Below are 144,179 nucleotides of genomic sequence, written 5' to 3'. Positions count from 1 at the left end.
CCTGGTAGCTCACCATGCAGCCTTGGTACCGCTGCAAATGTAAGAGTCCTTTGCTCTATCCTATCTGTGACAGGACTGCACACTGCCGCCATGCTACTTTGTAACAGGAAGTGCCGTGAGAGCAGTGGGGCAGCCTGCTGCAAACCTATCCACATCGCCAGCGGTAAGTAAATTAATTTCTTAATTATATTCTGTACGTCCCAATCTGCCCAAAGTGCTTTCTTCAAGTCCCTAGTCCACTTACACATTTCTAAATCTTTATTATTAATAAATATTATCATTATTTATTATTAAATATATTATCATTATTATTATTATTATTATTGGTATGTCATTTATAGAAAAAATGAGATATTCCAGGAGCTAGTCAGATTTAAATAGAGTAAAACTTCAATAAATATCAGCTGTCAATTCAAATATATATAAAACTCAGGTTGTTTCACATTGTTGTGGAAGGGACATAAAGAGGGAGGGAGGGGCTACACAAGCTTTACCCTTGCAGGCTCTGTTTGCAGTGCACACTGAAGACGGACGTTAATTATGGACCAGATCAGCCTAATGCACTTTTTTTTTTTTTTTTTTTTTTTTTTTTTAATTTTTTTTTTTTTTTTAAATTTAAAGTTTTTATTTTTCAAAAAGTCAAAAGAAGGGGGGGGGTACAGAAAAGAAAGAAGGGGGGGAGGGGGATGTACATTCAAGGCGACATATTATTACAGTTTTCTCTTTGCATCACATGATGCGCAATCCTTGGGTACCGAAGACAAGATTGATTTAGTGGTTAAGTATACAACACATATGAATAAGTTATACAGTTGGTTGCATGTAACCTGAAGAATATTACAATTTCTCTAACCCTCGCCGCAGGTGTGCACAGGGATCAAGCCACGTAAATTCGACCTTTTGTGTGGTGCGTTTCTAACCTTCTGATGTAATAGTTTGGGTGGTGTTTCTGTTTAACATGTTGAAACAGGGTACCCACGTTTGTTCTGTCTGATTCCTCTGTATGTGGGAATCAGAGGAAAGTAACTCATATTTGTAATATTGATTTACCTTGTCTAACAATTCCTTTCGGGAGGGGCATCTTGTGCTTTTCCAGTTTTGGGCCAGTAAGTGTCGTGCTGCTAAAATTACCAGGGAGGCTACCTTTTTATCTGTTTTCCTCCAGTGCGGTGGGAAGAGTAGTAAGAGCGTTATGGTTGATGTTAAAGGCGTTGTATGGTTTAATGTTTGATGTAGGACTTGTTGGACTTGAGTCCACAGTGGCTTAATACCTGTACACTCCCACCAGATATGCGTCATGTTACCTATTTCTGTCATACACCTCCTACATTTGGGGTTCGTATTCGGGTATATTTGGTGCAGCCTCTGTGGGGTGAGGTACCATCTGTAAAGCACCTTTTTATGGGCTTCTACGTGGGAGAAGCAGGAAGTGAGGCCTCTAAGGGCGTTTAGTGCTGAGAGCCACTGTTCGTCTGAAAGTATAAGCATCCCCTCTTTTTCCCATTGTCGAACATAACCAAAAGAATGGGAAGTATTGTAGTCTAATATGGTCTTATAACACAACGATAGAGATTTGGGTTTTAGTGGTGTTGATTGGCATCTGGAGATGACCGCTAATGTGTCGTTAACACGTTGTGATAGGGTCTGTTGTTGAAGTGTCACTTGGGTGTTTATAATACTCTTTAATTGTAGGTATTGGAATATACAGGAGTTGGGCATGTTAAATTGCGTTTGTAGAACAGGAAATGTTTTGATTTCCTTTTGCATGCATAAATCTTTGATGTATATAACACCATATGTGGCCCATGTTTTTAATGATAACCATGGTGTGAGCTCCATCAATGCCTCTATAGGTGCATCTAAGCAATATTTCCCTTTTTCGGATACGGTGGCCATCAGTCTGTCCCAATATTTCAGCATCAATATAGAGGTGGGGTATTGTGATATTTTTGGTGGGCGATGTATTTTTGGTGTCCACATTAAGTGTAACAAAGAATGTGGTTGAGTTTTGTCTGATTCCATGTCTGCCCATTGGAATGAGTGTCTGGGGGCATGGAGTCGTATGGCGGATTCAAGAACAGCAGCCTCATAATATACAGCTATTTTGGGTACCCCTAGGCCTCCTTCTGGTTGGGTCTGTTGGAGTAAGGAAACAGGTAGCCGTGGTTTTGCTTTATTCCAGATGAATCTGGACAATGTGAATTGTACGGTCTTAAGGGTGTGTGGCGGTACCTGGAGATGTAACATTCTAAATACATAGAGAATTTTGGGTACCAACACCATTTTTACAGTGCTGATTCGGCCCAGCCATGATAAGTGGACATGTTTCCAAGCATGGAAAAGGGAGGTGCATGTTCGTGGCAGTGGTCCATAGTTCAGTGAAATGGTGTTGTGTGTATGCAGAGCAAGCTTCACTCCTAGATATGTGATGTATTTCGGTCTCCAGTCAAACGGGTAGGTCTGGCGCAATATGTCAACTTGCGATGTGGGTATGTGAAGTGGTAACGCTTGTGTTTTATTGTTATTGAGTTTGTAATAGGATATTCTCCCATATTCTTGTAGGAGACACATAAGACGGGGTATGGACGTTGCTGGGTTGCTGATAGTTGATAATTTGAAATTTGAGTTTCTTATAGGTATCCCTTAGATAAGTGTGTCGTTTCTAATTTTGAGCGCTAAAGGTTCCAGTGCAAGGATGAAAAGAAGAGGAGATAATGGGCAACCTTGTCTGGTACCGTTAGAGAGGCTAAATGGTAATGAGGTGAACCCTGAGTTGTATACTTGAGCAGTTGGGGTGTCGTATAGCGCCATTATACCTCTAGTCATCTCTTGTGGGAATCCGTATTTAATTAAGACTGATGTCATATATGCCCAATTGAGCCTATCAAAGGCTTTTTCAGTGTCTAGTGCTAACAAAAGGCTTTCAGTTTTTTCCGTTGTAATGTGTGACAGTATGTTAAGTATTTTCCTGGTATTGTCAGAGCCTTGTCTACCTTTGATGAAGACTGACTGGTCGTTGTGTACTATACGGGTCAATATAGGGCTTATTCTATTCGCTAACAGTTTGGCATACATTTTGGTATCACAATTCAGTAGGGATATTGGTCGAAAATTGAAACACTTGGTTAGGGGCTTCCCGGGTTTTGGTAAGGTTGTAATATGGGCTTGAAGCATTGCTGTGGGCATAGACCCCTCCTGAAAACATTGGTTAAACATTTTCGTCATGTGAGGCGCTAGGATTTCTCTAAAAGTATGATAGTATAGGTTCGTAAACCCATCAGGTCCCGGTGATTTATGTTTCGGTAGTTGTTTGAGGGTATTTATGATTTTGTGAGTCGTAAAAGGCTGTATTAGATTGTGGCTTTCTTCAGGAGTAAGAGTGTGTAGGTGAATATCGCTTAGGAATGTATCTATGTCGACCTGTCTAGGTGTATGGCAGTCAGGCCTCTTTACCAAGTTATATAAGTCGCTGTAGTACCTGCCAAATTCCTCCACTATTGCTTGTGGGTTGGTAATTTTATCTCCTTGTCCCTTGTCGAGAAATGCTATTTTAGACGTTTAGGGTTCTAGCTTTAAGTTGGGCTGCCAAAATCTTTCCTGCTCTGTTCCCTTCCTTAAAAAATGTTTGCTTCATTTTTGTTAGTAGGTAAGCCATTTTTGCCGTTTCTATGTCTTTCAATTTGGACTGAAGTTTAAGAATCTGTTATGTGATGGCATGTGATGGTGTTTGTTTGTTTGTACGGGTAAGTGTAGCTAACTCTTTGCGTATATCTATGTATGCTTTCATTCGTTGCTTTTTGTTGTAACTGGCGTGTTTAATAAATTGTCCTCGAAGGACCGCTTTATGAGCTAGCCACAGGGTATCTATTCCTATCTCCCCGTATCATTTAAGGAGAAGTATGTGTTCAGGTCATCAGTAATTTGTGCTACAAGTTTGTGGTCTGTTAGGAGAGAGTCGTTTAGCCGCCAAGTGCGGTTCCCACTCGTGGGGTGTTGTGTTGTGATTGATAATGTAATTGGGGCATGATCGGTCCATGTGATAGTGCCGATATCAGATTTAGATATCATTGATGCAAGTGATGATGGTATGATGAAACGGTCAATTCTAGAATAAGTATTGTGAACCAGGGAGTGGTGGGTATAATCCTTGTCCAAAGGATGTAGGATTCTCCAGATGTCAGTGTATCTATGTGTGTGCAGAGTGTTTTTCTTGGAGGAAGAAGTTATGTCTAAGGTTGGGTCCAGAATAAAATTAGTGTCACCCCCAATTACAATGTCCCCAAATTTGTGAGCAGTTGTTAACCCCTTAAGGACACATGACATGTGGGGCATGTCATGATTCCCTTTTATTCCAGAAGTTTGGTCCTTAAGGGGTTAAAGTTAGGATTTGGTCTAAAAAACTATGGTGGTCACTCTGAGGACCGTACACATTGACCAATGTATAATTAGCATTGTTAATTATGCATTTTATTAAAAGGTACCGTCCTTTTTTGTCGCTTAGTTTTTGTATTAACTGAAAAGAAACTTCGTTGCTAATCAGGGTAGTGACGCCTCTTTTTTTTTTTCTGTATGTGCTGTGGTAGCCTATAGGGAAGTATCTAAAGGAGAATTTTGGCTGGTTGGAAGTTTGGAAGTGTGTTTCTTGGTAGAATGCTACGGGGACTTTCTGTTTTTTTGCTTCCATTAAGGCCATGCAGCGTTTGTGAGGTGAGTTAAGTACTTTAGAGTTTATTGAAAGAATGTTAAGGGTCATGTGGAATCGGAGGGAGGACTCTGAGAGTAAGCTGAGGATATGTTACGTTATTGTCTAAGTGGCGAAGTTTGGCATTTGTCTCGGTGTAAGATCTAGGAGTAGCTTTGTTATAAAGCCAGGGTTCACCCTGCTGGATCTCTAGGAAGTATGTATACATCGACATTACCCATTCACGTGGGGCAAAGACCCTCCCGTCCTGGTAATATTGAGTCACCTTGGGGGGGAGAGGGGTTGATGGGGGGGAATAATAAAAAATATATAACCAACTATATACAAAGAAGAGGTCTCCAACGTGAGACCTGATTGCCCTAGCGTTCTTGGGCACTGAAGCCCTTGTGGAGGCAGAGAGTCCCCATAAGTGGGGGGAGAGAGACCATGTTAAACTGTTAATTCGTGTGCCAATCTATTCAGATCTTTAAGACGTGAGTCTTGGGATTGTAGGGGCCCCAGTAGTATTAGAGCTTCCTGGTTAGGTTTGAATAGCGGTAGATATTCTTACTAGGATGGTCATGTGGTTACGAAACTACTGTAGATTTATACATGGTTTTCATCGTTAATAACGTAGATCTTAACTTGGCACAACATGTTGTAGACAGCATATTAACAAAAAACATGTCATAATACCCAGTAAAATTAGATGTCCTTATTACTAACAACGTCTATTTGGGAGAGGAGGTGTGGTGGTGCCCTCAAGGGAGCCTCTGTCGGCAAGGTTTTTTTTTCGCAAACCATAGCTTAAGCTTATTTAGCGTTGTGGATTTTGGATATATTTTAAGCATACTGAGTCGATCATATAAAGCTCCGGTGAGCTGCTGAGAGCTATCGGTGCACAATTATGTGGTAGTATGCGTGTGGGTTGGGACAAATATGGGGTATAGTACCTTGTCTCCCTGCCGTATAGGCCTATATGTGGGCACCTTGGGATAGCAAGTGGATTCTAGGCCATTGTGCATATCTCAGTTAATAAAGTTGATTGCGTGTTTTAACATTTGTCGTGTGGTGAGGTAGGGCCTGTACCGTGCTTGTTAAAGGTTTGTCCAAGTCACCACGTACCCCCAGTACCATGGTTGGAAAGGTGGTACACCTTCCAATTCTCCCATCAGGCGTTAACTGTGTCTGGAGTGTATCTAGTATTCTCGTGTGAGATTAGTCCCAGCCGCCCATATCGCAAATGGTATACAGTATCGGGAATCCTAAATTACAGACATTATCATTCACATCTTTGAACCTGCGGTATTTTCTATAGGGTATAACAATAACAACTGGAGGTTAACATATAAGGAGAACATTTCGAAATACCGGTTACCGGCCTTTATCCTCGTCCACTTCGGGACCCTATGGATATGTCCAATAGGCAAGGGCCCATGTGGGCAAGGGTAGGCACAGTCACTTAACTGCGGATTGTGATTCCCATTCGTGGGTTAGTTTCATCGGCGATTTGACTGCAGCAGATGCAGTTGATTTGTCCACTGTTTCTGCTGTCAGCGGTAGGTTCCATTCAGTCAAGGCTCTTTTTCCTTCTTCTAGGTCGGTAATGTGCCTTTCCGTGCCATTTCTTCTAACGATAAGATGTGCAGGAAAGCCCCATTTGTAGGGTATGTCTTCTGCTCTCAGTGCACTGGTTATTGGCATGAAGTTTCTCCGTGCAGCTAAAGTAGTTGCCGAAAGATCAGTAAACAATTGAATCTTGCCATATTCTGCAGGGAGGGTAGGACGCTTCCTGGAGGCTGACATTATAATTTCTTTAGTAGTATAATAGTGAATTCTTGTTATAGTGTCCCTTGGTGCTGTTGTGGGAAGGTGCCTAGGCCTAGGCAATCTGTGAGTTCTGTCCAGCAATAATGCGGATTCTGGGAGGTCTGGTGCCGATAGTCTACATAAATTTTGGACATAGTCGCCCAGGTCACCTGGGCGTATGCCACCTGGTATGCCGCGTATGCATACATTATTTCGTTGGTCCTTATCTTCATGGTCCGCTAACTTGGTGAAGATAGAGGCTATTTTAGCATCCATTTTATCATAGGCCGCTACCACATTGTTGTGTGCGGTTATAATTTCCTCTGTTTTATTTTCGAGGTAGTCGGTTCGATCCCCTAATGCCTTGACATCTGCTCTTATTTCTTTAGCCAGTTGAGCAAAGTCCGCTTGTAGGGATGTTTGTAAACCATTCAGCATTTTTTGTATCGCCGATTCTGTGGCCGGGAGTTCTCTATGTGAGATAGAAGTAACATCGCTCCGTCCGGAGCTTGAGGCTGGGGAGATAGGCCTATCAGAACCATCTTGCGCGCAGCGTGGCGGTGAAGTCATGACTGCGATTTGAAGGGTAGGCGCCTCTTTTGCTTTGTTCTTTTTGGTGGGGTGTTGTGCCATAGTATCGTTGCTGTAAGCTGTTGTTGTTGCTTGGCTTTAGGAGGGTGATCTCTCTGTTAACGCTGGGTTAGTCGCTGTATTGTCGGGATCTCTCACGGAGCCGATCGCTCACACGTCCATTCCCTTGAACGGTCAGGCCACGCCCCCGCACTTATCATATTTTAAAGGTCTTTTACCCCATCAATTTAGTTTAAGTTTAAACTAGCAGCTTTGGGTGGCACTGTGTGTATAATATCTATGTATCTTTTTATAAGTAAATAATAAAAAAAGCAAATTTTTAAGTTAGTCACTTTCCTTTTTTTTTCTTTTATAATCTATAGATGAGGCATAGTCCTCTTTCAGTGACTTTACAGTGTCAGCGGTTTTCAAATATTTCAAAGTTTCTGATAATACATCAAATTTGCAGTGTGCAGTCTTTGTTCAGCTGAAATTTCAAGAGGGGGTACAGTGCAGAGGCAATTTTCCACAACCGGGTTGATATACCACCAGAAAAGCAACAATGCTTAAAAGTACCCAGACTACTAGCACACCAACACCATCTGTAGCCACAGTCTTTGAAAAGATTAAGACATTTGCAAATGATAGTGCTAAAGCACAAGGCCTTACAGAGAAAATAATGGAATGTATTGCCTTAGATGACCAGCCATTCTCTGTTGTGGAAGACATTGGATTACGTAACCTCATACAACACATTGAGTCTCGTTACACACTGCCAAGCAGATGTTATTTTGCAGAAACCAGTCTACCTGAAATGTTTGACCGTGTTTCAAAACACATTCATGAGCTCATGACCACAGACATCCCAGTTCTAAGTTTTACCACTGACATTTGGAGCTCAGACGTAAGTCCAACTAGTACGCTCAGCTTAACAGCGCAGTGGATAGACGCCGATTTGAAATGGCAAACAATTTTGCTTCAGGCACAAGAGTTTGTTGGGTCACATACTGCAGCAGCGATATCTGAAGGCTTTAGTGACCATGCTTGAAACTTGGCACATTGACAGGTCTAAAGTGCATCTGATTGTCTGAGATAATGCACGGAACATGGTACAGGCTATGGAGGAAAGTGGCCTCAATAGCATACCGTGCATGGCACACATGCTGCAGTTTGCTGTGAATGAAGGAGTGCTGAGTCAGCGCAGCATATCAGATATAACTGCATCAGGGAGACAAATTGTGGGTCACTTTAAGCATTCTCCGCTTGCTAATTCCTGATTAAAAGCTTTGCAAGTACAGTTTGGAATGCCACCCAAACGACTGCAGCAAGATGTAGCCACTCGCTGGAACAGCACGTACTATATGTTGGAAAGACTACTTGAACAAAAGCGAGTCTTAGCTGCGTACATGGCAGATTACGAACTGCCAGCAATGTTCAGTGCACATCAGTGGATGTTAATTGAAAATATTGTGTTTCTTCTTGCTCCATTTGAACAGTTAGCCAAGGAAATAAGCTCAACTAATGCATCTGTTGCTGAAGTTGTTCCCTTGATTGCAGCACTGAAGCGTCTGCTAGGAAAAGAGGTGCAAACAGACCATGGCATCAAAACAGCTAAAAGCACTCTATTGGAGGCTAACAAACGCTTTCAAGACACTGAGTCCCAACCCCCTGTACTGCATTGCAACAGTAATAGATCCTTGATTTAAAGAACATTACTTCGACATGGAGAAAAAGCAGCGTGCACGGGAAATGATACAGGCACAGTTTGAAGTGATGGAAGCATCTGGTGAAGGAGACTTGATGCACAGCACAGAACAAAGTGTGCCAGAGAAACGGTCACAATGTACAAGTGTTGAGGAGCACACTCCCTCGCCCTCTGACATGTTTGATGAGATTCTACAGGAAAGCAGCACCCCGATCCACAGCAGTGCCACAACAAGTGCAGCTACAAAACAGCTGAAGATTTACCTTGCTAAACTACCCATCGCCAGAAGCGACAATCCCCTTGACTACTGGTGCATGAACAAAGATCGCCTTCCATTGCTTGCACGCAGATATTTATCTGTCCCAAGCACCACCACAGAGAGTGAGAGACTATTCAGTGCAGCATCTCATATTCTTGATGAGAAGAGGAACCGTCTCTCCTGCGAGAAAGCTGAGCAACTTTTGTTCTTGAAAAGAAACCTGCCACTTTTACTTAACTAGAAAGCAGTCCAAGTTGTCATGTGTGTAGTTATTTTATTTACATTAAAATTGTGTAGCCCTGCAAAAATTTGTTCTTGACTTGAGGCTACGTCTGTTTACAGTTTGAGGTTGGTTTTACAACTGTTTCTTGCACTGTTGTTTTGTACAAAAATGTTCAAATAAATTGGAAATATGTTTATTGGTATGGTATTAATTATTAGTATCAAAAATATATATATATATATATATTATTCTTCAGTCATATATAACAAACAGATTTAACAGATTTTCATTTATATTGGTTTTTTTTAAGCTTTTTTCTGTCCGATTTTGTTACTCTCAATAAGTGTGGTTATTTATTTTATTGGCTTGTAGTTTTTTATATTCGATTTATTAAATTCATTAAAAATAATTATATTAATACAATCATTTAAAATAGTTTTTTTTCTAAGTATTTGGGCAAAAAGTCCTTTTCGGTTTCGGCTTCGGGCCAAGGGCATCCTGAATTTTCGGTTTCGGTTTTGGCCCTGAAATTTCATTTCGGTGCATCCCTAGTAATAGTGTATTTGTTTTTACTTTGGTTTACTCTCAGGTCCGGGGGGGGGGGGGTGCCCCTGCCAGTTGTGGCTGCCAGCTTCCAGCTTGTACTCCCAGAACTATGTGTTGTCTGGTTACTGGGAGGGGAAAGGACTATTCTTTAATCACTGTTCCAGTGTGGAGGATTCAACGGGGAAAGTCATTGTAAAGACTAGAGCTTCCAGGACTGAGTGTCGTCCAGCGCTTGGGGGTGTCGAGAGGGAATTCCCTATTCTGCTCCAGGAGAGATCGGTTCCAGGGCCCTAGTCAAGCCACCGCGACTGTGGGCAGAAGTGATGCGGTTTGTCCCCTGTTCCACCTAGGAAGCTGTCCTTGGCGGAGGTACAGGGAGCTCTGCTACAATAACCTCTCCTTATTTGTCCATTATATTTCCTCTTTGGCTTCACTTTAGTTCATTCTCCTTCATTAGTGTCAGGATCGGGACAGGGATCCAACACGCAGAGTACAAACAGGTGGTAGGTACGTATACCGGACCTTAGAATGGCCGGACTTAACGTAAGGAGTAATTAGAGAATGGTCTAGGAACAAGCCGAGGTCGAGGGAACGAGAGGACAGGTAAGCGAGAGACAAGCCGAGTCAAAGGGTAACAGAGATAAACAGAGTAATACAAACAAGCCGGGTCAGAACCAAAGAGACAACTAGAATACAAGAGCACTGAGTGACTAGACAGGCTAGAACCACGACAGGGCAATGAGCAGATGCCGAAAGCCTTACTTTATACCTTGATTCTAGAGGGTAATCACGCCCCCGACGAGTCCTGATTAGTGCTCGGGACTTGACTGACAGGTCGAGCCGGGTTGGCGTCATGACGTTGACTACTGAGCGTCGCGTCATATGAAAGTGGATCCCTCGCGGTCGGCTTGTAAATGGTCGAGAGAACCGCGAGGAACGGAAGAAACAACCCCTCTGAGAGGATAAACGTCTAAGTCTCTCACCTCCTCTGAGGTAGAGACTACAGGTACCCTGACAGTACCCCCCCTCTCAGAAACGCCCACCGGGCGGAAGGAACCGGGACGAGATGGAAAACGGGAGTGAAAAGCCCTGCGGAGGCGAGGAGCATGTACATCCTCCTGAGGTACCCAAGTCCTCTCCTCAGGACCATAACCCTTCCAGTCAATAAGATATTGTAACTTCCCCCGGGAGATTCGAGAATCGATGATGGAGTTGATTTCATACTCCTCCTGACCCTCAACCTGAACAGAGCGAGGAGAGGATATAGTGGAGGAAAATCTGTTACAGACTAGCGGTTTCAGTAAAGAAACATGAAAGGAGTTAGGAATGCGTAAGGCAGCTGGAAGAGCTAGGCGATACGCAACTGGGTTAATTCGAGTCAGAACCCTGTAAGGGCCAATGTAACGCGGAGCGAATTTCATAGAAGGAACCTTCAAACGAATGTTTCTAGTACTCAACCATACCCTATCACCTGGAACAAAAACCGGAGCCGCCCTTCTGTGCTTATCAGCGTGTTTCTTGAACAACATGGAATTATGTAGGAGAATTTGTCGAGTCTGATCCCACAACTTCCTCAAATTGGCAACATGAACATCAACCGACGGTACCCCTTGGGAAGGAGAAACGAGGGAAGAATGGAAGGATGAAAGCCATAATTCATGAAGAAGGGGCTGGAACGAGTAGAATCACAAACGAGATTATTGTGTGCAAACTCCGCCCAAGGAATCAAACCGACCCAATCGTCCTGGTGTTCAGAAACAAAACAACGCAAATATTGTTCAATCTTTTGATTGGTACGCTCAGCAGCTCCGTTAGACTGAGGGTGATAGGCAGAAGAAAAATTCAATTTGATGCCTAGTTGAGAACAGAAGGATCTCCAAAAACGTGAAACAAATTGGGAACCTCTATCGGAAACAATTTCGGAAGGTATCCCATGTAAGCGAAAAATCTCTCTCGCGAATATCTCCGCCAATTCAGGAGAAGTCGGGAGTTTAGTTAAGGGCACAAAATGAGCCATCTTAGTAAACCTATCAACCACCGTGAGGATCACAGTCTGTTTTTTAGAAACAGGCAAATCTACAATGAAGTCCATAGCTAAACAGGACCATGGTCTCTCTGGAATGTTCAAGGGATGTAACAACCCACATGGAAGCGTATGAGGTTGCTTAGTCTTCATACAGACCTCACATGCTCCGTTGAAATCCCTAATATCCTTCCGTAAAGAAGGCCACCAGAAATCTTTAGAGATCAAGGAACATGTCTTGCGAATACCCGGATGCCCAGCCGCCTTACTGTTGTGAAAACACTGTAAGAGTTCCAGTTGGAGTTCAGGAGGAACGAAATGCCTTGACCCAGGAGTCTGTCTAGGCGCCAGATGCTGCAACTTCATGATCTGACCAAGCAACGGAGAGTGAATCTTAAGACTCATGTTGGCGATAATATTGCACCTGGGTACTATAGAAGACAAAACCGGCTCAGATATCGCAGAAGGTTCATATTGTCGAGACAAAGCATCGGCTTTAGAATTCTTAGAACCAGGTCTATAAGTGAGCACGTAATTGAAATGCGTGAGGAATAAAGACCAACGAGCTTGCCTGGAGGACAAGCGCTTGGCCTCCCCAATATAGGACAGGTTCTTGTGGTCTGTCAAAATAGTAACAGGATGTAAGGTGCCCTCCAGTAAATGTCTCCACTCCTTTAAAGCCATGATAACTGCTAGTAGTTCCCTGTCACCAATGTCATATCTGCTCTCAGGACCTGATAGTTTCTTGGAAAAAAAAACACATGGATGTAAGGGCTTATCCACACCTAACCTTTGGGACAGGATGGCACCTATACCTGTCTCTGAGGCGTCTACCTCGAGTAGGAAAGGCAGAGTCGTATCAGGGTGAACTAAAATTGGTGCAGAAGCAAACAGTTCCTTGAGTGTTTTGAAGGCAAGAAGGGCTTCAGTAGACCAGTTCTTAGTGTCAGCCCCCTGTCTGGTCATATTGGTAATAGGAGCTATAATTGAAGAGTAACCCTTAATGAAGCGCCTATAATAGTTGGAGAATCCAATAAACCTCTGAATGGCCTTGAGGCCCCTGGGTAAAGGCCAATCCAAAATGGACTGGAGCTTATCTGGGTCCATCTTAAACCCTTCCCCAGAAATCACATAACCAAGAAAGTTTATCTGGGATTGGTCAAAGCTGCATTTCTCCAATTTGCAGTACAGGCCATGTTGAAGAAGCTTGCGCAATACCCTTCTGACTTGTCTGTGGTGAGTCTCAATCTCTCTAGAGTGTATAAGTATATCATCCAGATATACAATAACGCAGTCATGTTGAAATTCCCTAAGAACCTCATTGATCAGGTCCTGAAATACTGCCAGTGCATTACAGAGGCCAAAAGGCATTACTGTGTATTCATAGTGCCCATAACGGGTATTGAACGCCGTCATCCACTCGTGTCCCTGCTGAATTCTCACCAAGTTATACGCCCCTCTGAGATCTAACTTGGTGAAAATCTTGGAGCCTTTTAGACGATCAAAGAGCTCGGTAATCAAAGGAATTGGGTAGGCATTTCTAATGGTTATTTTGTTCAAACCTCGATAATCAATGCAAGGTCTTAGTGTACCATCCTTCTTTTTAACAAAAAAAAACCCAGCCCCGGCAGGAGAGGAGGATCTCCTAATGAATCCTTTTTCAAGGTTCTCACGAATATACTCCTCTAAGACTAAGTTCTCTTTAGTGGACAAAGGATATACATTACCCCAGGGGGGCATAGTACCAGGTAGTAGATTAATCTTACAATCAAAAGACCTGTGTGGAGGTAAAGTATCAGCATTCTTTTTGTCAAATACTGCCTTTAAATCCAGGTACAGGGGCGGTATTTGTACCTCTGTAGAGTGGGTAGAATTAATCGGTGTGTTAACTGCGCAAAGCGGTGACACTGTCCGTAAGCACCTGTCCTGACAACCCTGACCCCATGAGATTATCTCCCCTAATTCCCAATCAATAATAGGGTTATGTTTTTTTAACCAAGGGTACCCCAGGACTATGGGAACAGAAGGAGAAGAAATAAGCAATAAAGATAAAGATATGTCTTCCTCGTGTAAGATACCAACAGTTAATTTAACGGGTATGGTTTCACGGAAAATAACAGGCTCAACTAAAGGTCTACCATCTATGGCCTCAACGGCCAAGGGTGTCTCCCTTAACTGGGATGGGATAGCGTGTTTGGTAACAAAAACTTGGTCGATAAAGCTCAGCTCCGGAATCTATCAATGCCATAGTTTCTAGTACTACCTTCTCCCAAGTTAAAGAAACGGGTAGCAGAAGCCTGTGATCTTTATAATTAAGATTAGAGGACAAAATAGAAACACCCAAGGCCTGTCCTCTAGAGAAACTTAGGTGCGAGCGTTTCCCGAGCGATTAGGACAATTTAGGCGTAAATGACCTCTGACTCCACAGTACATACACAACCCCTCCCTTCTCCTGTACTGTCTCTCCTCTTCTGAGAAGCGAGTATTGCCTATCTGCATAGGTTCTGGAAAAAGTGAGGTTGTGGATTCAGAACTTTGAAATGAAGGAGCTAGTTTAAAGGAAGGTCTACGGTTTCTCTCTCGAGTGTTCTGCCTCTCTCTTAAACGTTCGTCAATGCGAGAAATAAAAGAAATTAAATCCTCCAAATTTTCAGGAAGCTCTCTAGTAGCAACCTCGTCAAGGATTATGTCTGATAACCCGTTTAAAAATACATCTATATAAGCCTGTTCATTCCACTTAACCTCTGCCGCCAAGGACCTGAACTCTAGTGCATAATCCACAAGTGTTCGGTTTTCTTGTCTAAGGCGCAACAGTAATCTAGCTGCATTGACCTTTCTACCTGGAGGGTCAAAAGTTCTTCTGAAAGCAGCTACAAAGGCATTATAATTATATACTAACGGATTATCATTTTCCCAAAATGGATTGGCCCATCTCAAAGCTTTCTCAACAAGTAATGTGATAATAAATCCAACCTTCGCCCTATCTGTAGGATAGGAGCGGGGTTGTAATTCGAAATGGATACCTATTTGGTTTAAGAAACCACGACATTTCTCTGGAGAACCACCATAACGTACAGGTAGAGTGATACGGGAAGAAGCACCTACAGTGGCTACCTCTAGACCTGAACTCACAGGAGAGATAGAAGTATTACGCATCTCCTCTGGTTGATTACTAGAACGAGATAGTAACGCCTGTAGTGCTAGAGCCATCTGGTCCATTCTGTGATCCATGGCGTCGAACCTAGAGTCAGAAGGACCAACCTGAGTGTTTGTACCTGCAGGATCCATTGGCCCTGTCGTAATGTCAGGATCGGGACAGGGATCCAACACGCAGAGTACAAACAGGTGGTAGGTACGTATACCGGACCTTAGAATGGCCGGACTTAACGTAAGGAGAAGTAGAGAATGGTCTAGGAACAAGCGGAGGTCGAGGGAACGAGAGGACAGGAAAGCGAGAGACAAGCGGAGTCAAAGGGTAACAGAGATAAACAGAGTAATACAAACAAGCCGGGTCAGAACCAAAGAGACAACTAGAATACAAGAGCACTGAGTGACTAGACAGGCTAGAACCACGACAGGGCAATGAGCAGATGCCGAAAGCCTTACTTTATACCTTGATTCTAGAGGGTAATCACGCCCCCGACGAGTCCTGATTAGTGCTCGGGACTTGACTGACAGGTCGAGCCGGGTTGGCGTCATGACGTCGACTACTGAGCGTCGCGTCATATAAGGAAGTGGATCCCTCGCGGTCGGCTTGTAAATGGCCGAGAGAACCGCGAGAAACGGAAGAAACAACCCCTCTGGGAGGATAAACGTCTAAGTCTCTCACCTCCTCTGAGGTAGAGACTACAGGTACCCTGACAATTAGGCCTATTCGATGTTTCCATTTTACTTTGTTCGTACTATTTGAACTATTTATGCCATTTCTAGTACGATATCTCGCTATTTCAAATTGGTTATGTTTTGTTTTCTCTCTCTGCTCACTTCCATGTTTTGAGAAATTCTGCTATTTTTATAGTCATTCAAATCTCTCTTATATTTTTTGAGTTTTGTACTCCTAACTTGCTCTTCTAATTTAGCTAAAGTCTTTTTAGTTTTATCCGTTAATTCATCATGATCTCGAGTACCCACGTTTGGTTCCAATTTGTTTTTCATTTCTCTTATACGTGTACCTAATTGTACCAATGCTTCACTTCTACATTCTATGACAATATTCATCATTTAAACCGAGAATCTCACCAGGGCATTTTTCCAAATGCCCACATATTTTTGATTCTCCTCTTCCTCAAATGTGTGAATTTTAATAAATCTCAACCCTCTTGTTTTAATCTTTTCTTTTAAATATTTTCATTTAATAAAGCTTTTCTATAGGGGAAATCCTAATGCGAGCACGGCTATTGACCCTCATGCGCATTAGGTCTCCCCCACCAACGGTAGGAGCGTGGGCGGGGCCTGACCCAGCGCCGAGGGACATCAGCTTTGGATTCAGGTAAGTGACTGAAGGGGCCTATAGTGCCAGGAAAACAGTTTTTTTCCTGGCACGATACAGAATCCTTTTAATCACTGCACTGTACCAGTGATGAGAGTGCTAACTAATCAACCTCATTTGAGAAAAAAAAGCTATCTTTTAGTGCTGATCTCAGATGTTTATTTTGCGATCAGTCATTTTAATTTGGGGTTTGCTATAGGGTTTTGCATGTGGCATCCCACGGATGTCTCAGAAATGTGAAAATTTTGGGCACGAACCCTAGTAATGGGTATTGTTAAAAAGCCAAGCATAATGGTCCTACTGGCATAAGAATTCAGTCCTGGTTACCCATCTTTTTTCGAGTGGTAATGAAGAGGGATCGCTATGAGCAAATACTGCAATCCCTTAATTTTAATGATAAACAAACTAGAAATTACCTATTGTTTGACAGGCTACATAAAATGTGGCCCCTTGTCCATATCCTGCCTAACAATTTTTTTTTGAGCAATATATCCCTGTTAGATTTGTGAGCCAACGTTAAATAACACACAGTATTATAAAATGTCCTGTGAAAATGGAATTCATGTGTAAAAAGAAAAAAAAGAAAAAAGAAGTAAAACCACTAAATATGATTCATTAGGCTAAAGTTGTTTTGGGGCCACTAAATGTGACCATCATTTGTGATAATATAGCAACTTAATATACTCCATTTTGAAAACCCTGGGTTGTCTACTTTTGAAAATGGCATGTCATCAAATGGAAATGTAACTACCCAAGCTGTCATACTGTCTCAAGGGAGACATAGACCTAGGAAAATCCCTTCATCAAATATCCATCTGAGAAGAATGAAATGGCTATGTTTTGCCCTGTAACTTTTTAAAAACTCCATAAAACCTGTATATTGGTGGTACTGTTGTACTTGTGAGACATCACTGAACACAAATATCAATGTTCAGATTTGTTTTATTTTTGCCCAAACCTGCAATTTAGACAAAATAGACAAAAACTGCAATTTCACCAAGTGGCTAATAAAAGACTATATACCCCATTTTAATACATTTGGCTGTTTACTTTTGCACTTGGTATGCCATGATGTGGTAATTTGCTCTCTTGGTCTACCGTACCGACCAAAAAGGCAAAAAAGGTCAAAAAAATAAATGTGTAAGATTTCCATGAATGAAGACTGCATGTCATATTTGGTTCTGTAACTTCCATAAACTCCAGCAAACCTGTTTAAAGGGGACATTGTTATATGTGTGGTACATCATATCATACAGACGTGTATTTTATTGCAGTAAAAACTAACAGTATCATGCAGAACTTTGAAAACAAAAATGTCTTAATTTCTCACAAATTTTGATTTTATTCAAAATAAATTGTTTCGTATTTATATAGTTGTTGTCAAATGAAAGCCCTTTTGTCCTGAACAAAAGTATACATAATATGTGTGGGTGCACTTAATATGAGAAAGGTAAATGTTTTAACAAACAGCTCAAATTCTAGGCTTTGTTTTGGTTCAGAACTTAGACAATTGCCCCTGTCTTTAAGGGGTTAACAAAAGTACGCATTAACTCTCAGATAAAACATTTTATATTGTGATATAGCAATCCATTTACATTCAGGCTGTAGGTTTTGTAAATGTTCATATGTCATGTAACAGAAAACATGGCAGAGCTATTTATTTAAAAAAAAATAAAAAGAATTAAAAGAAATAAAAAATGTTGCTAGATATATTTAAATTTGTAAAATGGATTGGTTCAGTTTAAATACTGTGGATAAATCTATTTATAAAGCCTCATCTTGCCTCCTCCACCCCTTTAATTATTTTTCCTATATCTTGGAAACATCCATTCTTTTTGAATGCTTCTTTACTACTGTACATTGAACTTTCTAACAGCACCTTGTCCAGAACAATTGTAAGTATGTGTAGCATGCCGTTATAGAGCTATGAATGACTTATTGATTACTGAACGCAATACTCATAACATGAAGCCCATGGAGAAAGCACGGCTTAGGGAATAAGGCCCTGACAGGGCTAGGTGGCTGATATAAATGGTCGGCCATTTTATGATCCCTCACTCTAATTTTCTTACCTAGTAGAGTTGGTCCCTCCCTTTGTAGCCTTTTTTTCCCTGCTTGGTCACAGCGGCAGGGTGGGGTAAGGAACATTAAGGATAATGGGCATTAGTTAAGAGAGGAGTAAGGGGAGTTAGTTAATTGGTTAGTTGATTGGTTAAAAGGGTACAGTGTTTGTATATGTTTTGGTAGGTTTTGAGTCCGTTGATGGCTCAGAACCTCGGTGGTGTAGGGGTATCTGGGTATAACCCTACCAGGTGAAATGGATCAATGTTGATATGTTACATGTTATATTATATGATGGTTGTACATTGGAAATGTATTATGTGGTGGGTCATTACCTTGATGTAAATATAAGAAAGATGATACGAGATTGGGGGTGTGGCAGGTAATGACTATATATATATATATATATTGTTATCTTTATTATCATTAAGGCTATGGACAATTTGACCCATAACCCTAAGTGTCAGTGTCTTATTGGGTGGGTTGGGTTCAAGTCATATATCCCTCCCCCTGCCTATATGGCGACTATGCACCTGTCATGTATATATAACACACACAGAGTTAAATGAAAGCATTTAACACAACATATAGTTATGCAGCAAAAGACAATACATCTACATGTATTTATATATCTATATCCAGCAAGGTATTCAGCAATGTCCAGTTTACCATGGATAAAAACACTTGACATATGGAAAATATTACATAAAAGTAGCAGGCATTAATACATGTTTTTTTTCTCTAAAAAAGATAGAGGGCTCTGCTCTTGGGAGCTTACAGTCTACTAATTGCTGCTCTGGGTTCTAAAAATAGCTTTTGTTTCCTGTGTGTGTTTTTTTTTTAAGCTTCTCTTGAAAGTGCTTGTTTCTTACATTTGGAAGTGTTTGTTTCTGTGTCTTTTCAGAATATGGAAGCAGGTCAGTATCTGAAAGGCAGAACTAATATAAAAGGATAAACAAGTCCTGGATATGAAGGATTTATCTGCTTTTTACATTAACCAGGAAATTTCTTCAAAGCATAACTTTCATATGCTTGGAATTTTTTTCCCTCCAAACAACCTCCACAAAATATACTTAAATAACAAGCTGAATGTTACTGGACAAAAGGACATCCATCTCTTCGCCCGCAAATTAGCTATTCACAAATATCACACTTAAAGAGCAAAAAGCACAGAACATTAGAATGTCCTTAAAATATTACCTCTGCAAACACTTGCGGTTTTTTAGACATCAGTGATGTATGTGAGGATGTCCCTTAAATAATAATAAATAAGGATGTCCCTTAAATAATAACCTGTGAGGATGTCCCTTAAATAATTTAAAATTGAAGAGCAAATTTATCCCTCAATTTAAAGACAATGAATACAGATTTTTTTCTTAAGATGGTATGTAGAAAGATTATACTTCTGAACACGGACACACTTTGTTTGAGACCCAAGACCATTTTGACTAAACAGGAGCATCTAGTTCTACAGAAGCTGCTCCATCCACATTTGTGCATTTTATAGCCTAACTCCTCAAGTTTATCCTTACAAAATATGTATTTGTTTAACAGTAAACTGTATCATCAGATCATGGGTACTGCCATGAGTACTTCCTGTGGGTCATCCAACACAAACCTATTACTGGGTTTATGGGAAAAGTACACCATTGCGAACCCTGATCTGAAACAATATACTGACATGATTTTATGCTGGCGAACATACATTGATGACATTGTGGTGATTTGTTTAGATTTGGCTTCACTATTCTCAGAATTTGTGGGGTGTCTCAAAAATAATTATTTGAACTTACACTTAACCTTTGAGAAAGGCAGCCTGAATCTTAATTTTTGGGGGATTTAACCTTGCCTATCCAGCCCGATTGCAACTCTGTATAATAAACATACAGTGTCCAATAATCTTTTAAATTGGACTATTCATCTAGTGCCATTACAGGCAAAGGGAGGGGGGGGGGAGGAAGGAACCCACGGGCTAATATTTCAGAGTATGCCAGAACTACTCCTCTGTTGACAGTGGCGTACACACACTCCATGGGGCCCCGGTGCGAAACTGATCAGTGGGCCCCCCCCCCTACCCTGACCCTCTCCCCCCTGACTGTGGGTCCCTTCCCACTCCCCCCCGACACATACATACAGACACAAACACATACACACACCCCCGACAGACACATACATACACACATGCAGACACATACATACAGAGACACAGACACACACATACATACACAGACATACATACAGATACACACATACAGAGACAGACACACACACATACATAGACACAGACATACAATCATACACACATACAGATACACACACACACACACATACATAGACACAGACATACAATCATACACACATACAGATACACACACACACACACAACCACATACAGATACACACACACACACAAAGACACAGACATACATACACACAGAGACACACACATACATACACACACAGAGTCACAGACATACATACGGATATACACACACACATACACAGAGACAGACACACACATACACACACATAGAGACACAGACATACATACGGATACACACACACACACAGACATACATACGGATACACACACACACACACACAGACATACATACGGATACACACACACAGAGACAGACACATACATACACACATACAGAGACACAGACATACACATACATACACACACAGAGACACAGACACACATACATACACACATACAGAGACACAATATGTTTCCTACCATGTGTGACTTCCCTGGGGTCCAGTGGTGGCTCAGCCTGATGGGAGTCAGAGTTCCCACTCTGACTCCTTCCTCCTTTCTGTTTCCTCCCGCGCGGGCTCTCAGTATGCTGGGAGGAGTGACGTGTGGTCACTTCCTCCCAGCAGTGATGATGTCATCACATCATGTCATTAACATGGATTTTAAGGGGGCCCGGTCTGCGCTGGGCGCTTTAAGTGCGCGACCGGGCCCCCTTAAAATCCATGTCCATCGGGTGGCCCTGACAGCATGGGCCACCCGATGGACCCCTTAACATGCGGCCCCGGCGGTTTGCCGTGCGGGTTGGGGCCGCAAAGCATGACAGCTGCTACGAGGTCGCGGGGGGCCGCAGGGCGGCCGGGCCCGGTCGCAGCTGCGACCCCTGCGACCGCGGTACGTATGCCACTGTCTGTTGAGATGTTTAAAAGTTAAAGTTAGGGATACACGCAAAGCATTCAGAGAAAAAAGATATACCAACTGGGTCCTTTAAAGGCCCTATGTCTGAGCCACACCAATCTTAGTACACTCATGAGTGAAAATACCAAAATACCAAGAGCACAGACATGCCTGATACGATGCATTGCCACAAAATACCGTTTGGCATGAGATGATCGATATTCTAGGGAAGTTTTGGCCTCTATTAACTTCAGATCAGCATTACTCTGTTTCCATTAGTTACAGCCAGATGTGGAAGAAATATTAAAGCTCTGGTAGTGCATAATCACCTAGGTTCTTCCCCAATCCACCCTAATCTCCCTCTAATATCAACCATTCAGCACTTTCCAATGTTGCCACTGCAGTGCATGCCTGTTCATCGCCAGCTAATCTAAAACTTTTAGGACTAAAACCTTTATGTCTATGGTCTTTCTTTAATTGTTGCACCGCTGGATTGTCATCCTAGTGTTTTGGTAGGCACTAGTGAAATTATCTGCGGTGCCGAGGTAACAAGGGTTTTGGATTTCTTAGCTCTGTCCTTTAGCAGCAATTGCTCCTCCTTTCCTCTAGTTGCAGCTATTGTTATTTATACAGTATTTAATGACTTTATATCCCACTGATATTCAAATGATGTGGGCTGCTTCATCAGCCATTGCAGGTTTTTAGGTTTTTTAATTGCCTTAGTGTATCAATTTGCTGCTGTATGGGCAAGCTGCCTAAACATTCATTTTCAATATTGCTGGGTTTAATTTCCATTTACCGGTAGGTTACTAACCACTATTTAAGTCTATATATTTAGATATCAAGAAATCTATTTCCTTTTTACCAAGCAATACCCTATATGCACTATGTTTTACTATCCGCCTATTTAACCCCTTAGTGACCAGACCGCTTTTCAGTTTTCTTACCGTTTGGGACTAGGACTGTTTTTATTTACATTTCTCTGGTGTTTGTGTTTAGCTGTAACTTTCCTCTTACTCATTTACTGTACCCACACATACTATATACCGTTTTTAAATGGTCTTTCTAAAGATACTATTCATTTCATAATTTCATATAATTTACTATAAAATAAATTATAAAATACGATGAAAAAAATAAAAAAAACTTTTTCGAAATTTGACCCCCAAAATCTGTTGCGCATCTGCATCCGCCAAAAAACACGCATGCTAAATAGTTTCTAAATTTTGTCCTGAGTTTAGAAATAACATGTTCTTCGCTTTTTTTTGTAAAGTTATAGGGCTATAAGTACAAGTAACACTTGTACAAGTAACGCTATTTCCAAACCATTTTTTTTCCAATATGAACGCAAGTTACATTGTAACACTGATATCTGTCAGGAATCCCTGATAACCCTTCACAAGTATATATATTTTTTTAAAAGAAGACATCGTAAGGTATTAAACTTGGGGATTTTTGACTATTTTCATGCAACCATTTTCCCACCAGATTATGTCAAATTAAACATGTACTGAGAACTTTAAGGGTTACTGCCAAAGAACACCCCAATATTTGTTTAGCAACATCTCCTGAGTACAGTGTTACCACCCATGTATAGTTGTGTCGTGTTCTCTGGGGGCTAAAATACCTTATTTTGAGGGTGCGCATTCCAGATTTACAAATTGGAATTTTCACAGCTGGTCATCATGCACCCATGTCCCATTTGGGACATTTTTGAAGCCAGCCAATGTAATTTACCCCCATCAAACCATATATTTTTGAAATGTAGACAACCCAGGGTATTCAATATGGGGTATGTCCAGTCTTTTTTTAGTAGCCACTTAGTCACAAATACTGGCCAAAGATAGCATTTATATTTGTGTGTTAAAAATGCAAAAAAACTATTATGAACGCTAACTTTGGACAGTGTTTGTGACTAAGTGGCTACTAAAAAAGACTGAACATACCCCTATTGCAATACCTTAGGTTGTCTTCTTTTGCAAATGGTATGCCATCATGGGGTCAATTCTCCTTCCTGGGCTACCATACGCTCTCAAAGGCAACATAACCAATCTGGCAAATTTCAAATGTGAAAAAACTGCCTTATATTTGACCCTGTAACTTTCAAAAACACTATAAAACCTGCACATGGGGGGTACTGTTACACTCGGGAGACTTCGCTGAACACAAATATTAGTGTTTCAAAACAGTAAAACGTATCACAACAATATCATCAGTGAAATTGCCGTTTGTGTGTAAAAAATGCAAAAAACGGCACTTTCACTCAAAATTTCATAGCTGTGATATGTTTTGAAACATATATAATATTTGTGCTCAGCGAAGTCTACGGAGTAAAACAGTACCCCCCCCCCCCTATCCCCCATGTACCTGTTTTAGGGTGTTTTGGAAAGTTACAGGGTTAAATATAGTTCTAGCAAATGAAATTCTCTGGACTTTCAGCCTGGGTTGTCAGGCAGGTCCCCCAAATTGCAATCAATAAAATTACTTCATTATATAAAAATATTACATAAATATGCACATAGAATTTAAATATATATATACATATTTATATATTTAAAGTGGCCCGGCAGTGAGGCATCACTGCAATACCGTTAGAGCGGCTGGAAGTGATCATGTGGGGATATTTATGGGATAATAATGTAAACAGATGAGAATTGCCCACGATTTCAATTCTCAGATCCCTAAGAACGTTTATCGTTATAAGTGAAATGTATAACCATATACCGGTAATTAAAATTACAAATTTGTTTTAAAAAAATAGATATTTATTTTTATATTCAAATGATAATAATATAAGTAACATGCATGATAATAATCAATGGAATTTTCAGTATAACATGAATATGTAATACAATATGGTAATTTAAAACAACATTTCCTAATGACTAAGACGTAGTTTAAGTCTAAAGCATTAGGTGTCAAGATTGATTTACGATGGGCTTCACAGAAGGAATGTGATGTTTCACACACAGAGCTACAGTGTAGGGCAATAGAACTTAGCTAGCAGTTAGAAATAACCCTTTCAATGCTGGCTAGACCTCTTCTAGGGATTTAAGATCTACTCCTATGTAATATTAATAAATAACATTTAACCAGTCATCAACCATTTCAACATTTCCTTGCATCCAATGAGAAAATCTACTATGTTCTATAAGCTGATATTTTAATTAATTTGTCTAAACAGATATTTTATCTTATTTTAGAGCCAATCAATACAGCTGGATAAATGGTCATGATATGCTAACGTGATATTAATCACACAAATACATTAATGGCTATATTAATCCCAGCTGCAGATGGGATGCTATAACCATATATATATTCGTTAATAATTACGATTTCTAAATATGAAATCAAACATGATTTATTCAGTCATATATCATGCTATTAATTTTAATTAATTAATTAAATGTCTGTATATTTACCAGTTAAGTAGATATTTTCTCATCAGATATCCTCAGGTAGCTAAATGTCATAGATCTCTTTCTCTGCATGGATTGTAAGAGTTTCTTGCTTACTCTGATCGCCCGATTCTGCCTGGATCTCTCTGAATCTCCCGAGAGTGTTGTAATGTCTCTCTCTTCAATCTTTGAATCTTTCTCCCTCTTCCCTTGTCTTAACTTTTTAAAGGGGAAATTCCTCTAAGTGATAGCCAATCACAAATGTGGGGTGTGGTTATCTTCTAAGTAACCATTCTCGTATTTGGACTCTAGATGGCAGTATTGTTCCACTAGACATACCTATCCAGGAAAGAGTTAACTTTTCCTGGTGGCTATTTTTGACGTCATTTACGTTATCTTTATGGTGGCTATAACTTATTTTATCTGTCAGATCACAGGGTCTTTCTCAGTTTTGTCCAGACCATGCGTCTGCAAGTTCTGCTATAATTCCTAAAATTGATAGTTTGTGAACTAAGTTTCACCTTAAACTATAATGGGACGTTGTACAATATCGAAAGTAAAATTTAATTGTTTAATCTCCTCTGTCACCTAAGTCTGGGAATAGAATTTATTATATTCCATTAGTAATTAGACAGTCTGTCCACCCCCATTCTCAATGTCTTATCTATTTGGTTTGGTTATATACACATTCCATTCAGCTTGGGCAAAGCAGTCAGTCAAAGAGAAAGGATAGAAATGTTGTGTCTCTTTGTTAACTTGAAGATACAAAATGGAGTCAGGTCTGTTTAGATTGACTTCAGAATATACACTTTGTATTTCTATCATAGCACAAATGTCTGCCGATATAAATACCCTGACAATCATGATCGCTTCCAGCACTCTAATTAGCCTGATACATACCTGATATGTCCGCGCTCCATAAGGACCATTTTTGGCTGACATACATGATACATCCGAGGTCGGGAAGGAGTTAAACCCACTCATTTTGGAATTGCCATCATTTATTGCCCTGCCGGTCATCCTAGGCTATTTATTAAACACTTTTCTTCCTGGCTAACCCCCCTTCCTCTTTTCTAGTATACTTGGGGACTTCAATATCCCAATCAACAACCCCAACTGCATTGATGCCTCTTGTCTGCTTTCTGTAACCTTCTACTTTGGCCTCACACAATGGTCTGATTCAGCAACTCATTCAGCGGGAAACAATCTGGAATTCATCTTCACCAATTTATGTCCCGCCTCTAATCTCTCCAATGTTCCATATCCTTTATCTGACCACCATCTGCTGACCTTTGACATTGGCATAAGCCATACCCAAATTACACCACCCACAGCACATCAATTTTGCAGTAACCTCCACTGTCTTAAGATACAGAGATTCTCCATCAACCTCCAAACTCTGCTTTTACCTATCTCAAACTTCAACTGTCCTAGCTCTGAAACCTCTTATAAGAACACCCTCTCTTCACAACCAGACATCATGGCACCTCCTACTTCTATGCTCATTTGCACCCACTACAGCCGAAGAGGTTTCTGCTCTGCTCCAGACCTCCCACCACACCCACTGTTCCCTCGATCCTATTCCTTCGCATCTCATCTGCACTCTGTCTCCTTCTCTTTCTCAGCCTCTCACTACAATTGTCAGTCTCTCCCTCTCCTCTGGCATATTTCCTTCATCTTTCAAATATGCAACCGTAACCCCGATTCTCAAAAAACCCAACCTTGACCCTAACTTTCCATCAGACTACTGCCCTATCTTGCTACAGTCCTTTGCCTCCAAGATCCTTGAGAGAGTTGTGTATGCAAGATTGACAGACTTCCTCAAATTAAATGCTCTGCTTGACTCGCTTCAGTCTGGATTCTGCGCTCATCACTCTGTTGAAACGGCTCTGATCAAAGTATCCAATGAAATAATCGCTGCAAAATCTTCTTGTTAATGCTCTATTCCAATTCTCTTTGACCTTTCTGCTGCTTTGACATTGTTGATCATCAACAGCTTCTACTCGCTCTTTAAATGTTCCATTGTCTGGCTCTGCCACTTCTCCCCAACCCCTTGCTGTTGGTTTTCCCCAAGGTTCTGTCCGTTGTCCCCTACTGCTTCCCTTGGTAAACTTATTAGCTCCTTTGGCTTCCAATATCATTTCTATACAGATGACGCCAATCTATCTGTCCTCTCCTGATCACTCACCAACCTTCTTGACTTGTGTCTCTGACTGCCTCTCTGCTATATCTAACTGGATGGTGTCTCACTTCCTTAAACTTAACCTGTTCAAAACAGAACTTCTGGTGTTTCCTCCCTCAAGTGTTGCTACTCCCGTGTCTGTCTCCCTCCAAGTTAACAGTGCTACCATCAGTTTTACCTCACAGACTTGCTGGCTAGGTGTTTTCTTTGACTCCAACCTCTCCTTCACCCCTCATGTCTAGTCAATCGTCAAATCCTGTTGCTTCCATAGCGCACATTTACCCGTACTTAACGCAGGTGCTTGTCTATGTCACAATCCTCTCTTGCCTTGACAGTGGTCTTCCCAGTGGTCTTCCATGTTCCATTACAGTCAATAATGAATGCAGCGGCAAGACTTATCTTCATGTATGCCGCACCTCCCACTCTTCCCCCCTCTGTCAATTCCTGCATTGGCTTGCAAACCTCTACATAATGCTGCTGCTGCTCTAACCTATCTAACCTCCCTAATACACAAGCATGTCCCATCTAGGCCCCTGCGCTCTGCCGAAGACCTATGTCTATCCTCTGTTTGTACTCCCACCTCTGATACTCGGCTTCAACACTTCTCTAGGGCTGCACAGTTCTTATGGAACTCCCTTCCCTTCACCCAGTCTCCATTCCTTCAAAAAAAATAATAATTGAAAACTCACTTCTTTAGGAAAGCATAACAAATAAACCGTTACAAGCTTTCCTTTCCCAGAACCCGATTCCACTCCTGCAACTGTCATAAAAAAAATAAAAAAAAAGTATTTAGTGAATACTATTCTGATAACCTACTTTTCTACCCTACCCTTACTTTTTGCGTAACTTTACCCCACTCCATCTAGCATGTAAGCTCATTGAGCAGTGCCTTCAATCCCTCTGTTTCTATGCGTCTAACTCATCTGGTTACAATTACGTGTCTGTTATTACACCCATTGTACAGCACTGCAGAATTTATTGGCGCTTTATAAATAAGAACAATTTATGCTGCACCTTGCTATATTACTATTCATTTTTTGGGAGATACCTATATACAAAGCATTTTTAACTCTTATCGTTACTCTTTAAAGTGATTTTCTGTCATAGATCAATTAGGTTAGAGACTCCATAAGTCTCTGAAGTCATTTGTACCATTTATTGACCTTTGTTATTCATAGACTACACGCACACACCTATTATTTTAAGTTATTTTAGGATCCTTAGATGTCTAATAAAGTTATGATTCATTTTATATATATATTTTATATACTTTTCTCCCTTATTTAGGTGCCTTTTTTTTGCATTCATCCTCAATACCCAATGATACATCCCTTCACAATTGTAGTTTGAACATTCACAATGCAAATGGATGATAACTTTTTTAAATTGTGCTTCCTTTGATATTTTCCTAACCAAGAATGTTTTTTGCCTCTAATTCTCTGACAAGCAGCAATAAAAAGATGAGATCCTAAAATGCAGTCTATAATGCAATACCAACATCTAGTGGATACTAAACAAAACTGCATGTGCTTCATGTAGAGAATATTTCATAAAACAAATAACAGTGCCGGCCAGTGGCAGGCTTCATATAGCTTGCTGGAGCGGGTGCACACTTGCGAACTTGCGCTGCCTTGTCAGCTGCACGCAGAGGAGGTAGTTTCCTTGCGTGACAGATGGAAGAGCCCATACAAACAGGGGGAGTTACTCTTGCCCCCTGTTTCCTGAGGGTAATTACAGGGCCCCAAAGATTCTACATGCTGTTTCAATTCAGATTTTCCCCAACAATCTCCCACAAAAAGTATTAACAGAATCATCACAATCCAACAGGATCCACTACATCTGGGTCAAGTCCATCTCTCTGGATTAAGTCAGGCTCTCCATGTCACCCCTGCAAGTATACCAGAGGTTAATGCTCTCCGTGTCACCCCTGCAAGTATACCATAGATCCAGGTTGCTCCCTGTGTCCGGCTTCTGTAGGTATTTCAGAAACCTTTGTTTACCACCTCTGTCTGTGCCTCCTTCTCTAACTGAGCGTTTGTCTTTCTCACATTTTTTGTAAGGCCACAAAGCTAACCCTAGCCAAAATTAATGAAAAGCTGGTGCACTGTCACTTTTCTCAGCTTTCAAAAGAGTTTGAGCACTACTTCCCAACCACAAAAGACCCCAGAAATGGGAAGGAATGGATCCGTGACCCATTTGTGAATAAGCCAGGTGAATCGACTTTGTCCATGAAAGAAGAGGATCAACTGCTTGAGATAGCAAATGATAATGGTGTTAAAAATATGTTTGGGACAACTTCAAATCTCCATATGTTCTGGATTAAAGTCGGGACAGAATATCCTGAGATTGCCACAAAAGCACTGAAATCTTCCTTCCATTTTCAACATCCTATTTTTGTATTTTCTTCAATGACAGCAACCAAAACAAGACTACGGAGTAAATAGAAACAAGAGAGAAAGGAGAGTCTGTCACTCGAGATAGTATATGTGGTGAAGTAGGTAAGGCAGTTAAAAATAATACTTTAATAATACAAAAATACGTAGAGAATAGGTACAAACACATAATCAAATAACCCTAACTATTGCTAACAGTCTGGTATAGAGTAAACGACCGTAGTCACATAGAAGGGAAAGACAAACAAGAGATGATACAAAATCATCAATGCCTAGAGGAATAAGTAGGAAAATGTGTACTAAATAGAGACACAGTAATAACCTCAAAATCTATCTGCGCAAAGGAAGTGTATCCAAACTCTGTAACAATCTCAAATTACTGTTAAGATACTGGCAGTGTTCAGTATGCCCACGTGACTGAGAGTGTAACAATGTGAGGCAGGTGGAATGGTAAACCTGCATCAGATACTATGAAGCAGCAGACAGGTTTATCTCATATAACCTAAAAGTATATCTGCACAAAAGAAATGTATCATAGGAATGTGTCAATCTTAAGTAACTGATGAAACACTGACAGTGTTCAGTATATTCATGAGACTGAGAGTGGAACGATATATGGCAGGTGGAATAGTAAACCTGTACCATAAGCTCTAAGGCAGCAGATAGGTTGATCTGATCCAAAGATCAGTCACTCTAGTTAGGAATAGTAAGTTTCAATGTAACTTGCAAGTCAACCGTGACTTGCAAAAGTGCACAATCCGCACGGTAAGTATTAGTAGTATGAAAATATATCGACATAAAGCTCCCTCCAGCTATCTCCTCTTATGATACTAGGGACAGGGGCTGCAATCATCAGTACCCGTAGTCCCCATTCAGACAAAATGACCTGACAAAAATGAAAAGGTTAAAGAGTGAGAAATAGATGGAATAGTGCCTTCATTGGCACTAGATATAGAGGAAAGCGTATGGAAAAGAAGTATTAGAGCAAGGTAGCTCCAAATACATTTGTGGTTGTAAAAGAATCCTGTACGTTAGAAACCAACGATCAGGATCAATACCATGATAAGTATCCGGCTAAGTACTCAGGCTGAGAATGGCTGTCAGCCGTCAGCAATGCAAAGAAGTACCCGGGAGGCTGTGTGAGAACGCCCGTAACACCCAAGGAACAATAATAGAAGTAGAAGATAACTTCAGTGCTGGATGGTTCTCAGTAGCGAGAGGAGCCAGGAATGTATCACTGCCATGTAAGTGATACACTATAGGAAACCCGACGCGCGTTTCGCCTGGATTAGAGGCTCATCAGGGGGGAGTAGACTTGACATAACCAACACACTTTAGGTGTCACGGTCTTCCATTACCCCTTCTAATTCAAGCCCAGGGATCCCACTGATTCTGCATTATGGTTAGTTGTATAACTATTAGGAAATAATAATTAGTAATAGGTAAAAATTAACTGCATATAAATGTAACGCATTTCAAACATCCTGAAGCACCTGACCAACTGCTCCCAACCCCATACATACCTTCCCCACCTCCTCGGCCATGAACATTTTTTCTTCAATGGAAACAGTCTTTGGTGCCCAAAAGGTTGGATTACTCAACATTTTATCTTTAGTTCATCAGAGATCCATGAATTTAACTTTTTTAACCAAAATGTGCAGACCCATGCACTAAAACAAAAACATCATAAAATGGGATTGTGGTTGTAGTTTTTCCTTTTGCTGCATCAGGCATTGATATGCAGTAGTGTAAATGGTTATCTACAATTCAAGAATTTAAACACTGTGGTGACTAGCAATATGTTAGGCTGCAGAGTAGTTGCTGGTGTCACATAATGAGTGGCCTGGAAATACATTCAGTAGAGAGCAGAATAATGCTCACCCCAGAGGCACATGCTTTTTGCATTATATTCAAAATATCATTACAGCAGATTTAAACAAACAGTGTCAGCACAAAAATCCCATTCTATAAAATGGATCTGTGCCATTAAGTCATTTATTAGCCTTTTCACACAAAAATCATGGAGCAGAATGGACATTTGCAAGCTACTTTTTATCTCCTATATTGGCTGTCTGTATCTCCCCCGTTACTTTGTGTATTTTTCCCCGGTTATTTTGTGTGGTTGTTCTTTGGCCGTTCAGGAGACTTCATACGAATGGAATCTATTCGTCTTCCGAACGAGGACCTCCCCTGTGCCCCATTAGAACGTTAACACAAACCCATTAAGTGCGAAGCCGCAAGGGAAACAATTAATAAGTGCTTCTCCTGGGTTGCCAGGTATAACCAAACATGTGGCTGAGAGAATGGGGGCAATCTTGTTTCCCCGAACGAGGGCAGCGGTACTTGGTTGTCGGGCGCCTAGAACTATTTTCGGCTACCGAACAGAAGGAGCATTCGTACCCTGAAAGTGAGAGATTCCCTTGTATGGTTTTCACATGGGAGCCCCGCGCATGGAGACTGGCCAAGATACATATTTCCCTGGAATTATTTTGGGGCTAGCGTCTCGAGTGCTTTGTCTGAACTCCTGGACTTCCGACATGGTTCAGGCAATAATGTCTGTAGATGGGTTTTCGCCACAAAAAGACATATACAATTGTAATTCCGTTGGTTCCCGTTCGTGTACAGAACCACTCGGTTTGCGAACGCCATTTGTTCGGTACTTTGCCATAATTTCAGCAATGAAGGTAGCGTTCTTCTTGCTTCTTGCTGGTATCCCTCTGCCTCTAGGAGATCCTTTAGCATGGACCGTTTCAGGATGGAGTAGTCTATCTCCATCCACGGTCCATCTGGCGCTGCTAAATCCATTGGTTCATATTCCTCTGTGAGCTCTGTATCTTCTGTACTCCAAGGATCTCCCACCAACTTCCCAGCAACTGGACGACACTCAGCTCTGGGGGTATAACTTTTTATTGACACATACATGGCTTTTATGCCCAGTCCCATGCAAGGTGTTTCATATGCAGAAAATGCAGGTGTTTCAATCCCAAGATCCCTTGTGCCTGAGAGATAAATGCCTGAGTAAACAACTCTTATTTAACCACTTAAGAACGCAGCTTCACAAACTGGACTTACCCTTAAGGACACAAGCATTTTCTGCTGTTTGTGTTCAACCTCCATTTACATTTTTCTTATTTATTGCACCAACACGTTATATATCATTTTTTAAAGGACAAAAAGGGCTTTAATCTGATGTGACATATATATATATATATATATATATATATATATATATATATATATACACACACACACACACATTTTTATTTATAATAAAAAAAATGCAAAAAAAAAATGCAAAAAAATTTTTTTTTCACAGTTTAGGCAATGGCACGTGTGTATAATAAGTGCAGCTTAAGGAAAGTAATAAAAAAAATATTCAATTAGTTGTTCTGATTTTCAGAGTACATAATATGTCTGGGATTTCAGCTTATTTTGAAAGTTACAGGTCACAAAACACAAGGAGTAAAATAAAATTTTAATGTGGAATTTTAGAATTTGGCATGTTTGTCTTGTAAGCTTAATAGCCATCGCAGAAAGCAAAATTGCCGCACAAAAGCATATATTTATATAAAGCATACATCACAGGCTATTTACCAAAGGGTATTCTGACACTTTTAAAATTTCGCCGCCAATCTCTGCTAAATAGTGTAGCAAAATAGTTTTTGTTTTTTTCAGATTTCTAACATACACACATAAAACAAGGATTTTAATGTGTATTTCATAAAGCTGATATATACTACTGCTGTAGAAAACCCCATATTGTTTTCAGCCATATCAACTGAGTGAAACAATACCCCCAATCTATGCCTTTGCCACTATCCTGTGAAGTTACAGTGTCATAAAAGAGACCTCACCATTTCAGTTTTCACAGTGATAATTTTGTTAGATGAATTTGATGGGGCTAGTCTCATTTTGGAGCATTGTAGCAGTTTTTATTTTTGCATTTTTATACACACATGTATTTTAGTGGTTAATTTTGGAAACTTGATATATGCTACTGTAAATTAAATCACTAAATTATTCTCAGCTATATTTCCTGAGTACAAAATGACCCCCTTTGTACACCTTAGCCAGGTTTTTGTGAAAAAATACCCGGCCCTGTACAGTTTTTTTTTTTTTTTTTAAAGGCAAATTGACAATGGGTCATTGTTTCATTTTGGGGCATTTTAGTTGCCCATATAATATATTTAGTTGCCCATATAATATATATTTAAATTACGCCACCAATGCAAACCATTTACAAAAGTGGACACCATGGGGACTCTCACGTAAAATATTATAAGATTTATTGAAGTGACATTTTGTTACCATTTTGTTTCAAAGTTTGTGGTATTCATTTTTATTTGAACATTTTTACATACACATAGTATTTTTTTTTAATTCTTTATTTATTCGTGCGATAAAAGAACAAATTTTACCTATTCTGCCACAACAGCTGGAATAGGTTATAAACAGGCTTACATTTGCTAGACATAGGTAAATATCAACAGTCATACAGCACTTTTTAGTATATATCTACTGCGTTTGATAAGACATGTCGGGCATGAGGTGAGTGCTTTTCGGGTATAACAGGGCGTGTAAGTGATCATGGGATGAATTTAGGCTTACGTTTGTGGGTCTGAGGCCGAGTTTGGAGCTAAGGAGGTTTTGGATTGTAGGTCAGTTTTGTTGCTAGCTCAGGCCCCTGCTCCTGATAACCAATACCTTGTAAGACCTTTGGCCAGGAGTGTTGCTGTTGAGGGGTGATGTCCGTCTATAAATACGTGACAGGAGGGACAGGAGTGTATTTACGTTCCCTCCGGCTTGACTCCTGTCTCTGCGTGTTACACTATGGCGTTTATGTATTGTTTTGCTGTTTAAGCCCCTAACCAAGGGGGCAGCGGGGGGGGGGGGGGGGGGTTATTATCTTGCGGTGATGTCTGAGGCTGGTCCGGGTGCCCTTAAGGGGGATCCCCGTTTGTCAGAGGAATACAGTTGGGAAACCCCATCACTCAGGTCGGGAACAGGGGTGTTCTGAGGTAGTCAACTTATTTACATGTAAACCAACATTCGCATAGTTATTATCTGGATGGACCGGATACTTATAGTCTCTTTGTAGTGTCCTTGGTGTTTTTTATTCTTGCTGTGTTTATGTGGGCAGGTGGTGTGTCTGGCCAGCGCTTGAAGCCAAGGGGGTACCGTAGTCTAGGTCCCCCAGGCCCTCTGATGCTTGTGCGTCTACAGTTGTCAGTCCCAGTGTTTATGCGAGCGAGGTAAGTGTGTGGGTAGTCCCATTATGTGTAGTTAAAAGTGAGCCTGGTGCTCCCCACCTGTAGGTGATGTTGGCGGTACGTAGTTGTTGGGTCACTGGATGGAGTTATCGGTGCCACTGTAGGGTGGCCCTCGTTAAGTCTTGGTAAAAGGTGAGACTAGAGTCTTCAAACTTTAGTGGGGTCTTACCCCGCAGCGCCGTCATGATTAGTCCCTTGTCAGAGGAAGTTGCACAGCGCAGTATAACATCTCGAGCTGTTTGTGAGGAGACTCTTGGGGGGCCCGCGACCCGGTATATTCCATCGACCACCATTTTTCTAGCCGCCGCCGGAGGTAGAATAGTTGCCAGTAGCCGTCTCGTGTAGTGCGGTAGCTCATCCATATTGTGGTGGAAGGCCATATTGTGGTGGGATTTTTTAAGCTAGTGTACCGAGTCTTGCACTTTTGTTAGGTTAGTGGTGACTTCGGCCATGCTAGCCTCCGTAGCCTGTACCGGTCCTTTGTGCTTTGTAAATCCGCTTTGAGTCCTGCTAGTTCTTTTGACAGGATTTTGTGGAAGTCATGCAGGAGTATTTGTAAGTCATGTGTAGTCGCTGGTGGCGATCCCTCTGGGGGTGCTGGTGGCGCTGTACAGAGATCACTTCTCTCTGCTCGTTCAGCGTGAGTAGGAGGAGGTTGGTGGGGAGGAGGTTGGTGTTCCTGAGGCCTGTTTGGGCCTAGCGGGCTGCTGGAGCATGGCCCCGATGTCCCTTCCTTCTGTCTGGGTTCCAGCTTTCTGGGAACGTCGCCCCATGGCGGGCATGTGGTCTCCCAAGTTGGAAGAGGATCCGATGGTAGGGATGCTTAGAAGGCCTTGATAGGCTCCACCGTAAAGCGCCGCCAGGGTAGGCAGTGTGTGCGTGGAGTAGGCCCCGGGCTTGCGCTTCTGCTTCGGCGTCGTTTTCAAAAAGAAGGGCATCTATGCAGGCCGGGCAATTTCCCGGATCGGGGTATGTGTTTGGGATGGTGGGATAAGGCTTGATTTTCAAGATTTAGGCGAGATATTGGCTTAGGTATCAGAGCTGTCAGAAATGGCGTCTGATCAGCTCGGCAGTTGGCTCCGCCCCACACACATAGTATTTTTTATGCTTATTTTTTAAATCTCGTGTGTCCCACTGTCATAAAATTATCTTAGCTGTACTCAGCAACATCTTCTCACTACAAATAAACCCCATATGTATCTCTCTGGAAAGTAGCGATCTTAATCTTAATCCCAATCTAAATCCATAATCCTAAACCAAGCCCTAATCCCATATCTAACCCTCAATCTAACAATACAATCTTACCACAATCCTAACCCATAACATAATCCCATGTGTAACCCTAATTATAACCTTAATCCTAATCTCAATCCTACCTTTAGCAATAGTGTTAAAATGATTCCCCTTACTGGTATCAGCAGAGGAACTCCCTTGCTATATTTAGCAAGGGATGCCCGTGCTGACCCTAATCCTAATCTGAACCATAATCTGAATCCTAATTTGAAACATAATCCCAATACTACAATTAATTATAAACCTAATCTTAAACATAAACTTAATAATAAACCCAATAATAAATCTAGTACTTATTCTAAACCGAATAATAATCCTTAATTGTAATCCTTAATTTAATCTTAATCCCAAAGGTTTTAAACTAAAACAGACAGTGGTATGTTGCTGCCATCTACTGACTATTTTCAGTATTGCAGTCTCCCATCTCTTACATTGAAGATATTATGCCCAATGCAATGTGATCTGTGCTAGGCAACTGAAAATGCCCAGCACTGATCAGAATGGCATTGGGACATAGAGGGTGACCATCCAGGGTCTGTTTAGACTCTGGGTGTCTCCCAAGCACCAGATCACTTGAAAGAATGACTGTAGCTGAGCTTGATCGCTCAGCTGCAGTGTTCTTTGTGGATTTAAAGGGCTACATGCAGTGCTGACATTCATCACTGCATGCAGCTCATCAAAAAGTCTGAGGCCACTAAAAATGGCCCCAACTGACAGAGGGGACCCTCAGGTTTATCTAATGATACCTGGGTTTCCTAGTGTGAGCAGGGATTTAAACCTGTTCACACTACATTGCTGTCTATGGGGATTTAACTCCCCATTTAAACAGCTGCATGCCAATCTCACTTTGATCTCTGCATGCAGCTCAGCTGTCAGTCTGGGGACATTAAAAAAAGACCCCAGCTGACAGAGGGGAGACCCAGGTTTCAAATGATACCTGGGTTTCCTGGTGTGAGCAGGGATTTAACCCCGCTTACACCACAATCTAGATATAGGCATTTAAATGCCTATTTAAGCAGAAGCATGCTGTTCTGACTTCCAGCACTGCATGTAGCTCATCAAAAAGGCTGGGGTCACTAAAAATGTCCCCAGCTGATAGAGGGGAGCCCCAGGAACTACCTTGTGTGAGCAGGGATTTAACCCTGATCACACCAAATTGTAATAGTGGAGATTTAAATCCCCATTTAAATGCTTGTTTGCAGCGCTCACTTTGAGCTCTGCAAATAGAGCATCAGTCAGTCTGGGGCCACTAAATTCCCAGGTAAGAGAGGGGGGTCCCAGGAATCAAATGATACCTGGGGCTCATAGTTACCAGCAAGGTAATAGACCCTGCTGGAAAAATACTGCATGACGGAAATTTTCCGTCATGCATCCTTAAGGGTAGGACCAGCATGACGGAAAAAAACCCTTAAGGGGTTAATTATCTCTCAGGCACAAAAAATCCACAAAATACCCTGTACCCCAAAAGTCCCCCAACCATACCTGGTTTTAGGATTAACACCGTGACCTCCAGACTGCCAGACGGGGTCGCCCCTTTGTTGCCCGAAGAGGGATTTGAACCTGTGTCCTTGGCAGTTCTGAACCTGCTCTGTTGCCTCTGAGCCATTTCAGGACTTTGGATAACTCCCGGTTATGTCTGAATTGCCTACAGCACTAGGGGGTTGGACTTCACCTGGCTCAGACCTGTCAATCACTCTCCAGCTGAATCTGATACACTAATCAACAAGGTATAGGACACTGCCCCTCCCTAAGGGCAGTGTCAGTTCAATGACTCTGGTTAGAGAATTGCTACTCCACGTTCCAGTGTTGTCCTGACCTAGGATTGCTACTCATTTTGTACCCTGACCTCTGGCATCCCTTGACCTCGGCTTGTTACTCGGATCTCCTGATTTCTGGCACCCTCTGACCATTGGCTTACCTACGACTATTCTCCTGGATTTCCTTTTCCTGTACTGCGACTTCAAGCATTTACCTGCACAGCCCCCGTGCACAGATTCACAGGCCAGGTGAGTTCTACCTTGACCACCTCGGCCTGTGTCTAATTGCAAGGGTGAGCATTTATCTCTGCATGTTGGACTCCCAGCAAGGTAAGCCTGACACCTGGAAACCACCCAAAAAGCACATTCCCTGATAGCCCTGATCTGAGTGACCAACATATCCAGGAATCACTCAGATCAGTTCGGCAGAACGGGAATGCCATTGTGTGGAAGTTTTAACCGCCCAGACACGAGACGCTAGCCCAAAATAGTTCCAGTGAAATATGTGTCTTGGCCGGTCTCCGTTTGTGGGGCTCCCGTGCAAAAACCATACAAGGGAATCTCTTGCTTTCAGGGTATGAATGCTCCCCCTGTTCGGTAGTTTATATCTCCCAAACGCCGTTTGTGTAGGTGGTCGGGAGCAGGAACGGGCAGTGGTCAACAGTTTAGCGGTGTTCACGCGAGTGCTTAGCCGAAAATAGTTCCAGGTACTTGATGACTAAGTACCGCTGCCCTCGTTTGGGAGACAAGATAGCCGCCATTCCCTCAGCTACGTGTTTGGTTACACAAAATAGCAGCCACCCAGGAGAAGCAATCATTGTTTCCCTTGCGGTTTCGCACTTAAGGGGTTGGTGTTAACGTTCTAATGGGGACGAATAGTTTCCGTTCGTATGAAGTCTCCCGAACAGCCAAAGAACAACCACACAAAATAACCAGGGAAAAATACACGAAGTAACAGGGGGGAGATACGGACAGCCAATATAGGGGATAAAAAGTAGCTTGCAAATGTCCATTCCGCTACAAATAATATAACTGTCACATGGACTGCCTCAAGCCATTAAAGAAATGAACACTATTATTATTATTATTGGTTGGTAAACAGAAGGGACAACCATAGGGACCAGATTTGCGCCAAGCTTTGCCAACTTGTTCATGGGCAAATGGGAAGACGAGTTAATTTGGTCCCCATCCCAATTAAGTGCAAATCTGGTCCTCTGGCAAAGATACATCGATGATGTCATCGTCATCTGGAACGGAGATGATTCTACATTGGAAACGTTCAAGCAGTATTTGAATCACAACCCATATAATTTACAGTTCACCTTTAATCAGTCACAGGAGCAGTGGAATTTCTAGACTTGGACATCTATATAAAAGATAATATGATCCACACCAAAGCATTAAAGAAGTCGGTAGACTGTAATAGTTTTATCCCAGCTAACAGCTACCATAAAAAAACTTGGCTGGATAATACTCCCTATAATCAATATAGAAGAATAAGACGTAATTGTTCGGAACAAGAAGTAGCGGTGACACAAATGGAGGATATAACAAAAAGATTTTTGCCAAAGGCTATTCGAGAGAACGTCTGGATAAAGCTTCACAACAAGCCCTGGTCTTGCCCAGAGAAACCACATTAGAAACAAAGAAACTCAATATTCCGTTAATTTTCCATCCTTTATCACCAATTACGAGCTTTCCAGATTAAACAAATTTTCTCCAAAAATTGGAATATCCTGAAAGGAGATCCAACACTAGATACCATCTTGGGGGATATACCAAGGATGATTTTTTTTCTAAAGCACCCAGCCTCAAAACTATGCTAGCACCCACGGTTCTAAACAATAAGAAAAAAGCCAAAGAATTTCAATGCAGGTTTACAAAATGTGGGAAATGTATGGTATGTAAACTAAACTAAACAACATACAAGAACCAACTATCAAGGACTTTCAACACAATGAAACCAGAGAGATCACCAGCCTCTGATGAAGTGACCCTGCCAAGTCACAAAACGCGTTAGGCTTTACGGCAGTTGCCGCACAAACATCCAGATACCGAGTCCGAGTGGAACGCAGGTCGGACAAACAAGGTGGAACGCAAGCGAAAGGGATTTTCACCTCTTCCCCAACATCAAGACCTCCGACCTAGCCGGCCGGAGGAAAGTGCTCCAACACAATTCCAGCGATCACTCGATCCTGCTGATCCCAAAGGACCTTTTAGTGTCTTCACCTCATTGTACCTTTGCAAGTGTGTTTTATCTTCATTTACAATAAATTAAAAAGTTTTAATGGAAAGCACTATGGGTGTTTGTTATATATTTCAGATCACAGAGAAGACTATCACTATAGATCTGTGTCTGTGATCTAAGAGTGATTGCTATTACACTGCATTATACGTGTGAAAACAGATTTTCCTGCATCAAACCACCTTATACACGACTGGTTATATTATAACAGTTTTGGATACAATATAGCTGCTGTTACTGTTTTACAGCAGCAGTACATTGTATCAGCTGCAATACTGTTACTAATAGACTTTGTCTGCACTGTATGAACTCTTTATTTAGAGACTTTATTTACCTACCAAACTTCTCATGCTCAAAAGTACTAGGAGGGGCGGGGCCGGTCCGCCGAGCTGGATGGCCGCAAGTCAGAGCGGCTCCGGTAAAATTTCATAACAACACGCTGAAAACTTGTGTTTTTTAACTTGGACAGACCGACAGCACAGACGCCCAGTGCCGAGGTACAGCTGGACCTGGGGAGAGGCTGGCTCGCTGAGCTACAGTCCCCCAGGGGAGAGGATCATGGTGCCCTAACCCGGGCCTTCTCCGGCGGTGAGCGAGGCAGACGGCCGCTGCCTCGCTACCCTGCACCACAGAGCCCGACCAAAAGCACTGGTCGGCGCGGACCCGGCTCCGTTCCCCCCCCTATGGACCGGGGGGGGTGATCCCGGTCCTCACCTGGTGGCTATGGGCGGGATTCTGCATTTGAGGCAGGGAGCAAGATCGATGCCTCCAAGATGGCGGGCGCCACGTGCGCCGACTGCATGAAGGTAAAACCTCCCTCCCAGTGCCCTTTCCTCATAAATCAGCTTCTGAAAGAAGATCCCGCCACACAGGGAAGCAGTAATGTCCGTGCTAATCCCCGCAACCACACATGCCCCCAAAGCAAGCGTGCAACAGGCGCTTGGAAGGTGCGGGAGACAGCAGCAGCACCGAGGGGACGGGTTACCAAGCAGCGACCATTCCCGTCCGGGGGGCCATCTGCCCAGCAAAACACCTCTGCTAGCAACCCCCAAGCACCGCCAGCGGCCCCAAGGGGACTTTAACTGGACCCTCACTCTGCCCACACAAAGCAGCGGACACAGCACGCAGGCAGTATTTACACCCAAGGCTGAAGCTGGAAGAAACATAAAATAAACACATCTGGCTAGCAAGTCCCGAAGCAATTAAGTAACCAGCGTGAAATATAAGGGACTTTATGGTGGCCAGGATGCCAGCCGACCCAGCGCAGCGGCAGGAATAGCTAAGCGGCTGTACATATATATATATCACTATATATGTACTTAAAATCTAGCAGAGCACTGTATATTATTTTAGTCTAGCATACCCCTCCTCTTATTATCCTTGATTCTAATGCAATAGAAAGTATCACTGCTAACCTGCATAGATAACAGCTAAAATTGCATAAACCTGTATGAATGCCAACTCTGGCTAGCTCAGTGACTCGCTGCCCCCTGGTGGGTAATCTTAAACAATGTGGAGTAATTTGCACCTGACATAATTTTATATAAGCTTGTAACTTACTAATCGTAGCAGACTTACTTAAATACGCATGTATAGCTCAGTTATAAAGTTTTATCACCGTGTACTAAACCTGTTATACCTAAAATGTAAAAGAGCTGTTAACTCTGCCACAACTTCGTATGACGTTATTGTCCAACCTTTATCATTTAAAAAATGTATGCACACCCAACTTGCCACAATAATGCTATCATATGTCTACAAAAATCGAGCCTGTCAATGCTGTTGTGGCGACACAGGTACTGTTGTAACTTCCTGCATACCAAAAATAAAGAATTAAAAAAAAAAAAAAGTACTAGCCCAATATCCCTATGAGAGGAGTTTGATACCAATAAGTAGTTTTGTCTAAAGAATTTCTCATACTCTTTTTCTTGTTGTCTCACCAACCCACCGTTTAGACAATAATCCCCTGATAAGTGGAATTTTGTTGGGTTTCTTTATTGCATTTTTATCTGCATCTGTTTGTATCCACCCATGCAAGAAAGTAGGGGATTCTAAAGTCATATGTATAGATTTAGCCTTAGAGTATCTATGCTAGATCCATATGCCTATTTCCAATTTAGAATTTTTAAAGTTTAAGTATTTTGTCCGTTTTTTTATTTTATTTCATTTATGTCTACCACAAGCGTGAACTTTTTGGGATATTAACTAATACATTTATTGTATCTAGCTATCTTTAAGGTGATCTCCTAGTACGTGTAGGATATTCTATTCCTATCTGTATTTACTAACTGGAAGAGGTCCTGCAAACCATGCAATTAGCATCTCCACGCACCGCATGGAGAAGCAGAACATTTCCCATTGAGTCACTGCATCTCTATATGAAGATTCTGATTGGTTCAGTTTTCTGCTTGCATGTGCACTCGCCTCCTAGTGTTTCCCTTTAAGATTGGCAGAGATAATCACAACTAAAATCTCAGCGAAGAACGATATATTAATTAGAAATAAATATTTGTATTTCTAATGCCATAGTGTTCCTTTAACAAAATATCTGGAAGGTTTATATCGTATAAAGTCATGTCACACAGGCAGTGCTATTTAGCAAACTCTGGATTTTTAGCACAGTAAATCCAAATACCGTATATACTCGAGTATAAGCCGAGTTTTTCAGCACATTTTTTGTGCTGAAAAACCCCAACTCAGCTTATACTCGAGTCAATAGTCTGTATTATGGCAATTTGCATTGCCATAATACAGACAGGGGCTGTCAGAGCTGTAACTTACCTGTCCTGCAGCTCCTGTCAGCTCCCTTCTCCTCCGCGCCGTCCGTTCAGCACCTCGGTCAGCTCCCAGTGTAAATCTCGCGAGAGCCGCGGCTCTCGTGAGACTTACAGTGGGAGCTGACAGAAGAGCTGACCGGACGGCGCGGAGGAGAAGGGAGCTGACAGGAGCTGCAGGACAGGTAAGTTACAGCTCTGACAGCCCCCCTCCCCCCCCCCACTGAACTACCAATGCCACTGGACCACCAGGGAGTAAGAGCCCCCCTCCCTGGCCAGCTAGCAAGCAGGGAGGGGGGACGAAAAAAATAATAATAATAATTACAAAAAATAAATAATAATTAATAAAATAATTAATAATATAACAATCAAAATGCCCACCCCCATCAACACAAACACACACTGCATCACACACACTCACACTTCATTCATATACACACACTGCACTCATACAAACACGCACTGCACTCATACACACTGCATTCATACGCACACACTGTAAATAAATATTCAATTAATATAATTTTTTTAGGATCTAATTTTATTTAGAAATTTACCAGTAGCTGCTGCATTTCCCACCCTAGTCTTATACTCGAGTCAATAAGTTTTCCCAGTTTTTTGGGGTAAAATTAGGGGCCTCGGCTTATTCGGGTCGGCTTATACTCGAGTATATACGGTATTAATACTGGTGAGCATATAGCTAAGCCACCACAATAGATGACCTGGAAATGTTTTCAAAATCCATCTAAATGAATAGGGGTGGGAGAGATTACAAGAAAAAAAGTAATAGTATCGCGTTACTTATCTGAATAAAAATATTTTGACTTGAAATGAATATTTATGCCAATTGCATTTTGTCTGATATAGTTACGCAAGTGAGAAATAGGTTTACTGATATCCCCTCTTACATGAAGTGGGTTTCTAAGGATTTTTTTACAAGACTGAATACTAGCACTAAACTTAAATGTGTTGGGAACAGAATTCCACTGCAGTCCAGCTCCTGTGTGTGAGTTCTGGACAATGAGAGGAATGCACAGTCGGACCCCAAAATGGAACATTTGCCAGTGAGGCCATGGAGGGTGGGCAGTTATAGGTAAAACCAAACCATGCACAGCGTTAACTAGTCACAATGCCACAAACGCTGATGCACTCTGAGGGGGACCACCCTGCCAGACACAGAGCCAGTCTGAATAATAACCTGTTATACTATAGACTGCCTGCACAGCCGCCATCCTACAGCCACACCAACTCACCCACGGCAGCGACGCACAAACGTATCGCGTCATTTTGCACGTAAGCACGTCACTAGTTACGTAATGTTACGTAGTTGCTTAGCAACCAGGACGGCTTCCCACCAGATCCCCTGATTGGGAACATACTGGATGGTTTCAGGCCGCCCGGAACCTTCACACTGAGGGGGAGTCGGAGAAACTAGAGAACAAGCACACTCCGAGCGCCAGGTAACGCGGGGCAGGCAATGTAAGGGCAGGGAGAGCCCGGCTGTGCGGCAGGTTTACCGGTACCGGTACATAGATAGTACATGCCATATCCTACTCGTGAGCCTCACGGGGAGCAGGAGGATCGTTAGTACGGAGAAGTAATGGGAGAAGGCAATATAATGGGAAACGGAACCTGTACTTACCGGCTTTATTGTAACTCCCCATACAACCTGCTTTAAATGGCTTACTGTGGAGCTACTCCCACCCCTTTTCACTCCCACCCCCTTTTCACTCCCACCCCCTTTTCACTCCAACATCCCCTCCCCCCTTTCACTCTGCCCCCCCTTTTCATTCACTCCCCCCCCTCACTCCACCCTTCCTTTCACTTCCCACCCCCTTTCCATTCACTCCCCCCCCTCACTCCACCCTTCCTTTCACTTCCCACCCCCTTTCACTCCCCCCCTTTTCAATCCAACCCCCCTTTCACTCCCCTCCCCTTTTTCCCTCCCCCTTTCATTCTCCCCCCCTCCTTTCACTCCTCCTTCCCCCGCATTTCTTTATTTTATTAAAGCATTTGAAATAATGTAAATGTAACAGGAAAGGGTTAGCCTGGTCTCCGGCTTGAGCACAAAAGCCGAACCTGCTAAAACATTTGTCCAATCACCTGTATACAGGGTCTCTGTGAGCCAGCCTCCAGGAGTACTCCTGCCAACTCTTTACTTCTTCCACCACCCTCAGCCAGTAACCTGATGGAGTGTTAAAGGAATACTGTAATGTCAGGAATACAAACATGTATTCGTTACACTATAGTGTCCGTCTTTAATTACCTATAGGTTTGCTCCCCCATCGCTGATTGAAGGGTTAAAAATCCCTTATTTTCTTACCTCTTTCCAGCGCCGAGGTCCCTCGGCTTAGTCTCATCCGACATCCGCACCATGGGGGGAACCTAAGGCACATGTGCAGCTAGTGTCATGCACACATTAGTCCTTCCCCATAGGAAAGCACTGATTCAATGCTTTCCTCTGGGGATTGGCAAGAGCTGTACGTCATTATGCACAGAGTCAGGACATCCAGCATTGTTTCACGGAGTTAAACTCTGTGAAATTCTGGAAGACAGCCACAAGAGGCTTTTTAGGGTTACTACAATATAAACATTCCAGGATTAAGGGGACAGGGACACTGCACTAAGTCCACTTCAATGAGATAAAGTGGTCTGGGTGCCTATAAGGTGCCTTGAAATAGATTTTTTGCATATATCCCCAAACACCATACAAAAATTAGTGAAAGGGAAGAGCAATGCATGTTTTATTGAAGGTGATATCAGTCTATATAGGGAAGTATAAGGGGAGAATAAAACATAGTCAATGACAGACTTGAGATAGCAATCGATAACAGATTTGATTAAATTTCACCCATCCCTGGAGCTAGAATGTTTGAGCAGCACTAACAGAATTCAAGTGTCAAGCTTTAATGATTGAATACAACTTACAAACAAAGCAACTCTACAAACTAAAACCGATTTCAGAATATAATATACCACACTGTATTAAGCCTTTATATGCCTACATAGTCTTTTAGTGTCACAGTAAACTTACCTTGAATCCAGCACCGGAGCAAGTTCTCCGAGAACCACTCCCACCTAACTCAATGTCACACCTTGTTTCTGGTTCCCTATCCCTAATCAAATGTTTCTCATGAAGAAGCATTGTTGGACCTTGGATGCAAGTGTGGTGAGTGCTGCGCCCCACCAATCAGCTAATTCTGATAGAGATAAGTTAAATCCACTGTTTTTTATGAGGTGTAGGGAACACTACATAGTGCATGCGCTCTGTGTGAACGTTAATGAGGGGATAGATAAGCTGAGTGACAGCTCATCTCATTTCTAAAGCCTGCTCACCTCTTAATTGTGCTCAATCAGAAAAGTGGGGGACCTTTACAGAAGGTTGTGTAGATTGCTGGACAAGGAAAGGGAATTACCCAAAGTACTATAAATTATAATCTAAGGAAGGCTGGCATAAGGGCGGTATTATGGGCTGAATGGAGGGGAAAAGTTTGAGCCAGTGACTTAGTCTTCTCCTTGCAGTTGCGCTCACAGTGCTGCCTCCAAGTACAGAGGCTCATTACGTCTGTCGCCAGTGCACTGTGCTCACTTTGCACAGAATTCCGATTTAGTCAGTCCAGAATGGAGTTGTGGGCTGACTAGGTTACATCAGGTTTACTAACTTCTCTTTATAGGCAGTATTTTCTATATTTTTTTTCTTTCAGTCTTTATTTTATAGTGCATTGCATAACAAACACGTATTTGTGGACATTTTTCAAGAATATGAGTAACATTAAGCAATGTAGGTATGACATGGAAAGTCAAGAAAACTGCACTTTTTTATGCTGTGATAAAGGCTTCAGAAATACAATTCTAGTAGAGTGAACATAGATAAGAAAGCTGCAGCCTAGAACTGTAGGTCGCAACAAAGGTGTATATACCACTGAGTGATTAGAGTTTACTATGGCAGGTTCACAAGTGGGTCATATCCTGGGTCTACTAGAGCAGCATTTCCCAATTGGTGTTTGTAGTGGAGGCCTGATATTCCACAGGTTAACTCCACTATAGATCCCAGTGAGGCTCAGGAACAAGTAGTAAAAACACCATGAAGCAATAATTCCAGCAAACAAAGTAATCCACGAATATCCCCATACAGATCACAATGACTGGATGACACACAGCATCAGGAGCAGAACTAACTTTTAATCCACACAGTCTCCCATGCAAGGGAGGGATTCACATTAATCAGTACAGTATCCTATAGTGTAACAGTTACCTCCCACACATCTCCTCCCCTCAGTACGACACTTAATCCCATTATACATACTGTAGTTTTCCCAGAGTTCTGAATGTACCCCAAAACAAGCAGTTACAATAATACTGTGGGTACCCCCTGGTAGCCCTGATCTGGGTGACTAACATATCCAAAATTCACCCAGATCGGACCAGGGGTTCGGGAGTTAGGTGGAGGGTGTAATTTGACCGACCGCACACGAGGTGGTATTCGAAAAGGGTTCCAGGGGTTTTGGCCCTGCGGTCGGTCTTCGTTCAGGAGGTAAAACACACATAAAATACTGCCATCCACGATTAATCTTGTATTCGTATGAATCACCTTGTTCGGTACTTTGAACCTACCGAACGGGAGGCTGATTAGCCTCCCCGTTCGGGAGTTACGGAGCCATGGAGGTCTCAGCGGTGTTCGGGTTATCGAGTGTCCGATTTGAGTTCCAGACACTCGACGACCAAACATCGCTGAGATTTTCGTGCATAAGATGGCCGCCGCCACGTGTTCGTATACCGAACGGCGGCCACCCAGATATATCACTAAAGTACCGATTAACCTGCGGTTAGAGACGTGTGAACGCTTAATAAGGTACACACTTCTCTCGAGGGTGGTCTATTGGTTCGGTAGTTTACATTAGTATGGAGTACGGATGGAAACTACCGAACAATCATACGAATCCCACATACATTTTAGCCATAGAAACAGAAACAACACACAAATTGCAATATTATTACAGTCTTTTTGGACAGCTTTTGTACCATCTGCTACAGTGTTCCGCCAAAATTTCATGAAACAAAATGGCCGCGGATGGCGAGGGAGCACTCTCCCCTGGTCAGCTCCCTCGCACGCACAGTAGTAATGCCGGAGCTGGAATATGACATCACTCCGGCATCACTAAGAGGCACGTGAGGGAGCTGTGCAGGAAGATCTCTGCTCCCTTGCTAGCTGCTCAGCCCCACCGGACCCCAGGGACTGCTAGCCGGCCGCTCAGCCCAGCAGCCCCACTAGATCCCAGGGACTGCACGCCAGCTGCTCAGCCCACACACACACCATGACACACAGACACACACAGATACATACAAAAATTGGGGGGTTCAATGATGTTGATACACTATGTCAGAGGGTTCCACAGGAAAAAATTAATTGGGAACCCCTGTACTAGAGTATTCATGAAAAAGATGTCTGGGTTCGACCTCCCTAGCAGCTGAGCACTAGACAAAGATTAAAATGTGCAAGGTAAATTTCAGAAACATGGTGAGACACTATTTCTGAAAAATTTCGCCAGTTTACATAAGGTTAAAGTTAATTCACTTTAGGCACATAGCCAGAATGAATACGACCATGGCATACAGACGAACAGAACAAAAATAAGCACTAGAGGGCAGTAATGCATAGTTCCCACCAGTAGTGCATAAATCATATAGGTAAACTAAACAGAAAATTAGAGCTCAGCAGAAATTAAAACGGGGCAACTAAATGGGAGGTAATGTCGGCCAGATGTGTGAAATTGGCCGCAAACCCATGATGGAAAGTTCTGCATCAACCAACTCCAAGACTCTGGAATATGGAGGCGACCCGGAGTTGATACAAGAAGGCGGCGAAACATGGTGTCCCTCTAGCCCCAGGCCGTGTTGAGGGCCAGCATTGCTGTTGGAGTCTCGCAGCAGAATCCAAGTCCTTCCCCATTGGGATGCGGCAAAAGCTGCGGCGTAGGATCTTCTGCCTCTGTAACGGATACAGTGAAAAAATATCCCTGATGTCTTTTAGCCCAGGTGGGCGAAAATTGGGAGACACAGTAGCGTGGGAAGAAAATTGCACCCAGAGAAGGGCTCACGTGCCTCACATCCCTCTCCTCTCCGTTCAGTCTTTCAGCACAGATTTCATCTAGGCATGTTGTCAGCATTCTCTCCAGCACGGCAGGCCCAGCTGGCACAGATAGCTGCATCGGATGTTCAGTGTGCACATGTTAGTACCCTCACATTAGCATTAGCATTTTGTATTCGGAGAGGTTAAATATCCTAAAACTAAGCATGGAACACCATGGAAAACAAATTCCCACCCTTGATAATAGCCATCTGCAGACATCCCAACTTGCAAAAATGCATTTCGGGGAGGTGGCTTCACCAGCTTCGGTGCCACCCACCCCCACGCACGTACTCACCCTCCCCCACACAGACACACACAGCCCACAAACACGTATGAACACCTTGACACAGAAATTCATACACTGACATACAGACACACATGCTCAGATACTAATACTTCCCTTACCTTTTGTGTCCCTTTACCCCACTCACTCGAGCATTTAACCCCTTAAGGGCCAAACTTCTGGAATAAAAGGGAATCATGACATGTCACACATGTCATGTGTCCTTAAGGGGTTAAGCTCATTTAGCAGGGCTCTCAACACCTCTGTTTCTGTGCATCAAACATGTCTGGTTACAATTACATGTTTGTTAGTCCACCCATTGTAAAGCTCTACGGACTTTGTTGGTGCTATATAAATATAATAATCATACACTGACAACCTGGCACACAAATATACACACTGAAACATAGTTACACACTGGCACATGCACTGAGATACACACACAGTGGCACATACACAGAGATACACAGTGGCACATACACACACTCACAGAGGAACCGCATGCAAAATGAGGCAGTCTCCCGAAACTACCTGGAGACTTGGGATGTTTGCATCTGTAGGTGTTTATGGTTGGGCTACTAGCTATCTGACCTCACTATTTTGCAGCTGTCAATTACTTTTCACAAACTTAACTTCTTTCTGCCTGCTGCATTTTAGTTTTGTATAAAAAAATGGGCTAAATTAAGGACAGAAAACAATACTCAAACAATAAAAATTTACAAAAAAGGGAGAGATGTTACGTCATCCCGATTAGACAGCTGGACTTCCTATGTGTTGCTTGTCAAAGTTCTAAAGTTGCCAACAAACGTACAATATTTCTAATAACTGCACTCTACGGATGCAAAAGTTGCTCTCATCAGAAAAGAAGACTTTGGACCACTGAGCAACAGACCAGGTCTGTTTTTCTTTAGCCCAGGTAAGACGCTTCTGATGTTGTTTGTTGTTCAGGGGCGGCTTGACAAGAGGAATATGACACCTGAAGCCCATGTCCAGGATCCGTCTGTGTGTGGTGGCTCTTGATGCACTGACTCCAGTCTCAGTCCACTCCTTGTGAAAGTCCCCAACACTTTTGAATGGCCTTTTCCTGACAATCCTCTCCAGGCTGCAGTCATCCCTGCTGCTTGTGCACCTTTTTCTTCCACACTTTTCCCTTCCACATAACTTTCTATTAATGTGCTTTGATACAGCACTTTGGGAACATCCAACTTCCTTCGCAATTACCTTTTGAGGCTTTCCCTCCTTATGGAGGGTGTCAATGATGGTTTTCTGCACAACTGTCAGGTCAGCAGTATTCCCCATGATTGTGATTCCTACTGAACCAGACTGAGAGACCATTTAAAGGCTCAGAAACACTTTGCAGGTGTTATGGCTTACTTAGCTGATTAGAGTGGGACACTGTGAGCCTAGAATATTGCACCTTTTCACAATATTCTAATTTACTGAGATTGTGGATTTGGGGTTTTCATGAGCTGTAAGCCATAATCATTGCACTTATGACAAATCACAGCTTGAACTATCTTGCTTTGCATGTAATGCGTCTATCTCATATATTAGTTACCCTTTTTACGTTGCATTACTGAAATAAATAAACTTTTGCACGATATTCTAATTCTTCGAGTATCACCTGTAGCTCCAGGAATGGGTGAAATTTAATTGAATCTGTTATCGGTTGCTATCTCAAGTTCTGTCATTGACTATGTTTTATTCTCCCCTTGTACTTTCCTATACAGACTAATATCACCTTCAATAAAACATGCATTGCTCTTCCCTTTCACTACGTCTTGTATGGTGTTTGGGGATAGATGTAAAAAAGCTATTTCAAGGCACCCTATAGGTACCCAGACTAATTTTATCTCATTAAAGTGGTCTTTGTGCAGTGTCCCTGTCCCCCTTAATCCTACAATGTTTCTACTGTAGTAACCCTAAAAAGCCTCTTGTGGCAGTCTTCCAGAATTTCACAGAGTTTAACTCCGTAAAATAATGCTGGATGTCCTGACTCTGTGCATAATGACGTTCAGCTCTTGCCAATCCTCAGAGGAAAGCATTGGTTCAGTGCTTTCCTATGGGGAAGGACTAATGTGTGCATGGCACTAGCTGCACATGTGCATTAGGTTCCTCCCCCATCATGCGGACGTCGGATGAGACTAAGCTGAGGTGATCTTCCTGCTCTGCTCCCTTGCGCACCTCTTAGTGATGCCGTAGCCGGAGTGACGTCATACTCCGGCATCACTGCTGTGCGTGTGAGGGAGCTGAGCCGGGGAGAGTGCTCCCTCGCCGCCCTCGGCCATTTTGTTTCACGAAACTTTGTCGGAACCCCATTTTTGTTCTTGGGGAACCTATGGTGCATGTGCTGCAATTACCAGGCTCAGGCAATCGGATATTTCTTATAGAGAAGCCTTAACAGCATGGTGACGCTAAACGTGAGCAATCACCTCTGTTTGCTGTCAGTCAGACAGCCACTGGTTGAGTGTTGTCCAATAAATGTAAACATCTACATTGCATGACAAAAGAATGAAGATGAAGAGTTTTGGCTGCAGACACCCACCTAAAGTCATTCCTGAACTGCATGTTAAGTAAAGTGAGGATGTTGACCTGAACTCACATGTGCAAGAGCCCCTAGAAGTTCTCTAGTACTGCATACTAGTGGATGTTCCATTCAGAAATCCATTTTTTCCAATTGCAAATAGTATATTAGGACAGAATATAGAGAAAAATTACAATTACCACTGCAATAACATGTAGTGCATGCACCAGGTGTGTAAATACATATGTTGTTATGTCCATATATGAAATGACAAGCCTTTCAAAGTTTTTAATCTTAAGAGTTTTTATTGACTATATTTACAACTGGTTGTTTTAAATTACAGTCGCCATGTAAAATTAGATGACACATGAAAGAGTTCAGATAATATTCAAGAAGGACTCTATCATCATTGATTTGCAGGAATTTCATCTTCCTTCAGTAATATGGATAGTGAAGAGGAGGATTTCAGTACTACATTAGCCTACACCAAAAGCCCAAAGACTGCAAAAAGGACATCTTTCCAGGTATAGTAGGATACATTGATAAAGGTATTTCTGTAAAACCAAATGTGGTTGACAATGATAGGCTGTGATCTCTGGGGGATGTCTTTATGTTGACCTCAAAACATGGACTGAAAAAAGTGTTGATGGTGCCCTAATCTATATCTGAATGATTGTATTATTACTTTACGATTTGCATTCAATTGTTTATTGAATTAGACCCAAATAAAATATCTTAGAAAATAACATTTACAAAATAAACTGGTTGTTATTATTATTATTGCTGGTATTTATATAGCGCCAAGAGATTCCGTAGCGCCTTACAATATTATGAGAGGAAGGATTTAACTATAAATAGGACAATTACAAGAAAAACTTCAGTAGGTTGAAGAGGACCCTGCTCAAGCGAGCTTACAGACTATAAAGGATACTAAGTCGGGATAATTGTGACACTAAGACAAATAATGGACTTGTTTTTGTATATAGATCGTGCCCCTGTAGTCTACCTGCTCAGTTCCCTACCATCTAGAAGTTAAAAGCACTTTGATTATGCAGCCATAGTCACACCTTCTCTGCATGTGGCCTACACAATTTCCCTACAAACATCCTGTAACGAAAGATCTAATGTTTAAATTTATCTTACTGCAAAGTCTGTTATTTTAGATTTTCTTATGTTTTCTTCGTAGCCTGTTAGGAGCCTTATGTGTGCGATTAAAATTCAATTGACAGTGAAGGTGTAACAAAATTTCCAAAGTATGTAGGCTGTATGGGCCACAACCAGTGGAGGGTCCTTTAATTTTAGCCCCGCAGTGCCATTTAGTAGATACAGAAATGCTTTTATTGCAGTGCTAAATATGACTCTAGTATCTGTCTAGCTGACAGCTAAAAGATGCACTTCCACTATGAGAACTGAGTCAAACTCCCTTACAGCTAATTTCCAATAGGAGCACAGTGCAGACGCACATGGTCTTTTAGTCTCCAATCCCTCTCTATGAGGAGGCAGCATGAAGCAGGAGGCTGACCGAGCAGCCTTCTCTGTGCTGAAAAAAATATGCCGTTAATCTCAACAAAGAAAAAGAGCACTATAGGATTAGGAATACAGGTTTGTGTTCATAACACTGTAATGTTCCTTTTGCATTTGTTATAAGTACACAATCTGTATATTATTCATAAAGGTCACATTCTAGTGATGGTCAACCACTTCACCCTATGAATAGTATATGCATTTATTAAAAGGCAACAACCCGAACAAAGAAAGGTATTGGAAGAACAGATCACAATCTAAATGGTGTATGTAACGGATCACCTGGCACCCCGACTTGGTACCTCCGTTAATGGATGCTCCTAGTGCTTCCTGAGGACTCCAAGCACTCTGGCAGACACCATAATCACCGAATCCAAGAAACCTTTAAATTCTCCCAAGCGTATGAATGCTGTAGACCATTGAATAGGAACCATACGAATAGGCTTGTACCCCTAGCAGTCAACTGGAACAGCATACAATAAATCCTTCCCCCAATAATGAGACGACACATCACTTTGAGGTTAAAACAGGAACTCTGGACTGGCTCATCCAGCCTGGCTTTTATTACACTAATCCACATACAGGCCACACCCAGGGGGAGGCATAAAATAACCAATCACATACATGGTTCAGCCCACACATCCCCTCCCCTCAGATAACATTAAACTCAATTATCCGGTACACTTTTCCAGCCAAGTTCTGGATGTACCCCAAAACCCGGGGGTACACCTTTAAATCCAGCATCGCTGGATAGCCCTTATTCAGGGGGACAACATATCCAAAATTCAAGTAATTCGGATGAATGGTTCGTGAGATATGGGGTTCCAAAGATTTGACCGACCGCATGGGTAAAGTATCCGAAAACAGTTCCATGCATTTTGGCCCTGCGGTCGGTCACAAACAAGGGAATGAAAACAGGCGAATTGCCTGTGTTATAGAGCCTGGAGAGGGTTTGAATGAATTCCCTTGTTTATGGGGCTCTTTCTACCGAACGGCGGTTCATTCGGTAGTTTCCATACGAATTTCTGGAAGTATGGAGGTCTCAGCGGTGTTTGCCTAGTCAAGTGTCCGATTTTAGTTCCAGACACTCGACGGCAAAACACCGCTGTTCGGTAGTTTAAGATGGCCGCCGCCACGTGTTTGTTTCCCGAATGGCGGCCACCCAGAGGACAAAGACCACACTGCACTGATTGCCAATTACCTGTTTGCAACATTGTTGCAAACGGTAATTGGAGGCACACTCATTCCTGGGTGGTCTGGTTGTTCGGTAGTTTCACTCAATATACTGAATGGAGTGATTCTACCGAACAATCAGAATGCTGCATACAAATCACCCAGGATAAACTTAACACATCTATAAATACATATATAATATTACAGGCAGTACACTTGAATATGCTTCACAGTCTTAAAGGGACAGTAGTCCCAAAAGTCCCAATATGTCCATAGATGCTGTTAAAAGGGCCAGTAGCAGCAATATACAGTACAATATGCCCCAAATAACCCAGGGGCCATAGTCAGTAGGTAGGAGGCTAGCAAACAGGCTTCTCCAGGGCCCAGTGGCGAGGTTGGTTTCGCCACATTTCTCCCCTTTTCCAAACATACTAACAGGGTACCTGACCTCTTGCCGGTCAGTGCCCTTGTTAGTCCAGCAGCCCACCCACAAAACAGAAACAGCAGTACAGTCCACCCACAATGAATGGTTACTACACCTGAGTAATGGAAAAACGTGTCCAGGTCCAGGTGCCTCACCCCGGCTGTGTGGGGGACTGGTAGGCTGTTTTGGTGGGTTGCTGAGTGGGCAGAGACCAGCGGTACTCTGCCCTGGTGCCAGCACTACTACAGGAGTAGTCTGGTTGGAGCCTGGTTGCTGGAGACCGACTGTCTCCCCTTTAGCTGCGCAGCTCTGCTGCTGGAGACCGACTGTCTCCCCTTGAGTTACACCGCTCTGCTGCTGGAGACCGACTGTCTCCCCTTGAGTTACACAGCTCTGCTGCTGGAGACCGACTGTCTCCCCTTTAGTTACACAGCTCTGCTGCTGGAGACAGACTGTCTCCCCTTTGGCTAAACAGCCCTGTTGTGGGGGGGCAGGACCGACCGTCCCTACCCCCTGTGCTGGAAGTGCAGAGACCACGGTCCCATCTGCACAGGTGTGGGGCTTACAGTCTCCCCCTGGTACATTAAGCTGCCGCTGGGGAGAGGTGGTAACCAGCTCCTCTCCCATTAGAACACTCTGCCCATTGATGATCCGCCGCTGGGGAGAGGTGGTAACAATCTCCTCTCCCATTAGAACACTCTGCCTATTGATGATCTGCCGCTGGGGAGAGGAGGTAACAATCTCCTCTCCCATGCCTACTTTCAGTCTTTGTGGAGGGAGACCGACTGTCTCTCCTCCCAATTCAGTGTCCTGCTGCTGGGGAACGGAGACTGGGCTCTCTATTCCCAAAAAATCACGCTGCTGCTGGGGGGTAGGACCAACTACCTCTGCCCCCTGCAACTCAGCCTGCCGCTGGGGAGGGAGGACGCTGCTCTCCTCTCCCTGCACTTCACACTGCCTTCCCGGCATATCACTCTGCTGCTGAGGGGTAGGACCAACTACCTCTGTCCCCTGTAACTCAGCCTGCCACTGGGGAATGGAGACTGGGCTCCCAATTCCCTGCAATTCACACTGCCGCTGGGGAATGGAGACTGGGCTCCCAATTCCCAACAAATCACACTGCCGCTGGGGAGGGAGGACGGCCCCTTCAGCTCCCTGTAACTTGGGCGCAGAGACCACGGTCCCATCTGCGCTGGTGAGGGGTTTACTGTCTCCCCTTGGTGGGTTAGGTTGTCGGTGGGGAGAGGGGGTAACAAACTCCTCTCCCTTACACACCTTCAACCGCTGGGGAGTGGGGATAACAGGCTCCTCTCCCTGCACCGTAGACTGCCGCTGGGGAGCAAGAACGGCACTTTCAGCTCCCTGTAACGCACACTGCCGCTGGGGATCTGGGCCGACTGCCCAGCATCCCTGTAGGGCCGGTAGAGAGACCGCAGTCCCATCTCCACCTGCCATCTGTGGGTCTTCCCAGGACCAATCCGTGAGGCCCCGCAACATTTGTGAGTAAGGGCCCGGTGGAGAGACCTTGGTCCCATCTCTACCTGCCTGTTGTGGTTCCTCACAGGACCAGTCTATGAGGACCCCCACTTCGGGTTCCTCCCGCCGCCTCAGGGAAAGACGGCTAACCTCCTCGGATGCAGCCTCTACTCGGCTGCTGTACCGCTCCTGCTGCTGAGCATACTTCCTCTCTTTTGCCAACCGGAATTCTCGGTCCAGCCTTGTGTTTCGCTCAGCCATGACCTGGTTCCAGATCACCCGGCGTGTCTCCATGGGTATATCATCCCCATACTCGGCCACTCGCTGCCTCACCTCGGCCAGCCAATCATCTCCAGAGCCAGAACCTTCCATACTTGTCTGCTCCCAGGGGCGCTGCACGACTGCTAGCGTTGCCCTCAATTTGTAATCCAAACGAACTGTGTCTCCGAGCTGCTTTACCTCGCACTAGGACGCCATCCCACCGCTTGCCACCAATGTAACGGATCACCTGGCACCCCGACTTGGTACCTCCGTTAATGGATGCTCCTAGTGCTTCCTGAGGACTCCAAGCACTCTGGCAGACACCATAATCACCGAATCCAAGAAACCTTTAAATTCTCCCAAGCGTATGAATGCTGTAGACCATTGAATAGGAACCATACGAATAGGCTTGTACCCCTAGCAGTCAACTGGAACAGCATACAATAAATCCTTCCCCCAATAATGAGACGACACATCACTTTGAGGTTAAAACAGGAACTCTGGACTGGCTCATCCAGCCTGGCTTTTATTACACTAATCCACATACAGGCCACACCCAGGGGGAGGCATAAAATAACCAATCACATACATGGTTCAGCCCACACATCCCCTCCCCTCAGATAACATTAAACTCAATTATCCGGTACACTTTTCCAGCCAAGTTCTGGATGTACCCCAAAACCCGGGGGTACACCTTTAAATCCAGCATCGCTGGATAGCCCTTATTCAGGGGGACAACATATCCAAAATTCAAGTAATTCGGATGAATGGTTCGTGAGATATGGGGTTCCAAAGATTTGACCGACCGCATGGGTAAAGTATCCGAAAACAGTTCCATGCATTTTGGCCCTGCGGTCGGTCACAAACAAGGGAATGAAAACAGGCGAATTGCCTGTGTTATAGAGCCTGGAGAGGGTTTGAATGAATTCCCTTGTTTATGGGGCTCTTTCTACCGAACGGCGGTTCATTCGGTAGTTTCCATACGAATTTCTGGAAGTATGGAGGTCTCAGCGGTGTTTGCCTAGTCAAGTGTCCGATTTTAGTTCCAGACACTCGACGGCAAAACACCGCTGTTCGGTAGTTTAAGATGGCCGCCGCCACGTGTTTGTTTCCCGAATGGCGGCCACCCAGAGGACAAAGACCACACTGCACTGATTGCCAATTACCTGTTTGCAACATTGTTGCAAACGGTAATTGGAGGCACACTCATTCCTGGGTGGTCTGGTTGTTCGGTAGTTTCACTCAATATACTGAATGGAGTGATTCTACCGAACAATCAGAATGCTGCATACAAATCACCCAGGATAAACTTAACACATCTATAAATACATATATAATATTACAGGCAGTACACTTGAATATGCTTCACAGTCTTAAAGGGACAGTAGTCCCAAAAGTCCCAATATGTCCATAGATGCTGTTAAAAGGGCCAGTAGCAGCAATATACAGTACAATATGCCCCAAATAACCCAGGGGCCATAGTCAGTAGGTAGGAGGCTAGCAAACAGGCTTCTCCAGGGCCCAGTGGCGAGGTTGGTTTCGCCACAGTGTAGATTAGAACATAAGGTTAAGACTAATTATGCTTGTATTATTCTTAGTAAAAACAAAGAGAACATTACCCCTTCCTGTCTCATTGGAGATTCTTGGATGATCTCAGCAAATCTAATGGCTAGTGTAGGACTCACCTTTTGGGGCTTGCCTTGACGTGGCAGATGAGCTTATATTCAAATGGCCATTGGAATAAAACTAAAGAGCCTCCATTTTGTTTAAATGTACATAGGGATTTAGGCCAGAGCGCAGGTAACGTTCTCTTTGTTTTTAGTATGTATTTTGAGTTGTTGGATACTAAGCTACTGCTGCTGTAAGTGCGGTGCTTTATCTTTGTGTTTGCATTATTCTGTTTTAAGGTTTTTTTCTTCAATACTTGGTGATCTATGTGTGTGTGTTTATGCATTGTAGAATTTTTGCGCTCTGTGTATGGTCTTCACTACATGGGGCTGGCCAGGGAAGTTGTCAATCTGGCATTCATTAAGCCATGCTGACACTCCCCTTCTTTGAGCAGGTATACCTCCTTTTCAAGTGGGACCACCAATCTGGGTATCTGGGTGACACAATGGAATCATTGGCGCACCTCTTTAGGCCCACCCCCTGTCCAATTGTCTTAATTCCATAATTTGTAAGGTATGATTTATTCTTAATTGTTATATATTCTTTTTTTTGTTGTTGTAGGATGAGCTGAAGAGAGCACTCAATGCTCGTGTTTCAAGGCAACAGGCTATAGAAGAAACCGCAAATTCAGATTATTCTGATGAGTTTGACTCTGATGGTTAGTACTAGATATTTATTTACTTTAATGTTACCAATATTAAGCTACTAATCATCAGTATAGTGTTATTTACTATCATGGAAGGTGTATGTCCTATGTGAAATTAGATTGATGTTCTATACAGCCACAGTGTAATTTAGGTAAAGTTTTAAACAAGCCTGAAAAAATATTTAACAAAAGATTCCTCCATGCTGCTGTCAACTCCAGCCCCTGTTGCGTGATCAGGGGTACAATACAGAATGTAAAATAAAGGGAACAATGAGAGCAGCACTACTAGGAAATGCTATGTGCACAAAGTGCTACAATAATGATTTATTTGAAGAACATACAAAGGTACAGAAAATGTTTTGGTGATCAACCCTTCAGGCCATTAGCACTAGTGAAGCATTGAACTCCAAAATATTTGCTGTACCTTTGTTTGTCCTTAAATCACTATTTTGGCACTTTGTGTACATAGCATATCCTAGTAGAGCTGCTGTCATTTGATGTTCTATTATATAGAAAGTATATAGTATAAGGTGCTTGTTTATTGGAAAGGAAGTTCTTTAAAACACAAAAGGTCTAAGTATAGATATAAATGCTTTATTTTTCAACATATACTTTTTGAATCACCATTAAAATGGACTTCTGATTTAGGAGGACTGAAGATCTGGCAAATTCAGTTTTTTTTTATATAGGAAAGTATGTAATCATGTATTGCTGAATTGGCGCCTAAAACATGGAATTAGTGAATAGATATTTGTAGTGTGTAAAATGTTGAGCTGCATTACATTTATCAGTTAAAAGTTTAAAGGATGAGTAATAAAGAAAAGAGCAAGAATATAGTAGACATCAGCAATATTTTAAACAAGAAGCCCTTGCAGGATGTGTTGATTATTTAGGGCATAATAAATGTATTCAAATTGTTTTTTAAAAAAAAACCCCAGGGGATTCCCTGCAAAGTATCATAAACCTGGCTATTGCACTGCATGATTTCACGTCCTCCTATATACTGATATATGGTGAGTACTGGATTTGGCTTTTGCAAAATTACTGCAACACTTTCTATGCCACTGAATTGCCATTTATAGAAAGGGATTTGAAATTCTCATTGTAACACCAGATGCAGGGTAGGTGGACTAAGGGAATCCAAATGTATTTATTTATCTATTTATTTGTATAATGTTTATTAGTTTACAACAGTATACCAGATATATTGAAAATGGATATCACAGGTGTTCAAGCAATGTAAACAATACTTTTCCATTTCAAAGACAATCTAATTTATATCTTTGTTGAGCATAGATGTAAATCATCGTTGATGAAACATGGAGAAAAATCTACTCTAAGCAACCGTAAATTTTGTCAAACCAAAGGGACTTTACCCATAGCTTCCTTGCACCATAGTTGTTTTGATATTATGCTTACCGTTTCCAAACCATTTAGTGTCTGAATATTTTTTTTTTTCAGATAGCTTAAATGAATCGTCAGATGACAAAAAAACATTTCAATCAACAGCAAAGAAAACTCTTCGCAGATTCCCAATCTCAGATGATGAGAGTGATGATTTCCCAAAGAAGGTGTCATTTCTGAAAAATAAAAATGATATTAATATGCAAGATGGTCCATCGGCTAAAACCACAGACAATAATGAAAATAGTCAGCTGAAATTTCCACACAAAAAGAGTAAAGAATTAAGAATTTTAGATGACAATGAGAACAAGCCAACACCAAAACCAAGAGAAATCAGATCAAAATCACCTTCCTCATGTAAGAACCTTTTTTCAAACATTTTAATTTGTTTAAGATTTTCTTTTTCTTTGTTTTATTACGGGTTTATTAGCAAGTAACCGTATCAAATAGTGAATATTTATTCATCCTACTGCAATATATCAGTGTTATGCAGACATTGTTGTTGCATTCTAGAGACCTATTTAGGAAAATCCTTTTCCTGAAATGCCACCAGGTTGAATACACAAATGTCACCAGGTTGAATACACAAATGTCAAAGCTGGGGGACCATTTTTCCTTATTTCTTTGTTCTCTTTTGCTTATTTCCTTGTTATCATTTATTGTACCAACATATTTTGTGGTGCTGTACAAGGGGAATATCGCAACCTACAAATAAATGAGGAAACCTTTCAGGTGAACAGAAACAAAAAACATATATTTATAATAGCCTTCCTCTATTAGCGCACACACAACCCATCTTGTCTTCCCCTGCTCAAATAAGGCAGAAGTTTCCATCCAAACATAAACATGATTGGAAGAATAATGAATTTGGAGTTCAATTCTGCATTATTTAGAGCAGCTGCAGAGGGACTGGACTTTATATTCTTTTCAAACTAAGTTACCACACATACCTCCAAACTTCTTCTCTTTCGATGTCATGGGTTCCATGAGTGAATTTAGGCAAGTCGTGAGTATTTGCTGATTGAGTGTATGTTCATGCACATTGACCTATCTCTGCTGATATATTGTTAGTTTAGAACCATACAAGTCATATTAAGCAGGTATTGAATATTGTTAATAAACAAGTAACATTTTTGGATACTTTATATAAAGGTTTAAAAAAATCTTGTCTAGTTTTGGATCCAGATCTTGTATTGCACATGGCAAGGTAACTACATCTAGATAACCCGTGCAATACTCGCATATTAACAGGTACCCCAGTGCTTATCTCCTTACCGTCTTAGTTCTATTGTGACAGTTCCGATTTTAGATCCTGTCCCTCTCTCCAGAGTTTGATATATGTTGCCCAGTTTCTGGTGAAATCAAAGACGGGTCACCAAGATGTGAGCACATCTTTATTAAGTGCTCTTCTGGTGCCCTAATTAAAGTCTTTACATTTAGCCCACATAAGTAAATCATGTTTTCTGTGCCCATGGACTACCATGAGCAGGACTGGCTACTGGTCCATTTGTCATGCAAGTACATGAGGCTGACGTACAGCATTGCTAGAGGCATGCCACAACCCCTAGCCCACAATCCTACCTTTCAATTCTGGAAGGTATACACATGGTACTCATTATTATTATTATTATTATTATTACTTTTATATTTATATATTATGGTAATTATGACATTATTACCATATCATGTGCGACACCCTTGTGGCATCCATTTCATATGCATGATCCATTTTGCGGCACTCACCAGCATGTCCTCAAATATAATATGCATTGGAGGAAACTATAAGATATGGATGAGTGTGGTAAAGTGCATAATAATACAGCTGCACACTCGATTTTCTGTGTGAACTAGCTAACTAGCAGATAAAAAAGCAGATTTATTTCATACCCAATTTGCTGTACATACACAGAGGTAGGCGGTTTGAAGTAGGTAAAGAGAATGTTAATGCAGATTAAACATTCTCAAAACAGCAGCACATGGAGAGACAAAACAATAAAAAACAGCCAGGTGCAAACCATATAAGCGCTCCCTCAAGTGCTTTAAATATTCAAATGTATATAGAATATAGAATGCACACCATAGCAATCTCAAAAAAAATATTAAAAATTTTTTATGTACAAAAAAGTACCAGAATGTAAACATATAAGAAAAAATGAATATAAACAAAGTAACAGAAGTAAAGGCAGATACAATAAAATAATAGTAATAAATTACCACAAAAAACCTTACAAGCCTCAGACAGAAACACGAGTCACCAAACCCCCCAACGTTTCGGCACCAAAGGGGGGTTTGGTGACTCGTGTTTCTGTCTGAGGCTTGTAAGGTTTTTTGTGGTAATTTATTACTATTATTTTATTGTATCTGCCTTTACTTCTGTTACTGTGTTTATATTCATTTTTTCTTATATGTTTTCATTTTGGTACTTTATGTACATAATAAAAATGTAAATATTTTTTTGAGATTGTAATGGTGTGCATTCTATATTCTATATACATTTGAATGCAAATTAAACATTCATATGCATCTCAAATCACTTCAAGATCATTGTTATTTTACAGTTGAAATTGGGTGCTTTCTTTCTTATTTCTCAATTGCTGTTTCTTTGAAATAAATGATCCTGCATAGTTCAGATATCTCAAGTACATGTCTACACTGTACTGTTTGATTTAAATGATCTAATATAAACTTAGTTTCTGTATGTTCCCATGTTAGCACTAGATGGCAGTAAAACACTGATGCACATTTCAATATGTCTTTCTGGTATTTTTGCACATTATTGCCTAACTTTTTACAGTTTATGTCAGGCTTTGTGATAAGATTCTATTAAGCCCCAATGTTTTAAAGATGTGACAAAATTGAATATTGATTTTGTCTTATTTTTTAACTATGTATCTATGGTTGGTGTATAGAGTAATCCATATTGTAACCATTTAGCGGGGTATAACAGAATATATTAACATGGAGAAAAAAAAATGTTAAGTATAAATGTGTATATGTATAATTTCAATAAAATAACTCCTAGATAGTTTATGGTTATTTTCATAATATTTTAATAGAATTTTTTTTTTCAGCACCTGGTGTCAGTGCTTCTCTATCAGAGGAACGCGTTAAACCAACACCAACAAAGAGAAACTTTCTTAAAAAAGGTAGCCACATAGACAAAGATTCTGGCGAGACAGAGGAAACACATTCCAGCCCTAAACATGCCTCTCTTTCTGCGCCTTCTTCCCTAACCAGACTACATGACAAAAACTCTGCATCAGAAATACTTTCCTTCACTGAAAGGCATAGCTCGCAGGTATAGCTAAACACTTCCAAAATTATGTTTTTTTTTGTTGTGTATCATTTGTTTTTTTTTGTGTCTTATTTTTGCCATTTCTATTTTGTGGTTTGCCTTCTACTTGGAAACAATCATGATACAGACAATGGACTTGGGTATCTTAATTAATAATGCATTTAAAAAATAGTAATACAATAGGAATTTTATTATTAATGACTGTTAAAGGCAAAATCCTTGTAAGTTAAACATTATGTGTAGAATACAAATGACAGTAGTCACAACAATATAATAAATGGATATCTATAGTAATGCAGACCTACTTCCAAAGAGTAATATGTTGTGGACAAGATCAGTACACTTCCACTAAATTTATAAAACATGCCATGGTAAAGGGGCAGTAGCCTCCTGCAAGTGATTAAAATTCAACAGGGCAAGAGATATTAACTTCTAAAATAAACACCATGTGCTGCAAGACCATATTGAAAATGAAAACCTTTCACAGCCAGGGCAAGTGTAGCGAGGTTTGTATAAACAAAGTGTTTTCACTTTTATATGGTGGGAGACCAAGGAGACTGCAAGGGCATGATCTATCCACCAAAACTGCTTCCTTAAGCTAATTTGTATTTGTGATTAGAGTATTTCTTTAATGCATTTGAGCAAAACAAAAATTGTTTACTACTTCATAACAATGTACATACAGTGCTGCAAAGTACACCCAAAAACATTCCTAGATAACTTTAGTCATGCTATCCTATGGGCAGTTTTGTCGGCATTTATGGTTATGGTGCTAGTGAGCTGCAGGCAGCTTCCCCAAGTCCTGTGTTAAAACGTTTTTCAAGTGGTATAACACAAACCGGCGGTTACCCAGATGCCTTTGGTGCAGTCCCTTGCTCTCCACATTGCTGATACAGAAGTTACAAAACAAACAAACATGAAATAACTGGCTCATTTTAAACTGACAATCAGCAGGGCATTCATAATCGCACAGTAACTGTAGCTTGTGGGTAAGACCTAGTATGACCATGGTGTCACAGCCCTGGTTAGCACTTGAACAGTCGGCCCACTCCTGAGACAGGGAAACATTGGACACGAGGAAGGAGGATTCGGTAGGTAACAACACTGTGGCCAGGTTGCGATGTATCCCTTCTGCCCAGGCCCGGTTACAGGCCTGCATCCTTGCAACATGGGTTTGGGGCCTCCCAGAGTCCAAGTCCATTGCCGTAGAGGAGAAACTGAGGGCCACTGTAGCACAGTGTTGCTGGTGTCATTTGGACCTCTGTCCCTGTGTGCAATACTTTTTTTTTCTCTCTAAAACAGCATCTCTACATGTATGGCATCCAATTCCATTTCAGTGTCTGTGAATTCCAACACAGGCACACCTCATTCTTCTTAATGAGATACCGATTAGGTGATCACTTTGTACCAAATCTTATTCAATGAGGAAAAATATAAAACACACTGCAGTGGTCAGCACTATCCACTTGTAGTTGGACTAGCTGGATGGTAAACCTAGTACTAGTAGTACCTTAAAGTAATTAGAATAAAAATAGAAATCTATTGACCTTGCCAAAAGAATTGGCAAGAAAGGTTTTGCGAAAGGAAAAGCGTTTAATGGCAGAGGGATACAGTGAGCGTCAGGTTGCTTCCATCCTTAAAATTTCAAACACAGCAGACATTGGAAAACAACAAAGCTACAGAATGGCAGAAGGCGAAAATGATTCTCCACTTACCGGGATGGCCACTAAACTATTTGATTGTCACTCGACAACCATATAATGACACCAAGTAACCTACCAAACAATATGGCAAACGGCAGCTGGGGTGATGTGCACGGTAAAGCGAAACAAAGAAGAGCCAGGCTGATGGTTGTAAAGACTGTATGGATTGGACCATACATTACTGGAGTTTGGTCATCTTCTCTGATGAGTCCAATTTTAAGATTTGTCCAACACCTGTTCATCTAATGGTTAGACAAGGACCTGGAGAGACTTACAAGCTACAAGGTATCGTACCCACCAGGAAATTTGATGGAGAATTGGTAGTGACCTGAGGGTGCCTCAGCATGGCTGAAATAGGGTAGATTAATCTTTGTGAAGGACGCATGAATCAAGCCAAGAACTAGGTTATCTTGGAAGAAAACCTTCCTTCTGCTCTGATAATGTTCCCCAACTCTTAGGATGTCTTTTTCCCCCCAGCAGGACAAGGATCTAAGCCACACTGCCAGGTCAATCAAGGTGTGGAATCCTAATCTTCAGACCTAAACCCCAATAAATACCTCTGGGATGTGATTAAAAGGAAGATGTATGGTCACGGGCCATCAAGCAAAGCTGAGCTGCTTGAATTTCTGTGCCAGGAGTGGCATAAAGTCACTCAACAGCAATGTGAAAGACTGGTGAAGAGCATGCCAAAGCACATGAAAGTTATGATTGAAAATTAGGGTTAATCCACCAAATATTGATTTCTGAACTCTTCCTAAATTAAAACATTAGTATTGTGTTTAATATGAATAAGAACTTTTTTTTAAATTTCCTTTATTAGAAATCCTAAAACTTTTTTTATTTTGACAAGTTGTCATTTTCTGCAAATAAAGGCTCAATATGACAATATTTTTTTTATTTGGAATAAATGTTGTCAGTAGTTTTAAAGAATAAAATAAAATGTTCATTTTATTTAAACACCTACCTATAGATAGTAAAATCAAAGATAACTGATAATTTTGAAGTGGTCTCTTAATATTTTCCGTAATCATCACATAGGCAAATGCTTAATTAATCCCTAAGCAACCTTTTGGCTCTAATTCCTACAGGAGATATTGTTGCGCTGTTATTGCCATGGGAACTTGGCATCCTACTGTAGTGTCCATGCAATCGATTCTTACCATTGTTTATATTTGACCACTTTAATATAAGCTTATTGATTGAGGAATGTAAAATGAACTCATGCACATCTTCCTAATAATAATAAAAGGAAGTGTAGATGATTCATGCTACTTTGATTGCCATATATGAAGTAAGTTGTACTGTGGAGAGTCTGGAAGACCAAAACATTTATCACACATTAGGAAAAGAGTATTGGAGAAGAGCTTACTAATATATACTTATTATATTGTGTAAACAGCAAATCTATGCAATTTAATAATTTTATCATCTTCCAGGGACATAGAATTTCAAATCAACCATCAATGGATTCATCAATTAACTCAAAATTCCAGACAAGATCTCTTTCATTTGGTGAAAATAGTCTGACTCTCTCCAAGGAATTACCAGATTTCAAAGGTACATATATACTTGTAACTGAAACAACAGTTCTTAAATACATCAGATTTCCTTTGTACCTACCGAATGTGAGCAACAATATCTAATTTCATCTTTGTAGTATTGTAGTAAGTCATTTACCCAATTTAAAAAAATTAATAAAATGAACTCAGCAGGGCTGTATGGAATTACCGTAAGACTTATTTTCTTTATGTTTGTGTTGTCATGCTGGAAATTACAACACATCGTAGGGTTTGCAGATTAAATACATGCTGTGTATGTTATACTTTGCTGTAGTTTGTGTTAACCAGTTTGGTATAGTCTTCGAAAATACTCTGCTCCTTCTTTAATTCAATATGCCAGCTGAGTAGATTATCCACTTACCGTATATACTCGAGTATAAGCCGACCCGAATATAAGCCGAGGCCCCTAATTTTACCCCCAAAAACTGGGAAAACTTATTGACTCGAGTATAAGACTAGGGTGGGAAATGCAGCAGCTACTGGTAAATTTCTAAATAAAATTAGATCCTAAAAAAATTATATTAATTGAATATTTATTTACAGTGTGTGTATATAATGAGTGCAGTGCGTGTATGAGTGCAGTGCGTGTATGAGTGCAGTGCGTGTATGAGTGCAGTGTGTGTGTGTATGAGTGCAGTGTGTGTGCGTATATATTAATTGAATATTTATTAACAGTGTGTGTATATAATGAATGCAGTGTGTGTGTGTGTGAGTGCAGTGTGTGTATGAATGCAGTGTGTGTGTGTGCAGTGTGTGTGTGTGTGTGTGTGTGAGTGCAGTGTGTGTATATGAATGAAGTGTGAGTGTGTGTGAGTGCAGTGTGTGTATATGAATGAAGTGTGAGTGTGTGTGAGTGCAGTGTGTGTGAGTGCAGTGTGTGTATATGAATGAAGTGTGAGTGTGTGTGATGCAGTGTGTTTGTGTATGTGTTGGTGGGGGTGGGCATTTAATATATTATTAATTATTATTTTTTTTAAATTTTTTTTTTTTGTATTATTATTTATTTATTATTATTATTTTTTTTTAATTATATTTATTTTTCGTCCCCCCTCCCTGCTTGATACATGGCAGGGAGGGGGGCTCCTTCCCTGGTGGTCCAGTGTCATTGGTAGTTCAGTGGGGGGGCGAGGGGGGCTGGCAGAGCTGTACTTACCTTTCCAGCAGCTCCTGTCAGCTCCCTCCTCCTCTGCGCGGTCTGTGCAGCTCCCTCTGTCAGCTCCCAGTGTAAGTCTCGCGAGAGCCGCGGCTCTCGCGAGACTTACACTGGGAGCTGACCGAGGTGCTGAACGGACGGCGCGGAGGAGGAGAGAGCTGACAGGAGCTGCAGGAGAGGTAAGTACAGCTCTGCCAGCCCCCCTCTCCCCCCTGTCTGTATTATGGCAAGGTAAATTGCCATAATACAGACTATGACTCGAGTATAAGCCGAGTTGGGGTTTTTCAGCACAAAAAATGTGCTGAAAAACTCGGCTTATACTCGAGTATATACGGTATGTCACTCTTTGCTACATAATGCTATTTTTAAATTTGAAATTCAATTTGATTTCCTGACAATTCTCACTTTAGAGAGTAACTCAGGGTTATTTGTTAAAGTGAGAATTCTAAGTGCATTTAACATTTAATACAAACGTAGCTAAACTGGAAGCACAGCTGACTTAGAGACTTTTTCCATTTCGGCTATTTTTATTATGTTTTTTTTATCATTTTATCTTTTGATTTCAAATTTACTTTGCATTTTCAGTTTACTGAATAAACCCTACCTGTCAGTATTTTTTTTTTTTTTTTAAACAGCATATTTCTTTAGAAGAGTGAAGGGTTTTCAAATAAGTCACATCGTTGTAGAATCTCTCGGAGTTTAAATTATGCTTGTTTTGTGAGTTATTTTTGAGAAATATGTCTTGAATAGATGTATTCTTTTTTTGATGGAATAGCTTGATTACTTCAGGTGATTCTATTATTTCTTAGTGTTTGAAAAATATAATCTTAAAGCCTTTTATGAAGACAAAGAATCATTGAACTGTATTTTACTGCTTATTTTCAAACACTCTCTAATACACGGTGCATTTATCAAACTGGTGTTTAGCTACCTATATAATCAAGCAGTTGATGGGATTCTCACAAGATTCTAAATTCTCTTCTATTTAACATCTGCCCGTTTACAATCAGCAGTTTTTTCAAGTGCAATTTGTACCTATTGATGTGTTTATATTACGTTTTGGAAAATATTTCTGTGCTCTTTTATATCAGGTAAAAATAAATTATAGGTCCATCCTATTTCTTTTTTGTCAATCATTGTTTGAAGTATTATGAATTACATATGACAAGGTAAATAGGTAGAGTAACCAAGGATTACAATGGAAGGCAAGGTAGTAAAATGAAACAAGGTACCATATACAACTACTGTCAGTCAACTATCATTAATCAGTGGAAAGGTAAGGGGGGGGGAGAGTGTTTCCCACATAAAGGCATACAAATTAAATACATTGTGTGGGGGTGGAGACAGATGGGGTCGAAGGATCAAGAAAAGGGTGGTAGGGAGAAGGGTAACGGTGATAGAAAAAAAAATAATTATGGGAAAGTCGATGAGAGAGGAAGATGACTCCACGGGGTAGAGATTTGACGGTTTCTGGAGATTTTTATGTAGACAGATTTTTTTATTTTAATGTCTGTGCCACTCCTGGATAGCGTCATGGCTACATCTCTATGAGACACAGGACGTTTCTCAGGTACACCATTTATTCCTTTTTATAACTCGTCTTTATCCATTATCTGTGATCACATAGTAAAGTAATCTCCTTTCCCTGACTGTAGAAATGATATGAACCATTGAAACTTCCTGTTCTCTTTGGAACCAGGGGTGAGCTTACGTTTTCAGAAAAAGTGCAGTCATTATATTAGTTACTAGTGGTTTCAATGACTAATGTTGGCCTAGAAATGTGTTACCTTGCATATTAGCAGTCATTCCTAGAGTATCCAGTATAATGAGTGAGGCTTTACAATCTGATTTGTATACTGCAAAATATATGAAAATAAAAAAGGTTTAAAAGGTTTATACTTCAATTTGGTAGGGAAGTTGTTAAGCTAAAGTTGCATGTATGTGGTTATCCTGGCCCCTGTAATCTTATTAAATGCATGTATTAAATGAGTCGGGGCACATATCTACAGAACCAATACAAATGTTTAATAATATTGAATTATTTATATAGAAATCTTTGGTTGATTTTTAAAATAATTTTAAACATGGAATGTTGTGGTTACTACAGCAAAATAGAAATCTCCTTTTTCTTTTTTTTTTCATTTTCAAACACTTCTTCACAAATGTGTATATATAATGACGCTAACAGCAGGCAGCAACAAACCATCAATTTAACAAGGTGTTCCAAACACAATTATTATTTTTTTTTTTATGTTTTGATTAGATTTGAAACAAATGTTAAGTGCTAAGCAAAATTCTAAATGTACAAAAGTCTTTTTTTAACCTGGTAAAAGTAAATATTGGTCAAATGTAGCTGCTGCAGGTCTTAAAATGTAGTACATATATGAGTAATACTTTATACATATGTACAAGGACAATTTCCCCCAAGATTATTATTTTATTTTTTTGTTTATATCTACACGTATGCGAACATCCATTTCCTTCTACAATGTTTAATGTGGCATAGTGCCACTGTGTATAGATTATATTTTAAAACTAAACTGAATAGGGCCTTCAGGTTTACTATTTTTGCAGAAGACCGGTATAATATAAGTAGCACTGTTAACAAGTCCAATCAGCCTGAGATTTTACATATTGGCTCCCAACTGACAAGGTTAGCATAATTTCAATCCATTAATGATTCTCCACAGAATGTCTCATAAACCTTTAATAATCAGCCATGTGGGACTCACAAATAAGTAAAATGGGCATAATAATAATAACAAAGTATTTAACCAGGAAAGGTACATTCAGATTACTCAGGTTTCCCTGCCGGGATTTGAATCTGCAACCCAAGGGTTAGAACAGATTCTGCTGATGCATTAGCCCACTGAGCTATTTCACCGGCCTAAGGGCATAAGGAGGTTAAAGTGTAAAAATCATAAACTTCATCACTGCCCTTTACAAAAAATCTAATTAAGTGAAATAAAGTTCTCTTTCCAGAAACATTTGATCTTTAACGAATCATACATGATTGAAAGAAACATGTAAAAGGGAATGCAGATGATTTCTGTTAATGTTGCTCAATACATTTTTTTTTTTTGCCATTTCAGATCTAGAAATAAAAGACAAAGAGCCTTTTGGGGTTTCCGAGTCACAGGGCAATGGCAAAAAATCTCCATCAGTTCTGGAAATGATGCTCAAAACTGTTTATGAGAAAACAAAACATTCAGAGAACGATGATCATCCACTTCAAGAAATGGGGGACAACAGTTCGGTAAGTTAGCATGCTGTGAATATGAAACTTGCATTTTTGCAATAGAAATGTGATAAAAATTTACATTATTTACATCATGGTTCGTCAACCTGGTCCCTACCGCCCACTAGTGGGCGTTTCAGGATTCCAGGTGGGCGGTAGGGATTTCCAGGTTGATAGTGCGGGCGGGTGCCAGCCGGCGGTACCCGTGCGACAGGGTACCGCCGTGACCATTTGCGGCTCCGGCCCACGCGGTAAACTGCAGGTGCCGCCTTCCAAAGTGTCCATCGGTTGGCCCATGCTGTCAGGGCCACCCGATGGATGTGAATTGTAAGGGGGCCCGGTCAGCGCTGGGCGCTTTAACAGCGTGACGTGGCCCCCTGTGATGACATCACAGAGCTGGGAGGAAGTGACTGCACGTCACTCCTCCCAGCTAAAACTAAGAGCCGCGCGGGAGGAAGCAGAGGGAGTCAGAGTGGGAACTCTGACTCCCATCCACCTGAGCCACCACTGGACCCCAGGAAAAGTCACCCTCCTGCAGCTTAAAGGTAGGAATCAGGAAGGTGACTTAAATATAATGTGTGTGTTTGTTTGTGTCTTTGTAGGTATGTCTTGTGTGTGTGTGTGTGTCTTTGTATGTCGTGTGTGTGTGTCTGTCTGTATGTGTCTATGTATGTCGTGTGTGTGTGTGTCTGCGTGTGTGTGTCTATGTATGTCTTATATGTGTGTCTGCATGTGTGTGTGTCTGTTTGTTTGTATGTGTGCCTGTCTGTGTGTGTTTCTTGTATGTGTATGTGTGTGTGTATATGTGTGTGTCTGTGTCTGTGTGTATGTGTCTGTACGTGTGTCTTGTGTAGGTGTGTCTGTACGTGTGTCTTGTGTAGGTGTGTCTGTACGTGTGTCTTGTGTAGGTGTGTCTGTACGTGTGTCTTGTATGTATGTGTGCCTGTCTGTTATAGTGGACTATAGTAAGTGGGCTACCTAGCTCAGCCTTCCTACTGGGCATTGCTATAAGGAAGGTTAAAAAATAGAAAAAGGGGGAAAAAAAGGTGGGGAGGGGAATTGAGGAGGGAGAGGAGATGAGCTGACGCACAAATGAGAAATCATATTATGCGCAAACAGAGAAGTCGTCTGAATATCACTGAAAGAGACCTTCGTTTGTTCCTTACGAAAATCGAACCAGATATCAAATATTTAGTCTCACAGCATCAACCTCAAGGATCTCATTAATCACTAGTAAAGGTAATTTCAATTTACTTTATTGTTTTCTCATTAAACTTTATAAAGTTAAAAACCTTATAAACCTGCATTAAGTAGAAATAAAAAGATAAATGTATGTACATTTTTTTTTTTTTTTTTTTTTAAACACCCTCCTTTCTTAAAAATATTTCGCATTTGCACGAAAACTGGTGGGCGGTAAGGACATTTTTTCAACCAAAAAGATGCATTAGTGGGCGGTAGGTAGAAAAAGGTTGACTACCACTGATTTACATATATTTGCTTTGGTGCAGTGCACATGCATTTGTAGAGAACTTAATGTAACACTAAAGTCACCCAGACCACTTTATCTGAATGCAGTAGTCCTTTAGTTTTAAACCTGCATTGTAAAACTTTGCAGTGTTTTGGAAACTACAATATTTTCATGTATCCAACACTAGTGACTTTCTTCCTGATATCCACCAGAAGCCCTGACACCTCCAGATGGAGTGAAACTCAGTTTGGAAATCAAATGCTGTTGATAGCAGCATTTGATTTGTGGTGCCTAATGCAGAAGAGGAATACTGGAAACAAGGAGAGTATTTTTTTTTTTTTTTTGTATAACTTAAAAGTGCACTGTAGTCACCCAGATCACTTCATCTCAATGAAATGGTGTGGGTGCAGAGTCCCTGTCCTTTTAAGCCTGCAATGTAATACATTGCAGGGTTAAATTTACCTCTAGTGGCTGTCTGTATGACAGCAACTAGAGGCACTCCTGCGGCACAGACTAAGTAAAACGAAGACCAGAAAATAAGTGTTCGAAAGGAACATGTGGAATCACTTACTAAAGCTTGTATCAGAAAAGAGGAACATTTTAAAAAATATAAAGCTAAAAGCACAAATGTTTTACCTTGGGGATTAAAACAATACAAACTGGTTATAATGCTCCAAGCAGTGAAGGAAAAGATTGTGGAGGTTTACAAACCATGCAATGGTGAAATTCAGGGACCTTTCAATGCCATGCATGTGCTAGCAGGAATAAAGTACTGTCTATAAAAATACTTGAAAAATTAGAACCCATGCCAGCAGACATTCTAGAAACTGCAAAATAGAAAAAAACTTAAAGAACAGAGAAAGAGAGAACATGAGGAGAAGTTTAAAAAGGAAGATCTATGGGGGCGGAGTCTGACTGCCAAGCTGAACAGACGTGGGGAAGAAGAGCTCCTGTCAGGCGGGCAGCATAAAGGGCACACACTGCGGCTACAAAGCCCAAAACTCTCACCGGGGGCATTTCCCAAGCCGGGGTACACACCTGTATCGGGTGATACCTCCCTGGAGCCCATCGGAATCAAGCGACTGAAACGCCGGCTGCGGCCTACTGGAGCGTGAGCCGGAGAGAGGCGGCCGCTCACTCCGGCACCGGAACCCCCACAAGACTTCGTTGTTCTCCTACCCCCCCCCCCCCCCCTGGACCGGTGGGGGTCATTCTGGTCCCCACTTGACAAGTTGACTAAAGCTGCGGACAAGTGAGGCTAGTTACAAGTACCGCTGGGCCTCATCCAAGATGGCCGCCCGGCATGGCACTCAGAAAAGAAACACAAGTGGTCACTTACTCTCGCATCCCCTGGAAAATCTTGACCAGTTATACCTGAGGTTCTGTACGACCCTATGTGACAGGGGAGTAGCCTATAGCCAAGCAGCCCGCATGGTGGCCTCATGGATCCGGCCCACTACACGCCGATGCCATTACGACTTCCCTCTCCTAGCCTACAATGGAGCCACTCGGCCACACAGGCACCAAAAGCCGACAAGGCGGGAAACTAACTCAAGCTACCCAGACACACGTAACTGCTCCCACTCACAAGCGAGCAAGTCCACCTGGCAACTCTCATGCTCAGGCACCTCACCCAAGCGCAGACCCTCAGACCAGCGAGATCCTTTCCGGCACCTCAGGGCAATATCTGTGCATCACTCTGATTTGCAGAAGGAATCATTGCAGAACCAAGCCAGAGAAGGGATGCAGCTACATCTCTCATACCCGCACTCACACACCGGGAAGACAAGCCAAGGCGCCACACAGGTGAACACACCGCGGAAAGCCACTGGAGCTGTATCTCAAACTGGGGAAGCCATCGAGACTGGCACACCGCAAACTTGGGAGATGATTGCACAAGGTATAGGCTGAAACACAGGCATTGCAGGACTCTAGGGGTCTAGTGGACGCTGCCTGCTGCCTCAGGTGCCCCCATGTCACAGAGAGCATCATAGCTAACTGCCGTCTACATTACAGATGCTCACAAGTTGGCAGAGTGAACTTTCTTTCAGCTAAAGCTTTTTTGTTATTCCAGTTTACCAAAGCAGTCCAAGTATGAGAGACTCAATGTACCAAGCTAAGTTAATTTACATGTCGAATGCACTATATATATATATATATATATATATATATATATATATAATGTCCTCATACACTAATATGCACGGGCCACAGGGCTGCAATGCTCAACACATAGACAGCCTTTACTCATCCACAAACAGGGATAATCTATATACCGCAAATATGGTTAAAGGAATACAGCCGTAGGGGTTCACTGTGTTAACCTATCAGTTCAGCTAGTTTATTTACTCACTTACTGCATTTAACTACCAATCCTCTTGTCTGTCGATACTTTGCTTCGAATCACATGTCTCATCTTCCACACAGACTAACAAGTCCCAGCACCAAACTCAATGCACGAATATACAGCAAAGCATTACCAAGCTACTTACATACTACACCACACTTCAGTAAAACAATGTCTAGCCCGTAACTGAGCTTGTTTACGCTATAAAAACGTGCAAACATTCACGCCGATACCAAGCTTGTATGAATACCTATATATGCTGTTGGGACATTTGCAAATGTTATGTACCTACCTACACATGCCTAGCTGTTCATACCGCGACACTCTATTCTATAAGCAGGCTATTGAATTTATGTTACATCTTGTTTTATTCATGTTTTTACTTGAAGTGCAGCACCTCTTGACTATATATGCCAATTGTTAGCAACGATATTGTGTACTGAACATGTCAACACTTAAGCCTGTAATCTCATCTGCACTCATAAATAAATAATAAAAAAAAAAAGGAAGAGCTATACAACGACCAGCGCCAACTCTATACCCTGCAGAGAGCCATTGCAAATACCAAAAAGGAGGGGAGGAAAATGATGATAACTCAAATCCACCACCCATAAGCCATCATAGAAACCTAGAATGTGATGGCAAATAAGAACCATTCGGCCTATCTAGTCTGCCCAATTTTCTAAATACTTTCCCCCCTGCTTCTATAGGGGGGAAGAGCACCATGCTGTATTCAAGTAATCCACACTGCATCAACCCTGATGCAGCCAGTCATAGCCAGCCGGTGTCAACCACGGCTGAAGAGCCCAACACAGGGCTTCCCACCCCCGCCGGAATCAGTAGCCCATCTCCCTGTGACTGGTGGAGCACCAAGAGCCCAGCCACATAATGGGCCTCCGAAGAACCGACACAACAATAAAACCTGGAGAGGGGGCTGAATTATGCCGTCTCATGCCCCGTACTTACATTTGTGTAAGGTCACAATATGTTGGTAATGTAACAGATAGATAGGCATAGAAATAGCTTACCAACAGTTACATGACATAACTTGAAACAAAGGCTAGTAATAACAGGTAAATTATAACATTCCCATGAATATGCATTGTTCACATTATACCACATCTGCTCCATGTTCCATCTTCTGTGACCACACATGAATCACTGGATGATGGTGGTCCAACCTGGGTCTTCAGAAGATTCCTCTAAGGCAGTACCTGTCATGCTCCCAAGGTAACCCATACACCTTCATCTCCTACGAGGCCAAAATTCGTTTTCACACAATGTACATACCCCTGCATACTCCTTTTCATAGACCAATATGGTGTTGGGAGAATATGTCGCCCAGAGGGAAATCCAGTTCATAGGAATGCTGTGTATTTACTCCTCTGGACCCTATTTTCCCCCACGCACCAGAAGCTGGGCATGGTCTCTTTACCTCATCCAGTGGTGCTGGTGAGGATGTGTGATCCAGGATCCAATTCTGAATTGGCATTACCAGTATATGTATGAGGAACATCCTTAGGCCAGAGGAATATGTGCCAAGAGTTCACCTGTCTGGCCTTGAGACTGAATGGGAAACCCCATCAATAAGGGATCCTCTTCTCATGTAATGCACTTGTTACCGGGCTTAGGGCCCTGCTTGTGTCCAGAATCAGTATCAATAGGTCCTGGTAGAGAGAAACCAGAGATCTCCTGAGCTGAATGGAGGTTGATGGAAGGATCACCACTATGATCTTCTCCTTTTAAGCTAAAAATATGCAGACAGCAGTCCTCGTCCCACGGCTGGGACGGCCTGAGGGCTAATGTGCCCAATCCAGTGGTATTTAACTGGGAGTCTTGGGTTCCAGGGCCTGCTTAAACAAGGCATCCAGCAGCTCACTGAGGGATTCGTTTTCAGATTCAGGCAGGCCCTGAACCTAATATTATTCCGGCGGCTGCGGTTGTCTCCACCTGTCTACGGAATTCTAAGAACACATTGCCTTGTTGTGTGGTGGCAAGCTCAGTAGCTTGATGTTGTTGGGCATTAAGCTGGGCCTCTGCCTCCATAGCCTTGACCTGTGTTTCTATTGCTCTCTGCGCACTTCAGCTACCTCCACACGGGTGGCAGCGCAGCATTCTGCCACAATGACAATTTTGTCTGTTTTATTCAGGAATTTAACTGAAATCGAGGTTAGTTCAACTGACATCTGGGTTAGGACATGATCGTGTGATAAACCAGGCATGGACTCCGCTACCTGAACTCAGATAGCTCTGCGCCATTTGTTCCACATGGCAAAGCCCATGGAGGCTGTCTGGTGTGGAGAGAAAGTAACCCATCATGGGACTGATATGTCCAAAGGAGAGACTGCCTGGGAGGTACTAGGTGTTTGTAGCTTCTTCGTTCTCCTCATAGTCTCGTTTTAAGGGCTTTTCAGGCTGGGAGTGCGGGGCTCAAAACTCCTGTGTACTGCTCCATACACAGCCAAAACAACCCCCCAGACCCTCAATTTGTATTTCTTATAGCATTCCTTTAAATTTCTAGCTGCAAAGAAGGGTAGATTGAAGGGAACCTATACTCTTGAAATAACGGTTGTTATTTTCAGAACAATAGGTTCCCTTTAAGGTATCTGACTGCAACATTATACGATCAAAATAGTGTAGCTGCCATTCTCAGTTTCAGCAATACTTAAAGATTTCAGAGGCTAGTTTTAAAGATTAATTGTAGGGCAAAGATCTAAGAAGTTTAGCAATCAGCAGAAACATTCCATTGATTTCCACGGTGATTGCTTTTATATATATATATATATATATATATACTCAATTTTCTACAAAATCGCTAATCTCTCTCTGCAAGTGAAAGAAATAATACATAGAGTTATGAAGGCTATTTTAATGCAAAAAAATGCACGACTAACGGGACAGAAAAATCCCTGACCCTGAAGTCAAGAAGGATTAGGTGGGCTATTTTAATGCAACCATTAACGGAAGGTCAAAGTATATATATTCCATGGGTGATATGACCTGCAGAGAACTAAATGTCTTAAACCATTTATATAGTTCAGGAATTTACACTATTTCTATCTCTCACTTATTTGTTTAGCTGCTTCTAAAAATATTGGAGAGATGAAAAGATGTCAACAGCTCAGTGTCCTTTTGTCTTATATTTCACACAGGGTCTGAAATGTTAGTATAAAGGCAAAAATGTGATTTTGCTCACATATAGTAAGGGGGACAAAACAGTACATACATTTTAAATGATCTGCCTGCTGTTTCAAACATAGTATAAATATTTAATTAATGGTGATCCTATTATTTAATTAGAAGAACCTTTCCAGAGTAATGTCAGGTTCTAGATCAGGGGTGCCCAAAAGGTAGATCCCCAGATGTTGTAAAACTACAGTTGCATTTGGAATTTGCATGCCTTTAGAATGACAAAGCATCATGTAAGTTGTAGTTTTAAAACATATGGGGATCTATCTTTTAGGCAACCCTATTCTAAATGAACTTGTAAAGCTAATGTATATCTTTTTTACTGAATAATTTATTTTGAAGCATTGACACAGAATTACTACTTTATTTAAATGAAATAGTGCTTGTCTCATAGAGGGATGTTTTAACCCCTTTGTGACAAATTGAATGTGTGATTTATGGCGTGTGTGTGTATAATATATAATATACCATATGACCTCTTGCCCATGTGCACATTCAGGTAGTAGCATACGTAAGTACATAAAGAAGAAAGAAAAACACTCACAGGTCTTTATAATAGATGATTAAGCTACTGCCTTATTTCATAGCATTTAGGAATAAGTGGAAACACAATTAATGTTTATTCTTATGTGTGAACTCCTGTATAATGAAAAAGTATTTTTTTTTATATATATATATATTTTTTCTGCAAATGTTAACTTTCAATTTCCAAAATTTTATCAGTTTAATTGACCTCACTGTTAGCTAAATTTCAATTTCAATTTCAGTTCGATCAACAAACAGTCCTGCATGGAAAACATTCAAAGGAAGATAATTCTGAACTGGATCAATCTGATGCAAGCAGGTAATTCAAGCTATTTACATGTGTAGTTTAACCTTTACTGCCTAAGGTAAGTTGACAAACTGTTGGTTATGGTGTTTGGAGGATTTCTTTAAGGTTTTTAATTGTATAGAAGTACTAATATTATTAGTAGTAGTGATGCTAATAGTGATCTGCATCCTTTGCATTAAAGGGATACTGTAGGCACCTAGATCACTTTAGCTCATTGAAGTGGTCTGGGTGCAATGTCCCATGTCCCTTCTGAGAAACTGCAATAATTACCTTGCGCGGTAACTTCTCCTCTAGTGGTTGTCTACCAGACAGCCACCAGAGGAACTAAATGACACTGGACGTCCTCATGACTACTTCCAGAATAACTGGAATGCCTATAGGAAACCACTGATGCTGATGTCGGAAGGGGAGGAGTGTGGGCAGAGCTTGACCCAGCACCAACGGACATTGGTGCTCGATTCAGGTAAGTGACTAAAGGGGTTTTAACCCCTTAAGCGCCGTGCGAGATGAGGGAATGGGAGGGGCATTGTAGGATTCTATAGTGCCAGGAAAACTGCTTTGTTTTCCTGGCACTATAGGATCCCTTTAATGTCACCCTAAATGTATTGAAATTAATTTGTTATGATGCTCAAGTATTGATGCTCAAAGTATTATTTTAATACTTTCGACATTAACTATTATAGTAGCAAATAGCTTCTTTTTTTTTTTTTTTTTTTAAAGATGACTTTAATCTAATTAAAAAGAAAACAAATCACAGTTCTTTATTGTTCACTTTTTACTATAACAAGTCCTTTCTACTCTTTATAGAGATGTTTAGTTTCTTCACATCCATTCTACATTTGTACAATCATGATGATTAGCAGGTCATCAAAGAGCTGTTTGCACTGTTATTTCCTTTTTATATATTTGTGTAATATTATCATAATCCTCTGTGACCACTTTTATTTTTAAAGTAAACAAGGGTACTTTTTGTAGACTTTCCTTATAATTAAGGTTTTCCATTCCTCTTCATTTTGTAGCCTGCTCCTTATTACTTTTTACCCTTATTTACAGTTATTATATTTTCTTCCTTGTACCGGATCCTGTGCAGTTTTTTCTTCTGTGGGATTTATTTTACTGATGAATTTGGAGTGAATTTGATTGTCAACTGAAACAGTACCTTGATTTAACCTGGCCCCACTAACCCCCACACCCAAGTCACTGAGCAAAGAAGGATGGAGTTCACTGCATTGTATGTTTTTGGAGTTGTTTCTGTATGTGATTTCTCTCTGTTTACATAAAGAAATGATTACAATTATTTCACAATATGAGGGACAGTGGATAAAAACAATTCAACAATGTATTCACAGAAGATGTAATTTCGATTAACTATATATGAACATAGCATCCCTGCTCTCATAACATAAAAAATTAATATCATGCCAGTTTAAACATAACATTCATATTTGTTCGTTACCATGAATGTTTCCGGGGATTGTTTCTTTATTTCTGGTTAAATAGAACAAGAGCTAAAATTATTTCATAAACTACTAGAATTTTTTTTACCATAAAACATGCTACAGTCTATTCCTAAAAGAATGAAATATACATGAAAGTGCTCTCCTTGCTCTCATAACATCAAATATTAATTTCATACAATTTGTCTTATGATCAAGAAAGGTTTTCTTTTCCCGTTGATATTTGACCATCATACTTAGATCAAGATTGAAGTACTGTAGTGTTTCTTCTGCCGATTTTTAACGCACACAAACGTTGACTCACTAGAGCACAACAAATGCAGGCCCAGAAGTATTTGTGTTAATACTATCCAACAGAATGTTAATCATTTTATTTGACATTTGGAAGGTTGAGTTGACCCTTCCAGGAATTGAAAAGTTTTAATTTAATATCTTTTTTTTATTTTTTTATTATTATATACTGCAGCTGGAGCACTAACTACCAAGTGATATTGCAAGGTGGTAAAATGTGTTATAGTTGAGCAATCACATTACAAACTACTTCAATTTTAATGCTCCAAATATTCTCCACTTTTAGAATATTTCCCCACAAAAGACAACATAGACAATATAAGATTGTAATTAAAGTTTACAGCAAATCTGCACATAGAATACAATTCTGTTTATCCTGAACTGTTATATTTATTTAATCTGACCTTGCCTTTGTGCTTTAGGCACATACCTAAATGTATCTGAAGCAGACCTTGTCATTCACACAGTTTTTGAATGGCAGGTCCACTTCAAACATTATTAAATGTCATCTTGTTTCACATTTTCACCTTGGACTGACACAATTACTGACATGATAAATACATTCTGTAAACAATAGCCTTTTTATAAAAGTGCAAAACTAGCATTATGCTAAACTAGGTCAGATTACATTTATTATATATATGTACTATTCATCTTTACAAACAGGACATTACCTTCTGAGCATAGTAGTAAAAGAGCATCAAAACATCACGCACGTTGGTCAGCTAAATCACGCTACTTGGGAACCCTTACATTGTTGGACAAGGCGATCAAGGACAACAGTTGCGATGTAGAACCAGCAGATGTCTTACGAGCTACTGTTTATCAGGTAATCGTTACGGCACTGTTTAATTCAGCATTACAGGTGAAATGACTATGTAGAACAAAGATATATTTTAGAATATAGTCCATTCAACATCTACCTAGTTGAATTTAGGCAATTAGATCTTGGTGTAAAATACATCTATTTTTTTCTTTACAATTAAACTTGCACATAACCTATAAAACATGAATCTAACATAAATTGTTGTTGTCTGTAAAACAAGTATTAAGTAATAATTAAAATGAATGTTAAAATATCTTTTCATTTAGATGCTAAGTTTTATTATATTTTCATTTTTGAAACAACACTTGATGCCTATAGCCCAGTCCCCACATGATTGGATTGTTGAATGGTTAGTCATTGTGGCTCTTTTTTTTGCAAGCAGGCAATATTGCTTTCTGAAACCTAAAACATATGGAGCAAACAGAACAGTGAAGCAAACATAGTTACATAGTTACATAGTTAGATAGCTGAAAAGAGACTTGCGTCCATCAAGTTCAGCCTTCCTCACACCTGTTTTTTGCTGTTGATCCAAAAGGCAAAAAAAACCCCAAAAAAACAAAAAAAAAACAGTTTGAAGCACAATTTTGCAACAAGCTAGGACAAAAAAATTCCTTCTTGACCCCAGAATGGCAGTCAGATTTATCCTTGAATCAAGCACATATTACCCTACATTGAAAGATTATATCCTTGAATATTCTGTCTTTGCAAGTATGCATCTAGTAGCTGTTTGAACATCTGTATGGACTCTGATAAAACCACTTCTTCAGGCAGAGAATTCCACATCCTGATTGTTCTTACAGTAAAAAAACCTTTCCTTTGCCTTAGACGAAATCTTCTTTCTTCCAGTCTAAATGCATGGCCTCGTGTCCTATGTAAAGTCCGGTTTGTGAATAGATTTCCACACACATTGATATGATTTATTAGTCCCTAAAATAATGTTGATAGTTTCTCCTTATAGGCCTGAAACTTATTTTCTTTCATCTTAAAGGAATACATCAGCATTTGTAATATCTTAATATAAGCCATCGTTATGTGCTTGCAATTGCATTGTCCGTTATCTGACACTGTATTCATTATTTTGCAAGCATCCCTTGCTTTTCAAACTTGTGCGTACTTTCTGCCTGCAGAATTTTCTATCATAATATTTTGAAACTCAACTGATAATGTGCACCCAAGGTGCATAACAATGGCTGTCAGAAAAGGGGGTAGAAAGGTAGACAAGTCATTTCTTTAAACATTTCAAAATATGGGGTGAAGTCTGACTGTGGAGCTGAACAGACACACTCTGTGTGAGCTCCTGAGCCTGATAATCAACATTAATCACGGGCCCCTCACTTAACTTTGGACCCAAACCTAATGCATCCTATTAACCCCTTAAGGACCAAACTTCTGGAATAAAATGGAATCATGACATGTCACACATGTCATGTGTCCTTGTTATGGTACTTTTTGAAAGTAAACCAAAATGTTCAAATGTCTATCTGTTCCTGTCCAAATCAATAAAATTAAATTGCGTATATACGCTGAAGTAATTAAGTCTGACACACGAGGTTCAGGTTAAAATAACTTCGAGAAAGTTTATTGGCAAGTGAAGAAAAAGCGGGCGCGCAGGCCCTTTTAAGAGGCATTTTGCGTCATCATTGATTATTAGAATATCAGCAAATAAACATCATCAATTGGATTAATTGTTAAGTGACGGGGTTAGTGTCTTACCTATTGGTTCGTAAATTTAAGAGGTTAGTCCCATGCCCACCCATCAGAGGTGGGATTATTCTGGACACGGGTGGGGGACAAGGGGGTCCTAAGCGTCATTTTACACGGTCAATGATATCAGGCTTTATGTCCAGGTGCAAGGTCTCTTATGAATAGAACATTTCATTACTACTGTGTTCTGTGGCCTTCAAACTGTACTATCTTACAAGCTCTAAGGAGTAGCCAGCGAGTCTTAAGGAGTAGCCAGCACCTCCTGGTACTTGTCCTTGAAGGAAACACAGTCTTTGTCTACTGTATTAATTGGGTTGAGAAGTTCAGTCACGTAATGTAGTTTTAAAATGAACAAGTTAAGTCATGAGGACAAAATGGAGGATTGAAGAAGTCAGGTTAGGAGGACAAAATGGAGGACGAAGTCACAGTATAAAGTTAAAATGGAGTTAGTACAATGATTCAATACAAGTACAATAAAGATTTTTAATAATTCCACATCAGTCCCCCCTATGAAATGTTAGATTCTAAGAGATAAAACTTTATTATGTTAGTATCAGAAGACGTGTTAACCCAAAGGCACAGAAACCCCGTGGCCGCTAGCTAGATGTTAATGCAAAGTGCGAGGCTGTCCCTAGATCTGACCCTAATAGGCTAACCATCCGTCAGTATGGCTCTCGAACGCTTCACACCCAAGGGTATCCCATGGCAGCTAACCCACCACTTCTCCACATGGGGCCTTTACCATTCACTGACAGATGCTGTCCCTAATCTAGTCCCTTCCTAGAATTCCTGCACTTTATCAACAAAGGGGATAATTTGCAGCGGCAGACAGGGTGAGTTGATGTCTTGGAATTCTTGGTCATCAACTTCGAGATGGGTCAAAGTGGGTGTTGCTTGGTCAACAGTCTTCATGAGGGATTTTCTCAGACATGGGAGGACACAACAAAAGAGAAGAGCAAAGATAAAAAGAAAAATTAGTATAGCCATACCAATCTGCATTAAAGCCTTTTGCCATCCTGTCATCCAACCAAACCATCTTTCCCAGGGATCTTTTATCCCAGAATTCCTTTTTAACTCTTCAGACAAGTCATTTAATTTTTCTATAGCTAGTGTGACTTTACCATTAGGGCCTGTGTTTTCTGGGATGTAGGTACAACATGTCATAGTGTCGGGCAAAATCTTACAAACCCCTCCTTTTTCGGCTAAGATCATATCTAGGGCCATCCTATTCTGGAAAGTCATTTGGGATGTGGCCTGTAACTGTTCGGCCAACCCCTGGAGGGCGTCTCTGGTGTAATTGACAAAACGCTGTTGATTATAATAAATGTAATTTATCCAATTTAGATTCTTGTTTGCGGTAACTATGGTAAAAATTGATTCAAATCCTGCAGCAACTTCATCCCTAGCTTTAAACTCATTGGGCACCCCCCTGGGCACTCCAATGGCATCAATATATACATGAGGATCAAAACTTCCTTTCACTGGGGCGTCACGTTTAACCTTAGTGTGGCTGAACTCATGGGTGTTGAGGTGTGTGTCAGAAATAATATGTATAGGCATAATGGCCTTAGTCAAAGTACACTCTCCCCACCATTCCGTGTCCATTCTGGATCTCAGCTGTAAATCCCCACACAACCAGTAAATGTCTCCCAGTGACCTAGTATGGTGTTGCAGCAAGCGTACAGGAACAGTTCTGTATGTAGCACAATAACCTTTGGAAAAGTTACCCACAAATTTACCAATACCATTGTACATGGCATAGCAAGTGTAATTACCTTTATATACGGTAATACCATCAGGGGGTTTGACGTCTTTGGCTAGAAGAGGATACTCCTTTGTCCATGCAATACATATGGACCTGTTAAAATTATAGTGATAGGCAAAAAGGCTTAAAACACATTCTTCTATATCTACGGGTAGGATTAAAGGTACGGTACCCAGGTGAGGCCGGGCACCTCCACACACATAACATGCGGTTCTATTATGCTTATTAGCATTATATTTCATCCATTCTAACCATAAATTTACATCATTAAAACCTGTTTCAGCGGCCATGGTATCTTCAAAAGTGGGGTTAGCAATGGCCATCATGTCCTGAAAGGTCTGGATATGGGGTTTTAATGGGTTAGGGACCATATGGGTGGCCCCTTGCCACTCAGAAGAGTTGCACATATCTTTGAGGTAGAAATGCCCTAATTTCTGGTAGGAACCCCTTTTCCAGTACATTCCCATCACATACTGGTCTGCATCGGTTGGGCTTGGGTGCTCAATGTTAAGGATTAATTTCATTGGTGTGCTCCCCCCAGGCTTTCTTAAAGTCATTCTCTGGAGAAGCGATCTACCACGATCATCTACTTTAGCTACGGCACTTTTTGGTTTGTAACCCCAGGCAGGCCCGGCATTCCACCCCGCCGCCCCCCAATGGTCACAATTGTGCCCCCATTGCTTGTCAACTACACAAACATATGGGTCTTTCGAATGAGGGATATCTCTATAGATGCTCTGGATTTGTGGTGTGGGAAATGGGCATTCTACAATATCACAGTAGTCAAAGGTATAAGTAGCCACCTGGGTGCATGATGAATTATACCAGAAGGTGTACCCACTAATGTCTTTGGTAATGGCTACTTGCTGGGCCTTCATAAGGCTAATTAAGGAGAAGATGTACCAGAGATACATGTTTGTGCGATATTCGCCTCCTCTGGGGCAGGAGATTTCTTGCAGTGGGAAGCGTGGATCCAATTTGGCCTACCGGCCAATTTGACGGAGGTTGCGGTAATCAGGAGAACTTGGAATGGACCGTCAAATCTCGGTTCTAGAGTATTTTTCCGCACAAACTTCTTAACCAGGACCCAATCTCCGGGGAGTAGGTTATGGGAACCTGTATCCAATTCGGGATCTGGAATTGAAGAGAAAACTTGGGCATGTATTTTGTTTAGGACATTTGCAAGTTCAGTTACATAGTCTACTAAAACATCTGATTGGAGTAGCAACTGCTGCGGATAATAACAACCTAGTCTGGGTGCTGTCCCAAATAGAACCTCATATGGGGACAGTGAATGCTTCCCTCTAGGTGTGTGCCTAACACTAAATAGAGCTATTGGTAGGCTTTCTGGCCAGGGCATCTTTGTTTCTTGTGACATTTTTAACATTCTGGTTTTTAGAGTGCCATTCATGCGCTCCACTTTACCACTACTTTGTGGGTGGTAAGGGGTATGGAAGGCTAGAGTCACCCCTAGAGCAGTCCAAATTTCTTTAGTCACAGTTGCTGTAAAGGCTGGGCCTTGATCACTCTCAATGACTTCTGGGAGTCCGAATCTGCATACAATATCTGTAATTAGGCGCTTTGCGGTTGTCTTTGCAGTGATATTGGCCACTGGGTAGGCTTCTGGCCAGCCTGAGAACATGTCTACTATTACTAGTGCATATTCATGGGGCCCACTCTTGGGCATTTGGATGTGGTCAATTTGAATTCGTTGGAAGGGGTACATGGGCTTTGCCAGGTTCTTTGCAGGCACCTTGACTGGTCTTCCCGGGTTGCATTTTGCACAAATAACACAGGCTTTGCAGAAGTTGCTTATCAATGTTGTGATTCCGGGTGCTTCATAATACTTCTGTATGAGGGCGGCCATCAGTTCTTTTGACAGGTGTGCAGGCCCATGTGCCCATTGGACCACTGCTGGGTATAAATTTCTGGGAAGACAAAATTTGAAGTTGTTGTAATATATTCCGTCCTTTTGGACAGCTCCTTTCTTTTTCCATTTCTGGATTTCCTCAGGAGTGACTGCAGCTTGTTGTTCTTGTAAAATTCGCAAATCAGTAGGAAGAGTTTGCAAAGCAAAAATAGGGACTTCTTCTTCTTCTTCTTCTTGTCCGGACACTTCTTCATCCACTTCCTGCAGATCCCTGGCCGCTAACTTAGCAGCTTGATCAGCCAAATGGTTGCCCCTTGCTTCATCTGTATCCAATTTCCCGTGGGCCTTAATTTTCAAAACGGCCACTTCTTTGGGGAGTAGGAGGGCATCCATTAGCTCCTTGATTGCAGTGCTGTGTTTGACTGGTGTACCGGCGGTGGTAAGAAATCCTCTAGTCTTCCAAATTAGGCCGAAGTCATGTGCCACACCCAGAGCATATCTTGAATCTGTATAGATGTTGGCACGTTTTCCTTCGGAAATTTTGCATGCTGAAGTCAGAGCCTGTAATTCAGCTTCTTGCGCAGACATTGCTGGCGGTAAGGATGATGATTTAATGACTTCATCTGTTGTGGTTACGGCATATCCTGTGTGATATGTTCCTCCTTCATCGGCATATCTCGATCCGTCCACAAACAGGGTAAAATCCGGATCTGGTAATGGGTTCTCATGCACAGTTGGTAAGTGCACTGTTTCCATTTTCATCTGTTCAAAACAGTCATGAGGTGTTTCTGGGTCATAATCATTCTTTATGACCAGATCTTGGAATTCCTTTTCCAGGAAATGGCGTGGCCATGCTTCTAGAAGGTCAGTTGTTGGGTATTTGACAATACCATTTTCCTGTAGCTGTTCTTCATTCATGGTGGCCCATAGTTTTGCCATGGGCCCAAGATCATTCCATGACCTTGTCTTCAACTTGGTAACAGGAATATGTGGGATAGCAGTATCCCAATGACGGTAAAGGTAGTTAAGTTGTTGAGGTAGCTGGATCAAGACCATGCTATTGCCTTCAGAGTCACAATAGAAGTCTTGTGCAGTGAGCTTTACATCGGTCCGGTGGTAAAGCTCATCTTCATAGCAAGGTTCAGGAGTAATGTTCGGTTTGTACCACGTGGTGCAGAAGGCGTGATCTGGGCCTTCACAGAGAGGTTTTTCGCCTTCATAAAATGTCAAATGTGGATGCATGACTTTCTTGATACATCCACAGAGCAGGTGAATGTAGGTTTCATCCGTGATAAATCCATAATAGATACCCCCCTCAGGGAGTGGAAGAAGAGTGGACGGATTAAGCACTTGACATCTTTGGATGGAAATGTTGTCAGGCAAAAGAAGATGACACTGTAAGCGCAGATGTCTGGCTGGAGACACGTGCTTGAGCTGGACTTGGTTGATGATGGCAGAAATGTCATGAGGGGCCAAAACAACCAGAGGGTGGCCAAGGACCAGGTCTGAGGTTCTTTCTATGAGTTCTCTCGCAGCAAAAACAGCCCTGAGACAGGAAGGAGTCCCTCTGGCCACAATGTCCAGTTGACATGAGAAATATCCAATAGGTCTCTGGCGGCCTCTCAGGTCATTAGTTTGGGTGAGAACTCCTGTTGCATGGCCTTGTCTTTCAGAGACAAACAATTTGAAAGGTTTGGAGTAGTCAGGTAGGCCCAAGGCAGGAGCAGAAGCAATGGCACGTTTGAGGGCATTAAAATTGTCCAGAGCTTCATTGGTCAGACCGAAGGGTTCGGACTTAAGAGCATCATAGAGAGGTTGCATAAGCAGAGAGGCTTCTGGGATCCATGCTCTGCAGTAGGAAATGAGGCCTAGGAAGGCATGAAGAGACTTAGAAGTCCTTGGAGGCGGAATGTCTAGCACAGCTCTTACCCGGTCCCGAGTAAGATGTCTGGTACCTTGAGATAGACAATGTCCAAGGAAGATCACTGAAGACTGACAGAATTGTAGCTTGATGAGTGAAGCTTTACATCCCTGTTCTGCCAAATAGGAAAGAAGACTAAGTGAACACCTTTCAGTAGTGGGCATATCATCTCCACACAGCAGTAGATCATCCACATACTGAAGCAGGACAACTTCTGGGTGGTCAGCTTGCCATGGGTCAAGGATGGTGCCCATGGCCTTTGCAAATTGACTTGGAGAATTTTGTGCCCCTTGGGGCATGACAGTCCAGGTATACTGCTGCATCTCATGAGTGAAAGCAAACAGGTATTGACAGGATGGGTCCAGTGGGACACTGAAAAAGGCATTGGCCAGGTCAATAACTGTGAAGAATTTTGCAGATGGTGGGACTCCAGAGAGCAGAGTGTGAGGATTTGGTACAAGAGGGGTGTCCAGGACGGTAGCTTCATTAACAGCACGGAGATCCTGGACCATCCTGTACTTTTCCGGCTCACCCTTTGGAGTTTTCTTTTTCACAGGAAATAATGGGGTGTTGCATTCAGATTTACATTTGACAAGGGCACCCTTCTCCAAGAGTGCCTTGATGTGGACAGAAATTGCAGCAGACTGTGCTGGTTTTAATGGATATTGTGGTTTTCTTGGTAACTTAGCTCCTGAAATAAGCTTTACCACCACAGGGGGAACATTTAGGTGACCTATGTCCTCTGGGCCTGAGGACCATAACTTAGCTGGCACCTGTGTTTTTAATTCCTCTGGGAAATTGGACCTTAATTCTGCTGCCTCCTCACGGGGCTTTTCTAAATGCAGCATCAGAGGCAAAGAGCATAGGGCTGAAGTGTCTGATACAGACAGAGGTGTAAACATTTCTACCTGCCCATCCGGGGTAAAGGTGATGGATGCTTGCAGGCGTGAGAGAACATCAGCACCTAACAGGTTAATGGGGCATGTGGAGGATACTACAAAGCGAGCAAGCAGGCTAGAGCCAACTCGTAGTGGAGTTGTTAAAGGGCTACGTCTTGGCTGGCCATCCACTCCAACACAAGAGACATCAATACTGGACAGGAAGGATGGGTCTGGCAGGTCTTGTTCTCGTAGAACACTACGGGCTGCACCTGTGTCAACTAGAAATGTAGTAGGATGGTCTTCAATGGGCAAAGTCACTGTGGCAAGTGGCCCTCCCTTATCCCCTGTAGACGCTGCCATTACAGGGGTTACGGACACAGGCTTGCCAGTTTCCTAATCATCTGGTTCTTCAATAATTGGAATCTTTTTCTCGGTCTTGGGGCCTGGGGCAGGCTTAGAGAACTTTCTGGGTGCCCCAGGTTCCTTTTTAGGTTCCGGACAATCACTTCTGTAGTGTCCCTGAGCCCCACAATTAAAACAAGTTACATCCTCTAACTTGACACCCTTGGTGCCAGAGGTGATGGGGGTAGCGCGGGCCACCATGAGTGGAGCTGGATTGGGTCTTCTTGGGGTCTGAACAGATTCCAGACCTCTAGCAACTAAAAGCAGGGTATCCAAGGGAACAACCTTGTATTCAGGACGTGCAGCAATGATTCCCTTGCGTATAGAGTCTTTAACACCTTGGACAAACGCACCTGACAGCATTTGTGAATGAATCTTATCTGTAAGATCAAACCCCAAATCTGTGAACATTTGATACAGTCTTGCATGAAACCTTTCCACTGATTCTCCTTTATCTTGAATAACATCAGTAAGGCCAGCAGCCTGATCCGCAAGTTTGTCCTTAGCCCATTCTCTTAATTGGGTGCAAAAAGTTACTCCAGAGGGGTAATCAACATCACTGCTGAGCAGATCTGTACTGAGGTGTCGGGCCATACTTGGCCAATATGCATCCCCTGCTTTGATAGCACAAATGCTCAGCAAATCACGCCATGCGGCGGAATAAGTCTTTTGAATTTGAACTATCCCTCGGTAGAAGGGCATAGGCTGTTTTTCTGGGTCAGGGAGTGATTTCATTAGAGCACTAGCTTGAGTGGGATTGAAAGCAACATATTTAGGAGGGGCCTGTTCTCCCCGACCCTTGTGGCCAAAGGGGTCATCGATAGAACGATGAGTTGGGGCTCCCGCGGCAAGCTCCGATGAGACATGGGACACCCTGTCCATCTCGTCATCATCGAATTCTATGATATTGGCTCTTTTGCGCGGTGCAGGGCCCGCATGAGGTGAAAGGATCGGTGGTTGGGAACGAGCCCCGGATGCAGGGGTGGCTAGCGAGTCATAACCTGGGGATAGGTAGTCACCGGGAATTACCGGCATCAGGGCCGAACTGGGGGCCGCCATATTGGTGGCCGGAAAAGGTGTTACATTAGGGTTAAGGGAAGGAGTGGCGGCCATGTTAGATGTGGGCACACCCGGAGCAACCTGTGCCGGACTGGGCATAACCGGAACCTGGGGAGTGGCTTGGGGAAGGGGTAGTGGATATCCGGGATAGGGCAGGGCCATGGGATATGGGAAGGGGTAGGGCCAGGCTGGGGAGGGAAAGGAGGTGGGGTATTGGACTGGGGCGGAGATGGGAGGGGACGGAGAGGGATTGGTAGGGGTGGGTGCAGAGGGAGGAGCCGGGGTGAGGGTGGAAGAGGTGGTTGGCTGGGCGGATGCAGAGGGGAGGGGATCATTAATGGAGAGGGATTGTAGGGAAGGGATGGCAGATGAAATGGTAGGGGAAGGTATAGCAGGTAGCGTAGGGATGGATGAGGATGATGGGAATGTCAAAGATGGGGAAGGGGAAAAGAAAGATCCATCAGAATTCAGGACCGGGCAGACAGGGGAGGTAATGGGATGGGTGTTAGGAGGATTGGGAGTGGGGAACATAGTCGGCTGGCTATCACTTATGGCTGACTGAACCTTGGGGATAGACATTCCCTGGGCGCCGGTTTTGGGCGCTGGCTGAGGGTAGACCCCAGCAACACAATTATTATGATACACAAACAATTTCACACCTTTGTGATTTATCTCTTCCTCAACCCAACCTTCTAGCTGAATAGCCTTCGCTACTCTATACCATGCTTCAGCAGTCTTTAATAAACCATTATCTGTAAGCTTGCCTTTCTTTTCTGTCAGTAACCTACGCCAACTTTCTGGTTGCAATCTTCCACATGTCGGTACAGCAATTCTACATACTTTTGCAATCTTTTCAACACCTTTAACCATTTCCTCACCCTCTCTGTCTTCGACTAAATCACATGCTAACCAGCCCTTACTGGGCTTGCTTAAATCCTGTCCCATAATCCCTTTACCCCTATACCAGCGTCCTAGATATAGGGAGAGAGAAGGAAAACTGAACAAGAACGTCTACAATGCTCGACTGCCACCCGAGAATCGTGGGATTTTCTCAGGTGCGTCTTCCCAAAACGTAGCCTAGTCACTGAATCCGCCTACCCGGGGTGGTAGACACGGATTGGAGCGAGGTGAGAAGTGTGTGACCAATCACTTCTCTTTCAAGAGAAATGGGAGTGGATAGTATAATAATATAGGAAGTTTAGAAAAGATGAAAGGCAAGGAAAAATCCTTAGAGACAGACACAGGAGTTCATGAGACTCCTAATAAAACAGACAAGACAACAATACAATCGAAATACAGTGCATGCATTACAGTTCAAATAAAATCAACAATAATCCCTTTCCTTCTACATGTGCTTACTCCAAAGTCACCTTTCTCAACCTCGTAGTGTCCCCGCTCGGAGAACGACTTTCATAAGTCTCACTACCAGCGGCCAAGGATAACAGCTAACACCGGTCCGAAATCCTTTCCAGCCTCCCTCTACTCTGCAGTCCACAAGAATGTGGCCACGTCTATCCTCACTCCCGTAGTGCCCCTATAAAACCCACTTATAAGTCTCACTACCACGTGATGCGAAAAACAAGCAATACCTGCCTGAATTCCCCCAGGAAACAAAGTCCCCTGCCACAAGGCTAAGTCTCCTACCACGATTAAATAATCAGTGGACCTTCAGCTCAACTAGAGCCGAAGGGTCCGGGTCAGGACGTCCCCAACTCAACTAGAGCTGGATGGTCCGGGTCAGGACGTCCCCAACTCAACTAGAGCTGGATAGTCCGAACGCGCACAGTGAAGCTAGCTAGGCTATCAAAGTGACACAAACTTGGATCACAGGAAACTATGATTCTACACAGATCCCACAGTTCCACAAACTTCTTTTTCCTTACAGCCACAGCCACGAGGCTCCTAAAAGAAGTAAACAGGCAAAGAAGACCCCCCAGGAACACATCCACGGGTCAACCCCTCTTTTTCCTTACAACCACAGCACCGTGGTTCCTAAAAGAGGTAAAACAGGCAACAGAAGACCCCCCAGGAACACATCCACGGGTCAACCCCCCTTTATCCCAAAAGGGGTAAAATACAAACAGATAGACAGACACACTGAAGACCCAGGCAAGTCCCCTCAGGTCCACCCCCCTTTATCCCAAAAAGGGGAAAACAAGCAAGACAGAACCCCAGGCAAATCCCCTGCAGGTCCACCCCCCCTTTATCTCAAAATGGGGAAACAGGCAAACAATTCAAACACAATTCAAACACACCCAGGCAACAGATAGACTAAAATGCAGGTAAACAAGTGAGTAACGAGACACCGGGCAAGATATTACCTGTCTTTGATGTCCTCCCGGGAAGCAGTCACAGACACGTGGACGGGTCAATCAAAGGGGCCGGAACGTACCGGTGGCTCTGCAGAAGTCTCTACCGTGTATCTGGAGGTGATCAATCTCCCTTCCTTCCCCCTGGATTCCTCCGTCCACCCTTGTCTTCCTTAGGACGGCTCACCGGCCGGACATAGCCCGATGCCCCACGTTGGGCGCCAAGTTGTTATGGTACTTTTTGAAAGTAAACCAAAATGTTCAAATGTCTATCTGTTCCTGTCCAAATCAATAAAATTAAATTGCGTATATACGCTGAAGTAATTAAGTCTGACACACGAGGTTCAGGTTAAAATAACTTCGAGAAAGTTTATTGGCAAGTGAAGAAAAAGCGGGCGCGCAGGCCCTTTTAAGAGGCATTTTGCGTCATCATTGATTATTAGAATATCAGCAAATAAACATCATCAATTGGATTAATTGTTAAGTGACGGGGTTAGTGTCTTACCTATTGGTTCGTAAATTTAAGAGGTTAGTCCCATGCCCACCCATCAGAGGTGGGATTATTCTGGACACGGGTGGGGGACAAGGGGGTCCTAAGCGTCATTTTACACGGTCAATGATATCAGGCTTTATGTCCAGGTGCAAGGTCTCTTATGAATAGAACATTTCATTACTACTGTGTTCTGTGGCCTTCAAACTGTACTATCTTACAAGCTCTAAGGAGTAGCCAGCGAGTCTTAAGGAGTAGCCAGCACCTCCTGGTACTTGTCCTTGAAGGAAACACAGTCTTTGTCTACTGTATTAATTGGGTTGAGAAGTTCAGTCACGTAATGTAGTTTTAAAATGAACAAGTTAAGTCATGAGGACAAAATGGAGGATTGAAGAAGTCAGGTTAGGAGGACAAAATGGAGGACGAAGTCACAGTATAAAGTTAAAATGGAGTTAGTACAATGATTCAATACAAGTACAATAAAGATTTTTAATAATTCCACATCATCCTTAAGGGGTTAAGCAGACATCGGGGGATACCCCACACAAGCATATCGCCCGCTGGATTGCCTGAACCGAGGCTTGCGACCTACACCATGCAGAGCTGAAGAGAGTCGTCCGCTCTCCCAGCCCTCAAACACATGAAGCAATCAAGGTACACAGCTACCACCTTCCTCCCCACATCCCACCCCCACCCTCTGGACTAGTGGGGGTTATCCCAGTCCCCACTGCCCCGCTCCACATTCCTCCGCTGACTCCCAGCACAAACGCCAAACATGAACAAACCCTGACCGCTGCGGACCAATCCAAGATGGCGGACACACAGTCCCATTGCAAACATGTGCCTCTGAAGGTCCACCACAGCGCAACGGAGCATATACTCACACACCTGAATAATATATTTTACAGATTCTGGGCATGAATAGAAGCTCTAAACGCTGCAGCACAGATTCAGTTGCAGGAAAGCTGGAGTACATGGCGACTCCTGGGGAGCAGTAGCCGGAGAGTGAATGGGACACCCTCTGTTCCAACCACGACAAAGAAGCAGGTTACTCCCTACGCTTACCCATCTGGGCCAAAGGCCACTAGGGGCACAACCCCGGGGTGTCTTCCATGCAGGCGGAGGTCCTCTCGCCGCAGGAGGCGAAGCAACATCAAGGCCTCCAGCTTTGTCCCAGCAGGGAGGGACTCTGACTCCAGAAGCCCCCGAGTCCGTGGTTCCGTGATGCCGGCCTTTACTCAGGCTCGGAGCTGGAGGGATGACCCGGCTTGCTCCTGGCTTACTGCTGTCGTCGGCAACCACCCGGCACCATTGCCACGATTTCCCACTTGAGGAATCGGATGATCAAGATTTGTGGATGACCTACCTGCATCCAGACAGACTCTCCCCATTTATAAATGGACACAATCCTGTCACAAACAGCAGTTCCAGGTTCTCTAAGCCCTGGTGATACATACAGCTGTAGCATTCCTGTATTTTCACAAATGCCTTATTTTACCAAGTGCCCTTGTCTTATATGTATTCTTATTGAGCAGTGAGCGGACTACGGTGATTATTATAACATTGTATCTTCCTTTTTTACACCTAACGTTTTATTACATCTAATATGCGTTCTAGGCAATAACTAAATTGTGAGCTGAGAATTCATATGTATAACTCTGTAAAGGCCTACAATGCCCTGAGCTAATGCTGTGCTTAGTTACTTTTGCCAGGCTTTCACCACGCTTCTCAATGTAATCGCCTAGCCTACTTAGTCCTGTATGTTAACCGTAACCTATGTGGCATGTACTAGCCTAGTATGTTTAACCTTTACAAAAACAAAAAGTGGTCAATTTCTTAGGAGTATATATTAATGTATGTCATGTGTATTTGTGAATTGTCAACTGGCTTCTCATTAAGATGTCTTTGTGCTGGCGCCACAAGCGTGTGTAATACAGCTCATTGAAAAGGGCAGGTACCCTACCCTAACGCAACTGACAGTCCGTTAGATCTGTGGATCTTATAGAAGCAGAATAAAACCTTCCTGGCTATTTGAGTAACAGCCATGGAAGTGCTTTATTTTTTTATTTTATTTTTAAATCACACTTCTAAAATGACAAACTGCTGAAGTGCTTTATGTGTCTGGAGTGTTCCTTTAAGATGAAAAAGTTTGAAAAGAGAAGTTAATCAGATTATTTCATATCATAAAAAAAATGTAAAGCAGGGTTCTGGAAAATGTTACCCTCCTGTTGTTGCTGAACTACAACTCCCATGATTATGTATTTCATTCAAAGAATCTTGGGAGTTCTAGTTCAGCAATATCTGGAGGACCAGAGTTTGGAAAACCCTGCTCTAAAGCAACCACTTTCTATATTTATGTGTTTGTGGGTTATTATTTCCCCTAGCTGGATAGGTAGAATCAATTCCAGAAAACTTTTAAGATACCTCCTCTTCCTTGCTTCTTGCAAAAGAAATTCCTCAGTTGTGGTTCTGTCTCCTTCAATGATGGCTGAATCGCTCATTCCTTTGCAAGTTTTATTATGTTTTTTTGTTTTTTTTTCTGTTTTTTTTTTTTTTACTCTAGCTAAAGTTCCCTATCAATAAATGATGTACCCTGTAAGTACGGTGCAGGAACAAGAACCACCTGGGCACAGACAGAGGCCTTTCAAAGGTTTCCAGCTATGCCGTAGCATACTTCATGCCCATTTATGGGCTACTATATAGTGCAAACTCTCTGTGGGTTCACCCACTCTGATGAACTGGGCCAAAGTTTAGTTTGCATTTTGGTGTACATCAGCCACCTCTATTTGTGAGTATTCACAAGTTTCTGTCTGTTGCTGCATTGTCCTTACTGCTGTGACCAACCTATATGTCTCCTAGGAGCCCTGTAGTGGTATGTTGCCCACTATAAGTGTGCATACGTGTTATTCTGGTCTGTTGCAGCTGCAATTTTTGCCATTATTCACACTCCGCATCCCAATGTGTGTGCCTCAACCACGTCTCTTGTCTCTGCAGTATCCATTTTTACCTTCTTCTTCATTGCCTCTTCTTAGGCCTAGCCAGCTCCGCCTGCGTCTGTTCCTGTTTCCATGTGTTGCTGAGTTTCCTGCATTTCTCATTTCTCCTCTGTAAGCCTACCTGTTTTTGAGTATACAAGTCTGTTCTCTATATCCTGTACTTTTACATTTACGGACACATCTGTGGGTGAGGAAGAAGTTCCATTGGACAATATTATGGTGTCCTATGTCTTGATCGCTGGGGCTCTCCGTTCTGGCATAATCTGTGACACTGCATGCTGCCAGTACGCGTCTTTTTATTTAATTCTGCGGTGGCGTCTGATTGGCAGATGCACTCCTATGGGCCAACCACAAATATGGTGGTATTTTTTTCCCAGTAGTACATTATTGTGTACTCTTATTCTATGAGAGTATTGACCTTGACTTGTTGGCTTGACTTGTTTATGCTGATCTCAGAAAACCTATTGGCTGGCTTGCTACCGTTTCTCGGATATCTCCTGCTCTTGACCTAGGCTATCACTCTATTATTATATTGTATTTTGTTAAACCCTGCCTCTCTAAGGATCAGTAATATGGAGTTTCATATGCCTTTGTATACTGGGGTTTGTGTGTTTTTCGTGACCGTCTAAACTTCTTCTAAGCTCTTTTATGTTTGCCTTCTCTGTCACACTATGCATGTCTTTTGTTTGGAGTTGTTGTGTACAGAGTGTTTGCCTCAGATATCTGCTGTGTCTCAAAATGCTCCTACTATTAGTTTTTCTTGCCCCCAGAATGTTCCCCACTCATTCATTGGCAAGTGCTTCTGACAACTGGATTTTACCAAGCAGTGCTGAGTAAGTGACCCAGGCCTGTCCCAGTTCAGAAACACTCTTTTTATTCTCATGCCCATTACCTATTTGTGAGTTCTCAGTTAGACTCTGTGCAGGACCCCCTCTGTAATTACAACTCCGAAGATGATTCTAAAAGGGACACTCAGATCTCCCAGGAGCATTATAATCCCTTGGGAATTCTCTGTCTACATTCAACTTACAGCACATGTGCTCGCTCCTTCTGAAGCTATTATGCACTTTAACAGTTCTATATGCACCAAAGTCACAATCTCCTGAGATGTCTGCTTTGGATGCAGTTCTCCTGGACAGAGTGTGTGCTGCTTTCCAGATCTAGGGGAGATTAACCCGTTTGGCCCACAAGATGCCTTTAATTAGGGTCATTAGTTTTAATAATCGGGTTAATCCCTTAGGGTCCAGGAGACTGGGCATTTATTTCATCTTCTAATTCAAGCCATCCATTTTAATAAGGGGTCACTGGGAAACTGGGCCTGTCCTGGGTCCTGATCCAAAAACAGGACCACATATATATTTTTATAGAGCCCAGGCTCTGTTTTATCTTTCCTTGCAGCCCATAGTGAAACAGAGCAGAAGCAATTCACTTGGCTTCTCCTATTTTTTTTTGGGAGGATATGTTTTATTTATTTATTAATGTATTATTAATGGAGATGATCAGTTGTCTTAGTTAAGAAAGCCAGTGCAGCAGAAATATCACTTTATTCAGTGTTATTTTGTTGTTGAATAACAAGCATCAATTGTTATAAGGTGAATATTACCTCTGGCACTGATTTGTATAGTCAGAAATGCAATTCTCACCCATTATATAATCTTTAATTTTAAGCACAAATTGAATTCAAACTAGCAATCCAGCGGTAATTAATTGCAATTATGTGTTTTTATGAAGGTTTTGTAAGCAATTAATTTCTTAGAAAACTGTTTGCTTTACAATTAAACAGTTTGCAGCAAGAGGAAATGCTTACCTGAAATTTTCTTTATTTTGTAGCTGTTTGCATTTTTGTATGATATGTGAAAACTCTCTTGGGAATTTTACCTCCATTCCAAATAATAAATAAATATTTTCTCAGAGATTTTTTTTTCTTTTTTTTTTTTTATGCTGCATGTACATTTCATCTAGCAATATTTTATTCATTATAGAATTGGCTGGAAAAGAAAAAGGTGTTTATTCAAGAACTGCATAAAATAAAGAAAACTGAAGAGGAAGAGAAAAAAAAAAAATCCAGCAAGGTGAGTTCATGTATAACTGTTTATCTTAAAGAAACACTCTTGACACCATAACAACTTAATTTCAATGAATTTGTTATGGTGCCTGAAGTCACTTAAACAGTCTTAAGTCTTCAAGTGTTAAACCACACTAAAGATGTATACCCTGGCGCCCCATTTCTCTTCTGATCGCGCTAATGCAAAATAAAATACTGTTTAGGAAGCTTTGTAGATATGGTCCCAGCAGCAGTGGTGTATCCTGGTTTTGTGCTGCCCTAGGCAGCACAAAACTCAGGCGCCTCTCCCCCCCCCCACCCCCCGCAACCTTTACCCCGCCCCGCATTCTAAATACACACACACACACATTCACTGACGCATACACTAACAGAAACACACACTAAGACACACACACTAAGACACACACTAAGACACACACTAAGACACACACTAAGACACACACTAAGACACACACTAAGACACACACTAAGACACACACTCACTAACAGACACACACTCACTAACAGACACACACACACTCACTAACAGACACACACACACTCACTAACAGACACACACTCACTCACTAACAGACACACACTCACTCACTAACAGACACACACTCACTCACTAACAGACACACTCACTCACTAACAGACACACACACTCACTAACAGACACACACACTCACACTCACTAACAGACACACACACTCACACTCACTAACAGACACACACACTCACACTCACTAACAGACACACACTCACTAACAGACACACACTCACTAACAGACACACACACACTCACTAACAGACACACACACTCACTAACAGACACACACACACTCACTAACAGACACACACACTCACACTCACTAACAGACACACACACACTCACTAACAGACACTCACACTCACACTCACTAACAGACACACACACACTCACTAACAGACACACACACTCACTAACAGACACACACACTCACACTCACTAACAGACACACACACACTCACTAACAGACACTCACACTCACTCACATTAACACTTTTCTTTTTTTTTTTTACTTTAACCCCCCCAGCCTCCTTACCTTTGGGAATGCTGGGGGGGGGGGTCATCTTTCTCCCTGGTGGTCCAGTGGCTGCTGGGCGGTTGGGTGGCGCTGCTGGGCGGGCGGCAAGGGAGCACTCCCCCTGAGCTGTCTGATCAGCTCCCTCGCGCGCTGCACAGTGAGGCTGGGAGGCGGAGCCGGAATATGACGTCATATTCCGGCTCCCAGCCTCACTCTGCGGCGCGCGAAGGAGCTGAGCAGACAGCTCAGGGGGAGTGCTCCCTCGCCGCCCGCCCAGCAGCGCCGCCCGACCGCCCAGAAGCAGCCCAGAATGTCTGTTAGCCGCAAGGCTAACAAGACATTTGCCTTGGGCATTTGGGGGGGCTGCTTTTTTTGCCGCCCCCTGGAAAATGCCGCCCAAGGCAAATGCCTTGTTTGCCTAGCGGCTAATACGCCCCTGCCCAGCAGTATTTTCTTAGAGGGCCAGTTCCTGGCAATTTCAAGTTAGCCTCTCATCTTTCCAATGTCAAAACATGTCTACCATGTAGACCTCTAGACACCAGGAAATGCATGGAAACTAGAAAAAAGCTAAATTTACCTTTCTTGGTTACATACTTTGATATTATTATTATTAACATATCAAAGGCAGCTAGAAATATATTTAAACTAATACCAATATCTTTTTTTTTTTTTTTTCATTTGAGCAATGCATATGAATTGTATTTACTTTGGCCTGTTATTCATTTTGATTGACTTTTTAATTAGCTATTTAGATATACAGTATCCACATTGTGCTGCATGAATATGCAGTATTAGAGAATTTACACTTGCCAAGATGATTCTGTGTCTTGTAAATTGAACTTGTTAACTCACACCTAACAGTTTATCATTTGAGGACCCGCTGACATGTAAAATTATAACTGGAGAGTCATATGTTATCAATTGCTTTACTCTTCTATTGTAGAAAGTGGTTACAGTTCTTCTATCTATTGACTTTGTACTTTATGTGATATGATATGTGATATAAATGACTGATCTAGGGATACTGCATAATTCTTGTATATTCTATTATGTTTATGCTTCTTTACTGTTTATGCCTTTTTCACACTCCAGCCAGTATTTAACAGACATTTTAAGAGTTGACAATACGGAAAACGTGAAGTATCAGGGGAAATTCTATTTTGCAGAGTTCTGCTCTATAATCCTGCTTACTTAGTCAAGTTTCCTCCATTCTAGAAAATGACTTCTTTATCAGCATACATACACAGCCCAGCCACTCAGTGAACTGTGGTTCCTATGCTGATGAGTATATCTGGATGTACTCTTCTTCAAATGCATGCTGGTTTGTGTCTAGCAGTGCAGTTGACTGAACTGTGTATGTACATAGAGAAGGAAGTAATGTTTTACAATGAGAACGTGCATCTCTCGTGGCATGCTTATGGTGCTGCATTCTGCATACATTTTAGCTTATGCAAAAGCTACAAAGATTTAAGCATGCAAAATTGCAGTATATTACTGATGCTAAAACCTATATAACGCATTAAAGCTTTATTGGTCCCTGAATATCCCTTTTAGCTTACTTGCTATAATACACATGCTCACACAAGATGATTATTCGTGTTTAAATCTTTTTATTGAGTTTTATGGTATAAAAAAACAAAGACAACACAAGATGATTATTACTTTGCCTAGAAAGAGAAATCCTGAACCACAGTTTAAATGTTCTCCTGCAAAATAATTTTCTTCCCCTGTTAGTCTTATCACCTTTCTATAAAAAGTGAAAAATAATGTTTAATGTTGGCATTAGAAGATACTGTTATATTTCTTTGCAATTTGGACATAATAGATTACTTCAGTCTCACTATATTGTCTTTCTAGGATAAATCTTTTAAAAATCAAGAAGCAACAGCTGCTTTCCATTCATGGAAGTTAGAGAAGCAGAAAGAAATTAAGCAAATGTTAATGAAGCAAAGGGAAGAGGAGGAAAAAAAGATGAATGAAGTTCAAGAGACTTTACGCAAGAAAGAAGAGGCTCAAAAGGTACAAAATGCATTTTGTTTTATATTTTGGTTTTAATTTAAGCCTAAGGTGACTAGTACTTTAATACTTGCGTTTGTTTTTTGTTTTTTTCTAATGATCATTTTCTCTTTCTTTTTAATTATTATTATTATTATTATATTTTATATTACGGCAAAAAAAAATGGCACAGTGCGGAGTTGAGAACAAATGAAAGCATAGACACACATTTCTTATCAGGAGTTAAGTAAAGTAGTCATATGTCAACAAAATTTAAAATTGATTGTCACAAAAATAAGAGAAAGAGGCTAAAGATCAAGAGAAAAAGAGTTTGTGCTAGCTTTGTTTAAGTCTAAAATAGAAGACGTGATATTGGCAAAAATATATTATGCTTAAAGTTATCTCAGTCAACCGTGTTAGGATAGTTTGCTCAATCTATTTGTACTGGAAAATGTAAGTGAGACTCTCTATATGATCCAGTAGACCTCCTTTCATCTGCAGTTGCAGCCATTTTCTCACTACCATAGTGGGAATAGATTTGTACAGAGATAGTTGGCATTTATATTGATGCAGAAAAATGCATATGGGAAAAGATTTGTTTTTTTGCATTCTGTGCAGAGTGAGTACACCACCAGTTGCCATTGTTACTTTGCAAGAGGATTGGTATGAAATCTGATATTACTATGTTCCTTTTTTTTTTTATCACTAACCAATTTTTATACAATTTCACTTGCCATTTTTTTCAGCATCTATTTTTAAACGTGCAACTATTAAAAAAAAAAAAAAAATAACCATCTGATTTTGCTTACATTGTTAATTATGATATATTTAGTGCACTTTTGATATATTTATAATTTGTTATGAAAGAGGTCCTGAGTGTTGTCCCACTGTAGACTACGATTTTTAAAGTTGGCATCATTTTTAGTGTCTTCATATCCTCTAGATCAGACTGTTGAATCTATTTGCTGGTTATGTTGCAACTTACTTGCTTGCGTTGACTGTTTAACTGAGTGCATAAAAGAAACCGCATCATTTGAAATAAAAATTATTGGAAGTAGCTGGACCATTTAGACAGATTTAGAGAGATTCTAATGCCGTAGTCATTAGTGAAGTTTTTTGGAAGGTTCACTTTTAAATGTATCAACTACAGCTGTATTTACCTTGAACATAAGTAACGAAATAGATTTTTGTGCAATGCTATATTTTAGACTTTTGAAATATGGAAAGAAAATAAGAAGGAATATTTGAAAGAAAAAATGCTAAAAGAAAAGCAGCTTGAAATGGAGAAAAAAAGGAAGGAGCAAGAAAGTATTAAGGAAAAGCAGAATGATAACAAGTCTGCTGTAAAGAGCTGGTAAAATCATCAGTTATATCCCTCATTTTCTTTTGATATAACACTATATTTTTATATTATTTAATTCAGTGTTACACATTTTATATATATATATATATATATATATATATATATATATATATTATTATAATTTTTTAATATGTATATTGTTTATACAATAATATGGCACATAGCATGACTAGACATATTGCATCATATGTAAACATGGACAATGAGGTTACCAAAACCGCTATATGCTCTATATGCTATATGTACCCCGAAAAGGTACACTGTAGTCACTATAACATTTTGTATCTCTTTAGATTGGTTGTAGTGCCTGGAGCAGTGTCCCTGTATTCAATGTTAAACCACTTTAGAGCAGTTTAACACTAAATAAGGATCCCTGGCACAGTCTGGCCCCTTTTGGAGGTGTGGCTAAGGCAGAGATTACATACTTCCTTGTTGTCTTACCCATTCATACCATTGGTTGGAGCACTGATAGGCTAAAATCAGTCAGCTGACACTATCAGACAATCATAGCTGCCCATTGCTGCTCAAGCTAATAGTTTCTTATTAGCCAAAGCAGGATAGAGGGGATGGACTGCTGGGGACTTAAAAACTGTTTAATGCTGAATGAAATGGCGGTACAAGAGGACCCCAGACACTATAACCAGATCTGAAGCACATACAGTGTCCCTTTAACTACAACATAAAATGTGTGCTCCTATGAAGTGCGCTGTAATAATGATGCGATTTTCTTTTCTTTTTTTTAAATCTTTATATAAATATTATTTTACCATAAAAAGCAGTTGACTGCACCAGAAACATGTTGTATGCATACAGAAGTAGATACCATTTACAATTGTCCACATTGGAAATCTAGTTACTTTCCAGCATATCATCTCAACATATGGATTGTCTGGAGATAGAGAGCAATAAACAGAAAGAAGAAAGAGAAGGGACATAGTTTATGGTAGATGAAGGGAAAGGGAGTTTGGGGGGCTCACAAGCCGCTAGCTTGAAATAGGAACCCTGTAAATTCTATGCCACTGAGACAATTTTATATATTTGGTAAGATGCATTTATGATTCCGGTCTTATATTTTTAGCTAAGGCTCGCTAAAGTTACTAACTTGTACAGTTGACAACAGACATGTGCAATTCGTTTCGTGACAAAATTCAGACACTTAGATGCTTCCGAATGCCTGAATTTAGCAAGTGTCGAAGTGATTCGGTTTTCTGAAAAGTGGCAAAACAAGAGAGGGAGGGATAATTATGTGAATGATGATCGGAATCTAGACCAATAAGCTAATTCCTGGCACTGGGAGCCCTATAGATGTGTAAGTGGTTGTGGTGGCAGTCCGGGCACCTAACCCTACCCATAACCATAGGGTTAGGGAGCCCTACAGATGTGTAATTGGTTGTGGTGGCAAGAGAGTGATGCTTACCAATGTATGATTTGCCAAAGTCCCGAATTTCAGAAGTACCGAATCGAAGTGCCGCATTTTTTTACTTACCCGAATTACCGAACCAATTTTTTTTGCCCATGCACATCCCTAGTTGACAATGTCCTTTAAAATGACTCGGTCACTTCACCAGAACTTTTTAGTATTTCATGAAGACAGAATCCTTAGGAAATACTTATGGTATACCCCAATGTTGAAAGAGCTTGACAAAAGGCATAGTTGTCAAAAGGTTTTGTCAATTCCCCCAGCCATTGCTAGTAACAGCTGTGGGAATCAGATTTCTGCAGTTTCAAAGTATGCGAAACCACAGAAGTTGACGATCCGCTTTAAGTACTTGGCATTATGTAAATACAAAATATTACTTTCTTTTCGACGTTGGCAACATTTAAACTGAAATGGTGGGTGCTAAACTTCCAAAAGCTTGGCATGTGTATCAAAAAGTCTCCATCAATAAAACAACAACTTATTAATGATTATTTTATCTGCAAAAAGAAAATTCCTTTCAAAAGCAGGTGCATGTCTATAAGCATATGTTGTATAAAGAGCATGTTCATTTAACTGTTAATGCATAGTTCAATTTTTGGTTTCATTTACTTGTGCCAGTATCATTAGCTAGTGCATAACATTCTAGGTCCTTGATGGTTGAATCAATGCTTTCAAAGTTATAAATTTTTCTAAAGACCAACACATTTTGTACGTCAGTAACATTTACATATCACAAAACAGCGCAAATAAGGTAATTCATTATTCCACTCAACTCCAGGAAGGAAAAAAAGGAACATGTATTGAAACAAAAGAAAAGAGAAAAGATGACAGAGAAAATGAAACTAGAGAAACTTAAGGCTGAGAAAGAAGAACAAGAAAAAAGAGCAATGGAAATCTATGAAGAATGGCTGGTATGTTTATAATTAAGATATCTTTCTACAGGGAGGAATAAAATAATTCTTATGCATGCACATCAAAGATCCTGTACTTGATCACTTAACACTTTTGATCTCAGTTTACCTTGAGTGTCATTAAGTATTCTTGTTCCATCTTTGATTACTTCTACCCAAGTCGTAAGTGGGACTGAATCTGCCTGTCATACCTTAACCAACTAAAATATGTTTTTATGTTTGGAGAACATTTACATATTTATCCTTGGCAATGAGAGCAAAATCAGACATCACATGAGCACTGACAAATTCTGCAGCTGAATAACTGATCAGGATTGCAAAATATGCAGGCTCTTTATAAAAAAATTATAATAGAGTACTATAAAAACGTTCTTCCCATTGGACATAACAGGAAGTTGCAGAAATGTTTGTACTGCCCAGGTCAAAATCCAAGGCAATCTGCATTTAAAAGAAAAAAGATGTTGAATATCTTAAATTATATGATGTTTTTTTTTTCCCATGAAAGAAGATTCTGTAATTTATATGTTCTAAGATTCTTTGTCTCTCTCAGACTGTTTGTTTACCCATATAGTCATCATTTACAGTTCTGTGGAATATTGGTGGTGCCTTAGAACTAAATCCTGATGATGATATTGCATCGATACCATATGCCTGTTTAACTGCATTTTGATGACATCACAGCAGATATGTGTTCACCTCTGAGAAACTGCTGTTCACATAGCATTATATGTATTAATCACAATGAGCTTTCTATATCATTACATTTTGGGATTAAGACTTTTTTATGTAGAGGAAAAGGTAATGCAGAGATTGAGTTACAGAGCACAAGAGGAAGCCAAAGACATAAGGGTATTCAAAAAGGCAATGAGGAATACCCAGACAGATACGCAAATACAGAAGTTTTACAAAAAGAGAGATAGGTAGACAGAATGAGACACCAACTGAGATGAGGATACTGACACACAAATATAGAAAGTGCCAGCTCAGAGCTTATACTGGTATTTATAGCTTAAATGGACACTGCAGTATCCCTTTAAATGTAAACACTGGTTTTTCAGAGAAAAGGCAATGTTTACATTGGTGTTTAGTAACACCTCTAGTTGCAGTTATTCAGATGGCCACTAGAGGTGCTTCCTAGTCCAGTGCTGCACTGCGGGCATGGAGACACAGAACACTCCCCATAGGGGATGCATTGGGTTAATGCATCTCTATGAGGAGATGCTGATTGGCTTTTTGCAGCGCATGCGCAATGGCCTTACAATGCTTTCCTATGGGAATGTATTCGTTTGGCTAAGATCATCAAGACTGGTAATCTCAGCCATGGCAAGACTGGCACAAAACAACCACACCAGCACTATAGTGTCAGGAATTCATGTTTGTATTCCTGCCACTATAGTGTTCCTTTACAATTAGTACTACATATTTATTTATTTGTAACATTAGAAAAAAATTACATTTTGCCAGTATCTTGTCACAACGAACGGCATTTGTTTTGTGGGTTGTTTTTTTATTTTTTATTTTTTTATTTATTTTTTTATCTTAGACCCTCATTAACTCTGACCACTATGTTTTAGTGAAGCAGACAATTATAGAAATCTATACATTTGTAACTAAAATGTAAATTTGTGTAAAATGCGGATTGAATCAAAGGCAAGGGCTTTCAACACACTTGACCTCTGCAGCTGTTAATCTCACCTGGTAAATTAACACTGTCATGGCCTTCTAGAGGGCACATGCAATGCTCTCTATGATATTCAACCAGTGAAAGTATGACCTTTCTTCCATGTTCTTCCTTGTTAAAGCTAGCTAGCTAGCACAGTACCACATTTTAGCAACCTGGGAAAGTTACAATAATGCATTATGCATTTTATTTCAAACCAGCATTAATCTATATGTAAATGACCGTCTAACATCTTTCTTATATTTGGTATTTTTTCAATCTTTAGGAGAAGAAGGAAAGAAGAGAGAGAATTGAACAGAAGCAGAAAAAGCTTCAAATTCTTTTAAATGATGATCCTCCACCTCCATGGAGTCCTCCAGGCAAAATAATTCCTACCGGGAAATGATTGGAAATAATCTTTTTCTCCATTTCATGTATTGAAATCTCAATATTGCCTAACATGTTAATTGAAATGGCTTTTGCATGTTGAGTCATTATTATGCTGTATGGTTCTAAACATTTACAAAGCAGGGTGTGAAATTATGTTGGCATCACCGCTCTTGAAATTGAAAATACATTTCAAGAATGTCAATTCCTCCTACATGCAAAGTATTTTAATTTAAATTATTCTTTTATTTATAGCAGATTGTTGCTGATTTTTTACATTAACTGATTCCATGCATGTATGATGGTGATTGTGGTCTTTTCGACATATTGTCTTTTTTTTTTTTTTTTTTTCAAAATCTGTTATTAAATACAAATGGAGAATAATTAGTTCCTTGAATGAAAATGAAAAAGAGCACAGATCTGCATTTGGTTGTGTTTTGCAGGACAAATTAGTGAATCTGTTTTCCTGTTTTGAGATGCAGCTTTCTAGTCATAATGAGCACAAAAGGAAATTGTTCTCCAAGATGAATCCTAAATTATGCCAGTTGAAAATTGGACAGGCTTTGTGACATCTGAATTTGATAGCATTCACGTACAATATCTTAAACTTTGTGAAGGGAAATTTTTTATTCTCTCACAAAATTTGCCCTGCACTCAAACTCCCACTACCCAAATAGATAGAACAAAAAGTTTGGGATTTGAGATAGTGTGAAGGTAACTATTTTTTGGGTTTTGTGTATGGGCTGATGTATACTGTAGCCGTTGTTGCCCATGGATTAGGTGGAGTTTGAACACAGGGCTAAACTGTGTGTTTGTAATGGCCATTACAGTGATACAAAAAAAATCCAGTTATTTAAATGTGCATATGGATTTAGGATAGTGTGCAGGTACATTGTTTTTATTCTGCCCATCCATTTATTACATCTATTATGCCCTTCACCGTGCAAACCTTGCATTGAATCTCACCATTCCTGTCAGATTTCCTACTCTTGCACCAATGAAAAGGGGATGACACTGGCTGAGGAAGACTTTACAGTTCTCTGTATGAGTTGAATATGACATATAATCAAGTAAATGTGTATTTTAGTATGTTTCCACCTCCCTACTGTTTTTACAACATATGAGTTTTTATCTTTTGGTGAAAAGTCGCAACTAATGTAGTGGAATTAGTGGTCTGTAGGATGGGCAAGGCAAATAACCACAATATCTAGCAAATTGCATCATTAGAAGTTGGTAGACTCAGTCGGCTTGAGGTTGTAGATTCGGAAGGTGATGCCAAAGTAACTGTTATGTATGAAAAATAATGATAACTAGAGAAGCTACAATTTCTAGGGAAATTGTGTGAAGTGTTCTTGCCTCCACCAGTAGTCTACAACTGGCGTGGGCGGAGTAACTGTTATTATTTATTTATTTATATAGCACATTTAATTGCAACGTTGTTGCCCAAAGTGCTTCACAGTTACATTAAAACATACAGTTATAAAAACATTAGCAGGTGTACAAAAGGCCCTCTCTATGACATCACTTGCTGCTGCAGCCTGGCACAGGTCAGAGTATTTTGGCGATTGCCATCTTTAAACGGTCGTATTTTATACATCCTACATCGAAGAGCTTTATATTGTGAGAATCACAAGACCCAGACCTACATTTTGATGCATAGTATGTCTCTGAAGTATTAAAAATGAAGGCACAGTTGCAGTTTAGAAATTGCCAAGTTTGACCTGGTTAGAGTGGTTTCAATGAATGTCAATGGACGGCATGAGTTGCAAACAAATGGTCATATTGTGAAAACTATCCGGACTATGGCTTAGCCGTGGACATTTTTAGTGACAGCAGGGATAGCTGAACGTTTTGATATTGTGTAGGTGGGCTTGAAAATGAGGGAGTGGTGGCAGTTTAGAAATCATGTCCTGATTTTTCAGCTTTTACCAGCTCCCACTCTAGTTTTGAACATTTTGCCATTCATTCCTATGGGACCAATTTCGCCACAAAAACGACGATATTCCGTGAACCATTCAGCGAAACGTTCCACAAAGCAATAGCAATCCGATCCGGAACAATCCGCACGTTTCGGTATATTACTGTCTATGTAGTGTAAAAACTGTGGGAGGAGTTAGGGTGGCAAATTTGGCTATAATAAGAATAATAATATATATGTGAGATAACATTAAGTGGTCTTGCTATGCAAGAACACTTAATAAGTTAAGCTTAGTGCTTGTATTCTGTTTCTAAAGATCTACATATTTAACATCTGGTAGTGTCTTCAAACTTAATGTGTTGGAAATAAGTTTGTGTAGATAAAATTCCTTTGGTATAATTAGCTTTTTAAGTTACATAAATTGTTGATAACAGGCTTGAATCCACCCTGGTCACATTGCCTATTTACAAAATGTTAGGAGGTGTGGGCAAGCTTATTAGTGAGCATACAGCATGTTCTTTTATATTTGAAAAAAATTGCATTTTATATTTTGTCCCCTTGACTGTTTTCCATTCTTCACTGAGATATTTTTGGAAAATATATATATACACACATTTATTTGTGAAAGCAAAAGTGCACAATCTAGCAGCATGCCAACTGTTGTACCTTCAGAGATAGAAGATGTTTGTTATGCCTAATGATATATACGGATAACAATTCCAGTTGCAGAAGTATTATTTGACAGCAGAAATAGTATGTTGCATTAAAATAATTAACTGTAGCTGTAGACCTAGCTGCCACCACTCTCCATACTATGGTATGATATTTATTCATCCAAAGGCTGGAAAAGTCACATATGTCAGGTAAGTATACCCTTGGTATTTTATGAAAGTGTACTTGTCATGCAGAAATTACATAGTATCACTTCCCTAGTATAGTGTGCTGGAAACCAAATAGTTGGCAGATGTGCAGATAAGATATTGGTATACATCACTTATACCATGTAATTTTATTTCAAAAACACATTAAGTATAAAATAAATTCATTTATTTTTTAAATTGTTCGGATTCCTTTTGGAACATCCCTATAACTAACATTGTTCAGTTTTTAATGCTGTGTACACTACGGTTTTATAAAATATAAGTAAGCAGTTACCAAAATCCAAATATGCAATTATTTTTCAATCTTGTTTGTGATGTAGCAGCACTAATAAGCTCAACTAATGAGATATGCAAGTTGTTTTTCTTCATGTAGTGGGAAAAAAAGATGTTTGGGAATCCATGGTATATATGATGTAATAGAAATGTTTAAAAAAGACAGTTGACAAAAAAAACTTTAAGTGTCCTGCTCTTTTGTCTCATTAGTGGAGAGACACACATATTTGGTTTCAATTGGCGGCCCTATTTTAAAGAACATGGGATCCGGGAAGTGAGCGGCAAGCAGCTTGGCGGAACTGGTGAAAATAGAATACTGTAGAGGGGGGAACTATGCACTTGATCGGATGTATAATCTTTCCACACATAGTCCAAGGGTGTCTTTTGTCAGGCCACACATTTTTTTTTTTTTGTTATACCATTTCACAGCCCATTGGATATAATACTTCTTTAAATCTACTTCTGTTTAGATTCAATAATTTATTCTACAGTGCTATGCTGAAAACCAAAATTGGCCTACTTAGAATAAGAAACTTTTTCCTATTCAGCTAATACCCATTCAGTATAACTGGTCCTCTGGGCATAACTTCATTAACTGATGCAGAAATCTGATAAGCCTTATACTGTTGTGCAAGAATAATATAGTGCGATATGTTGAACATGTAAAGAAATTGCCCTGAAATCTTATAAATATAGGGTAGTTATTTGCAATCTGGCCCAAGGTTAGAATGGTAAATGATGATTTTAAGGTATAGCAATTACAAAGTACTTAAATTATAGATTCATGTGTAAGAGTAGAAGATAAAACTTGCCGATATATGTTCTTTTCCAGGAATATATACCAAAACAATAGTATTAAAAAAGGAAAAATGTTCTATTAAGTTATAAAAATGTTTTATTTTTTTATTTTTTTATTTGCAAACATTTATTCATGGTTTTAAAAGAGAGGCATTGAAATACAGACAATGTAATTCAGGAAAAAGAAGACCCATAGTGGATGTATTTCAGAAAATAATTATATTTATTCATCAGATGCTAAAAAATATATCCAAAAAAAATCTCTCTAATTCTTAAAGAACAAATTTTTATAAATTAGTTGGTTAAGCCATAGATCAAAAGTCAGCCACAGTGGAAAGTCCAATCCTGTATCGGTTATGCGAGCGCTGTTTACTCCCTCAGAGCTTTCCAGGTGCAGCAGAATAGGATGCAGTCGAGTGGGACCCGAGACGATTTGCCCCAGCTCTGTGGATCTTCTAGCCAGAGCCGTAATGGGAATCTGCTTCCGATTTACAGAGATCCCCTTACTACAGGCAGAAGGATTGTGGGCTTGCGGAAGCTCTGGTACACAGAACAGTCACCGAGTATGTGGACTGTGAGATGGAGGTGACTCCAAGTTTGCTCACAGCCTAGAAGAAGAGTGATAAACTGAGAGCACTCTGGGTTAGCATGTTTACAGTAGCTGTGGTGGAGCAGATTTAGCAATTTATGCAGTTCCAAAACCCCTGGTATATAGCTTTGAATCTTTCTGAGAGAGTGTCCCTCCAAATCAGGCTCTCCAGGTATGTGTGGCCGTGTAAGAGATTTGGCATGATGGCCATTGTGGACATGCCACTTGGCCGTCAGAGAAGCAAGGATCACATACATGCTTCCTCAGCGGGGACTGAAATAACCTCCACCAGTCCAATGGGGGGCATAGCAGGGCTTATAGAAAGATTGAGCAAATAGTGCCCACCCCAGGCTGGGAGGTCGGCTGTCTCCACCGCAGGGCCAGATGAGGTGATTGCAGAGCTGATCAAGCCGGTTTGAGCTGGTAAGTATCAGTATGCTTAGATCTGCTGAGAGTGTGGTGCTCCTGTGAGCAGCCTAGATTCTTTAAGAACGGAATTCTATCATAAAAGTTGCAGGAGCTACCATGGCAATATATATTTAATCTGTTTTTTATATTTGTTTTTAGCAAAAACTGAAGTGGAGCCCTGCCCACCTACCTCTATACAACACCCTCCACTGGATGCCATCCTATTTAAGTCAAGAGACACAAACAGCAACTGCTAATTATTTGTGCCTAAATAACACTTTGGTGTGTACACAAAAAAAATAGTATAAATGCAAAGAGTATTCTAAAGCCCAAAGATAAAATGGCTTGTTTCAGTTGTACATGAATTAAATGAATGAAAAACGTACATGTAGGCATCTGCTGAATAAGGTCAGGATATAACCTATACATGCAAGTTCTTAAAGGACCACTACAGTGCCAGGAAAACATACTCATTTTCCTGGCACTATAGTGCCCTGAGGGTGCCCCCACCCTCAGGTTCCCCCTCGTGCCGGGCTCTAGGGGGAGGAAGGGTTTAAACTTACCTCTTTCTCCAGCGCCGGGCGGGGGACTCTCCGCCTCCTCTCCTCCTCCTAGGCTGAATGTGCATGCGCAATCAGCCAGTCTCAAAGGAAAGCATTCACAATGCTTTCCTATGGAGGCTGGCTTCTTCTCACTGTGATTTTCACAGTGAGAAGCGTGGAAGCGCCTCTAGCGGCTGTCAACGAGACAGCCACTTAAGGCTGCAATAACTCTTATATAAACATAGCAGTTTTTCTGAAACTGCTATGTTTATAGAAGAAAGGGTTAAACCTAGCTGGACCAGGCACCAGGTTGCCTATAGTGGTCCTTTGATCCCAAATCCCACCAGGAGACTTTGTATGCTGGTGACTAAAAGGCCACATTATCAGAAGTATTTGTAGTGGCAGCAGCAGAGTTAGCTAGGCCCACAAAGAAGACCACTAGCTCCGCTCCACAACTTCTGCTGACACCTCCATTGGCACTGCAGCTCCTTCTAATGCAGCTAGTTCAAGATTATACCTTCTTGTTGCCTCAGCAAGAAGTAACGAAGTGAGAGCTTGGCATCAGGGCATGACAACCATAACGGTTGTCATGGGCCCGGCGGTCCTGGGGGGCCCGAACTCCTCAGGGCGTCCAGGGCATCACATTAGCTATGTGCACACATATATAGCGATTAACGCTATATATGTGTGCACTGCGGGCCCCCCGCTACCTGTATTCTGCAGAGGGCCCAGCACACTTGAAATATACTGCCCAGCTACTCTGCTCTCTTGAAGTCTCGCGAGCGACGCGATTGTCAGAACGTTGCCATGGCAACGCTCCGCACGGCTCGCAAGACTTCTACAGAGCAGAGTAGCTGGGCAGTATATTTCAAGTGTGCTGGGCCCCCTGCAGAATACAGGTAGCGGGGGCTGCACCATGCCTCAGGAGGACCTCTGGCTCCAGGGCTCCAGTCACTGTGATCTCCCCCCTCCATTGCCACAGGTGAGATACAGGGAGGGGGAATAAATCATTACTATTAAAACTAGGCTTTTCCCCCCACATTTTGCAGCCCCATACATTTACACACACTATACACTAACATTTACACAAACTATACACTAACATTTGCACACACTATTCACTAACATTTATACACACTACACACTAACATTTATACACACTATTCACTAACATTTACACACAGTATTCACTAACATTTACACACACTATACACTAATATTTACACACACTATTCACTAACATTTACACACACTACACACTAACATTTACACACACTATTCACTAACATTTATACAAACTATACACTAACATAAACACACACTATTCACTAAAATTTACACACACTACATCCTTACACAAACATACACTCTGCAGTCACTACACACACTACATCCTTACACAAACACACACTCTGCAGTCACTACACACACTACTTCCTAACACAGACACTCTGCAGTACCTACACAAACACACACACTTTGCAGTCACTCCACACACTACATCCACTACACAAACACACAGTCTGCAGTCACTATACACACATTAAATACTTACACAAACACACACTATGTAGTCACTATACACACACTACATAGACTACACAAAGACACACTTTGCATCCACACACTGTATTCACTAAACACTACATCCACTACACACACTCTGCATTCACTACACACACACTACATCCACTACACACACTCTGCATTCACTATACACATCGCATTTAATACACACAAACACTACATCCACTACACAAACACACATACACACTGCATTAACTATAAACACACACTACATCTACTACACAAACACACACTCTGCATCTACTATAAACACACACTACATCCACTACACAAACACACACTCTGCATCTAATATACACCTCATACATTACACAAATGTACAATCTGCATCCACTATACACACTGCATCCATTAAACACACACCGCATCCACTTAACACATGAACTCTGCATCCACTACACACATTCTACATCCACTATACACACACCAGAATCAGTACAGACACTGCATCCCTGTGGGCGGACTCGGGGGGGGGGGGGGGGGGGGGGGGTGGTAGCACTTTGGGCGGACTCGGGTGCAGGCACCGGGGGGTCCAGACCTTGAGCTGTGTCAGGGGCCCCAAAATTTCTGATGGCAGCCCTGCTTGGCACAGTTTAGTTTGTAGGTGCTGTCAGAGCCACTCTTTGCTGAATAGGTACAGCAAAGTAGTGTTCACAATGTCATGTTGGTGGCAGTGCAGAATGTGGGGCTGATATTAATATTTCCCCCACATTGCATGCCTCCCACTTTTTTTCTCCAGCATCTAGTGTGCACTCGCCTTCTCCATCTTTGCCACCTTGTCAAGGTCTATCTCTTTTTACTTTTATATAGCCTTATCCAATGGAGAGTTGGACTACCAGCTGGTCCCAGTAGCACAAGTAGCTCCACCACTGTCACTTTTACCATTATCTCCACTACTACCACCACCACCACAACCAGTGCTACCAACATCAAAATTTCCAGCTTCCACGGCCATCGATTCAAATCCAATCACATCTTCAGCAGTCACAAAACATAGGGTTCAGGCTAATGTATTGTACCAAAGCAAAGTTTGGTATCACTTTGAGTTCCTCCAAGAAGGGATATTTGCATATTGCTAATTTTCTCACAAAGATTCACTAGTTTGAACCTACATCTAAAAAAAGATACCACGAGTCTGTATTATAGAGGGAAGAAGCAGAGCAAGAAAGAACTAGGGCAGACAGAAGGTGCTCTGGTGTATCTGATACTGTGCATTTGTCAAAACCTGCCAATAGTGGTACCTCCTCCACTACTACTATTACCTTTAGGAAGAGCAGGTAAGATGGTGAAGATAGTGCCATTAGTCAACAGAGGCTTGTTAAACAGGGACAGTTAGACTCATCATCTGGTGAATTAAAGAAAATGTTTTTTGAAAAACTGAAGGATTGTCACAGAGTGGATATGTGGGAAAGATTTATAATTGAGAGCAGTTTCTTAGTTACCCACTTATACTTTAATTTTATGAAAAAATCCTTTTTCAACTTAAAATGACTCATGCTGCTTCGACTCCCCATTTTTCATTCAAAAGACTATAAAAGGAGAAACTATCAATCATAAGCTCATGGAGCAGGGTCTCCACCCCTATGTTCCTGTACGTCCAGTTGTCTCGTTACAATTACATGTATGTTAGTCCACCCATTGTTCAGTGCTACGCAGTCTGATGGCGCTATATAAATAATAAAATAATAATAATTATCATCAAGTTCTAATATACTATTAATATACTAATTATATTAATATAATTATGACACATTGACAACTCAGAATAGGCATTTAAAAAATGCCTGGTATAGCCTAGTCTTTACGCTAGACAATATTATAGTGATTTTTGTATTGCAGCACACTAATAAATGCCCTTTTTCTGCCTTTTTGGGGGCTTGTCTGAAAATGTATCCAGAAATTGTGCAATAAGCCGAGCCCAAATAATAAAAAGTTCAGACAGAGTGGTTTGACCAAACATTTTTTTTTCACTCATGCATAAGTCTAGTTCCACTTCTGCTATCACTATATAAGATATGCTATTGTTGTACATTTTTTGTATACACAATTCCAGTGCTTTTGTTTACTGCAAATATGAAACACTCACTAAAATATGAAACGCTTAAGAGGATCAGTTGGCATTAGTTTAGGCAGCCAGCAGAAAAATAAAGATTCCCCATGTTGTATTTGCTGATAACTATGCAATATGCTGGCTTCCTTTAACCTCTCTTGACACTCCCCATAACGTCTTCACCTCATTCCAACAGGAGTGACATTTCTCATACCATTTAACCCAACTGCCCTCACACATTTACCTCCAGGGCCGGCGCCACCGTTAAGCAAACTAGGCATTCGCCTAGGGAGCCGGCCTGCTGGTGGCGCCCACCGGGATATTACCTGGTGGGCTCCCTCTGTCTTGGGCTGCAACGCTGGGCAAGCGGCTCTAGAGCCTCCCCTCCCCCCCTCAGCACTGGGCCGCTCCTCCAGGTGCCCAGAGGAGCCTTGTCACAGTATGGCAGAGCAGGCAACTTCTTACCTTGATGACAGGCAGCTAGGGAGGCTCTTCTTGTAGCCTCTCACTCCTCCCTCGTGCACTATCTGTGATGCCGGGAGCCAGAATATGATGTAATTCCGCCCCCCGGCATACTAAACAGTGGGCGGGAGGAGTGAGGAGCTGCCCCACACTGGACCCTAGGGAGTCTTTGTCAGTGAGTGAGTGTCTGCCTGTGTGTGTGTATGTCTGTCAGTGAGTTTCTGTGCGTGTGTGTCAGTGAGTGTGTGTGTGTATGTATGCCTGTCAGTGTCTGTGTGTATGTATGCCTGTCAGTGAGTGTCTGTGTGTGTGTGTGTGTGTGTCTGTCAGTGTTTGAGTGTGTCAGTGATAGGGCGGCAGAAATCCTTGCACCGGCCCTGTTTACCTCCACCAGAGCATTTGCATATTCCTGTCCCCCTCTGCTCCCATACTATTACCTAGTATAAAAGTATTGTTAAAAAAAATATCATGATGTATGGCCATACTGTACTGGTACTTTTTACCTTTATTACTTTTGAACAATATGTCTAAACTTAATAAATATTTAAAGTGAACCAGTCGTGACAGGCTCTAATTCCGTCTGCTTAGTGATTCACTTTCGCACCCGTAACATCCTTGATCCAAAACATAGCTGCTCCACTCTGCTGTCATGGGGTCATTGTCATGGTACCTATGGTGTCTACCTCAGAGGAGGTTAGACACCTAGACGCTGTTCCTCAGAAAGGGGTTGGTGTACCCGATCGATTCGGTCTTTCTGGCCGTTTACACGACGGCCGCGATAACCCGCCTCCTTTTATGACGCAGCACTCAGTAGCCGACGTCATGACGTCAATCACGTCATGAACCGACAGAAACCGCAAATCAGGACATTTTGGGGGCGTGGTACACAATTAAAGAACCAAGGTATAAAACAGATGTATTTGCAATGATTTATTGCCCTGTCGTGATTCTAGCTAGTCTGGTCACTCAGTGCTCTTATCTCTCTTGTGTCTTTGGTTATCATTCGGCTTTGTATTTTCGACCCTGCTTACTTCTCTTATCCCTTTGACTTGGCTTGTCTCTCGCTTACCTGCTCTGTCGTTCCCTCGACCTCGGCTTGTCTCTGACCATTCTTTGCCTACTCCTTACGTTAGTCCGGCCATCCTAAGGTCCGGTATACGTACCTTCTCCTGTTTGCATTCTGCGTGTTGGATCCCTGTTACGATCCTGACAGTCATGCTGCCGCTGCTTCTGGGAGAAGTAGTGAATTACAACATGGCGGGTTCATTTCGCACATCTTCCTCAATCAGCATGCCTCTCGCTGCATGTTAATAAGTCTTTCTCTCCAGAATGAGTAATTTTGGATCACAGTGTCATTTTCTCATTAATCTTAGGACCACACATGGAAGCTAGCATTATCGCGAAGACGAGCACTGAGTAGATCTTTCAGCTTCCTGATCTATATCAGTGTGGAGTGTGCCACCAAGAACTAATTCCTTGTTTCCAGGAATACATTCATATTTTTTTATGAGGTGGATGAACAAGGGGGTGACTTATCCCAAACTGTCATTACTGTGTCTCAAATGTTATGTCATGCCCCTAAATGGAATAACGGAATAGGTTCCCTAATTGATATTAAAAGTTAGCATGAATCCCCCTCAAATGCATTGAATAAATCATATATCACAGAGCTATATGACATATTTAATGTAAAATATATAGATGTAAGTTCACCTCCAATGTGCTCTATAACACCCACCTGATCTCTCTTCTTTTATTTGCCGTGCTAAGAATACTTTCCCAAGCAGCTGACACCAGTGTGCCATATCGGAATAGCGTGGCATCAGTTTTGGTTTTTAATAGTTTTTTCACCCATCTATGCAATGTATAGGTTAAATGTTATGCTCTTTAAAAAGTGCATAGGTTATAGGTACTATTACAGGTACCCTTTAAATTTGTCAATACAAATAACATACATTAGTTTGTGTAATTAATGGTCTATATTTGTGTTTTAATCACTCTACTAATATTAATCACCTCCAATACAAGTATATTTCACTGATCCCTCATTCTGGCAGTGAAATGGCAAACAGCAACAGTGCCTCTGGGTAAAACAATAATATGGAGACTAATTGAAATGTGTCTCAAAATGTCCCCTTTAGTTACACTGACAGTTGTTCTAGATTAATATTAGCTAAGATACTCTTGGCATTTTCCTCCTACGGAAATCAGTTTTCATGATTTCAAAACATTTTTGCAGCACATGTTTCATATTTAATTTGGCACAATTAGTCATGTAAATTATGTTCCAAGGAAAAAGCCTGAAAATAGCAATTTATATGGCAGACCTCTACTGTGCTCATGATCAGCTGTAGTTTTTCACTATACCCTACTAAGCATGTAATAATGTGCCTGGTGCCTATATGTTGTCTTCTGTAGTACTATCAAATTGACACCACATAAGCGCCATCTAAATAAAATCTGATGGGATACAGCATGGAGTGCATACTAGACAATTATCATGAGCCACAATGGAAGGTAGAAATAAAATAGGAGTTTAGAAAACTTGTCTTAATAAAAATGGGGGGCATGAGTCATTTCAAGTTCAGAATAGGGGATTTATCCAAAAATGAAAGGAAAAAGTGAGTGGGCAATTGACCACTCAAGTCTTCAACCTTGACAAGAACAAAGCTTTCCCACACATCCAGCCTGTAGTGTCAGTGACTTTGACTACAGAGGTAGAAGTCACCACTAGACTTAGCCAGGTAGGTCAAAAACACTACATTAAAAAGTGCTGGGGGAAAATTGGGTGCTGCAGTAGGAGCAGGATACATTTAATTTTATTTTATTTTTTCACTGCCAAATGTCAAATTACTTTACAAATCTAGAAACAACTTTGAATGGAGAGGTGTGTGGCCAGTTGGATCTCAGCTATCAGATGATGATAACTCAAATATCAAAGTAAACAGCAATGTAACCCAACTTGGCGAGGTTGAACTTGAGGAAGGCAATTGGTTGCAGGGACATTTCTGAGCATTTCTGAACTTAGAATGAACCCCTGTATGACATAACAATGGCTGTTGAGCAACCAGACACAAAACAGACAACAAACTTCTCATCCCAGAAACTCACAGGGATATAAGTAGTAGGGATGTGCATGGGCAAAAAATGTGGTTCGGTTCAACATCTCCGAAATTCGGGACTTCGGCAATTCGGGACTTTAGCAATTTGGCACTTCGGTTCAGTTCGGACTTCGGGAATTCGGCACTTCGGTTCGGTACAGCACTTCCAAAATTCGAGAATTGGGCAATTCGGCACTTCGGGAATTCGAGACTTTGTCAATTCCCTAACCCTAACCCTACCCATACCCCTAACCCTACTAGCTCTACGGTTAGGGGTAGGGTTAGAGGAAGGTTGGGGTAAGAGTTAGGGGTAAAGGTAGGGCTAGGTTTTGGAGTAGGGTTAGGGTTAGATTCCTGTAATCATTCCTTTAATTTTCCCTTCCTCTCCTGTTTTGCCACTTTTCAGAAAGCTGAAGCACTTCCGAAATTCGGCACTTCCGAAATTCACTTCGGCAATTCGGGAATTCGGTTCAGCAATTCAGGACTTCAGCAATTCGGTTCGGCACTTCCGAAATTCGTCCGAATTTAAATAAATGTCTAATAAGTAGGAGGCAAAGCATGTCCAGACATGTAAGCTTTGGCCATTTCAGAGGTACTCCTGCATCTGCAAATCCACCAAAGTCCTTAGATGGTAGCAGTGCCACTTTAACATGGAAGACTTACAGGTCTTTATTAAATGGGTTAGTATTGTTTTTTTACATACAGTGTTGCACTTTATTTGTATTCTATAGCGTCAGGCGTCCAAAAGTCGTCTACCAAGCAGGAAGTGCCTCTAGTGACTGTCTAATTGACAGCCACTAAAAGCAATCTTAGTCCAGCAATGTCCTAATTGCAGTTTCTAAAAAAAAACTAAATAACATTGCAGGACTAAGAAGGAAAGGGACATTGCATCCAGACCACTTCAATAAACTGAAGTGATCTGGGTACCTATAGTGTCCTTTTAATATTTTTTATATATTTGGATACATTTTTAAAATGATTTATTACATATTTATTACAGAAATATATTATAGTATCAAAAAATATCATATATAAAATATATCAATATATAAAAAACAAAAATCTTATATTATCCAAAAATATCCATTTCAGGCCTTAATTAACTAATTGTAAGAAGACTATGTGGTCTACCACTTTTATAGGTTTAAAATTTTGTATATTCATTTTCATTGTCCACTTATATCAGACCTGTACAACATATGGCTTGCTGCCCACCCAAAATATTTTAGGCAGCCTGCAAGGAACTACCACCGGTGCAGTAGATGCGCTTCACTGGGCACACACACTAAGGAGGCCCATTAGGTGGCCCATGCATGGGCTTGGTCGGGTGTTGTGGTCCTTTAACAGTGTGACCGGGACCCTTACTTATCACCAGCCTGGGAGGAAGTGAGTGTTGCGATTCACTTCCTCCCAGAGACCCGAGCTCAGCAGAAGGAGGGGTTGAGGTTGTGAGGATGGTTCCAGGATATCTTTACTTGGACAGTGAGGTGCTAAAAACATATCCGCAGACAGAAAAAGTTTAGTTTTGACCCCTACCTACTGCCAAGTTGTGCAGGTCTGACTTATATGTTATATGTTACATGTAGTATGTTATTTGATTAGGGATTATATTTATTTGGCCTTTCTCTACATGGTTTATATTGATCTCAGTTGGATTTTTGCACCTAGATTACACAATGGACAGGTTTATTACGTGTTTATATTGTCATATTATATTGTATTACATATATATGTATGATTTAAAAAAATCTCCCTTGTATTTGTTTATAAGGATAAAAGAGTTATGCTTCCTGTCATTCTCCTCGACCTATGGACACTTTAGTGTTGCACATATTCTCTCTTGCTCCACTTCTGCACCCCGCTCTCTGGAATGTCTGCTCTGTCTATAGCACTACCACATTTACTTTCATTCATGACTCCTTTATGTCAAATTCCTTTTAACTCCTGGCCCTAACAGAAACCTGTCTCTCCTCTCTGACTGTTCTACTCCCATTCTCTATTCCAAAGGAGATGGCCCACCACCAGATGCCGAACACCGGACAATCCAGCAGATAACCCGAACACAAGAAGCTCACAAGATCTTAAAGAAGCAACCTAGAATTTAGTGTGTGTTCATACTATACTGTACTATACTATACTGTACCTTTGTATTCCTTTATTTCCCTCAATAAGGCCTTGACCCACTATCTTAGTCTCAGACCCTCCTAACACTACCCTGTAGTTATGCAGTGCTCTGATAATGGCATGGCCCAGTGAATAACCCTTCTGCCAAACGTTTATATAGATATGCTGAATCTCCTGTAACACCATATGTATCTCTGTAGCTAGCAGTATTTGCATGTTTACAGTTTAGCTTGTTAACCTCATAATTTAGCCTGTCTCCTAGCTCTCCTAGTCTCACCATTATCTGTTGGCTACTAGCCTGTACCATGAATAGTAGCTGGGCAGACTTGACTAGATGCCTTTCTCATCTTGTTATCTCCTGTTTCTATTATAAAATTGTGCTGGCCTAATCTTATACTCCAATTGTATTGCAAGATATTAAGCCTGAGGTTTGCCGTTGGGGTACCTCAAGCCTGTCTGTGATATAGATTCTTTTAAGCAAACAAATAAGTTTGAATGACTATGTGTTCCTGTCCAAATTAGAGATGATTAAATTGCGTATACGCAGAAGTAAATTCACACTGACACACGGAGTTCAGGTTAAAAGAACTTCGAGAACATTTTATGGCATCTGGTTATTAAAGCGGGTATGCAGACCCTTTTAAAGGCAATATTACATCACCATAGAATATCAAGATAACAACAAATAAACATCATTAATTGGATTAGGTGTTAAGTGGTTAAGTCAATACCCTCCCATCAATATTATTAATTGGTTTAGCTGTTAAGTGGCTAGTTGGGCATCCTCCCATCATGGGATGTCATCATCTTTGACACGGGAGTGGACATAAGATACAAGCGCCATTGTTGTTTAGCACGAGGCTCGCTCGATGGGAGGGGGGATCTGGCAGCCAGCCATTTTGAGTACTTGGCACCATTTAGCTTCAAGGTTAGTTTCTCAGGCTTAGTGAATACACATTTTATTAGTACAGTTCTCATGATCTAACTATGGCATACAATGTTTCATATTACAGGAACTTGACTGTTCCGGTGCTGCTCATAACCTTCTAGAAAAGCATTTCCTTCTAATATTCTAAATACTGTTAGGAAAATCAATAATAGTCAATCAATAATAGGTCATTTAATAATTCTACAACAGTCCCCCCTATAAAATGTTAGTCACTAAAAGATAAACTATATATGTTAGTTCCAGAAGACATGTTAGCCCAAAGGCACAAAACCCTATGAAGTAACGGTTCTTAAAGTCTTTTTAGTTCTTCAGAGGGACATCATAAAATAGACAAGCTTACATTACCATATGGACCTGTGTTATCTGGAATATAGGCACACCAAGTCATGGTGACAGGTAGTATTTTACATACACCCCCCTTCTCAGCTAGAATCATGTCTAAGGCCATTCTGTTCTGGAAGGTCATCTGGGATGTGGCCTGCAACTGTTCGGCCAAGCCCTGGAGGGCATCTCTGGTGTAGTTGACAAAACGTTGTTGGTTGCAATAGATATAATAAATGCAAATCAAAATATTATTAGCAGTGACGGTTGGGAAAATGGACTCAAACTTTTCTTTAACTGCAAAATCATCTGGTACCCCCCTTGGCACACCTATGGCATCAATATATATGTATATATGTGTCAAACTTCCCTTTTTAGAGGGCTGCTCCTTTTTTTTGTTCTGAAGCATGAATGTGGTGTGTCAAGAGTACCTTGTCATGTATTATGTGTATGGACATAATAACCTTGGCTAGGGCACATTTACTTATTCATCATAGTATTAAACCTGTCCCACGCTACATCAGTGTAGGTGAACTCGGATCATTTAGTCAATATTTTTACTGATTTTCAATACTGATTTTCCTATCCAGTCGGTCCTCTCACACCTCGCCCCTCTGCCAGTCCTTACATTGGCTCCCTGTATCCTATAGGAGTCAATTCAAAGTGCTAACCCATACATTTAAAGCACTGAACAATTCCAGCCCCTCTTATATCTCTTCACTGATCCAGAGGTATGCCCCTCCTCGTACCCTCCGCTCTGCCCGCGACCACCTCCTGACTGCTGCTCGCACCCGTACGGCCAACTCGCGCTTGCAGGACCTCTCACGGGCGGCTCCTCTCCTTTGGAATAACTTGCCTACTGCCATCAGACTCTCCCCTAGTCTTCAATCATTTAAGAAGGGCCTTAAAACCCATCTCTTCAGGAAAGCGTATGGCCTCCCAGAGTAATCTCTCCCTTACATACCTGTCTCTTGCTCTCTCCTATGGGATAGTGCTTTGCTCTCTCCTCCAGCTCTGCTTCACTCCTACTTGATATTTCCTATCCTAATGTTTCTAATACCCCACCTCCTATAGACTGTAAGCTCATTTGAGCAGGGTCCTCTTCAACCTATTGTTCCTGTAAGTTTTCTTGTAATTGTCTTATTTATTGTTACATCACCCCTCTCAAAATATTGTAAAGCGCTACGGAATCTGTTGGCGCTATATAAATGGCAATAATAATAATAATAATAATATTAATATCACCACAAACTCAGGATGGGCAGATAATCCTGAAGAAGCTTGGCGTTTGAATCTCTTTAGCTTCACGAGGTCTTCTTTTGGGGTCCTCGGCTTTCCATCGATGGCAGGTGGTCAGGCATTATTATGGCCATCAAACACCTACTTGTTGATATCTTTTTGTCTTCTAACAAGTAATTTTTTTCCTTTAGAGTCAAAGGTTTGTCAAGATTAACAAATGTTACTTCCCATGTTGCAGAGAGAGTCTTGAATCTGGAACAGTGAATCCACTGAGTGATCTCTGCAACTTTCACAATGCACTATTGGGTATATGGTCTTGGTTGTCACATTGATGACCGGCTAGGCTTCTGGTCATCCTGACCAAATGTCTATTATAAATATAGCATATTTGAACCGACAACTCTCTGGCACCTGGATATAGTCACTTGGATTCTTGAAAGGGATAGCGAGAGTTAGCTAGATGCTTAGGATTCTCCTCCTCTTCTGCCTGAGCTGTCCTTGGCACAAATGACACAGGATCGGCAGTAACTGTTGATTAGAGGAGTAATTCTAGGTGCTTCAGAGTATTTAGAGATCAAAGAGTTCATGAGGGTCTTGGATAGGTATAAAACTCCATGGGCCCACTGCCCAGTACATGTTTTTGGGTAAACAGAACTTGAGAGTGTTGGAGTACAGCCCGTCTTCAAGGGTTGCCCCTTTCTGTTTTCCAGCTTTGTATTTCTTCAGGGTCAGCAGCTGCTTGTCATTCTTTCAGGAGCTTGAGATCTGTGGATAGGATCTACATGGTGAGTATAGAAGTTTCTTCAGCGGACACCCTTCTGTCCACTTCCCTTGGTGCACTTGTGGCTTGGTTGGCAGCTTGGTCAGCTGAGTGGTGCTTCTTCTAAATTCAGTTTTCCGTGGGCCTTTACCTTCAGTATGGCCACTTCTTCAGCAGGAGTAGGGCATCCACCAACTTCTTAATAGCCGTGCTATGCTTAACTGGCGTGCCAGTCGCTGTGTGAAATCTTCTTGTCTTCCAGATTGATCCAAAATCATGTGCCGCACCCAGGGCATATCTTGAGTCAGTGTAGGTATTAGCATGTCTTCCTTCAGGCATTTTGCATGCCACTGAGAAGGCTGTCAATTCAGCGTCTTGAGCAGATGTGGGTGAGGAAAGTGAAGATGCTTGATGTACCTGATCTTCTGTAGCAACAGCAAATCCAGTATGGTACCTTTCCTCTTCATCCGTAAACAGAGTGGAGTCAGGATCTGCCAAAGCTACTGCATGCCCTGTTGAGAGGTGTCTTGTTTCTTTTTCATCTGTTCAAAGCAACCATGAGGAGCAGTAGGAGAGGTATCCTCACCTATTTCTGTGTGAGATGGAGGGTATTTGTCTTTCCATTTATAGTTCTCTTGCTGACCCCCCTCTGTAGAGAGCTGATATCGATTTTTAGTGTTTCATGTTTTTGTTCTAATGAGTCAGGTTCCTTTCATGAGATTTCTGGGGACTTAGTGAAGAAAACATGAGGGACAGCCACATCCCAGTGATAATACATGTGTCTTACTTCCATGGGTATCTGGATCAGGACCGCACTATTTCCTTGAGAGTGCCCAAAACAGGTCTTTCATGATGAAGTGTACCTCCACCAGTCTGATCTTTTTTCCGTAGTGTGGTATTCCCCCCTGGGAAGTGGCGGAAGAGTGGCTGGAGCAGCTTTCCTTCAAAATATGATGTCAGGTAGAGGCAGAGTTTTCTGTGGGCGGAAATGTCTTAGAGAGGTAAGGGGCTGGATACAATAGAGAAACTTTATTAATATCATGAGGAGCAAGAATTATTAGGACTGGCACTAGAGGTGCCACACCACTGGGGGCTGCCATGTAGGATATGGGCATGACTTGAGCAGGTTGAGGCAGGGTAGGCGTGATCGGGGTAGGGTGTGTGGCAATGGAAGGTGCATGGGAAGTGGCTGAATAGGGCGGAGTCGCGAGGTAAGGGTAGGAGAATGGTCAAGCCATTTGGGCAGGTGTCAGGGCGGGGCGCGGGTAGGGCGGAGGAGATGGGTAAGGAATAAGAAAGGAGGAAGCATATAAAGGATATAGATATGGTGGTGGGGAGATGGAGGAATGAGTAGCGGGTGGAGTAGGAGGGGAAAAAGTTGGGGTAGGAAGGCCATGAGATGAGGGAGGAGGAGGAGAAGGTGGAGTAGGAAGGAGAGGAGGAATAGGAGGAGGAGAAGGTGGAGTAGGAAGGACAGGAGGAGTAGGAGGAGCTGAAGGTGGAGTAGGAAGGACGGAAGGAGTAGGAGGAGGAGAAGGTGGAGTAGGAAGGACGGGAGGAGTAGGAGGAGGAGGAGGTGGAGTAGGAAGGACGGGAGGAGTAGGAGGAGGAGAAGGTGGAGTAGGAAGGACGGGAGGAGTAGGAGGAGGAGAAGGTGGAGTAGGAAGGACAGGAGATGAAGGAGGAGGAGAAGGTGGAGTAGGAAGGACGGGAGGAGGAGGAGAAGGTGGAGTAGGAAGGACGGGAGGAGTAGGAGGAGGAGAAGGTGGAGTAGGAAGGACAGGAGGAATAGGAGGAGGAGAAGGTGGAGTAGGAAGGACAGGAGGAGTAGGAGGAGCTGAAGGTGGAGTAGGAAGGACGGAAGGAGTAGGAGGAGGAGAAGGTGGAGTAGGAAGGACGGGAGGAGTAGGAGGAGGAGAAGGTGGAGTAGGAAGGACAGGAGATGAAGGAGGAGGAGGGATCGGTGTAAGGAGTAAGAGGAGGTGGGCAGGTAAGGGAGCAGACAGGTGATGAAGCAGTGGAGGTGGGCAGGGTTGTGGATGGGTTTGAAGGGAGGAAAAGTGAACGGCAGAGATGGATTAGAGGGGGAGGGTGGTAAAGGAGAGGATGAGGGTGACGAGATCTATAGGACTGATGGGGGGAGAAAAATAAGGATCCATCAGCATTCAAGACCAGGTAGAAGGCCGCAAATAGCCCATTTACAATAACTATTAACTGACCCTATGCTTTCCCTATAGAAAAATAATAAAAGGCTAACATGCTCATCTGTCTGAACAGGCCTTGAACGCTTCACTCCGTGGGTATCCCGCAGTGGCTAACCCACTACATCTCCCACACCAGACTCGTGCCCGAGGAGACAGACGCTATCCCTGACTCTCGTTCTTCATTTTATTTATTTCTAACATATCTCAAAATATAATTCTTACATACATCACAAATATACATTATCACAATTTTTATGTCTCGCAATAGGGATAAAACTTATTCTACTCTTCACTGATAATGTATTAAAACATACAAAATAGACAAATAACATTGTCTTCTGCGAAATAAATGAAAAAGATAATGGAGATTTTGTTAAGCTTTATAAATAGCTATACATTAATTCACCTTTCTTGTTTTCCAGTTTCTGGCTGTTAATGACAATGTACAATGTAATAGAGCACCAGGAAATGCTAGGTGAATGCTTGGTTGTATAGGGAGAGGTATTAGCAGTAGGAAGAGGGAAGTGCTCATGCCATTGTACAGAACACTGGTGAGACCTCACTTGGAGTACTGTATACAGTACTGGAGACCATATCTTCAGAAGGATATTGATACCTTAGAGAGAGTTCAAAGAAAGGCTACTAAACTGGTTCATGGATCGTAGGATAAAACTTACCAGGAAAGGTTTAAGGATCTTAACATGTATAGCTTGGTGGAAAGACGAGACAGGGGAAATATGATAGAAGCATTTACATACATAAAGCGAATCAACACAGTAAAGGCGGAGACTATATTTAAAAGAAGAAAAACTACCACACCAAGAGGACATAGTCTAAAATTAGAGGGACAAAGGTTTAAAAATAATATCAGGAAGTATTACTTTACTGGGAGGGTAGTGGATGCATGGAATAGCCTTCCAGCTGAAGTGATAGAGGTTAACACAGTAAAGGAGTTTAAGCATGCGTTGGATAGGCATGAGGCTATCCTAACTATAAGATAATGCCAGGGACTAATGAAAGTATTTAGAATACTGGGCAGACTAGATGGGCCGAATGTTTCTTATCTGCCGTCACATTCTATGTTTCTATGTAATGCACTTGCTGCTAGTAACAGATCTGGAATCAATACATTATAATGCCCAAAGTCTCGACTTATATGTATATGCAATAATAAAATATCTGGGCTTACATAAAAAAAAAATTATGTTAGTCAGTCTTTAATCTTGGAGGCTATCATTATCCAATAAAGACAGATTGGAGCACACTCCCACCTCCATAGTTTATGCTAGTATCTAAGTCCTTATTCCATTTGTTAATAGTTAGGCTTATAATGTTTTCTGGTTCCTTTTTAATTAGATCAAAACATTTTAAGACCAATCTTTAATTGTATTACCATTAAATTAAATTATTGAAACTCTCTAATTTTTCCCTTTAGTAATTATAACTTTCCTGTTCATAATATGTGGGATTCAAGGAGAACAGCATGTCTTAAGATAGGATGAGCATGATAGGAGTAGGTCTTATGATCAAGGCAGCCATGACAGGCAGGGAAGGAAGTGACAGGATATAAGGGCGGAAATGACTTCACTGATATGATAAGGGCAGAAGTGACATCAGTGGTATGGTAATTAGGTGGAGGTCACGGGACTGGCTGTGCCAACCTCCTTTTGTACTAGGCTGACGTATTTTTAACATTACACTATATTATGACTAATAAAGTAAATCAGAGAAGCAACATTCTGTTCAGCAAAATGAAATACTAAACTATGGACAGACTTGACGGATTAAATAAGACAGTTGAAAACAGCATGCATCTAACAGCCCGTAAAGCTGTCTCTAGAAACATATACTTTTAAAATAACATGATGCAAAATAAACTCACGGAATGCAACCAATCTCCCCCATCATTCACCAGCCATTAATCACTTCACATACTAACTTAACAACTTCTATTCTTGCATCAGATTCACTCCTTAACCATCCTATCAATTTCTATTGAAATAACAAAATACACAATTAGAATATTTTCTAGCAAAAAATTCAATTTCTAACTCTTATCGGTAGCTATGAATAACTCTATGGAACACAAATCTGAATCGCAAGCATGTCCCCCCTCCCTCCTCCCCCCCGAACCTCCGCACGGAGACCAGAAGCAAGAGAGGGAGGGAGGAGGGAGGGAAGCAAGAGAGGGAGGGAGGGGGAGAGAGAGAGACGAGAGAAACTACAGGCATAAGATTTAACCATGTCACTGCTGTACAGTAACAAGACAGAAGGATAGTTACATTACAATTATTGCAAAAGCAAAGAGACACAAAAACACAACATTTACCCATACTATAGCAGAAAGTAATATGGCCATGTACACATTAGAATAATCATATAAACAGTAAGAAACAGCAAATCGCTCCTGATCCAGTCAGGTCAATCATAATATAGTAATAATCTCAGTGAAACTCAATACAAAACCCCAACCCTCTACTAGGGTGGTCCTCTACCATCTAATGGCTAACACAAAATACAAAAACCCCACAACATTTAAGATTGGGTAGGGTGGGGACCAGGGATGGTGACCGTGGTCAGCTACATTTCGGTCATTACTGACGGGATGATGGGAGTGGTCACCTCCTGGACAACATGACAGGGCGCTGGCTGGGAGAACTTCCCATTAACACAATTATTATGATATACATACATTCTTAACCCTTTGTGATCAATTTCTTCCTCAACCCAACCTTCCTGCTGAATAGCTCTTGCTACTCTGTACCAGGCTTCTGCTGTACGAAGCAAATCATTATCTGTAAGCTTGCCTTTCTTCTCTGTCAGTAATCTGCGCCAGCTCTCTGGCTGTAATCTACCACATGAAGGTACAGCAATTCCACACACTTTAGCAATCTTTTCAACTCCCTTAACCATCTCTTCACCCTCTCTGTCTTCAACTAGATCACACGCTAACCAGCCCTTACTAGGCTTATCTAACCCCTGTCCCATTCCCCCTATAAAAGGCGTCCCAGATATAGAGGAAGAAAATGAAACAGAGTGTCTACAATGCTCGACTGCCACGTAAGGGTGGGTCCCTACGTGCGTCTTCCCAAAACGTAGACTAGTCACTTATTCCGCCTACCCGAGGTAGCCACGGATTGGAGCGAGGTGAGAAGTGTGTGACCAATCACTTCTCTCACAAAGAGAAATAGGAGGGGAAAGTGTAAATAACACAGGAAGTAGAGTAAAAGTAAAAAGTGAAAGTAGAGAGACACAGGAGTTTGAATGACTCCCAATTAAGACAACATTTCAATTGAAATACAGTGCATGCATCACAGTTCAAATAAATTCAACAGTAATCCCTTTCCTTTACTCATGTGGCCAAAACCACCTCCCTCAACCTCGTAGTGTCCCCGCTTGGAGAATGACTTCCTCAAGTCTCACTACCAGCGGCCACAGGAAACAGCAACCATCTCCGACCAGGGCTGGATTAAGAGCCCAGTGGGCCTGGTGCTGATAATTATGATGGGCCTAATTACAAAATCTTATTGACCAAAAACACTAAAACAGTCCTACCTCCTAAGCGTCATGTATCTGATGGAGATGATGCTGTAGGGAAACTCATAGGATGCAACTATGAGAAAACACATACCCTTTGCTAATCTCATGCTTTCATCTTTCAAGTAAACCCATACCCCCTAACAGCAGTGTCCAGTAAAGCAGGAAGTCTATGGATGCGGTAAAAGGGTGGGCTACTGACACAAATCACATAACCTTAACGGCCGAAAGGGCGAACATACACAAAAAGGGGGAATGTCTGTGTCCCTATGTCTCCCAGTCCCTTAGTGTTTGTGTCCTCATGTCTCCCAGTGTCCCCATGTCACTAGGGGACATTGAGAGACATTGGGACACTGGGAGACATGGGGACACAGATACTAGGGAACACTGGGAGACCTGGGAAATCTGAGACTCTTGGGGACACTGGGTGACAGACACGAGGGGACACGGGGAGACATGGGGCACTGAGACACTGTGATATAGGGGACACTGGAGACTTGAAAAAAAAAACCTGGGTACAGGTAAAAATGTTGCGGTGTCCAATAAACCTGCTTAAAGCTATCACAGTGAGTGCCTGAGATTTTTTCTTTTATACTAGGGGACACAGAAACTACGGGCACAGAGTCACTACGGGCACAGAGACACTATGGGCACAGAGACACTATGGGCACAGATACACTATGGGCACAGAGAGACATGGGGCACTGAGAGACACTGATACATAGGGGACACTGATACATAGGGGACATTGGAGACTTGATAAAGACCTGGGTACAGGTCGAAACGTTGCGGTGTCCAATAAACCTGCCTAAATCTATCACAGTGAGTGCCTGAGATTTTTTTCTTTTATACTAGGGGACACTGAGACACTAGGAGACATGGGGACACAGAGACATTGGGAGACTAGGGGACTTTGGGAGTCTAGGGAACACTGAGACACTAGGGACACTACAGACACAGAGACACCAGGGACACATGGGGATACTGAGATACTAGGGACACTGCCTGGGAGACATGGGGACACTGCCATGTCTCCTATGTCTCAAAGTCGCCCAGTGTCCCCATGTCTCCCTGTGTCTCCATGCCTCTCAGTGTCTCCATGTCGCCCAGTGTCCCCTAGTGTTTTATCCCCATGTCTCCCAGTGTCTCTTAGAGTCTGTGTACTCATGTCTCCCAGTGTCCTGATGTCACTAGGACACTAGGGGACACTTAGAGACATGGGGACAATGGGAGACATGGGGCCACTGGGCCACTAGGGACAGTGGCTGGGAGACATGGGGACACAGACTAGGGGCCACTGCGAGACATGGGGCCACTTTTTGTCCCTAGTGTCTCAGGGTCATGGGCGTCCGAATGGGGGGGCAAAGGTGGGTACTTGCCCCCCTCTCCCCCCACCCCCCCCCCCCCGGATTTTTCAGCTTGTGCTGCTATTTTTCGTTTTAGTGTGAGAACACAGTGCAATACCAGTGCTGGCCAGTAGGTGGCGCTGTGAATGGAGAAAGGCAGGAAGCTACAGCTTATCCCTGCCTCTCTCTCATGACTGAAACCGCAGGGGAGCAGCACAGAGGCAGCCTACAGAGCAGGTAAGTGAGGGATGGGGGGTGGGGGAGACCGCATAGAGGAAGGTAAAGTAGAAGGAGCAGAAAGGTTCTGCAAGGGGCAGGAGGGGTCAGCAAGGAATAGAAAGGGGCAGCAAGAAGCAGGAAGGGGTCGAAAGGTTTTCAAGGAGCAGGAGGGTAAAGTAGAAGGAGCAGCAAGGAGCAGGAGGGGTCAGCAAGGAGCAGGAGGGGTCAGCAAGGAGTAGAAAGGGTCTGCAAGAGGCAGGATGGGTCAGCAAGGAATAGGAAGGGGCAGCAGGAAGGGGTAGGGACGGTCTGCAAGGAGCAGGAGGGGTCACCAAGGAGTAGGAAGGGTCTGCAAGGAGCAAGAGGGGTCAGCAAGGAGTAGGAAGAGGCAGCAAGAAGTAGGAAGAGGCAGCAAGGAGCAGGAAGGGGCAGCAAGGAGTAGGAAGGGGCAGCAAGTAGTAGGAAGAGGCAGCAAGGAGTAGGAAGAGGGAGCAAGAAGGGTCTGCAAGGAGCAGGAAGGTTCTGCAAGGAGAAGGAAGGTGCAGCATGGAGTAGGAAGGGTCAGCATGGAGTAGGAAGAGGCAGCAAGGAGTAGTAAGGGTTTGCTAGGAGTAGGAAGGGGCAGCAAGGAGAAAGAAGGGGCAGAAAGGAGTAGGAAGGGTCTGCAAAAAGCAGGAAGAGTCTGCAAGGAGCAGGAAGGGTCTGCAAGGAGCAGGAAGGGGCAGCAAGGAGCAGGAAGGGGCAGGAAGAATCAGAAGGAACAGAAAGGATCAGCAAGGGGCTGCAAGAAGCTGGAAGGGGCAGAAAGAAGCAGGGAGGGCAGTAAGAAGCAGGAATGGTCTGCAAGAAGCAGGAAGGGCCATCAAGGAGCAAGAAGAGCCATCAAGGAGCAGAAAGGGATCAGAAAGAGAAAGGAGCAGAAGGGCGCAAAATAAGCAGAAAGTAGCAGAAAGGTAAAGGAGCAGAAGGAGCCTCAGAAGACAAAGAAGACTGTGTCAAATGAAGGAGAAGATAATGAGATTGGAGCACTTCATTCTGGACACCACATCATAAGGCGTTGGTACCTGGGCCTGGCAGGGAAACTTTGGACCTTCTCATCTCCCCAGGTAAAAACAAACAATATCAGTGTTAATGTGTTCACTTTTATTTACTGAGTGTCAGGAAACACAGAGGGCCGCTGGGTAGGGGTGCCGCTGATTGGCTAGATGGGTCAGCTAGCACTCTAAGCCAATCAGTAGCTCCCCATTCATAAAAACGTAAAACATTTTTATGAATCGGGAACTAGCGATTGGCTTAGAGTGTCAGCTGACCACTCTAGCCAATCAGCGGCACCCATGCCCAACGTCAATCTGCACTTCCTGACACTCTATTTCAGAAGTCGAATACCACTGAGCGACCTGGAGATCTGGAGCTGAAGGGAGCCTTTGGGGGTAAACCATTTGAGAGCGGTTTCACCCCTTCAAAGAAAGAGCACCCAGGGGCCTCCTTGCATCAAAGCATTTTCATCAAAGCAATTTGCTGAAAGGAATACTATAGTGTCAGGAATACAAACATATATTCCTGACACCATAGTTGTGAAAACGCTATTCATCCTTGCTTTATGTGAAAATGACTATGCTCCTTCCCTTTCATGACACTGTCAAAAAGGGGCCAAGCATGGATGTCACTACAATTATGCCCCCCCCCCCGACGGAAAAATTCCTGCGCCCGTCCATGCTCAGGGTCCCCATGTTCCCCAGTGTCCCAATGTCTCAGCGTCCCCATGTCTCGGAGCTGCTGTCTGGACTCTCTGTGCAGTGCTGCTCCCTTGCGGATCAGTGAGTAGAGAGAGGCAGGGAGGGAGATGCCGTAACTTCTTATCACTGCCTCTCTCCACACAAACAGCGACCCCTACTGGCCGGCGCTGGTATTGCAGAATAATCTATGTTTATACTGAGACAGACATTTGTATTGCCGGTATTACTGCAATACCGGCACCGGCTAGGCAGCCTCAAATACCTGAGAAATACTTCTGAGATATACCTGGCAACCCTAAGAAATACATGAGAAATACCTGGCAACCCTAAGAGTAGTGTGTAACCCAAATGGGCCTATTCCATGGGCCTGGGCCTGGAGCTGCAGCTCCATCAGCCCCTATGTTAATACGGCCCTGTCTCCGACCCGAATCCTGTGTAGCCTCCCTTGTTACAGTGGCCCGGTACCCGTGACCAACACTTCCCTCACTCCCGTAGTGCCCCTACGGACCCACCCGTAAGTCCCACTACCACGTGGTGCTGGAGACAGCAATGCCTGCTTGAATCCACCCGCCACAAATAAAATTGGAATGCCACCAGCCTCAGCGCTCGAGGCTGGAGGGTACCACCTCTCTGCAAGCAGAGCAATGTGCACAATGAGGCTAGCTAGGCTATCAAAGTGACACCAAAGGAACCCCCAGGAAGCTATGAGTCTACACAAACCTCCACAGATCCCTCACCCCCCTTATTCCTTACTGCCACAGCTACCCGGCACCTAAAAGAGGTAAACAGGCAAAAGAAGACCCCCAGGAAAACTTCCACAGGTCCACCCCCCTTTTTCCTTACAGCCACAGCCACAGCCACGTGGCTCCTAAAAGGGGTAAACAGGCAATAGAGGACCCCCAGGAAAACTTCCACAGGTCCACCCCCCTTTTTCCTTACAGCCACAGCCACAGCCACGTGGCTCCTAAAAGGGGTAAACAGGCATTCACTCTACCCGGGCACTAAGCTAAAAACAAAACAAGGCAAACACACCCAGGCAACAGATAGTCAACATGCAGGTAAAATAGGTATTAACAAATAAGGTATAGGTTCTCTGGGCAAGATATTACCTGTCTTTGATGTCCTCTTGGCAGCCAATCACAGACACTGGGACAGGTAAATCACAGGGAAAAGGAACATACCGGCCATGCCAGGTGCTGCAGCAAACTCTACCGTGTATTCAGAGGTGATCAATCTCCTTCCTTCCCCCAGGATTCATCCACCCAGCGTCTTCTTGGACGGCTGCCAGAGAGGTCATAACCCAGAGCTCCACGTTGGATGCGCCAAATTGATATAGATTCTTTTAAGCAAACAAATAAGTTTGAATGACTATCTGTTCCTGTCCAAATTAGAGATGATTAAATTGCGTATACGCAGAAGTAAATTCACACTGACACACGGAGTTCAGGTTAAAAGAACTTCGAGAAAATGTAATGGCATCCGGTTAAAAAGCGGGTATGCAGACCCTTTTAAAGGCAATATTACATCATCATAGAATATCAAGATAACAACAAATAAACATCATTAATTGGATTAGGTGTTAAGTGGTTAAGTCAATACCCTCCCATCAATATTATTAATTGGTTTAGCTGTTAAGTGGCTAGTTGGGCATCCTCCCATCATGGGATGTCGTCATCTTTGACACGGGAGTGGACATGAGATACAAGCGCCATTGTTGTTTAGCACGAGGCTCGCTCGATGGGAGGGGGGATCTGGCAGCCAGCCATTTTGAGTACTTGGCACCATTTAGCTTCAAGGTTAGTTTCTCAGGCTTAGTGAATACACATTTTATTAGTACAGTTCTCATGATCTAACTATGGCATACAATGTTTCATATTACAGGAACTTGACTGTTCCGGTGCTGCTCATAACCTTCTAGAAAAGCATTTCCTTCTAATATTCTAAATACTGTTAGGAAAATCAATAATAGTCAATCAATAATAGGTCATTTAATAATTCTACAACATCTGTATTACTCCAATGCACAGCAAAAATAGTGCAAAAAAAACCCTAAAACTACATTTTTCTTTAGTAATTTTTGAATTCTGGAATCTAATATTTCTAGATTCTAATGTAACACAATAGGTGTTCTGTGTTAGATGAGATGGAGGCTGGTGCTATTACACATCGACAAGTGGTACCGTACCGTATTGTTTTTTTTTTTTTTAACAGGGGTTATTATTTAATAGCTTTATGTTGCATAGCTTTATGTTGTGCTTCTTTTTTTTATTTAAAGTTGGAAATGTAGGGCACAACCACAACAAGAACAAACATTATGCACTACACAATTTAGATATTTTTAGAAATATAAAACAAAACAACAAAATGTGTTTGCCATGTAATCCACATTAAAAAGCAGTAACCATGTGCTGCAATAATGAATTCACTTCACCTCCCCCATCTGCAATGGTGAGCCACAAACAAATTAGTCATAATAAAGTTAACATGACATCAGATATGGTTAAAGGGACTAAATGAATAGCAATTTAGTTTGGTTTCCTGATCAAAGTCTCTTTTGCTTAGCTAAACTCATATTTATTGATTAATCTTGTTTTCATAAATTGGCTTTGAAGTGTCTGGATTTGAAGAAAACAATATTTATTATAATTTTATTGACTAATCTGCTGTAGAAATTATTTTGTTTTGTGTACTAAACCATGTTGAACATTAGAAAGACAACAATGTATTTGCCGTTTGTTTTTATTAATGCATTTTTAGAATTACAGTACATAACTTTTTTAGCAAAACACTACTTAACTTTTCTTTATAAAAGGAAGAATTCTCAGCTGAACACCTTTCCAATGTAGCAAACAATAATGGATTGATTTTGAATAAAACTAGTATGGTGTAAAACAGTTAAATACTGTAGACCTCATTTTTTTCTTTCATTGCTTTGTGGGCACCACCACGCAGTCGAAATGACTTGCATAAAAAAAACAAAAAACCTTTAACATAAAAGAAAGAGGTGACTGACTAGAGCAAATTTAACCCCTTATGGACACATGACATGTGTGACATGTCATGATTCCCTTTTATTCCAGAAGTTTGGTCCTTAAGGGGTTAAACAAATGCAACAGTGCAATGTATAGACCGTCAATTTTCTCAATATCAGCTACAGCAACAAGTTGACTTTAGAGCACATTAATGAGATGCATTTCCTTTTCTATTGTAAATATTCAACTTGTTTTTTTATTTTTAATGCAGAGATTTTCTTTAACGAAAGAATAAATCCTTAGAAGTTAGAGTAACACCCACGGAGCAGTGCAGGAACTGAGGAATGGTAAATGTATATTTTACACATTCACAACATGTTCACTTTAACTTCATGGGAATACAAAAATATACACTACTGTGCAAAAGGTTGGTGTGAAAAAAGCATGTAGATAGTGCCAATAGTTTACTTTTTTAAATACAGTTATAGGAACAGTGCACACAAACAAAAATACAGTTTTACATTTAACAAGGCTACTTACAATGACATATCTTAGCAAATAAATATGGGGTTTCAGTTTCACCATATTGTGTTAAAGGACCACTATAGGCACCCAGACCACTTCAGCTTAAGAAAGTGGTCTTGGTGCCAGGTCCAGCTAGGTTTAACCCTTTTTTCTATAAACATAGCAGTTTCAGAGAAACTGCTATGTTTAAAATAGGGTTAATCCAGCCTCCAGTGGCTGTCTCATTGACAGCCGCTAGAGGCGCTTCCGTGCTTCTCACTGTGATTTTCACAGTGAGAAGGTGCCAGCGTCCATAGGAAAGCATTGTGAATGCTTTCCTATGGACGGGCTCAATGCGTACGTGGCTCATGCCGCGCATGCGCATTCAGCCGAGGAGGAGGAGAAGAGGAGAAGAGGAGGAGGAGGAGGAGAGGAGGAGGAGGAGGAAAAGGAGAGTTCCCCGCCCGGCGCTGGAGAAAGAGGTAAATTTAACCCCTTCCTCCCCCAACAGCCCGGCGGGAGGGGAGCCCTGAGGGTGGGGGCACCCTTTGGGCACTATAGTTCCAGGAAAACAAGTATGTTTTCCTGGCACTATAGTGGTCCTTTAAGCCCACCACTATGGGTGGGGTACTAAGCCTAATTGAAATCTGGTCTGGATTCCAAATATACACAGGAAAATTTTTAATTTGAGGCACACCCAGAACATGCATTTCTAAGCAGTAATGCTGCCAAAAGACCAAAGTGAAAAAACAAAGAGAAACTGTACTGTCTGGTGGCCAATTGTGAATTTAAAAATTAACTTTTAATATATTGAATAATAAAGCTAGAGGGATATCTAGCACTTGATGAATAACACAAAATCAAACCAAAAAGGAAGCGGTAAGGGAAAGGAAATATATGCAAGGGATAGACTGGTAGTTTCTTCAAATGTAATTGTTAGAGTAGACAGTTAAACGCTACTGATTGTCTTACTGTAATACGTGTAGTAACTGCTAGGAGAATGGAAGTTTCACTGTAGCTATTTCCCTGCAGGGAAATATTTGTAGCCGCATCTAGCAGTTATCTTCGACTAGTGGTAGTCAACCCTTATCTACCTACCGCCTACTAATGCATCTTTCTTGATGGAAACATTTCCTTACTGCCCACCAGTTTTCGCGCAAGTGCGGAATATATTTTAGAAAGGAGGGTGTTTTAAAAAAATAAATAAATGTACGAACATTTATCTTTTTATTTCTACTTTATGCATGTTTATAATGTTTTTAACTTTATAAAGTTTAATGAGAAAACAATAAAGTAAATTGAAATTACCTTTACTAGTGATTAATGAGATCCTTGAGGTTGATGCTGCGAGACTAAATATTTGATATCTGGTTTGATTTTCGTAAGGAACAAACGAAGATCTCCTCTTTCGGTGATATTCAGACGACTTCTCTGTTTGCTCATAATATGATTTCTCATCTGTGCGTCAGCTCCCCTCCTCAATTCCCCTCTCCACCTTTTTTTTCTCCTTTTTTCTATTTTTTAACCTTCCTTATAGCAATGCCCAGTAGGAAGGCTAAGCTAGGTAGCCCACTTACTATTACTTACTATAGCCCACTATAACAGACAGGCACACATATATGCATACAGACACACACACAAGACACACACATACAGACACACACACAAGACACACATACATACAAACAGACAGGCACACATACATAAATACAGACACACAGAAAGGCACACACATACAGACACACACACACACACAAGACACACATACAAACAGACAGGCACACATACATACAGACACACACACACAGACATGCACACATACATCCAGAGACACATACAAAGACACACACATAAGACATAAATACAAAGACACATACACACATACATACAGACAGACACAAGACACACATACATGCAAAGACACATATACACACAACACATACATACAAAGACAAGACACACATACATACACACACACATACATACAGACAGACACACACACACACACACACACACAAGACATACATACAAAGACACACACATACATACAAACACACATACATAAGACACACATACATAAGACACACATACATACAAACACACATACACACATACATACAGACACATACATACAGACACATACATACAAAGTCACACACACACAAGACATACATACAAAGACACATACACACACAACATATTTTAGTCACCCTCCTGTTTCCTACCTTTTAGGTGCAGGAGGGTGACATTCCCTGGGGTCCAGTGGAGGCTCAGGTGGATGGGAGTCAGAGTTCCCACTCTGACTCCCTCTGCTTCCTCTCGCGCAGTCTGTGTGTTAGCTGGTTGGAGTGACGTGCAGTGGCATGGGCCACCTGATGAACTCCTTGGACGGTGGCCCTAGCGGTTTGCCGCGCAGCCCGGGGCCGCAAATGGTGATGGCGGGTACCCAGTTGCATGGGGTACCGCTTGCTCGCACCCGCCCGCCCAATCTCTCAAAATGAGGAAATCCCTACCGCCCACCTGGAATCCTGCAATGCTCACTAGTGGGCGGTAGGGACCAGGTTGACGACCCATGGACTAGACAAATAGCTTGAACTACCTTACTAGATTAATTATCTGCTATGACCCACTGAGGGTGAGTAGTTGGTCAGTCCAGTTACTTATTTGTAAGGGAAAGATGGACATTCCTTTCAACTCTATAAGAACTATTAGATTTCTGCAATGAGCTACTTAGGTTTAGCAGTCCAGGTATATAAGAGATTCATCAGACAGGGCACATTCTCCAACATGATCCACTTAGTTGACTGTCCTGACTACCGGAGGCTATAGATTATTTGTATTTATTTATTTTTGGCTAGTAGTGCAGTTCCTTTATTAGACTTAGGTGCCCTCGAAGGCACAGTTTAGCTATTAGTTGTCCGCTAAGGAAGCGGACATAGTTAGGATCTGCACCAGCCACTCTGGTTATTTTCTCTGTTATACTATTATTTAATATCTGGACAGTATTACTCTGTAATAGTCTGTGAACTGTGCTTTTGGCTCTCCTAGTTTTCGTGGTTTGCCAGCATCTGTTCATTGTGATTACTCAGTACTTGCTAAGGTTATTCACTCAGCTATCATTCCTATTTAGCCACCTCTATCGACATTGCACTGCTATCTAAGGCTCTCCGTAAATTGGCTAATTAGATACTTTGTTTCTATGATTACATTCCCTGCAGGGAAATAGCTACAGTGAAACTTTCATTTCTCCTAGCAGTTACTACACAAATCACAGTAAGACAATCAGTAGCGTTTAACTGTCTACTCTAACAATTACGTTTGAAGAAACTACCAGTCTATCCTTTGTATAAATTTCCTTTCCCTTACCGCTTCTTTTTTGGTTTGATTTTGTGTTATTTATCAAATGCTAGATGTAACGGATCACCTGGCACCCCAACTGGGTACCTCCGCCAAAGGACCGCTTCCTAGCTGGAACAGGGGACAAACCGCAGAGCTTCTTGCCTTCAGTCGCCATAGCTTGACTGGGGCTCTGGAACCACCACCTCCTTTCTGGATCTGAAGGGAAAAAATAGCTCTGACACCTCCAGGCACTGGACGACACTCAGTCCTGGGAACTCTGGAACTGCATGGGAAATAAGCCCTAGTCCTTACAAGGTCTTTCCCCGTGGAATCTCCTGCAAGCTGGAACAGAAGACACAGGAGCAAATCTTCTTTCCCTCCAATAACTGGATGACACACAGTTTTGGAGTGTAAGCAGGAATCTCCAGTTTAATGGGACACACTGGTCTTTTATAAAATTTTCCAGGCCTGAGGAACACCCCCTGGACCTGATGGGGCACAGGAACACAAATGACATAAACCAATCAGAACAAACATAGTCTGTGACACGCCCATGTACAGCACACAATCTCTCCCCTCTGCGTAGGAGATAATTGAGTAAAGTCCTGTAAGTAACTCAATTATCTCCAGGCAGAAAAAACACATTGTCACAAAGTTCAGAAAGTATCCCATAAAAGTCACACCCCCTGATAGCCCCGATCTGGGTGAACAGCATATCCAAAAATCACCCAAATCAGTTCAGGGGTTCAAGAATTTTCTGAACCGACCGCAAGCATAGCCCCATGCCCAAAACAGTTCCAGGGAAATCAGTGCTAACAGTCGGTCCAGTTTGGTAGTCTTTTACAGGTTTCCCTGCAGGGGTCATAGTGTGTGGGCTCGTGGCAAACTCACTTGAAAAGGGGAGTTTGTCACACTAGATATCCCTCTAGCTTTTTAATTCGATATATTACAAATACATTTTTAACTTCACAATTGGCCACCGGACAGTACTGTTTCTCTTTGTTTTTCACTTATTTCCAAGGGTTATCCCCTACTATTTACTGTCCCTTTATTTGCTTCAATTTCTCTGAGTTTAAAAGACCAAAGTATTTATAAAATATAGTTTTGTGGAGCATATCAAGAAAGGTGAACTCCACATTAAATTCCTGGCAACTGTAAGATTTAGTAAATAACCCCATGAAAAACTCTAGACAAAGATAGATATATTATTATTCATTCTCTTTTATTGGTAGGAACTGACTTCTTTATAGAAGGTAACAAGAGATAGCTTGACAAGTTTCCCAAAATATTTTATAATAAGCTTTGTGCATATTATATTGGACTAAAATCATACGTCATATACTTACATTATATATAATATTAGATTTTATATATATAATAAATTATATATATAATTAGAAACATAATTTATCCTGTGATTTATTACTTTTTGCCATTTTTTTTATATTGTGAGCCATGAGTTTGATTTAGTGTAGATTATCTAACTCTTCAATTTGTCCTGGGGGCCTATAAATCACACAGTAACTCGGGTAGGTGTGATTTAAAGGCCCCCAGGACAAATTAAAGAGTTAGATAATCTACTAGTTGAAGAAATAGCTAAAATGACAATGAAGGGGGAAGTTATCATCATGGGTGACTTTAATCTTCCTGATGTAAATTGGAAAACAAAAATAGCTACTTGTGCCAGGAGCACACATATTCTAAACTCCCTACTGGGATTGTCTCTAAAACAAGTCGTTGAGGAGCCAACTCGTAAAGAGGCCATACTAGATTTAGTGTTAACAAATGGAGATTTGGTATCAGATATTACTGTAGGTGAAAGTTTAGGATCCAGTGATCATCAGTCAGTGTGGTTTAATATAAGAACAGTGACTGAGTCACACCACACAAAAACAAAAGTTTTAGACTTTAGAAAAACAGACTTTTCCAAAATTAGAATATGTGTAAAGGAGTCATTATCAGACTGGAGCAATTTAAATGGAGTCCAAAAGAAATGGGATTATTTAAAAGTTGCACTACTGAAGGCAACAGAAAATTGCATTAGGCTTGTCAGTAAAAGCAAAAAAATCAAGAAACCACTGTGGTACTCCACAGATGTAGCCAAAATAGTAAAAAACAAAAAGTTAGCATTTAGTAATTATAAAAAAAACCAGAGTGAGGAAGACAGAATGACCTATAAGATTAGGCAGAAAGAGGCTAAGCAAGTTATAAGAGCTTCCAAATCACACACAGAAGAGAAAATAGCACAGTCAGTAAAAAAGGGGGACAAAACCTTTTTTAGATACATAAATGAGAAAAGAAAAGTAAAACAAGGATTAGTTAGATTAAAAACAAAAGAAGGAAGGTATGTAGATGAGGATAAAG

General features: G+C 41.6%; 1 protein-coding gene across 1 annotated transcript; it reads left to right on the top strand.

The window, feature by feature from the left end:
• Positions 1 to 44,185: 44,185 nt before the first annotated feature.
• MAP9 (microtubule associated protein 9) lies at positions 44,186 to 108,264 on the top strand. The gene is made up of 14 exons (XM_063460101.1): positions 44,186 to 44,298; positions 52,119 to 52,299; positions 58,863 to 58,959; positions 60,409 to 60,708; positions 63,423 to 63,649; positions 66,786 to 66,906; positions 71,154 to 71,317; positions 79,071 to 79,147; positions 81,550 to 81,712; positions 99,089 to 99,178; positions 102,078 to 102,239; positions 103,424 to 103,569; positions 105,777 to 105,909; positions 107,856 to 108,264. The coding sequence occupies exons 2-14, from the start codon at positions 52,219 to 52,221 to the stop codon at positions 107,973 to 107,975; spliced, it is 1,881 nt and encodes a 626-aa protein (XP_063316171.1). The 5' UTR covers positions 44,186 to 44,298; positions 52,119 to 52,218; the 3' UTR covers positions 107,976 to 108,264.
• Positions 108,265 to 144,179: the final 35,915 nt, after the last annotated feature.

The sequence above is a fragment of the Pelobates fuscus genome, chromosome 6 (genome assembly GCF_036172605.1).
Source record: "Pelobates fuscus isolate aPelFus1 chromosome 6, aPelFus1.pri, whole genome shotgun sequence".
Taxonomy (NCBI): Eukaryota; Metazoa; Chordata; class Amphibia; order Anura; family Pelobatidae; genus Pelobates; species Pelobates fuscus.
The sequence above is the reverse complement of the archived record's forward strand: the minus strand, read 5'-3'. Positions and strand labels throughout refer to the sequence as shown.

Coding starts and splice junctions, on each gene's coding strand:
- MAP9 (XM_063460101.1), top strand. CDS start 52,219: ATGGATAGTGAAGAGGAGGATTTCAGTACTACATTAGCCTACACCAAA. Junction 52,300..58,862: donor CAAAAAGGACATCTTTCCAG/GTATAGTAGGAT, acceptor TTGTTGTTGTAG/GATGAGCTGAAGAGAGCACT. Junction 99,179..102,077: donor AAAAAAAAAAATCCAGCAAG/GTGAGTTCATGT, acceptor TTGTCTTTCTAG/GATAAATCTTTTAAAAATCA.